General features: G+C 43.8%; 3 protein-coding genes across 15 annotated transcripts in view; all 3 read right to left on the reverse strand.

Annotated features, from left to right (window-relative positions):
• Positions 1-20,576, reverse strand: part of LOC112254440 (BAF chromatin remodeling complex subunit BCL11A a) — a 61,266-nt gene extending 40,690 nt beyond the window's left edge. Inside the window, 2 exon segments of the mRNA XM_024427032.2 lie at positions 15,125-15,520; positions 19,820-20,576. Of these exon segments, the coding sequence (XP_024282800.2) occupies positions 15,125-15,520; positions 19,820-19,874 (451 nt within the window). The 5' untranslated portion in view covers positions 19,875-20,576.
• An 8,869-nt stretch (positions 20,577-29,445) lies between these two features.
• On the reverse strand, positions 29,446-96,719 carry LOC112260823 (regulating synaptic membrane exocytosis protein 1-like). 13 transcript variants are annotated; one of them, XM_042323943.1, is made up of 32 exons: positions 96,356-96,719; positions 91,726-91,800; positions 76,335-76,554; positions 75,560-75,571; positions 62,573-62,820; positions 61,759-62,456; positions 59,526-59,566; positions 59,183-59,293; positions 58,772-58,871; positions 58,534-58,657; positions 57,108-57,154; positions 56,637-56,749; positions 56,494-56,514; positions 56,201-56,331; positions 54,117-54,288; positions 53,848-54,001; positions 44,642-44,813; positions 44,263-44,367; positions 43,649-43,711; positions 41,190-41,267; positions 40,849-40,926; positions 40,167-40,232; positions 39,770-39,835; positions 35,259-35,374; positions 34,942-35,066; positions 33,134-33,297; positions 32,836-33,047; positions 32,547-32,700; positions 32,209-32,321; positions 32,010-32,111; positions 31,736-31,875; positions 29,446-31,653 (listed from the first exon to the last, which is right to left on the reverse strand). In XM_042323943.1, exons 1-32 carry the CDS (start codon positions 96,517-96,519, stop codon positions 31,438-31,440), a joined length of 4,401 nt encoding a protein of 1,466 aa, XP_042179877.1. In that variant the 5' UTR covers positions 96,520-96,719; the 3' UTR covers positions 29,446-31,437. The 13 variants fall into 13 exon arrangements, with proteins under 13 accessions (XP_042179877.1, XP_042179868.1, XP_042179862.1 ...); XM_042323934.1 differs by having other exon boundaries at positions 40,167-40,229; positions 41,190-41,291; XM_042323928.1 differs by having other exon boundaries at positions 32,547-32,697; positions 41,190-41,291.
• A 44,654-nt stretch (positions 96,720-141,373) lies between these two features.
• LOC112254448 (opioid growth factor receptor-like 1) overlaps positions 141,374-144,179 on the reverse strand; it is a 7,321-nt gene continuing 4,515 nt past the window's right edge. Inside the window, exons 5-8 of the mRNA XM_024427044.2 lie at positions 144,160-144,179; positions 143,880-144,025; positions 143,572-143,772; positions 141,374-141,725 (exon numbers count right to left, since the gene is read on the reverse strand). The exon at positions 144,160-144,179 is cut by the window's right edge and continues 47 nt beyond it. Coding sequence (XP_024282812.1) covers positions 141,623-141,725; positions 143,572-143,772; positions 143,880-144,025; positions 144,160-144,179 — 470 coding nt within the window. The 3' untranslated portion in view covers positions 141,374-141,622. The remainder of the gene's footprint in view (positions 141,726-143,571; positions 143,773-143,879; positions 144,026-144,159) is intronic.

Here is a 144,179-nt window from a genome sequence, read left to right on the forward strand (position 1 = left end):
ACACAATGGAGGAAGACAGAGAGAGGGCGAGAGCGTGAGAGAGAGACAGAGAGAAAGCGAGAGAAATGAAAGAGAGCAGCGCAGAAACAAGTCAAAACGAACAGACAAACTGCAATAGCCATAAGATCCAGCTCTGAAGGAGACACATGACTTTAAGTCAATATTACCACAACTATGAATACACACTGTACACTCTACACTGTTAAGACTCCAAGAAATACTTTGTGGTAGACAGCACCCTGAGTCGGCTGTGGATAGCCTTTAGAAAGCCCTTATGAAGAGTCTAGACAACCGGAGGCTGCTGAAGGGAGGACGGCTCATAATAATGGCTGTAACGGATTGGATGCAGTGGTATCAAACACATTGAAAATATGTATTTAATGTGTTCCATACCATGCCATTTATTCAGTTCCAGTCATTACTATGAGCCCGACCTCCCATATTAAGGCGTCACCGGCCGCCTGTGTTATAGACATAGACTTAAGCTTGCAGTTGCAAACAGGTATTGTATGGACACACAGACAGACACAATGAGTAAAAGTAAGACACTTCAGCAGGACACGGACCAGCCCAAAGTAAACAGAGGGGTGAGAGAGGCTTCAGCAGGACACGGACCAGCCCAAAGTAAACAGAGGGGTGAGAGAGGCTTCAGCAGGACACGGACCAGCCCAAAGTAAACAGAGGGGTGAGAGAGGCATCAGCAGGACATGGACCAGACCCAAAGTAAACAGAGGGGTGAGAGAGGCTTCAGCAGGACACGGACCAGCCCAAAGTAAACAGAGGGGTGAGAGAGGCATCAGCAGGACATGGACCAGTCCAAAGTAAACAGAGGGGTGAGAGAGGCATCAGCAGGACACGGACCAGCCCAAAGTCAACAGAGGGGTGAGAGAGGCTTCAGCAGGACACGGACCAGCCCAAAGTAAACAGAGGGGTGAGAGAGGCACCAGCAGGACACGGACCAGCCCAAAGTAAACAGAGGGGTGAGAGAGGCTTCAGCAGGACACGGACCAGCCCAAAGTAAACAGAGGGGTGAGAGAGGCATCAGCAGGACATGGACCAGTCCAAAGTAAACAGAGGGGTGAGAGAGGCATCAGCAGGACACGGACCAGCCCAAAGTAAACAGAGGGGTGAGAGAGGCATCAGCAGGACACGGACCAGCCCAAAGTAAACAGAGGGGTGAGAGAGGCTTCAGCAGGACACGGACCAGCCCAAAGTAAACAGAGGGGTGAGAGAGGCACCAGCAGGACACTGACCAGCCCAAAGTAAACAGAGGGGTGAGAGAGGCACCAGCAGGACACTGACCAGCCCAAAGTAAACAGAGGGGTGAGAGGCTTCCAGGAGAGGCCTGCTGTAAATACTTGGACCAATCCATTCCACAGACCCGTCCCAGAAAACAGAGAGAGACCAGTACACCACCAGCAGGCAGCCCCCTTCATCTAAATGTGTACATTTGACATGAGAATGAAATCCAACACCAGCAGAAAATTACACCTTTCCGTCAAAAAAAGACAGAGCAGAAAATGATGCTACCAGGCCGGATGAGACCCGTATCTGAGGCCCAATGCGGGAGAACCAGGTACCACAGGTGCTCAGGTGAATCCGGTGGACATCTCCAGTCATCATTCACACCACTGACCGGCGACGGCACCCAATTTTTCATACACACACACACCTGACCCCATTAGCTGAACATTGGGTATCTACAAGGATCTCCCCAATGCATTGTACCCTCTGCCTAATGTCTCTATCTTCTCTTTGCCTACTCTCTTCACCCCCATCTCCCTGTCCTCCTCCTTCTCCGTCTGTCTCTCCTTTACTTATCTTTGCCGTTCTTCTTTTCTCCCTCTCTGACTCGTTTCCTCTCCCTGTCGCTCCTTCACCTTCTCTCTCGCTCCCTCCCTGCCTCTCTGATGCGGGAGTGGGAGGTTAGCACCCCGGGGGAAGGGTAAAACTGCATTAAGGGATGACAGCACTCGCTGTAAAGATGAATGGAGGCATCCACATTTTAATCCTAGTTTTAGGGGGAGAAAGATATCAAGAGATTTCACTGGCACAGGATGAAGCATGTTTTGCTGATTTAAATGCTTATATAGATTATCAAAGGGGGAAATGAGTTATTCCATAATCATAGCTGGAAGGTTCAACTGCATTTTAAATGCAGCTAATGTGGCCACAAATAGCCTATGGGTTAAGGGCAAAGCAAGTAATAGCCAGGGGTAGGGACAGTAAGTTACCCTGCTTCCCACTCCCCTGCTGACAGGACACCCCAGGGAAAGAGAGGCTGGTGTGTGTGTGCGCGTGGGCGGGCGCATGTGTCTATATTTCTATGCATGTGGTTTGCAATCTACTTATCTATACCTTACTCTCTGTCTCTCTAGACCCGCTGTCTCCATTTGTCAGGCCTGGCCAGGCTGATCATCGTGTCCAGATCACATTTCATATAAATACTGTGCATCCTTCATGCCATGTCCACATACCACATGCCCTCTCAAATGGCACATAAACACCAACACACACACACACACCCGTCCACCCGAGGCTATACACACACGCATGCACGCACGCACACGCACACACACACACACACACACACACACACACGCACACACGCACACACACACACACACACACACACACACGGACACACACACACACACGCACACGAACTGCCTGACCTCTGATGTACTGTATTGCACATGTACCAACAGGACCAACGTGACCTACCTGTCAAACAGGAAGCAGAAAGATAGACCCTTTCCCCCTCCCACCGCCACACCAACTAGACCAACAGAGCATGAAACATACCCCAACCATACACAGCAGCACGGGTGCAGCCTTGACCCCTTATGAAAGATCTGGACTTGTGTAAGGACTGACCTGAAGGGTAAAGGCTGAACTCGTGACCAAGTTCTATACTGTGTAGACCGAGAGGGGGTATGGCTGTACAACCCCAAAATCACACACAAAGATGAACAACTTCTGCTGTCTGCCCTCCACATACATGGCAACGTAGAACACGTAGCTCCTCCCACCTCCTCTGCATCCTTCTTCAACTACATTTTCCTATTATTACATTTTCAACACAACCCTGCAAAATTGCCCACAAACACACCAAACTCATTTCACTGGCGTTTCTCATTTACTTTTTTCCTCTCCCTTGATAAGCCCTGGTCTCTTTAATTTGCTCTCCATTCCACCCACCCACCCACCCACCCACCCACCCACCCACCCACCCACCCACCCACCCACCCACCCACCCACCCACCCACCCACCCTCTCTCTCTCTCTCTCTCGTTCTTTTAATTCACCGGCTAAGGACACTCAGGTCAGCTCCATTGTCAGAAACGAGCTTTAATTTTCCTTTTTGGTGTTTTTGTTGTTTTTCTTTCCCCTACTCGGTTAAGGAGAGATGACAGAGGCCCTGGCTCCAAGGCCAGCTAACCGGTCTGAACTGGTTCTGGGCATAGAAGGGTGGTGGTGGGGTGGAGGAGAGCACAGAGGAGCAGTGCTATTTTTCGCCTTTGGCCAAAACGGAACCTGGAAGAGTTTGATCTATAGTCAGGTACAGTCAGGGAAAAGGAGGGAGGGAGAGAGAAAAAGAAGATGTAGAAGGAGTATGAGAAAAGGAGAAAGAGTGTGAAAGGAAAAGCAAGTGAGAACAAGAAAGAGAGTGAAAGGGAGAGAGAGAGGGAGGGCAGCCCCAGAACACAGTCTTCGACACCCGTCTCATCAAACCGTTGGCTCTCTGCCAAGTTCATCTGTTAATGGACAACCACCATCAGGCATTACCCCCTCTCTCCCCCTCCCTAACCCCCCCAGGCCACCTCTCCCTCTATAGCCCCATCCCTCTCTCGCTGACTCTGGCTGGCCCTCTCCAGGCCTGTGGAAAGCGAGATGTACATTATTCCTGCCTTCCCCTTTTAGTAGGAGATACACAGAGGCGTGTACATGTGTGAGTGTGTGCGTGCGCACATGTGAGCATGCGGAAGGGGGGACTTTGGGCACTCCTTCTTGCCCAAAGCCCTTCTATCAGTCTGCCTGCTGTGCCTACCCAGGGGCCTGTAGAGGCCCCTTTCATTGCCTCACTGTAGGGGCAGGATTGGGGCTGCTGGGGGGCGGAGGGGGGGGCTTCCATGGGGTCAGACAACCACTCTGTCCCTCTTTGTGCCCCTTCGCTCTGCTCTACTTAACAAATATAGATTTGTGTCGTGGACATCTTACACTCCGGCACAAGCGTCCCCTTCCATCTCTTCTAACCAGTCAACTTCGCCATGCGAGAGAGAGAGTTGTTAGTGGTAGCCCACAGCGTGTTGAGACACATCCACCTTGGCAAAGAAAGGCCAGGAAGAATGAACAAAGAAAGAAAAGGGGGTGGAGAGAAAAGAGGTGGGGGCAGGTTGAAGATGTGTTTCAGTTCTTACAGACACTGCGTGAGAAAAGCGGCTTTCCTTTTCATGTCCTTTTTTTGTCAGGAAAACGTTCAAGGCATTACAGAGTCTTTTCACGCTTCAACATTCAGCCAGGTATTAAATATACCATGCTTTCGACATTGGGAGAATATGCCGGCGAGTGTCTGTTAAAGAAGGAAGAGTTGTATTGTTCCCTACGAAGCTCTAAGTCCTGGATTTCGTGGAGATAGACGCTACCTCTGGAAATGAGGATGGGGCAGCAAATCTGAAGGGGTGTGGCAGGGATGAGATGGGTCGCCAGATATGAACTGCCCCTCTTTCTCCCCCCTCTCTCTCTGACTGTCTGTCTCTACCGCAGTCTCTCTCCAAACTCTCTGCTGCCTCTCTCCCTTTCCTCTCTCACTCCTCTCTTTACCCTCTCTCTGTCATTCTCACCCCTCTCTTCTCTTCTCTCCGCGCTCGACCAGACACCGCTGTCCCTCTCCTGTACTACCACCTCGTTATCACGTTCCCTTAAACACACACACCGCCCACACTCCTAAAACCCTTGTGACATTTCACTGTTTCTTTACCCATTTTGGAACGATGAATTATCAATTCGATTTCATCATATCTTACCGAGGCAATTACATCAAGAAAATGATAGCGAGTGTGGGATCAATTATGCATGCCTTTGGCCAAAGACCAGAGACAGGGAAGTGGAAGAGGGCAGATCCACTACCACACACACACACGCACACACACACACACACACACACACACACACAAGATGGTGGATCTCACAGATGTGCCCCATCAGTTCATCTTACTGCCTAAAAAGTTCATACACTTAATTATTTATTTGTGTTCTGGATACGGTTTCCCAGATGAATATTAACAACTTTGAAGTGAGCTAGCAAGCCAGGGGTGTGGCTTCTAGTGTGTGCATGCGTGTGTGTGCGTGTGCGTGTGTGTGTGTGTGTGTGTGTGTGTTTGGGGCTAAAAGAGTCCTCAGGAAACAAGCCTTTTAGGTCCCACCGGAGACAATAACCCCCCCCTCCCCTATACACAGACACACACACACACCACTTCTACCCCTCCCTCTCTCCCTTCAATGTGTCCAATAGACCACCGTTCACATCGCTCCTCATTTCTCCCCGATTAAGAATTCTGTTTCATCACAATGTAGTTTTCACACATCTCCCTCCCAGCGCTTGTACACAAACTGGAAAGAAGGGACTGGGGGAAAACAAGGAAAAACACAACAACCAACTAAGGAACCAAAAGGGAAAAAGATGCCCCCTTGTGCTTTCTTGTTTGTTGTTCGTTGTTTGTTGTTTTCATCTTTCTTCCTTTCTTTTGCTTCATTTTCTAGGCTCATTATTATCCGCAAACATATTTATTTGATTGACTTGTCTCTTTCTTTCTTGTCCAAATCTCCCTCTCCCCTTCTCTCCACTTTTTCAGCCACAGCTGCGGGTCCTTTCCCACTGGGGTGGGAAAGCAGCTATATTGGCATGCCTCTGTATGAGTGTGTCTGTGTGAGAGTGTCTGTGTGAGCGGGGCAAACCAAGAGTCTGTTTTTCAGCTTATCTTTTCATCTGGGCCATAGTCAGAGGGTCACACCACACCTCACTGCTGAATGATGCAATTCATTTCCCTCTCTTCCAAGAGAGAGAGAGAGAGAGAGAGAGAGAGAGAGAGAGAGAGACAGAGGGAGACAGAGACAGAGAGAGGGAGAGAGATAGAGAGACAGAGAGAGGGACAGAGAGACAGAGATACAGAGAGAGACAGAGAGAGAGAGGGAGAGAGAGAGAGTATGAGACAGAGAGAGAGAGAGGGAGAGAGTATGAGACAGAGAGAGATACAGAGAGAGAGTATGAGACAGAGAGAGAGAGAGGGAGAGAGTATGAGACAGAGAGAGATACAGAGAGAGAGACAGAGAGAGAGAGAGACAGAGAGAGTATGAGACAGAGAGAGACAGAGACAGAGAGAGAGAGAGAGACAGAGAGAGAGAGAGAGAGAGAGAGAGAGAGAGAGAGAGAGGACCAAAAATGAAGAAGGATGAAGAGGTGTCAGGCTAACACCACAAGGTCCCGAAACACACACTCAGTTTGGTAGCGGTTCAGTGTGTGTATTTGTGTGTGTGTGTATGTGTGTGTGTGTGTGTGTGTGTGTGTGTGTGTGTGTGTGTGTGTGTGTGTGTGTGTGTGTGTGTGTGTGTGTGTGTGTGTGTGTGTGTGTGTGTGTGTGTGTGTGTGTGTGTGTGTGTGTGTGTGTGTGTGTGTGTGTTTTATGAAAGGCCCATGCAGTAATTCATGAGAGGCGAGTCATCATGTAAATGAAATATGTCCATTCTCCAAGTGAACTCTCAATCTTCACATGCAAAACGCTGCTTTCATTTACATCAGCATTTTAGGCCAAAAACCCCTGACCGAAAAACGCGACAACCATACAAGCTATTTCCTTACCCTCTAACACTCCCCCCACCAATTGTGCAAATGTACACTTCAGACACACACACGCACACAAATAATGCACCTCCCCCTCACACATAAGGTCTGACAGGCCGTGCTGATGTGTTCAGAATGCACATGGTAATAGGCCAATCAAAAATGCAAAACAATTGGCAATTACTGAGAGGACCTAACGGTCATTAGAATTTACAACTAGGTAATGAACTAAAGTCTGCCCACTTCATGCATATTCATAAAGCAATTTGGGCTTTGAAGATTAAAGAAGTGCTTAAAATTCAAATGAGCCTGAGCAAATTATCAGTGAGATTCAGTCAGGATGTAGGGGCTTTGTGTGAGTGTGTGTGTGTGTGTGTGTGTGTGTGTGTGTGTGTGTGTGTGTGTGTGTGTGTGTGTGTGTGTGTGTGTGTGTGTGTGTGTGTGTGTGTGTGTGTGTATGTGTGTATGTGTATGTGTATGTGTGTGTGTGTGTGTGTGTGTGTGTGTGTGTGTGTGTGTGTGTGTGTGTGTGTGTGTATGTATGTGTGTGTGTGTGTGTGTATGTGTGTGTGTGTGTGTGTGTGTGTGTGTGTGTGTGTGTGTGTGTGTGTGTGTGTGTGTGTGTGTGTGTGTGTGTGTGTGTGTGTGTGTGTGTGTGTGTGTGTGTGCACGCGTGCATGCATGCTTGTGTAAGTGTGTGCTTGTAGACATGCATATTTTCGTATGAGTGAATTGTTTGGGGTGGGGCATGAAATATGTAGTGGCATGACATAGAAACACTGAAAGTATTATGATTTCTGTAGACACACAGTTTATGAGACTCCAATAAAGACCCGACACACACTAGCGTGCCGTACACATTCATACTATAACAAACCCGTTTACACCAAAAGGTGATACGAATAACCCCATAGTTAATATCCTAGGAACAATACACCGGCACAAGTTAAATGTGAAAGAGGCTTTGTTATGTAACGGAGTGTACAATCAGCTGGATATTCTCCTGTGTGTGTTTGGGGCTTTGTGCAGTTCTTAAAAATAGTGCCATTAAGCGATTGTCAGAGATAGGCCAGCAGTTATGACAGATGGTCTTGCCAGGGTTGATGGGTGAGAGGGCACTGCCCTCATGTTGACAGGAGAAGAAATGATCCTGGTGAGACTACACCTTGTTCTTCCTCTGTCTTGTTAACGATAGAAGCAGAACAGTCATCACACCACGGACATCTGACAGGAATGACGCTCGCGTGCGTGTGTGAGTGCGGGCGTGTGTGTGTCCCCCTGCGGCACAATGCTGCTCTACTGTGGTATTGAAGCCAAATGATGAACATGAAACCCCAATGAGGAGCCAGCCCCTCCACACAAGCACACACACACACACACACACACACACACACACTGCCCGGTCAGTGCCAAATCTGCCCTGGCACGGTCTGCCAGGGGATGTCCTGCGGCTACACTGCCAACTCACACACCCTTTTATGTTCACCCGTGCCCCAATGTGGCTCTCGCACACACAGACACCACACACACCACACACTGGTAGAGTACTATGGACCAGCGTACACAGCTACAGTAACACACACATGTCCAGCTCACACACAGAGGGTGTATACACAAACTCATGCATATACAAATATACTGAATTGAGCCGGGCTCTTTTGCTTGGTTTGACTTTGTTTCTAAAACAGCAGTGTGTCATCCACTGGGATATATAAATAAGCTTTGTAGTGTATACACAGTTTTATGGACAAGCTTTACACGACTTCTGACGTCATTAGATAGCTAGAATAGGACCACAACATAATGGGCTGGACACACACACACACACACACACACACACACACACACTGCAGTGCTACAAAAAACAGTAGCTTCCTGTTGATGAATCAATCTCTGATGAAAAAACAGCAAACGTAATCCATAAACAATACTCCACCGATAGTGTGTCAGAGTTGATAGCTGCCAAAATGAAAGCAACTGCTCATGACATAGGTCACATTATCGAGTATGTTAATGCTATCATATCAACCTGATCAGCCTGATCGTATAGGCATCAGTCTATATCCCACTACCTGATGTAATTTAACTCAATCCAAACCAAATAGGGGGCAATGGTTTGCGTGTTGCAAATAGGGCAAAGGACAAACCCTAAATCAATGTGTGTGTCTAAAATGTGCTGTGAAATCAAAGAACAACACGCACATCATTGCCATGCCATCGAAATAAGGAGTGCAAAACAAGTCATTCAATCCAGGGTCCTTTAACCTTTTGGTGTAATGGAAATGAAAAGACAGAAAGCATTTTGATTCTGTAAGGTCAGTGTGTATCTCCGGCCACAGTGCATAGGTAGACATTGTCCTTGGCCGATCATCCCCTCTCTCAACGCCACAAAGAGCTGCTCCATAATATCGTATGTGCAATAAATGACCTCCCACACAAATGCTAACAGACTGGCCTAGGAAAGACAAGCAGAGAAATGCGCCTTCTACTTCAGCATGAGAGTATGTTTCCTCACACCCTCCCAGCAAAACCAAATGACACTTTGATGATCCCTGGTGTCGTGACAGACAGTGGTGTATGAAGTGGTGGGGGATTTAGACAGAGATAGATGAGACGGCAAAATGGAGGGGTGATTCTGATGCTTTGTTCTCACACGCACAGAGCATGGCGTTTTGGCACCGGAGACTGCAACTGGCTCGTGTGCCAGGCGGCACCTGGACTGCACAGACACACACGCATTTTCACATATGATGCACACACATACATACACACATGCACTCACACCAACACACACTGTAATTGATTCAATATATATATTCACGGCATATATATATATATATATATATATATATATATATATATATATATATATATATAGAGAGAGAGAGAGAGAGAGAGAGAGAGAGAGAGAGAGAGAGAGAGAGAGAGAGAGAGAGAGAGAGAGAGAGAGAGAGAAGGTTGAAAGCTGGAGAAGTAGAAGCAAAGGAGAGAGGGTGAGAGAGACTCTGAAATTAAGCCAGAAAATAAAGGGACATTTAAAAACCACTTATGTGCATTGAGGTGGGCTGTGAGTGGGTAGCCGTGCTAGCCTAGCTTTAGCTTAGCCGTAGCATCAAAATCAAATTAAATCAAATGTTATTGGTCACATTCACATATTTAGCAGACGTTATTGCGGGTGTAGTTAAGTGCTTATGTTCATAGCTCCAACAGTGCAGTAATATGTAACAATACACACAAATCAACAATTTAAAGAATGGGATTAAGAAATATTTAAATATCAGATTGAGAGTGGCATTGACTAAAATGCTGTAGAATAGAATACAGTATATACATGAGATGAATAAAGCAGTATGTAAACATTATTTAAACATGATTAAAGTGACTAATGTTCCATTATTAAAGTGGCAAGTGATTCCAAGTCTATGTATATAGTGCAGCAGCCTCTAAGGTGCAGGGTTGCGTAACCGGGTAGAAACCAGCTAGTTATGGCTATTTAACAGTCTGATAGCCTTGAGATAGAAACTGTTTTTTCAGTCTCTCGGCCCCAACTTTGATGCACCTGTGCTGACATTGCCTTCTGGATGATAACGGGGTGAACAGGCAGTGGCTCGGATTAGTTGATGTCCTTGAAGATCATACAGCCCAACAGGATGTGGTCAATTGTACATCTGTAAAGGTTTGTGAGTGTTTTTGGGGCCAAGACACATTTTTTCAGTCTCTTGACATTGAAGAGGCACTGTTGCGCCTTCTTCACCACACTGTCTGTGAGGGTGGACCGTTTCAGATCGTCAGTGATTTGTACACCAAGGAACCTGAAGCTTTCCACTTTCTCCACTGCGATCCCGTTGATGTGGACAGTTGGGTGCTCCCTCTGCTGTTTCCTGAAGTCCACGATCTTCTCCTTTGTTTTGTTGACGTTGAATGAGAGGTTATTTTCCTGGCACTACCTCTCCCAGGGCCCTCACTTCCCTGTAGGCTGTCTTGTCATTGTTGGTAATCAGGCCTACTACTGTTGTGTCGTCTGCAAACTTGATGAATGAGTTGGTGGCGTGCGTGGCCATGCAGTCATGGGTGAACAGGGAGTACAGGAGGGGGCTGAGCATGCACCCTTGTGGGGCCCCTGTGTTAAGGATCTGCGAAGTGGAGGTGTTGTTTCGTACCTTCAACACTTGGGGGCCAGGACCCAGTTGCACAAGGCTGGGTTCAGACCCAGGGCCTCAAACTTAATGAAGAGCTTGGAGGGTACTATGGTGCTGATGGCTGAGCTATAGTCAATGAACAGAATTCTTGAATAGGTATTCTTATTTTCCAGATGGGATAGGGCAGTGTGCAGTGCAATGGCGATTGCATCATCTGTGGATCTATTGGGGCGGTAAACAAATGGAAGTGGGTCTAGGGTGTCAGATACGGTAGAGGTGATATGATCCTTAAATAGCCTCTCAAAGCACTTAGTTAGTGCAATGGTTCAGTTACCTTTTCTTTCTTGGGTACAGGAACAATGTTGGACATCTTGAAGCAAATGGGGACAGCAGACTGGGATAGGGAGAGATTGAATATGTTCGTAAACACACCAGCCAGCAGGTCTGCGCATGCTCTGAAGATGCGGCTAGGGGTATCGTCTGGGCCTGCAGCCTTGCGAGGGTTAACACATTTAAATGTCTTACTCACGTCAGCCAAAGAGAGCCCACAGTCGTTGGTAGAGGGCCGCGTCGGTGGCACTGTGTTATCCTCAAAGCAGGCGAAGAAGGTGTTTAGCTTGTCCGGACATGACTGCTTTTCCCTTTTGAAGTCTGTGATTGTCTGTAGACCCTGCCACATACGTCTCGTGTCTGAGCCGTTGAATTGCGACTCCACTTTGTCTCTGTACTGACGTTTTGCCTGTTTGATTGCCTTACGGAGGGAATAACTACACTGTTTTTATTCAACCATATTCCCAGTCACCTTGCCATGGTTAAATGTTTCGCACGTTCAGTTTTGCGCGAATGCTGCCATCTATCCACGGTTTCTGGTCAACAACACAATAATATGCCGAGAATTTTAAAATCAGACCATATAGATTAGATAGGAATATATAGAGCCGGAGAAAACCATGGGGACAGTGTTGTCTTTGTAATACCAGGGCTCATGTGCTTTGTATGTCATATTGTCATGAAGAATGATTTATTTCAGTGTTGCACAATCATTCATGCCTTAATACCATGACATTATACATGGCACAATCAGTGTTGTACACACAGAACACACAGAAACAGCACAATTGATTAAAACTTCCGTTTGAGGATGAGATGGCATTCAGGAATTTTTAATCCTATTTTTAATCCCAGTTTAGGATTAATAGACTAAAGAGAGTCAAAGATCTCAGCCTAGTGTGGTCGTATTAAAAATGGCCTCAGTGTGCCACACACACACACACATCATGCCGGAGCGCAAAGCTTATCGAGGACAATAATCCACATGGAGCACACACTCCTCGACAGGTACCGCCTCCAGTCTTTTCAAACAGAGCTGTTGGATGAGTAACTAAGGGTAGTACACCACAAGAGCAATGCTCCATATTTTCTTAATAAGGTACATACCAATAACAAACTTCCAACTACCACACCTACCAATGCAATAATAAACCGTGATAAATATTCATGTCCGAGCGACAACGCAAAAAACAACTAACAAAGAACAACCAAAATGACTATTGAAAAATTTGAATAGCAATTGATTAATATAATAATAGTAACAGTTATAAAAAATTGTAACAAAAAAAAATACATTGTTCCACCAAATGTTTCTAAAACATGACATCCACGCGTAATGCCATGGACCCAACCAGACGTGTCTCGCCTGTTACATTGTGATGCAAATAAGTCTAATAACCCAGTTTAGCTGCTGTCTGAGACCGTGTATGTGCCTCTGTGTGTGTGTGCGTGTGTGTTTCATAGTCAGCGTGCCTAAATGGCTATGAAAATTTGTGCTGAAATTGCAGCGAAATCTTTAGAAACAAAAGGGGTAAGCTGACACGCACACACGCAACCACAAACACACACGAGTCGAGACACAAACTTGGTTAGAGTTGCCGATCCATTAAGACTGAACTGAAGCTTGTAAAGACAATGAGCTTAGAGAACCCGGTAAAACTGACACACAGCACACACACACAGCACACACACATAGCACACACAGCACACACACACAGCACACACAACACACACACACAGTAAGGTTCACGTTACACAACATTTCTCTCCACCCAACTTAAAACAGAAACAGGCCTTTCTGGAGTCTAAACCAAAAATCATGCACCCAATCACAGATCCAAAATGAAAGGATCAAAGGTCAGATCTAAATTATTGTTGATGAGGATGATCTGGGCCAGATCCATTTCCTGAAACTAGGATCTCTAGAGGCAATCAGAGAGTAGCCAGATGGCAAGAGGTGGCATGAAAGAGAAACACAGTCACTACCCTGCATTTCTATACAACGGCAATTACTAGAATACACACACACACACACAGGTGAGAGAAAAAAACGACTCTCCCTCTGCAAGGCAAAATAACCAAATGTACACTTCGCTCCCCTCTGTTATACTGCACAGATAGGGAGAGAGTGAAAAAGAAAGAAAGAGGGAGGGAGAGAGAGAGAGTGAGAGACAGAGAGACAGAGACAGAGAGAGAGGGAGAGAGAGAGAGAGAGAGATTGAGAGCGAGAGGGGGGAGAGGGAGAGAGAGTGAGACAGAGAGAGAGGGGGAGAGGGGAGAGAGTGAGACAGAGAGAGAGTGAGACAGAGACAGAGAGACAGAGACAGAGAGAGACAGAGACAGAGAGACAGAGACAGAGAGAGACAGAGAGAGACGAGAGAAGTGGAAAATAAATGGTGGAGAGAATAAGAGAGAGTTAGGGAGATGAGAAGGGAAAATAGAGTTATAGGGTAAAAGGAGAACTAAGAGTGAGCGAGAGTAAGCATGTCTCTGTTTACCAATGTAAGATGTGGTAAGGAAGAGACCACTGTGAGAGAGCCACAGCAGCATTTCTCACAGAGACCCGGACACACACCATGCATGCAAGAGGGCACACATACTGCACATTCTCCAGCCACAACAGGACACATACCCACACATGACACAAAAACAGAAGCATACACACACACATGGAGTGAAACACACTGTAAAACTGTAGCCTACATGAGGAAACTGGGAACACACACCCTGAAAAGGCATGAAGACATATCGCAAAGCAACAGTGGACACACACACACACAGAAAGAGAGAGAGACAAACACACACACATCACAGCATCTGTGTATGCCCTCCTACAGGTATATACACACTGCAGAACTGTGTAATTACACAAATAAACTCTTCAAATCCCAAACCTTTGTTTCCCTGCATGGTGGGTGGGTTGAGTCCGCTAGGTACCAGCCAGCGCACCCACCCTGTGCCCTGCTTTTTTAGGCCATCGCAAAATGGCCACTAACTCAAGGTTACCAGTGTCACTTTGCCATTGGGCTATATTTGATTACTGTGGAAAACCAACCTTCCCCCCATTCCTCTCTCTGTCAACTCAATGGATCTGAGGACAACTGCAGTGCCAAGTTAACCGTTTCCCCTCCACAGGCTGACACACACACAAACACGCACACACACATACACACACAGAGCTAGAGATCAGCAGCACTGTCATACGTATGTGTCTCTAATTAAGAACACCAGCCAGTGAGAACCAGGCGATCGGAGACATGGATGAGCTAACGATCCATAAATCAAATCATAAGATGATTCCTATTCTCTTGGGCTTCCCTGTGACATTTTACAGTTGTGGTTAGCCAGAACAGACCCCGCCCCTAGCCTATTAGTCCTGGCCAATCAGATGTATCACTTAAACGAGGGCCAACAGCTGACGCAATCACGGCAGTGGTTTTCTCCCTGGGTCTCTTAGGACTACAAATCCTACAGTGAAAGGGAACATGTGTGCCCAATATGTGACCTCTGCTGTACCCGGTCTACGCCCACACTCACTACACTGCACGACACATTCTGAAGTGCATCAACGTTTTAATACAACCCCCCCCGAACCCTCAACATAAACACACCCACAAGGGACATACACATTCCCATGTCCCTGCATATAATTGCCATTTGTGACACTTCAAAACGTAAATGCACCCCCATGGACGCCTACTTTACGGTGCACACACGCTTACCCGCGTTCACCCATGCCAATAAAGACACTGCATTTGAAACACAACTCCTATTGCTTGGTTAAAGACAACTTGGTGTGGGGAATGGTGGTTACCTGGGATGTGTTCCTGCTTGGGGCAGATCCCTCTGGGCAACGAGAGGCGGTCGTCATCGCCCCCCGGTGTGGCTTGGACGCCCACCTCCACAGGGCGCCTGCGGAGAGAGGCCGGGAAGGGCGAAGGGGTGAGAGCCAGGCCGGGCGTAGGCGACGGGGGCTTGTCCAGGCCCCTGGCCAGACAGGGGGGTCCGTGGCATCTCTTCCTCTTGTGCTCGATGAAGAGCAGGATGTCCCCCAGGGGGAAGGTGGCCTGGCACTGACCACAGGTCAACAGATCCTGCTCTGTCGCCACGGCCATCCGTAGTGTGCCCGTGCCATTCTCCGAGCGGTCTGAACGTTCCGAGCAGCGTTCCGACGAGAGCTCCTCCGAGGCGACGGCAGACAGGGGCTCGGCTGTAACCCGGGAACGAGTGAGAGACAGAGGGAGGGAGGGAGGGAGGGAGGGAGGGAGGGAGGGAGGGAGGGAGGGAGGGAGGGAGGGAGGGAGGGAGGGAGGGAGGGAGGGAGGGAGGGAGGGAGGGAGAGAGAGAGAGAGAGACGAGAAATCAGAGGTGGTGTGTTCAATTGAGCAGCATCAATAACAGTGCGAAACAATGGTCACATGCTTTGGCTTTTTCTCTCTCACCATTCTGCCTAGACTAGTAGTAGTCGTCAGACTACACCCCCAGTAGTAGTAGTAGTAGAAGTCATGTCTGGGCGGTGTTGCAGAGCAAGAAGGGTGACTAACTCTCTGTGAGATTGGCATTAGACAGACAGCTCCACTTCACACTCATAAGTCTGTCAACTTCACACTCTCACCACTTCTACATCCATTGAAATGAATGCAACAACAACTGAGAAAGGCGTGTAATTAAAGCTGGGAGTTGTAATGGATAAGAAATGTTCTTTGCGATTGTAGAAACATAGAGCTGTGAGAAATGAAGCCTTAGTCTGATGGATAATAGATGGGATAATTTAAGGACTGTCTTATAGATCTGTAGAAATCAAAAGCTCAGTGGGACAGAGACAGTTGGATAACTCAACATACTAAAGGGAAAAAATAAAAAGTTATTCTAATATGTTTTTCTAAAATGTGTTTTTCATATTCAAAAGTGTTGGCTATTCTTGGGTGATGAAGAATAATAGTTCATAGGACTTTCAATTCATTATGTGGAAATTTACAAACGTGTCCGACATATGTGCAGAGAAGACAAGCAGCCTCAGTGTGTCGAAATCATTTAAAAAACACTATCCTAGACTCTTTACATGTGTGTGACTTACAGTTTCTAGGTAACCACTTTTACATACGGAAATAGGCCAAAAGGAACCGTTCAAGTACATTCCTCCCCATGGAACCCGGGGTTAACGCTTAACTCGTTTTAAAGTTGATTTTGTCACACAGGGAGTGTCGGTCTTGTTGTACACGGACGACGAGCTGTGTGAATGAGATATTTTACCACAGAGGGAGGTTTAACAGGAGTCTCGGTAGCCTACTATTGAGCGGCTCATGGTGTTTGAAATCTTTCGCTCTAAGGTGAGAGTAGCTCTCCTTTAGCTTCTTAATGGGTAAGCATCTTGACCTTCTTTACTAAGCTGCCAATTTCACATTTTAATTAACCTAAAACCACTGAGAATCAAAAAATAGATTTTAATTTGTAGTGGCTGATGATTGGAAGGAATGTTTGATAAAAGAGATAGCATCCTGTGAACTGAGGTTAAATGTATTTCCGCCCAACCTAGAGACAGATAGAGAATAAATAGAGGGAAATAGTGTGTGTCAGAGAGAGAGAGAGAGAGAGAGAGAGAGAGAGAGAGAGAGAGAGAGAAAGAGAGAGAGAGCGAAAGAGGGAGAGAGAGAGAGGGGAATGTAGAGTAGCTCCCAGCGCGCGAGAGGAAATATGATTTGAACGAGCAATCCTACATGACATCTGCGAGCGAACTGGGACATAGAGATAACATGTGATAAATTCTGGCGGCCGGTTACTACCTTTAATTTAACGTCAGGTCAACCACCAGAACGGCCAGGGTTATACAACAACCCTGGGCATTAAATTCACTGGATAAAATCAAATGAAAGCAGACTAAGCCCCCACCTTAAACTTGAACTGAGAGTAGATTTTAGAGTTGCATAATGCATTGTTGGTTTTCATTAAAAAAATGGACAAACAACAAATGTAATCCCAAAGTCTAACACCTTTTTTCATGACGATATCATTTGATTGCATATTTGTTTTTGTTTCATGGTCATTTGCACGTACTTAGCACCATATCTAGCCGACTACATTGAGCTGCTTCTAATGAAATTGAAAGGAAAGAGAAACAGAGCCTGGACATAATATTTTTGAACATTTACAAATTGTGCATAATAGCACTTCCACACTACATTTCCCCTCCTAGACTAAATGTGATGCTATCAATATCAGGTTAGCACAAACTTAGGCTGCATCAGAGCAGCAACACTGAGACAAATTATATTGTATTCCTATTAAATGTGTGGGATAAACATGATTCGTCACTAATTCAATGTAGCGTGGCAAATCAATAAAAAGAAGATGAAAACTGTTGTGGAACAATTGTTTTCTAACAGGCTATATGAAAATAAATTAATGAATGCATTTGAAGCGAATTTCATTCTGCATGATATTAAAACAACTGTAATTTCTGCTCAATCAGAAAAAAACGAGGTGTGTTGTTTTTGACGCACAGCCCATAAGAATAAAAGCTGGTAAAACATTAGTAGCATATCTCTTCTCCGACTTCTGTAAATTCCATTACATTTCAAGGGGTCTGATTAGTTTACCATTAACACTACTGATCGCCTTCCTTATATGAAGGAAATATGGACAAATATATAATTTGGGCATAAGCCTGTTCGTCCTATTACTGAACATTTGCTCAAAAAGCTAAAATTCGAACCTTCATTTTAAGATCCATCATAAACTTCGGCCTACCTTTCATATGAAGACGTGTTTTATATTCATTTCACCTTAAATACATGTATTTTCATTGTAAAATAGGACGTCCTCTACCCTTTCCAATGGTATAAAAATAGGTCTGAATCTATAGAGATTTGTGCCTTTAGATTTAACAAGATATAGGCCTGCAGAATGTTGACATTTGTAATGACATTTGTTTAACTTCTATAGCCCTGTAGGGAAACAAAAACGGTGGATTCGAACCTGGAGAGTAAATAGGACACGGGGGCCGTATACCTTATGCGTTTCCCTGTATTCTAAACATATCATCAAATATGTAGATTGAGATGGCGGTGAAATTGATCAGGTTCAAGTTCACATCCAGTTTCTGATCGTCGTCTGCCTCCTAGCGACGAAATTCCGACAGGAACAAAAGTCTGGCCATGCAGCTGGTCTGTATGCCCCCTGGTTGCATTGAGACCCAGATATATGGCTATGTGGCCACTCGACTAAATGCGGAAACCTAGTAATGCCGCACGATACAATACAATGTTACAACAACGTGGGTCTGTGTAGGGCATGTTATCGCATATAACACCATTCGAGTGCTACTGAAGGAAGGGTTGTAAAGACGCATACACCGTGTAGCAACATCGGTCATTGGGCTGGCTACCTTGGCCATTCTTCTAGTTTTCAAACGCATATAGCTGCCTGCTGCTTGTAAACACTGTAAACATGGTGGTGATGTTTTCAAACGAAATCAACGAACAAAGGCTCCATATCAAAATACATGTGCGCGTAATGGAGTTTTCCATAAGAATAGTTCAACTTAAAAAAAAGTGTCATTATTAAAAATGTTCGTTACATTGTTATTACCTTCTAAATAACATGACAGTGTTATTCTGGTATTATCTTACCTTCGGGTTATGAACTGCATGATAAACTAAAACAAATGGCTCCAAATATGGGTTTGTAAAAAGCTGGAAGAAAAAAATAAAATATAAAAAGCGTGGCTCCTGTTGCTCTTTACAAAAGCACCCAATTTTTACTAGGCTACTTGAGAAGTATAGCCTATAATTCCTGCCACTATACCAGAACACCTTACAGAATCAATGTAGGCTAAACACTACAATCCATTTGATAAGGATATTTGGACAAGCAGGGTACAAATAGGCCGTTATTGACATCTATTTCGACTCTGTTGGCAGATGAGCTACACGCGCATGCACGCGGTGCCTGTAAACAGCCGGACACGAGATTTTTCCAAATCAAAATCCACTTCTAGTTTTTTGAAAACCTTCCAAAAATAGCACGAGAGGGGGGAAACCTGCCACGATCCAAGACAGGCACCGATACCGGAAATTCCGTGCGATATTCTACATAACTCCGCTTAAAGAAAAGGCTAAACTCATAGGCTCCGCGTACCTTAACGTAGCCTATGCACTTTAGTGGCTGAGGCAACCGGGGCACTAAAGCCAGTGCAGTGCGTATGAATGTAATTCCATTCTCGCTGCAAACTTCTCCGATTTTTCTCAGAGATGAAAGCTGGATCAAACTTTTCTCTTTCAGCTTTGGGTGGGATATGCTTTGCGCGCATAGGTATTTTACCCAGGTAGATTATCGCCAGGCTTTCACGGTGAAGTCCACTTGACTGCGGGTCCGTGCTGTCCAGTGTCCAAAGTGCCCATGAGAATCACGCTCCTGGTAACCCATTTTCCGCTTTTCTGAATGGAACCGGTATTGGGCTGGGTAGAAAGGAGTGTGGTAAAAGCAGAAATGACAATGTAGGTGTACTTACGCGAAAAATCCCTTTTGCTTAAGTGTTGGGGTTTGCCTTGCTTGCGGCGAGACATGGTGGCTGGTGGCGGCGTTCAGCTCGGTTCACATCGGGAGAGCCGGGTTAGAAGGGAGACTCCAGAGAAAATATCTTCATCAATGCCTTTGATATCCAAAATAAATTAGAAATAATACAACGATGGCGCAGGGAAGATGTATAGTGGGATCGCCGTCATGGCTTTTTTGAAAATAGAGCGAGAGAGAGATGGAAAATGGCAAAAGCCCCCCTGAGCTGCAAGTTCAAGTGCGGACGTGACGTTTCTGCGAACTTGAACGTCAGGAGATGGATGGACACAGACATACAAAACATGGGCAGGGCGAAGCGGCAAAGTGGGAGGAGGGAAGGGAAATAACAAAACCAATGGACACTCATTAGGGGCTGGACATGAAAAATAGACCCGGAGAAGCCAATGGACAGAGAGATCAGGGGGCCGGACAAGCGGCATTTGGGGGAGGTAGTGTGTGATCGCAAGGGAGAGAGAGAGAGAGGGATGTCTAATGAAAGCAATGTGCACTGTGTGTGTGAGAGGCGGGGGGGGACGAAGGAAAACAGCAAGAAAAGCCAATGGACAGGAGCTCGGAGGGGGCCGGACATATGCTGCATGCGGGGAGGGAAAGAGAAAAAGAGAGAGAGAGAGAAACACGGAGAGACGTTTAACAGATGAAGTCGCAGTGGTGGACATTGTGGAGCCATCAAATCAAATCAAATCAAAATGTATTGTATTGGTCACATTCACATATTTAGCAGATGTTATTGCGGGTGTAGCGAAATGCTTGTGTTCCTAGCCCCGACAGTGCAGTAGTATCTAACAGTGCAGTAGTATATAAAACAATTCACAACAATACACACGAATCTAAAATTAAATAATGGAATTAAGAAATATATAAATACTAGATCGGAGTAGCATTGACTAAAATACAGTAGCATAGAATAAAGTATATACACATGGGTTGAGTAAAGCAGTATGTAAACATTAGCCATGTGGTAGAAAGAGAAACATTTCTAGTCACACTCTGTGTGTGTGTGTGTGTGTGTGTGTGTGTGTGTGTGTGTGTGTGTGTGTGTGTGTGCGTGTGTGTGTGTGTGTGTGTGTGTGTGTGTGTGTGTGTGTCTGTGTGTGTGTGTGTGTGTGTGTGTGTGTGTGTGTGTGTGTGTGTGTGTGTGTGTGTGTGTGTGTGTGTGTGTGTGTGTGTAGAATAGGAGAAAAAGGATAAGGGCAAAGTGCTATTGAAACGAACGAAACGGAGCGTAAATATCGGGTTGCATGAACAGGACAGACAGGTTCTGGAAAGAGGGCACAGGGTTTGAACCTTAAGCGCGAGCGCAGGTACAGAGAACCATCCCGGGACCAAACATGTTTTAAGTCGTGGAAACAAGAGAGGTGTCCAATCCGTTCTATACCGATGTATGAATACAGAGTTGGGTTTTGGGCTCAGTGGGCAAGGTTAGCGGGCACTATAGGGTACAACTTTGAGACTATATGCTTTCTGTGCAATCCAAACTCCTTGACGAACAGAACGTGGGAGTATGCCCATAAACGCCTTTGTAGGGTAATAAGTTTCAGATGTGTTTCAGGTTGGACCGGTGGTTGGGGGAGGGGGTGTAAATACTCACATAATGGGGGTTTGGTAATATAAAACGAGCTAAACACCGCCCGTGCAGACTAAATAACGACACCATAAGAAGACATCATGCAAATAAAAAATGCAATGACAAGATGGGGCTGTGCGCGGGGAGGGTGGAGGAAAGGAGAGAAACAGACTATAGCGAGCTATAGCTGAAGTGTGACTAGACAGCGACTGAAGCATAAGCACAGGACAGGAGTGAAGAACCGCGCGCCAGGCAAGTGCTGCACACACGGACCTGGGACACAGAGCATTATAGGACGGAGAGAAAAACAAATATAAAGAGAGCGAGAGAGAGAGACACGACCCGGAGTGGTGGAGGTGCTACGTTCAACGTCGACGAAAAAATCATGTATAACCAGTGAGTGAAATATTTTACAGGTTGCGACTAGTTGTTCGTTGCGCGCGGACGAGGCGCCTGGTGTGCTGTGGTGCATATGGGAGGACTGAAGGCTAAGCTTACAGGCTGTGTTGTGACGGGGCGTCAAAGTTCAGGCGCTGATAAAAGAGGCTACAGACGTTTCCTAATTCCGTTGAACGACAGCATGGACGCAGCAGATACAAATCCTATGTTCAATTGTTATATAGCCTTTGGCAATAACAATATTACAGCACATTGGAGTTGTATTTTATACAGACCCAAGGCTGCTCGGTCGAATTGTCTTTTTCGTGTACACGCAAGGAATACAAAAACCGTCTCTCACCATCAGAATTGGTGGACCCTCCACACATGTATTTTTACGCAAGCAATAAGGACTTAAAAACATGCAATACCAATTGTAACAATTATTTGTAAATATGCAAATTCTCCACTTTTCTGATTTGTACATAATTGACCAGCGACCATTCCAGATTTCCCCTATATAGTGCTGAGAGCGCGGAAGAGATGAGAGGAATTATCTGTGACTGTTAAAGAACAATCTCATTTTTCCACGGTCCCCAATTTAAAGATTCGCCATTGATACCTTTAAATGCAGTTCTCAACGTATGTTTGGAGTCATTTTCGTCCAATTACGCACAATGCAGCCTCTTTGAGACTTGTTCTGGAACGGCCAGAATTGTAATAGTAATCGAAAGTAAATATCAAAAAAGGAACAGCTATAAATTGAGAATTTAATGTCTAAATAACCGTTTTAAACAGTTGGATACTTAATGCAATAGTTTGCCATTTAAACTAATCAAATCTTGGCCATTTATCCTAAGGAGTTTTAAAATGAAGATATGTTTTATTCTGTGAATTTATGGCTGATATTTAGCCAGTTCCAATTGTCTCAGTCTTGCATATAGCGGGACATGATTGCCTGATCCACAAGGTGGGCTAATCACAATGTACCATTGACCTAAATCAAGTGGATGTGTTGGTTGTGTCCCTACACTGGCGTATATAGGACTTAATACTGTTGGGACACACTTTTAATTCCCTTGATAGACTTACCTTGAATGTCGCTGTAATTATTTGAGGACACTGGCATGCATTTAAGATCAGGCTTTAAGAGCATGGTTAAAATAAACAAAGTTACAAGGAAATTCACTTGTGGCCTTAACTACGATTGTGTATCCTACAGTTTTCAGTGAATACATATCGATATAAAATAGGGAAATGAATATCATCGGGATCATTCATGAAGCAGCCTGTTATGTTACTATATAGTCACAGCCGGTCACCACGGCCTCTTCGACTTGGTAGGATTCACTGATATCCTTCACTCATAGGCTTCACATTGATTCTTATCTTAGTGTGGACCGCCCACCATATAGCATCCCAATGGTTGAAATGCAGATTTGTAGAGACATTTCCCACAAAAGCGTTGAAGAACAGCATCATAAAGGTGTAAACAAGTTGAAAAGATGAACACGCTAATGTTTTTTGTTGTTGTTGTTGCTAACAATTTGGATTCATATCGATTCCCACCCCAAACTGCCACAATAAAAAAAAACTAACGCCACTTTATAGGCCTACTGTATAAGTAATTATAGTATTTCATGGACAACGCGTTTGTAAACTGTTGAGGAGTCTAGGCTACTGTCGGTATGCGTAAAAGCTCTTGTGGGGCCCTCGCTTTATACATCCATATTCTAAGACACAGAGCGCTGACCTTGACCTCTCCCTACACCCCACTCCATCTGTTTGCCACAAAGAATGTTTTTCATTTTTTCTCACCCTAACCCCCTCTCCCCACCCCTACCCTGCTCACTCAAGGCGGACATTGATCAAAGCCAAAGAGCGCTACGACTCGTGCAGGAGGGAGCCCAGGCCGCGATAATCTCAATATGCAAATACCGTGCTCAATTCCGTCATAAATCAGTCAGGCGGTGTTAATGCATTAGAGATATCCATGTAGCACCACACTGCATGGATGCATGGACTGACATGTGTGTGTGTGTGTGTGTGTGTGTGTGTGTGTGTGTGTGTGTGTGTGTGTGTGTGTGTGTGTGAGTGAGACAGACAAAACAGACAGACAGACAGACAGACAGACAGACAGACAGACAGACAGACAGACAGACAGACAGACAGACAGACAGACAGACAGACAGACAGACAGACAGACAGACAGACAGACAGACAGACAGACAGAGGAGGGTTACCATGTTCATTTACTATAAGTTTTCGTAGACCTGTGTTTGAAGTGAATTCATAATAAATAATGGCTATTGACCAGTGATCTCAATCTATTTTAATCAAAAAGAGAAATACAGAACACTCCATTTTTGTATTTTAGCCTAACCTAATGCAAACGAATAATATGTTATGAAAAAAAACTCAAAATCATGTGCATGCATAGCCTACTCTCCACGTGCGGGAGCCCCGAAGAAATTGAGTGATTGGGCTCTCGGGCACATTTCAATATATGGAAATGACCAGAGGTTCGCGCAATAAATCAGTGCTCAATATACACAACACATTCTCTGTGTCTCTTCATGCTTCACTCTACCCATTTTTCTTGGACTATCCAACCGCTTCTGCTATGAAGGATATATATATATATTTTTAACCTTTAGACAAGTCAACAAATTCCTATTTAGAATGACAGCCTACCCCGGCAAAACCCTCCCCTAACCCGGAGGACGCTGGGCCAATTGTGCGTCGCCCTACGGAACTCCCGATCAAGGAAGTTTGTGATATAACCCGGGATCGAACCAATGTCTGTAGTGACGCCTGTAGCACTGATATGCAGTGCATTATACAGCCTTGTCTTTAAACGTTGGAGTTATGACATCAGAGGGCATATCTACAAGCACATTTTGGCAAATCTGTAGAAAATTAATCGTGAGAAGTGCATGCAGGCCTACACAAATAGGTTATGCATAGATGTTTGGGGGTTGTTTTACATACATTGTATCACCAATAATAAAAACAATATGGGTCTACAAGTGATTCAGAGTAAAATACCTAAGATTACTTCTGGCTCTGTACTGGAGTTAGTTCACTCGTTTTCAGTCCAGGATAATAATAACTGTATGTCTAAAAAACAACTAACAATTAAGTTGTTTCACTTTGATAAGAGCCCCCCAAAAAGTGATCCCATGAGCGATGCGCCAGGAAAACACTCACAACCCACTTCAATGTGTTTGTGGTGGGTCTTTACGCACACAGGGCTCCACGCGCGGTCAGATGTAGAGGAGAGGGCATTCTGGCCGGGGTACCTCAAAAGGAACATTTCAGCCAAAATACACCCCCCCCCTCCTTCCCCCTGTCTCTATCTCTATCTTGCTCTCTCTATTTCAGCATTGTCCTCTCCCAGCAAAGAGGATGGAAGTTTCTCTTTACAAATCAGAGAGAAAAGCAGGGAATTAGCTCAAAATCCGAGCCTTACCTTGTCCGAAGAATATCAAGCTCTGCTGGTCGAGGCATGATTCCCAGCTTTACAATTAATATTAATGACTAGATTTCACAATGTGGCATTATCACACCGAGAGATGGGCGCGCATGCCGCCCAGGCTTCGGCAGGTATTAGATCAAATCTGAAGGATTATGCGGCTATAGGCCAAATAATCACCCTGAGCTCCCATTCTCTCCTTCTCCCTCCCAGTGTGTGTATGTGTGTGTTTGTGTGTAAAAAAAATAAATGTTTTGCAACATCCGTGCGTACCATCACACAAACCACACACAGGCGCAAAACTCGTCAAATTAATGACATAACTCGGGCGTTAATGGAAACGGACAGGTTTCCTATACCACAAACGCCCATCTCCCTCGGACGGGCTACGGATACCACCCAGAAATCTGCGACAATCTCGGCGTAATGCATGACCATGTTTATGGCTGTAGTAGTTAATAATTCGGTGTTAATTTTACACTGAACGCTTGTTATGATGATAAATGGGGAGGCCGAGATGATCCACATGGGACATCAACCGTTTATTTATCTGTTGAACGGAGGCCTGCCTCCTATGTCAGTGCAATAATGTTAGTTGCGTAGAACTGAAATACCATGACGGACGTTTAACCAAGAGCGAAGCGCACACCCTTGGCATTCTGACTTATGATACCCCGGACACAAATGTTCAAACGTGGGCTCCACATCGCAATCCCAGTCTCTTTAAAAGTTTAGCGCACGAGGTTTCCTTTATAGGCTACTAACGCCTATTGTTTGTTGTACTTTCAAAATTTGAATTTTTCATGGAATTCTGTATGTTCAAGGGTTTATCATAGGCCTAAAATAAAATCATACGTTTCTCATAACCAACTTTTAGGGTCATCTAAGTAATAAATAACAAGCCAAAGCCTACCAGTATTCATATATTCACAAACATAAACGTAAGTGATAGCCCACACGGTAGGCATAATATATTCACTCCTTGAAACTTATCTAGACACAGACTATGCCATTTGTCAGTTTTGACTCGCTTTGAGGCGGCCATGGCATTGGCATGACTTCCACAATCATGGACTCAGACGCCCTCTAGCGTCAACAATCAATAAATCACAGCTGCATGGTCAGTCCAGTCCAAGAGCTCCCACTTGTAATTGGCAGCATACTACAATATTCTACACCATAGACAATTTCCTGGTTTACTCCCCGTGGGAGACTTGTCCTATGAAGACTTTGAACATTGGTAGGTCTTTATCCAAGTTAGAGTCCTTTGCTAGGAGCAATTTGAGATCTATCGAAATTCCAATGTTGATGCTCAACTCCTCCTCTTTAGCCTACGTCTACTCCATCTACAGGAACAAATACATCGATTGAAATAGAATGTATAATCATGGGAGTAAGATTATTTCTAAACAAGGTTAAGCAGGCCAATGTAACAGAACAACGAACACGGCAACTTCAAATGGAGAATTGGAGAAAATGTTCATGAAAATGTCTACAGGCCTACATGTTGCATCACCTGTTTCAACTACTATTTTAAAAATTAGGACTAGTTGGAAAACATGTTTGAAATAGGCTAGGCCTGCAGTTTACAATGTTTGTATTCCTAAAAAAATGAGTAGTGAATTGAAATGTCAATTTACTGATGTGGAGGGAAATCCTCATATAATCCGCAGTTTTATTTACGAAATTGTTCCGTTTTTCTTTCTTTTTTTCGCTAGACCTGAAAGGTCAGACCAATACATAGTTATGCTACGGTTTTTGAAAGACATGAAAACCATCTTCGATACTTATTTGACAAACGGATAAAACTCACATTCTTGGGAAACAAAACCTCCCCTCTATTAGTGTTGTGTTAGGCCTATGTTGTCGTTGTAGCTATAAATACATCCGGTTTTGCTATGTGAAGCTCGACACACAAAAGGGCTGATCATGCAGGTGCAATGTATTAGTCTGCTCTATTACATGATCGTGATTTATTTATCTAGGCTGATTTATATTTCTGTGTATATTATAATTATTATTAGACTATTATTATTATTATGCCTATTATTAGTATTATTATTATTATGCTATTAATCACGTTTTTTTTATTGACAATCTGTCCTCAAAATAGGCTAAGCATGTCACCAGACAGTGGAACTGTGGATTGTCTCTCCCTGTCAAAGTAAATGAATTCCAACTGTTTGTCCTCTTATAGCCTGCGTGGCGTTTATTACCTTCAGACAGATGAATGGGACAAACCTCAGAGAACTTAGTGATAAATCATGTATTTTTAATGAATATAAATAGAAGAAACGCCAATACATAGCCCGCTATCTAATTTGATTAAACTGTGATTAGGGTGAGTGGAAGTCTCTTACCGGCGAGTAGTGTAGTAATGACTCGGCGGGTGTTACACCGGTCTATTTTAATGATCTAACGGACTCCCAGAGAGTTTAACTCGGCGGGTGTTACACCGGTCTATTTTAATGATCTAACGGACTCCCAGAGAGTTTAACTCGGCGGGTGTTACACCGGTCTATTTTAATGATCTAACGGACTCCCAGAGAGTTTAACTCGGCGGGTGTTACACCGGTCTATTTTAATGATCTAACGGACTCCCAGAGAGTTTAACTCGGCGGGTGTTACACCGGTCTATTTTAATGATCTAACGGACTCCCAGAGAGTTTAACTCGGCGGGTGTTACACCGGTCTATTTTAGTGATCTAACGGACTCCCAGAGAGTTTAACTCGGCGCTGTTCAAATGATTAACAGGGACGAACAATAGCATTCCTTCTGACATGATTCTTAATATCCGTCCTATAGGCACAGCCGCCCGCCCACTGCCCATGATATCTGTTTGGGTGATGTGCAGGCGCATGTGCACGTTGTCTATAATAACAATTTATGTAGCACGCAAAAGGTCAGAGCGCAAGGAAAGATAGGGTAGAGAACATTTGGTATAGGAAAAATGTAAACTGCTATGAAGGAGAAACCTCATGTCAATCAAAAAGTGATATAACAGATAAATACGTTACTGCAGGATGGTGTCTTACAACTATTTAAGGAGAGTGGCTTGTTAGGACTCGGCCTAACTGTTGCATTAGCCTTATGCAACAGTTCGTTTCAGAACCATGGACAGCGTACATCCCCCCACTTAACAATTTCATCTGGCGCAACAAACATTCATCTGGCGCAACAAACAACATTTCGCCAAAATAATTCTGCTCTGCCTCTTGGCAACACATAGGCCTATGTGCATCTATCTTTAAAAAACAGGAAAACCTTTCAGATACAAAACGAATTGTTTGTAGGTTAATTAACCAAATGTACACCTATAGGCCTAGGTATAAATATATTTGCGGTCGACAGGCCTACATGTGGATGCATAGACACATTTTTATTTTCACTGAATATGCCTTGACTCTGTGCTACTGAGAAATGTCCGTAACTTTCACTTTCAGAATTGAATGTACATTCTATACTTTGCAAACGCCTAACAAATATTGGTTATAGTTTACATTACAGGCTACAACTTGCGTGCACGTTGCACGCATGTGCCCTGCGCTGCCCCATAGGCCAACACAGTCTTTGAAAATATGCAAGTCATACAATAATGCACTCATGGTGTAGGTAGGCCTAAGGCAGTGTCCACTGCTACCACTGAGTGGGAGTATTGGAAAGGGTTTGTTATTGTCAATACCAGTGAAGATAAACACATTTGAAGGTGTATTCTGAGACTGGAGATTATTCCAACAGCTCAGGTGTGTGAATCAATTACCTTCCCTAAAGCAGTTATGCCATGCATCAATTATATTGTTATGAACGCTAAGAGTTGATAGAGAATGATGCTGAACAAAGGCTGTAGTAGCATTGCAACTGCTTTCAAGTCGTGGGCATTGTGAAGGCCAACCCACATCAGCCCACCACTGATGTGCAGCACCTACCTTCGTTCAGGGTTATGGTTAGGATTCAGTGTTAAGAGGGAAGGGAAGGGAAAGTTGTTAAATTGCTTAATATGTTGGAGCTTAAAAACACGGGCTGTGTTACGGCTCCTTTGTACTGTACAGCAGCCATTTGGCAGTAGATAAGTTAGTCGTTTTCAAAATCGCATACCCGTGTATTGACATTCATTTGAGTCAATTCTCTCACCCTTTTCTTCCACACAGTCTTTTATTTGTAAATAATAAAAATGAACTCTTGAATATAAAACATACACATCAGTAGAGCCACATCTGTTATACAAACAAGAAATGTAGCAGTGAATACTTCTTCCCTAGATATGGTGTGTTGAGGGGGTACCCATGGACTGTAAACAATCAGTATCATGGAGTAATACTGACAAAGGAAAGGGCAGTGGGCCGCACCGCAAGAGGTTCAACTGAGAGGTCAGCAAACAACATTTTCATTGGCTTTAAAGTTCAGTCCAAACCATGAGAAAATAGGGGGATTAAAGTGTTGCGGTTAAAGAAACAAGATGGAGTGTGTTGCAAATAGTCATGTTGGTGTTGGCTGCTATTTCGAGAAACTGAAAGGCCTGTTGGCTCCCTCTTGTGGTTGGGCACCGCTCAGCGTCTCTCGCAACACAGGGCATGGGGCTCTGATCTGTTTCCATAGGACCAGGAATGTTTGGATCGGTTTGTGTTTGTGTGTGTGTGTGTGTAAATATTGTCAAACTTCTCCCTCTGACTCATATTTACAACCTGTGTGTGCGCATAGGTAATGCGTGTAGTCAGATACACTCATTTGATAATCATATATCTATATCTTTATAATTTCTGTCAAGTCATCATTTTACTTCATATACATTAAGCTCTGTTTTTTTTATACACACATTCTCTACCTCTGTTTCTAGCCCCACTGTCATAGACTACTGTTAAAGCACCTAGATCCTCAGATAACTAGGGGGTTCCAGTTTGCTCAGTACTATGATACAGCACTGCTCTCCAAAGGGCTCAAAAGGAACAAGAAAATAAAAAAGGCTTTTGGAGACTTCCTAATATGGAAATTCGTACCCAGAGTTGGAGGTGTGGCCTGGGCGGAGCTTATTCCCCCGGTGTCCGCCCTTGGATGGCGGATGGCTTTTCTGTTTGTATTCATATTCAGTACGAGCAAACTGTACAAGTACATGCAACATACAAGCTGGCCTAAAGTATGTGGAACTAACACACATTTAGTCTCTTTTTTTTTAAAGTAATTTGTCTGGCTTTTGTTTTACAAAACAAAATGTGCATGCATGCAGCTTGGGCCGGGGTCCCGAGTCATGCTGCGCCTGCCTCGCTCGCGGGGGCGGGGCGAGAGGGGGGTGTGACAAGACCTCTGCAGGTCTGCAGACCACCGTCACTCGAAACCAAATACACACACAGGGAGTCTGCACCACATGGTACCTTTCTGAACTCTAGGCAAATAGAATAAAATATATCTAACCATCATTTGTCCTCTGTTTTTCTTTCTCTTTCATAATAAATCCTTGTCCAAAAAAGTAATCAAGCTTTTGTGCTTGCGTTGATCTTCGGACAAGTGTTTTTTCCACCTGTGCAGACTCCCTTCCCTAACAGATTGTGCAACCATGCCAACCCTCACAGACACCTGTAGTGACGCCATGACGGCATCAATGCTGAAACACATTTTGAGGGGCAACTGTCGGCTGGGCATCATCAATCTTTTCTTTGTCTCCTGCACGCTCTTTATGGCCTCACAATAACCTCTTCACTGATTGGCTTCACCAAGCCTGGGCTGACATCCCTTGTGCCACCTAACAGAATGGGCTGCATGAGTCCCTTCTATCTCAGGAGCACGTGCCATTACACACTCAACGGCGGGAGAGGAGGAATGGACAAAGAGGAGACAAAGAAAGGAGATGTCAGAGAGGAGGACGAATACAAGAGGTGAGACTCAGGAGTAAAGCCCCAGCAGCCCAGAGAAAGGTGGGAAAAGGGAAGGGAGGGAGGCATGGGAAGTGATTGTCAGAATCCAGGTAAGCTCTGATTGGCTAGTTCTCTATCTCCTTTCCTTCCTTTCTCTCTCTCTCTCTATTTATCTCTTTTTCTCTCTGTCTGATTTGCTCTATTGCCCTAAGGGAAATTGGCCCTAGGTATGTGGTCATGCACTCTGGTCATTTGTGGTCCATTTGGGGTTGTGGTTGCGTTGCGGTCACTAAGAGCGCATATTAGCTGGTCCTGAGCTGTCCAGGGATGTCTGGGATGCCCGCCGTGTGAGCGAGGCTAATGTAGGGTCCACCAATGAGGAAGGGGGAAACAGTTTGTACCAGCCAATCACTGTGCTAGAGAGGTCCAGCTCCTCCAATAGGATCTGTGCAACTCCCATGAAGCATTTGTGGTCCAGTCGCCCGTAGTCGCCCCAGACTATTACCTGTGGACGGTGAGAGAGATATGTTAGGCCAAGGAAACACGCATGCACAAACACACACAGTACAGCTCCATGGATTTATTACCTGCAGGATCTTCCCCTGTGGGCTCTCTTCAAACAGCAGGGCCTGCTGGTACAGTGGCTCCAGGGTTTTACGTGCAATCTTGGTTTTCTTTTTGGCTTTACAGGCCCCGTTATCCAGCAGGTACACCTTGACATAGGGAGCTGCAGCGAGAGAGAGGTGGGGGGGAGAGAAAGGAATGAGGGTATGGAGAACAAACACACTTATCTGTCTGTGTGTGGGTGGGTGGGTGGGTGAGTGCGGGCATTTGTGCTTTTGTGCTTTTTGTGTGTGGTACCTGGGAGTGATCTGGACCCTGGTTTGGGGTTAAGGCCACGTGCCCTGATCACCTCTACTTCCAGCTGGCCTTTTTTATCCATCATTCCAATTTGAACATCTCCTGTAAAACACACAATATATCTTATCCAGTTCTATGAATGTTTCATACCGCATGTAGTGTATTATGTCAGGTTACACAAGTCCCTTGTGTCACTCACCCATGGCAGGTGTGGCTAATGTTTGCCGGCCCACCAGTTGGGCGGGGCCAAGGCCATCCAGGAAATCACTAAACTGACTGTCAGCCCCCAGCCTCATCCCCGAGAAGATTAGACTGGAATACACACACACACACACACACACACACACACACACACACACACACACACACACACACACACACACACACACACACACACACACACACACAGAGACACACACACACACACACAGAGACACACACAGGGTTTAGACTACTGAATAATGTTAGACTGGATAAGCATTGAGAATGACACCACCGCTACAGTCAAAGAGACTGAGAGAGGCTAGAGATACTGACTTCCCCTCAGAGCTGTAGCTGTTCATGCTGCCGTCGGTGGAGTCTCTGCTGGCCTGGCGGGGGTACTCTACAGCCATACCCACCTCTGTGCTCCGCTGGATCTGGATTTTGGTCTTTTTCTTGCCCTTCTTCTTGGTATCCACCCCCACTGCTTCTTATTGCACACACACACAGCAAACACACAGTAAACACACAACCATTGCATGAACAATACCAACAGGTTGTCAGGTGGGTGCTGGATCCAGGGCGTGTGTATGATCGTCTTGTTTTTGTGGTCTGTCCGTGTTACCTTTCTGGGAGGTGAGCTGTGAGGTGCTGCAGCTGCGTCTGGAGGGCAGGCCCACGATGGCCACCACCCGTTGGCTGAGGCTGGAGCGCCGCTTCTTGCCCCCGCCCAATGCTGTATCTGATTGGCTGCCGTCTGTGTGCTCAATGCCATAGATCTCACCGCTCACGCTGGTGCTCTTCAACATGCTCTGGCCTGACGCACGGACCGCCTTGCTACACATACAGACAGACAAATACATGTTGTAGACATTACTGCAACACACAGGAGTGTGTGTGTGTGTGTGTGTGGTTCTATTTACTTGAAGCGTCCCCGGGGTCTCTCTGACTGGATGGACATGTAGCTAGTACTACTGATGCGGGAGGCACTGCTGGTGCGAGAGATGGCTGACACGTCGCTGACATCACTGTCTGAAGACTTGCGGGATACATTCTCACAGCTGGTTCTCCTCTGGTCCTTATACAGCTAGAGAGAGAGAGAGGACGAGAAGATATATATACATGTTTTTAATGCCAATAAACTGAATTGTTTTGAATTGAGAGGGGGGGGAGAGATGAGTGAGGGGTGAGAGAGGCAAGATTAAGATGGAGAGTGAGAGAGGGGGGAACAGAGAGAGATGGTGAGAGGGAAAGAGATATGGGACCCGAGAGAGAGAGGGACATAGAGAGATGGAGGGAGGGACAGAGATATGGGGAGCGAGAGAGAGAGGGACAGAGAGAGATGGTGAGAGGGACAGAGATATGGGGAATGAGAGAGGGACAGAGATATGGGGAATGAGAGAGGGACAGAGATATGGGGAATGAGAGAGGGACAGAGATATGGGGAATGAGAGAGGGACAGAGATATGGGGAATGAGAGAGGGACAGAGATATGGGGAATGAGAGAGGGACAGAGATATGGGGAATGAGAGAGGGACAGAGATATGGGGAATGAGAGAGGGACAGACATATGGGGAATGAGAGAGGGACAGAGATATGGGGAATGAGAGAGGGACAGAGATATGGGGAGCGAGAGAGAGGGACAGACACAAACACAAACACACCCTACAGAGCCCCAGGACAGAGCCCCAGGACAGCAGCACAATTAGACCCAACCAAATCATGAGAAAACAAAAAGATAATTACTTGACACATTGGAAAGAATTAACAAAAAAACAGAGCAAACTAGAATGCTATTTGGCCCTACACAGAGAGTACACAGCGGCAGAATACCTGACCACTGTGACTGACCCAAAATTAAGGAAAGCTTTGACTATGTACAGACTCAGTGAGCACAGCCTTGCTATTGAGAAAGGCCGCCGTAGGCAGACATGGCTCTCAAGAGAAGACAGGCTATGTGCTCACTGCCCACAAAATGAGGTGGAAACTGAGCTGCACTTCCTAACCTCCTGCCCAATGTATGACCATATTAGAGAGGCATATTTCCCTCAGATTACACAGATCCACAAAGAATTCGAAAACAAATCCAATTTTGAAAAACTCCCATATCTACTGGGTGAAATTCCACAGTGTGCCATCACAGCAGCAAGATTTGTGACCTGTTGCCACGAGAAAAGGGCAACCAGTGAAGAACACAGACCATTGTAAATACAACCCATATCTATGCTTGTTTATTTTATCTTGTGTCCTTTACCATTTGTACATTGTTAAAACACTGTATATATATAATATGACATTTGTAATGTCTTTATTGTTTTGAAACTTCTGTATATGTTTACTGTTAATTTTTATTGTTTATTTCACTTTATATATTCACTTTATATATTATCTACCTCACTTGCTTTGGCAATGTTAACACATGCTTGCCATGCTTCCCATAAAGCCCTTCTATGTTTCCCATAAAGCCCTTGAATTGAATTGAATTGATATGGGGGGTGAGCGAGAGAGGGACAGAGAGAGATGGTGAGAGGGACAGAGATATGGGGAATGAGAGAGGGACAGAGATATGGGGAGCGAGAGAGAGAGGGACAGAGATATGGGGGATGAGAGAGAAAGATGGGGGAAGGACAGAGATATGGGGCGCGAGAGAGAGAGAGAGAGAGAGAGAGGAACAGGAAGAGATGGAGAGGGAGAAAGACAGGGGCTTGATCTCTCGTGACAGGTGACTGACCTCGCGTTTGCTCTTAAGCGCCCTCTCCAGGTCCCTGCCGGAAGTGGAGGGAGCAGCAGAACTGTAGGAATCCCTCTTCTGCACCTTCATCTGGAGCTGTCGAACACGTTCCTCCGCTGCTAGAGCACACACACACACACACACACACACACACACACACACACACACACACACACACACACACACACACACACACACACACACACACACACACACACACACACACACACACACACACAGGAATGAGTAAAAATAAGCACACACACATATCACGCACTCAGGTTTACAGAAAAAATCAAGTCAAGAAAGCCACACACCTTGTTCTACGGGGCTGCTACTCTTGTCGGGGACCTGTGGGAGGTGTCTGACCCTGCGAGCTGCTGACGAGGACGTCACTGTGGAGGACAGAGACGCACCACCTTGGAGGGGGCCCCTGAGAGAGAGAGAGAGAGATGAAAGAGAGAGGATCAAAGAATGAGAGAGAGAGATACAACAAGGGGATGTATCGCTTCATGGAAATCCTGCAGCACAAACTATTCCCTTCACTGCTGGACACAGAGTTTGTACACATACAGTGAGCTCCAAAATGATTGGGACAGTGACAATTTGTTTGTTTTTTTCAGCTCTGTACTCCAGTACTTTGTATTTTAAATGATACGATGACTACGAGGTTAAAGTGCCCTGTCAGCTTTAACTTGAGGGTATTTTAATCCACATCGGGTGAACCGTTAAGAAATTACAGCACTTCTTTTGACATAGTCAAAAGTATTGGGAAAAATGTACTTATGTGTATTAAAGTAGTAAAAAGTTATATATTTGGTCTCATATTCATGGCAACAGTTCGGTTGCCAGAGACGCGATCCTGTCGTTCAGTCTTTTTGTTCTGTATTTATGGACGTGGCCAGATCTAAATGTTCTACTGCCATACTGACTGGCAGTTGTTATCCCTTGCTAGCTAGCTAGCCAACGACAGCTAACTTACAGTCAAGACAAACAGCAAGAACAACAAAGCCGCTGCATTTCCGTTTGTCTAAGATGTTCTCTAGTGACATTTATTTGGAGACATCCATTACAATGAGTTAATGAGGTGTGATTTCGCCTGGCATTGAAAATGTGCTCTCTCGTCCGGACACTGTTGTTCAAAGGACCCTAACCAAGACCACAGCTAACACAATCACTTCAACTGAAGCTGGAAAGACTGCCAAGTAGCTGCACGTAGTTTTCAAGTGATATTTCTTCTGTATATATTTATCCATAAACATGATTCTCATTCATGATTTCGACTGGCTGAGAAACGCTGCCTGCCTGTCTCGTCTCGACTCGTTCATTACTATTGGACAGCCGGAGATCGAATTTGAATATTGAAACAATGTTGTACATATTCGGAGAGACAAACCGCAATGGTTGTACAAATCTCCGCTGTTGAAAACAAAATGTTAGTCTAAAAGAAATGTGAGATAATGTCAAGATACTTTTATAAATAGCCTGGCTGGGCAGATTAGACAGTGGATTGTGCAGTCAGATGGAACAGAGTAAATAGGCATTTTAACAACGTAGATTTAGCCGGTGCTAACTTGTGGAATAGACACAAATCAGCATTCAGGATTAGACTCACCCATTGTATAAACACACACGACACATACACTTACACACACAACCCACCACACATTGGCACAGCGCTGGAGTACAACGTCAAATAAATAGTGTGTCTGCATTAAAGGCAGTGGGATCACAGAGGAGGAAGGTAACAGCTCTCTCTCTCTCTCTCTCTCTCTCACTCTCTCAGACCACTCCTCCAGGGGGTCAGATGTGAGGGGTCAGAGGTCAGCACCTGTTAGTTGGGGTGAGCCCGGGAACCCCGGAGGTTCCCCTTACCGAGTGGCCGCAGGGGAGGGGACCGTCCTCGGGATGCCCTCAAGATGGAGGTGGGCTTATTCTTGGGACCCCCACACACACACCATACACACCGTGTGCACACCGTCGCACAGCACAAAGCAGCATGCAAAAAGGAAATAAAAGAACAGAATAGAGACAAAAAGAAAAGCAAAGGAAGGAAAGGATGGAAAACATGAAAAAACAAACATTGTCAAACATGTTGAAATCCGTACAGACACGTAAAAACACATCAGTGAATCCTGGCCCATGCTCTCATGCTAACGTCAGCATCACCATGCTATCCATGGGTTCAAATCAAATCAAATGTTATTGGTCACACACACATCTTCAGCAGATGTTGTTGCAGGTGCAGCGAAGTGCTTGTGTTCCTAGCTTCAACAGAACAGTAGTATCTAGCAGTGCAGTAGTATCTAAAACCGCTTCACAACAAATCTAAAAGTAAAATAATGGAATTAAGGAATATTTCAATATTAGATTGAGTAATGTCGGAGTGGCTTTGACTAAAATACAGTAGAATAGAGTACAGTATATATACATATGCACTGTTGCGCCTTCTCCACCACACGTTTCTGTGTGGGCTGGACCATTTCAGATCGTCAGTGATGTGTACGCCAATGAATTTCAAGCATTCCACCTTCTCCACTGCGGACCCGTCGATGTGGATAGGGGCAAGCTCCCTCTGGTGTTTCCTGAAGTCCACGATCAGCTCCTTGTTTTGTTGACGTTGAGTTAGAGGTTAATTTCCTGCCAGGTTATTCTCTCAGGGCCCTCACCTCCCTGTAGACTGTCTCGTCATTTTTGGTAATCAGGCCTACTACTGTTGTGTCGTCTGCAAACTTGATGATTGAGTTGGAGGCGTGCGTGGCCACGCAGTCAAGGGTGAACAGGGAGTACAGGAGGGTGCTAAGCACGCACACTTGTGGGGCCGCTGGGTCAGCGGAAGTGGAGGTGTTGTTTCCTACCTTCACCATCTGGGGGTGGCCAGTCAGGAAGTCCAGGACCCAGTGGCACAAGGCGGGGTTCAGACCCAGGGCCTCAAACTTAATGATGAGCTTGGAGGGTACTCTGTTGTTGAATGCTGAGCTATAGTCAATGAATAGCATTCTTACATAAGTATCCCTCTTGTCCAGATGGGATAGGGCAGAGTGCAGTGCGATGGCGATTGCATCATCTCTGCACCTATTAGGGCGGTAGGCAAATTGAAGTGGGTCTAGGGTGTCAGGTAAGGTAGAGGTGATATGATCCTTAACTAGCCTCTCAAAGCACTTCACGAGTGCTACAGGGCGATAGTCATTTAGTTCAGTTACCTTTGCTTTCAGTACAGGGTACAGGAACAATGGTGGACATCTTGAAGCAGACTGGGATAGGGAGAGATTGAATATGCCCGAAAACACTCCTGCTAGCTGGTCTGCCCATGCTCTGAGGACGCGGCTATGGATGCCGTCTGGGCCGGAAACCTTGGGAGGGTTATCACGCTTAAATGTCTTACTCGCGTCGGCCACGGAGATGTAGAGCTCACAGTCATTGGTAGCGGGCCGTGTCGGTGGCATTGTGTTATCCTCAAAGTGGGCAAAGTATGTGTTTAGTTTGTCCGGAAGCAAGATATCGGCGTCCGCGACGTGGCTGGTTTTCCCGTTGTAGTCTGTGATTGTCTGCAGACCCTGCCACATAAGTCTTGTGTCTGAGCTGTTGAATTGGGGTTGGAACTGGTTCAGGGAAGTGAACCAAAAACCGTAAAATAATGACATTTTTCAAGGAACCGAACCAGACCTGAGAACGAAGGCGATCTATCCTGTTCCAGAACAGATCCATTATTGAAAAGCATGGGAACCGGTTAACAATCCCCCCACACAAAAAAAAATGCAACAAAGCACCTATGCAAATTAGAGAACAATAAGATAGACTTTTTTCAATGCTAGTTAAGAATACTATAGTTTCACATTGGAGTCATTAACTACAAAAAGGTAAACTCGTGTTTTTGTTTCAATAACTGGCGCTGCTCTGCACACACAAGCAAGTTGTCTAGCGCGATTATTCGGTAGCTCTGGTCTCGCTCTCGAAAACTCTAGGCACCATTCGGTGTAAATGTGATGTAAAACGGAGAGTCGTGACCAAAGGGGCCTCTGGTCCAACACCAGTCAATCCGTTGAAGTTGAAAGACATTTCAAGTTCCTTCATAGAAGCCCCTCCTCCGTAGGTATAAATCTGCCTAATTCAGATACTGCATGTCAGAAAAACAAGATGCCCAGCATTATCCTCACCAGCTAAAACAATGTTACACCCAACACTACACTTGTCTGTCCAATGCATGTACTGTACATAGTTTGCCTGCTCCATAGCAAGCTGCTCTATGCATTGGTGAAGTAATTTAATGTCGAGCTAAATTTAAAAAATATATATATACGTATATTTAAGAGGTTTAAAAAGGAACAGAAAGAACAAAATAAACTGTACTTATTTAGGTTCAAACCGGTTCAGAGTTTCTGTTCTGGATGAAATGATTAGGAAAAGAAATTGGTTTCAACCCCTGATGCTAACCACTGCAGTACAGTACAGGCACAGGTGACAAACCTCTTAAAAGTAATAGATAATTACCAAATCAAAGTTTAAATAGTGGTACAGTGGATGAACTGGTGAACAGAAAAGAGGTAGACCCCCACTCTAGGATCAGTTGACCCGCAAACCTAAATTGTTATGGGGGAAAACTGATCTTAGATGTCTATGGGGAACTTCATCCTACTCTGGGAACTCATGAGATGGGACATGATGGCAGGATGAAACCCACAATGAGATTCACATGCTCAACTCAAGCTTTCACTTTAATCCTGTACTGGTGTGAATGGGAGATTTTTAGGAAAGTTTAAGGATTGGGCCAGAAGTGATGATGTTGAAACACAAAAATCTGGGTATATGTTATGGTTGGCCACCTTACCTGTCTCTGCCAGGGAGCTTCTTTCCTAGAGTGTGACAGGTTGATGAGTCCAGGGTCCGAGTTTGCCTGGGAAATTGGGGGATGAGTGGAAAACAGAAAGAATCGGATGGAGGGATGAATAAATGAATGGAGTATGGGAGAGGGGTAAACAGCTGGGGTAAGTGAGAGAAGTCTGATTCTCTATTCGTAATGAATCGGACAGCCTTATGCTCTACAGAAGCCAGCTGAGATATGGATTTGATGTAGCTGCCTCTGTGTTGTCAATACACAACAATGGAATATGGAACAAAGATCATGAAGAAGCATCACACTCTCATGCATTCTTTGAACAAGTACTGTGTGTGTGTGTGTGTGTGTGTGTGTGTGTGTGTGTGTGTGTGTGTGTGTGTGTGTGTACCTCTTCTTTGCACTGAGGTGGTTTACTGTCTCTTGTCTAGGAACTAGACGCTCCATCATCCATCTGCTTCATACACACCACAAACGTGAAGGTGATGGGATGACATGACGAGAAACACAGACACACGTACACAGACAGACACAAACACACCGCTTGTGACTTACATAGATTTAAACTCAACTTTGAATCCTGAATTATGTGTCTTTTGTTATGAATATGAAAGACAAACAGTGATAATGAGAAAAGCTCAGTTGGCATGCAATAAACAGACAAAAGCTTCTGAAATCCCTCAATTCATAGACTACAACTCCACAAGCGAAAAGCAAAACAGCACAGCCATTCTTCATGAGAAGATAGAGGCTGCAAGGATTTTAGAACACAACGTTTACACGGGAGGATGCTAGAACACAAACTAGATTGTAGAACACAACCTAAAGACTGTTAAATTCTAGAATCCAAACTACAAGCCACAGTGATTCTAAAGAACAAATTAGAGCCACCAGAATCTACGCCAAAATACCCTGAAAATAGTCCCATTGAACAAAATTATTGATTGGGATACGTTTAGGGTTAGAGGTTAGCTAGCTATTACACTGTGTGTTGGGGTTTAGTACAGGTGTGGGAGTTAAGGTTGGGGTCAACTGCTAACAGGGGGGGATGGGGCCGGATGGGAAGGGGGTACCTGTCGTCTTCTGGGGAGGCGTGTTGGATTAGAATCCTGGGGCTGGCGGGGCGTCTGCGGGGCAGAGACTGGGAGCAGCTGAGACCCGCAGCACCCCGGTGGACACACAGAGAAACACATGATCACCTGCACTCTCATAGGGGCTTTATCGTGTTCATGGGTCTATCATATGTCCGAGTCCCAGTTTAAGGCTGTTATCACAAAAAAATGTATGTCCTCTCATAAAGTAGCTATGTACAAACACTCACTCCATGAGACCCCCCCCACCACCACACACACACACACACACACTAAAAGAGTGTAGGAGGTGGGGTGCAGAGTTCAAGTCAGTGGGCTGGTACCTTTTGGGCTCTGGTGAAGGAACACTATGGTTCCTTTCTGGGTTCAGACAGTTGGTGCTAGCGCTCCTAGCCTTAACCCTGTTAAGAGAAGGCTGTAGGTCACTAGCCCAATAACATGCCATCCAATGCAGGAGAGGAGAAAACAGGACAGGAGGAGATGCAGAAAAAAGAAGAGAAAAATGGAAAAGAAAGAAATGTTAGATACCCAAATCATAAAGGACATGCTAGTCTGAACCTAGTTTCGAGTGATTAGGTGATTGACAACAGACACGGCAATGCAAGATGTTGTCAGATATTAAGGTAGTCAGGTTGTCTCGGAGACCTGTTCTCCGGTTCTCAGAAGAGTCCTTGACCATGGTATGAGGGCTAAAGGTCTGTCTGTCTGTCAGTCTCTGTGTGTGTGTGTGTGTGTGTGTGTGTGTGTGTGTGTGTGTGTGTGTGTGTGTGTGTGTGTGTGTGTGTGTGTGTGTGTGTGTGTGTGTGTGTGTGTGCGTGTGTGTGTGTGTTTCTGTGTCTGTGTGTGTGTGCCTTACCTAATGGTGATCTTGTCTGTAAACCTGAGAACTCGTTGTGTGAAAGAGCGGCATGTTGCTGTGACAATACTGGAGCGCACCACTGAGCTAGTCTTTAGACATGCAGGCAGCGTGGAACTTCACTCAAGACAATTTTTTAAAAATCGAAACAAAAGCATGTTATTAAAACACAACAAAAAATCAACTTAACATCAAACAAACAAAGGCCAAGAGTGGGTAAGGATGTGTCTGGTAGCCTACAACTGTGGACAATACTCCCATGGGCAAGATTGCAACAACTGTTCATGAAGTGCATATTGGACTACTTACAGTACCGGCTCCAAGTGGATTGATAGAATTCATCCAAGGATATCAGTAAGACCAGGATACAGTATCTGTACTGCAACATTGGTATGAAGTCACTCAAGTGATATTACCTCCTGAATATCAAACTACAAAAGTATAACGTACCACAACAACACTAACTTACAAGATAATTGTGTGTGTACATGAGGGGAGAGACGGGGTAGAAAGTTTGGAGGGGAACGACTTTCCAACACAGCCTCGCTCTCTTCTTCCACATACCTGTAAATGTCCTTGTGGATGCTGTTGACTAAGAGAGGCATCTTAGCGGGAAGAGTGTTACTGTGTCTAAAAGCAGTGGTGGAAAAAGTACCCAACTGTCATACTTGAGTAAAAGTAAAGATACCTTCATAGAAAATGACTCAAGTAAAAGTTGAAAGTCACCAAGTAAAATCCTACTTGAGTAAAAGTCTAAAAGTATTTGGTTTTTAAATATACTTATGTATCAAAATTAAATGTAATTGCTCACATACACTTAAGTATCAAAAGTAAAAGTATAAATCCTTTCAAATTCCTTATATTAAGCAAACCATTTTAATTTCGGATAACCAGGGGAACATCCCAACACTCAGACGTAATTTACAAACAAAGGATTTGGGTTTCGCTGGTCCGTGAATCCTCCAGATCAGAGGCAGTAGTGATGACCAGGGATGTTCTTTTGATTAGTGCATGAATTGGACCATTTTCCTGTCTTGCTAAGCATTCAAAATGTAACGATTGCTTGTGGGTGTCAGGAAAAATGTATGGAGTAAAAAGTACATGATTTTCTATAGAAATGTAGTGAAGTAAAAGTAAAAGTTGTCAAAAATATAAATAGTGAAGTACAGATACCCCAAACATTGACTTAAGTAGTACGTTAAAGTATTTTTAATGAAGTACTTTACACCACTGTCTAGAAGACCTCCTGAGGTGTGATGTGTGTGTGCATGCAGGAGATGGAGATATCAAAAGGGGAAGGAGGAAGATGGATTAACAGAATGGAAATACAATTCCCAAACTACTGCTAAAGAAAGACAGGACAGCAGCATGCCAGCCATGTGGAAGCATGTATGCCAGCCTTTGCCAGTCTCTTCCAGCCATGTACCAGCCAGGCTTTGCCACTTACCTCTATGGGTGGGCTCACTGGGACAGTATTGCACCTTTGTCCAATATAATGGATCTGGTAATGCACTGAACTAGTGTCAAAAAGTGCCCTCTAGTGCTCGAGGCACATTATTACAACCATGAACTGTGGCTACATGACGCTAACTCTGAATAACTAGCTGCCCCTCAGGCATTGGCCAGGGTCAGCAGAGGCTATGTGCGGTCAGCGGTGGACAGTCCCAGTGTTGACGTCTGATCGGGTGTGTGTTGTGTCACTGTCACATGGGATAGGATGGACACACTGAAATCGCATGTCAATTGCTCTCTCACACACATTATGACAGAATAAGAAGCATTTAGAACAAGGGTGAAGTCATGTAAGAAATCTCCACACATCTCCACACACAACCACTTAAGATGAAGCGTCATAAGGACGCTGAGAATGAGGATTATGATCATACCTAATACAAATAATAATTACATGTCCTGACTCCTGTTTACCTTTTAGTGTGTAGGCACTCTGCACTTTTGCCCCGCATTGATTGGTGGATCAAGATGACCTCACTGTGGTTACCATGGGGATGGATGACACATGAGGAAATAAACAACGGAAGCCAAACCGGAGGACAGAGAAAGAACATAGATACAAAGCTGAGCCAGCGGAGAACAATGGGACAGGTAGAAGTTGCCCCTAACCACAGATCTAGGATCAGATGATTCTATCCCATATTCTAACCCTAACCATTACAGGGGATGAACAAATCTGACCCGGTATCAGTGGTTAAGGGCGACTTCTACCTACTCCGACAGGTACACATATGACAGCAAGAGATGCTACGACGCCTTATAACACTTACTAAACTTTTGTCTCATGGCTATAACTTCATTGTTCTGAGAGTCTGAATCAGCAAACAACTGAGAACAACAAACACGTGAGCAGCCATATCCAAACATAATCCTGACTATTCGTTGTGCTGAATCACAGAAAGGAAGAGAGCAGAAGACAAAGGAAGAAATACAACTAAAGGACCTTTTGAACTGGAAAAGACAAAAGGGAAAAAAATAATCCAGGGCCACCCGATTGTACACACACGGACACACATACACACACACACCTGTCATCTACATAGTCCTGCTCCTGGTAGTGTCCTCCGGCAGAGTCGTAGTAGCGGGTGGGAGAACTAGACCTCCTACTATGGTGGATCTCATCATCCAAACTCCTGACACAGATGAGGGTTGAGAAGGATATGGAGATGAGGAAGAGGGAGAGAGTGCAAAAGAGAGAAGAGGTGGGGGGAAATAGAGAACAAGCCTTTTAGCTGTGGTAACAGTGTATGTGTTGGCTGTGTTGCCAGTGACAGTAAGAGCAACATTGGCAGCATTACTTATTCTGGGTCACAAAGGCCGAAACACAAACTTGTCCCTGAAGTTCTCTCCTCAACCCTCTCTCTTCATCAACACCCCATCTCCCCCTGTCCTTTCCACTCCCCTCACCTCTGGGTGGGGACGTTGGTGGGTCGTGATCGGCCCCTGCCCTGTTCCTCTCTGTGAGGGGAGACAGATCGAGAGCGATGCTGGGGTGTCCTCTGCTGCTCCGGCACCTCCAGAGTGGTGGCGTGGGGAACCCTCTGCTGCCTCTCCCTCTCCCGCGAGCCTCTTTCGGCTGCTACACAACACACACACAGCCACCGGGGGAGAGAAGCATTGTTCATAAAAGCAAAACATACATACTGTACTGTCCCAAGCTGGCACAATTTTAGCCCTCAGCTCTAATATGACAATACTGATACAAACTACTCATTCCAGTTGAACCCAAGGATACACAGTGTTCCTGCTTTACCAAACAACCTCCTCCTGTGAGCTTATAATGTTCAGCTTGCATAAAGAAGTAATGACCTGCCTGATCCTGAAACAGTGAAAATCTCGCTGCAATCACACTGCAAATAACTAAGGACGATGTGAGTGTTTTTTTTGTCATCTTTAAAGGAGAGGAATGCTTCATTAAAGCTGAGAGTGGGTCCCTTTAATCTCCAATTTGCTTTTCTACCAAGAAAAATAATGAGAGGTTAGTGGCGGTATCAATTTCTTTCTATCTTCCTCTCTCTCGCTCTCTTTTTTTCTCTCTGTCTTTCACACACACACACATATGCCCACATGCACACACCCACAACCACAGACAAATACGGCAGTGAAGTTTCCTGAGTGTTCTGACAACAACAGAACAACATTTTAGTGGTAGAATGTCGATGGAATGTCTCTCTTAGTAAGAAGACAGCATTCCCATGCCTCCACCCACCTTTAGACACAACTGGAAGATGGCTCTGCAGCGGATAGCTATGACCTCCTGACCAATTCTGCTAGTTTGTGTGTTTTTTCTTTTTTTTTTACAATGAAGTTAACTTTTTTGGTTCATAATATTTCTGCCATCATTTCCTATGACCGAAAATATCAGAACAGTGACCAGGCCCTCATCCCCGGGACTCGAAAGAGGAAGAGACGGTGCAGGAGAGGCAAAACGGGCGAGCTCCCTGACAAGACTAAGACAGAGGGTAAATAAACCGCCTCCACCCTCTGTTCTATTGGCAAACGCACAATCACTGGAGAACAAAATGGACGAGCTCCGTTTGAGACTATCTTATCAACAGGACCTGAAGAACTGTAATATCCTATGTTTCTTGGTGTCGTGGCTGAACAAGGACAATATACATCTAGAGTTTTTTTCCTATGCATCGTCAAGGCAGCTGGTGGAGGATCTCTAATGTTGAGGAAGTCTCAAGGTTTTGCTTGCCTTACTTAGAATACCTAATGATATGCTGCAGACCATATTACAGTATTTACCAAGAGAATTTTCATCTATATTTTTTTGTAACTGTCTATGTACCATCACAAACCGATGCTGGCACTAAGACCACACTCAACAAGCTGTATAGGGCCGTAAGCAAACTAGAGAATGCACATCCAGAGGAGGCGCTCCTAGTGGCCGGTGATTTTAATGAATGCAGGGAAACTGAAATCCGTTTTACCAAATTTTTACAAGCATGTCATCTGTGCGACTAGAGGTGAAGAAAACTCTAGATCACCTTTACTCCACACACAGAAAGACATACAAAGCTCTCCCACGCCCTCCATTTGGCAAATCTGACCATAACTCTATCCTCCTGATTCCTGCTTACAAGCAAAAACTCAAACAGGAAGTACCCTTTATACACTCAATAAGGAATTGGTCCGATGAAGAGGATGCTAAGCTACACGACTATCCTTTTGATAGCACAGACTGGAATATTTTTTTATTTAACCTTTATTTAACTAGGTAAGTCAGTTAAGAACAAATTCTTATTAACAATGACGGCCTACCCCTGCCAAACCCGGGCCAATTGTGCGCCGCCCTATGGGACTCACAATCACAGCCAGATGTGATGCAGCCTGGATTCAAAACAGGGACTGCAGTGATGCCTCTTGCACTGAGATGCAGTGCCTTAGACCGCTGCGACACTCGGGATTCCGAATATGTTCCTGGATTCATCCAATAACATTAAGGAGTTTACCACATCAGTCACCGGCTTCATTAATAAGTGCATCAATGTTGTTGTCCCCACAGTGACCTTACGTACATATCCCAACCAGAAGTCATGGATTGCAGGCAACATCCGCACTGAGCTAAAGGCTAGAGCTGCCGATTTCAAGGTGCGGGACACTAATCCGGACGCTTATAAGAAATACCGCTATGACCTCTGATGAGCCATCAAACAGTCAAAACTTTGGTCAATGCAGGGTTTGCCAACTATCACAGATAATAAATAGAAACCAAGCGGCGAGCTGCCCAGTGACGTGATCATACCAGATGAGTTAAATTCCTGCTATGCTGGCTTCAAAGCAAACAAAACTGAACGATGCATGAGAGCACCAGCTGTTCCGGATGACTGTGTGATCTCGCTTTCCATAGCCAAAGTGAGTAAGACATTTAAACAGGTTAACATTCAAAAGGTTGCGGGGCCAGACGGATTACTAGGATTCGTACTCAGAGCATGCGCTGACTAGCTGGCAAGGGTCTTCACTGAGTGTCTTCAATCTCTCCCTGACCCAGTCCGTAATACCTACATGTTTCAAGCCGACCACCATAGTCCCTGTGTCCAAGAATGCCAAGGTAACCTGTCTACATGACTATCGCGTTGTGGCACTAAAATGTTTTGCCATGAAGTGCTTTGAAAGACTGGTCATGGTTCAAATCAACACCATCATCCCATACACCCTTGATTGACCCACTCCAATTCGCATACCGCCCCAACAAGTCCACAGATGATGTAATCTCTATTTCACACCACACTGCCCTCTCCTACCAGGAAAAGAGGAACACCTACGTGAAAATCTGTTCATTGACTACAGCTCAGCATTCAACACCATAGTGCCCTCCAAGCTCATCACTAAGCTCAGGACCCTGGGACACGAGACAGCCTATAGGGAGCAGGTCAGCGACCTGGCAGTGTGGTGCCTGGACAGCAACCTCTCCCTCATCGTCAGCAAGAGAAAGCAGCTGATCGTGGACTACAGGATATTTGGATGGTTGAGCAAGGACCCATCCACATCGACGAGGATGTAGTGGAGCAGGGTTGAGAGCTTCACGTTCCTCGGTGTCCACATCACTAAGGAATCACCATGGACCGTCCGCACATACCAACACAGTCATGAAGAAGGCACGACAATGTCTCTTCCCCCTCAGGAGGCTGAAAAGATTTGTCATTGGCCCACAGATCCTCAAAACACTCTACAGCTGCACCATTGAGAGCATCTTGACTGGCTGCATCACCGCTTGGTATGGCAACTGCCTGGCATCTGACCAGAAGGTGTTACAGAGGATAGTGTGTACTCCCCAGGACATCACTGGGGCCAAGTCTGAACCAAGTCTGGAACCAACAGAACCCTAAACAGCTTCTACCCCCAAGCCATAAGATTGCCAAATAGTTAGTTAAATAGTTAACCAATAGCCACCCGGAAAATCTGCATTGAGCTTTTTTGCACTAACTCTTTTGACTCATCTACTGTTTATTATCTATCATGTTGCCTAGTCACTTTATCCCTACCGATATGTTTCATATCTACCTCAATTACCTCGTACCCCTGCATATCAGCTCGGTACTGGTACCCTGTTTATACAGCCAAGTTACCATTATTCCTTGTGTTATTGTTATCACTTCCGGCGCGTGTTATCACTTCCGGCGCCGACAGAGATGGCTGCCTCGCTTCGCGTTCCTAGGAAACTATGCAGTTTTTTGTTTTTTTTATGTGTTATTTCTTACATTGGTACCCCAGGTCATCTTAGGTTTCATTACATACAGTCGGGAAGAACTACTGAATATAAGAGCAACATCAACTCACCGTCAGTACGACCAGGAATATGACTTTCCAGAAGCGGATCCTGTGTTCTGCCTTTCACCCAGGACAACGGAATGGATCCCAGCCTGCGACCCAAAACAAAGACGTTGTAAAAGAGGGAAACGAAGCGGTCTTCTGGTCAGGCTCCGGAGACGGGCACATCGCGCACCACTCCCTAGCATACTTCTCGCCAATGTCCAGTCTCTTGACAACAAGGTTGATGAAATCCGAGCAAGGGTAGCATTCCAGAGGGACATCAGAGACTGTAACGTTCTTTGCTTCACGGAAACATGGCTCACTCGAGAGACGCTAACGGAATCGGTGCAGCCAGCTGGTTTCTTCACACATCGCGCAGACAGAAACAAACATCTTTCTGATAAGAAGAGGGGCGGGGGCGTATGCCTTATGGTTAACGAGACGTGGTGTGGTCACAACAACATACAGGAACTCAAGTCCTTCTGTTCACCTGATTTAGAATTCCTCACAATCAAATGTCGACCGCATTATCTACCAAGGGAATTCTTTTCGATTATAATCACAGCCGTATATATTCCCCCCCAAGCAGACACATCGATGGCTCTGAACTAACTTTATTTGACTCTTTGCAAACTGGAAACCACATATCCTGAGGCTGCATTCATTGTAGCTGGGGATTTTAACAAGGCTAATCTGAAAACAAGACTCCCTAAATTGTATCAGCATATCGATTGCGCAACCAGGGCTGGTAAAACCTTGGATCATTGCTATTCTAACTTTTGTGACGCATATAAGGCCCTCCCCCGCCCTCCTTTTGGAAAAGCTGACCACGACTCCATTTTGTTGCTCCCTGCCTACAGACAGAAGCTAAAACAAGAAGCTCCCGCGCTCAGGTCTGTTCAACGCTGGTCCGACCAATCTGATTCCACGCTCCAAGACTGCTTCCATCACGTGGACTGGGATATTTTCCGCACTGCGTCCAACAACAACATTGACGAATACGCTGATTCGGTGAGCGAGTTCATTAGAATGTGCATTGAAGATGTCATTCCCATAGCAAGATTAAAACATTCACAAACCAGAAAACGTGGATTGATTGCAGCATTCGCGTGAAACTGAAAGCGCGAACCACTGCTTTTAACCAGGGCAAGGTGACCGGAAACATGACCGAATACAAACAGTGTAGCTATTCCCTCCGCAAGGCAATCAAACAAGCTAAGCGTCAGTATAGAGACAAAGTAGAGTCACAATTCAATGGCTCAGACACAAGAGGTATGTGGCAGGGTCTACAGTCAATCACGGATTACAAAAAGAAAACCAGCCCCGTAATGGACCAGGATGTCTTGCTCCCAGGCAGACTAAATAACTTTTTTGCCCGCTTTGAGGACAATACAGTGCCATTGACACGGCCCGCAACCAAAACATGCGGACTCTCCTTCACTGCAGCCGAGGTGAGTAAAACATTTCAACGTGTTAACCCTCGCAAGGCTGCAGGCCCAGACGGAATCCCCAGCCGCGCCCTCAGAGCATGCGCAGACCAGCTGGCTGGTGTGTTTACGGACATATTCAATCAATCCTTATCCCAGTCTGCTGTTCCCACATGCTTCAAGAGGGCCACCATTGTTCCTGTTCCCAAGAAAGCTAAGGTAACTGAGCTAAACGACTACCGCCCGTAGCACTCACTTCCGTCATCATGAAGTGCTTTGAGAGACTAGTCAAGGAGACTAGTCACCATATCATCTCCACCCTACCTGACACCCTAGACCCACTCCAATTTGCTTACCGCCCAAATAGGTCCACAGACGATGCAATCTCAACCACACTGCACACTGCCCTAACCCATCTGGACAAGAAGAATACCTATGTGAGAATGCTGTTCATCGACTACAGCTCAGCATTTAACACCATAGTACCCTCCAAACTTGTCATCAAGCTTGAGACCCTGGGTCTCGACCCCGCCCTGTGCAACTGAGTACTGGACTTCCTGATGGGCCGCCCCCAGGTGGTGAGGGTAGGTAACAACATCTCCACCCCGCTGATCCTCAACACTGGGGCCCCACAAGGGTGTGTTCTGAGCCCTCTCCTGTACTCTCTGTTCACCCACAACTGCGTGGCCATGCACGCCTCCAACTCAATCATCAAGTTTGCGGACGACACTACAGTGGTAGGCTTGATTACCAACAACGACGAGACGGCCTACAGGGAGGAGTTGAGGGCCCTTGGAGTGTGGTGTCAGGAAAATAACCTCACACTCAACGTCAACAAAACAAAGGAGATGATTGTGGTCTTCAGGAAACAGCAGAGGGAGCACCCCCCTATCCACATCGATGGGACAGTAGTGGAGAGGGTAGTAAGTTTTAAGTTCCTCGGCGTACACATCACAGACAAACTGAATTGGTCCACCCACACAGACAGCATCGTGAAGAAGGCGCAGCAGCGCCTCTTCAACCTCAGGAGGCTGAAGAAATTTGGCTTGTCACCAAAAGCACTCACAAACTTCTACAGATGCACAATCGAGAGCATCCTGTCGGGCTGTATCACCGCCTGGTACGGCAACTGCTCCGCCCACAACCATAAGGCTCTCCAGAGGGTAGTGAGGTCTGCACAACGCATCACCGGGGGCAAACTACCTGCCCTCCAGGACACCTACACCACCCGATGTCACAGGAAGGCCATAAAGATCATCAAGGACAACAACCACCCGAGCCACTGCCTGTTCACCCCGCTATCATCCAGAAGGTGAGGTCAGTACAGGTGCATCAAAGCAGGGACCGAGAGACTGAAAAACAGCTTCTATCTCAAGGCCATCAAACTGTTAAACAGCCACCACTACCATTGAGAAGCTGCTGCCAACACACTGACTCAACTCCAGCCACTTTAATAATGGGAATTGATGGGAATTGATGTAAAATATATCACTTTAAACAATGCTACTTAATATAATGTTTACATACCCTACATTATTCATCTCATATGTATATGTATATACTGTACTCTATATCATCTATTGCATCTTTATGTAATACATGTATCACTAGCCACTTTAACCTCTTGGAACACTAGGGGCAGTATTTCATTTTTGGATGAAAAAAACGTTCCCGTTTTAAACAAGATATTTTGTCACGAAAAGATGCTCGACTATGCATATAATTGACAGCTTTGGAAAGAAAACACTCTGACGTTTCCAAAACTGCAAAGATATTATCTGTGAGTGCCACAGAACTGATGCTACAGGCGAAACCAAGATGAAACTTCAAACAGGAAATGAGCAACATTTTTGAGGCGCTGTTTTCCATTGTCTCCTTATATGGCTGTGAATGCGCCCTGAACGAGCCTACACTTTCTGCCGTTTCCCCAAGGTGTCTGCAGCATTGTGACATGTTTGTAGGCATATCATTGGAAGATTGGCCATAGGAGACTACATTTACCAGGTGTCCGCCCGGTGTCCTTTGTCGAAATTGGTGCGTAATCTCCAGCTGCAAGCATTCTTCCATGTGATTCAGAGGAGAGAGCAGACTTCCACGAACAATATATCATCGAAGAGATATGTGAAAAACACCTTGAGGATTGATTCTAAACAACATTTACCATGTTTCAGTCGATATTATGGAGTTAATTTGGAAAAAAGTTTGGCGTTTTGATGACTGAATTTTCGTTTTTTTTTTGGTAGCCAAACGTGACGAACAAAACGGAGCGATTTCTCCTACACAAAGAATATTTCAGGAAAAACTGAACATTTGCTATCTAACTGAGAGTCTCCTCATTGAAAACATCCGAAGTTCTTCAAAGGTAAATGATTTTATTTGAATGCTTTTCTTGTTTTTGTTGTAAATGTTGTCTGCTGAATGCTACGCTAAATGCTACGCTAGCTATCAATAATCTTACACATATGCTTGTTTTGCTATGGTTGAAAAGCATATTTTGAAAATCTGAGATGACAGTGTTGTTAACAAAAGGCTAAGCTTGAGAGCTAATATATTTATTTCATTTCATTTGCGATTTTCATGAATAGTTAACGTTGTGTTATGCTAATGAGCTTGCGGGGATAATTACACTCCTGGATACAGGTTTTTTTCGTAGCCAAACGTGAATGACAAAACGGAGCGATTTGTCCTAAACAAATAATCTTTTTGGAAAAACTGAACATTTGCTATCTAACTGAGAGTCTCCTCATTGAAAACATCTGAAGTTCTTCAAAGGTAAATGATTTTATTTTAATGTTTTTCTTGTTTTTGTGAAAATGTTGCCCGCTGAATGCTACGCTAAATGCTACGCTAGCTATCAATAATCTTACACAATGCTTGTTTTGCTATGGTTGAAAAGCATATTTTGAAAATCTGAGATGACAGTGTTGTTAATTAAACTATGCCAGTTTGTTTACATACCCTACATTACTCATCTCATATGTATATACTGTACTCGATACCATCTACTGCATCTTGCCTATGCCGTTCTGTACCATCACTCATTCATATCTTTATGTACATATTCTTTACCCCTTTACACTTGTGTGTATAAGGTAGTAGTTTTGGAATTGTTAGGTTAGATTACTCGTTGGTTACTACTGCATTGTCGGAACTAGAAGCACAAGCATTTCGCTACACTCGCATTAACATCTGCTAACCATGTGTATGTGACAAATAAATTTGATTTGATTTATTTTTCTCTCTGCATTGTTGGGAACGGCCCATAAGTAGGCATTTCACTGTTAGTCTGCACCTGTTGTTTACAAGGCATTTGTCAAATACATTTGATTTGATTATACTCAGGCCCTGTAACGAGCTGAGAACCTGCACAATGGTGGATGTGACATAAATACACACATTCATAGACAGAAGGAATGCAGTAAGCAGACCACATTGATAGAGACATGTATGCTGACAGACATGAAGACACACACACCCACACAAGCACAATCTACATACTGTAACTCACACACATTACTCTCACACACACACACACACACACACACACACACACACACACACACACACACAAAAGGATAAGCAGACCACATACATATGTAGGATCTTAATTTGACCTATATTGTCAGATCAAAATAATCCTGCAGCAACAGGATTTGTACGTTTAGTCCATGATGTTGCAAAATCGGTAGTTAGGCTACTAGCTGGCCAAAAGTAGGCTACATGAAAAGTGCAATACTGTTCAAATGTAACCCTGTGTTAGTGTGGGTTTTCAGTGAATTTAGGTAAATCACAAAGCTTATCTGCATTTCCTGTGGTGCAGGAAAATTCTCAGCAACAAGAGTGTGATCAAATTAAGATTCTACATCTGTACAATACAAAGAAATATATTGTGAAGACACATCGCACATAGACCTGTCTGTGACTTACGCTGCAGCTTCTTGCTGGGTGTGTCGGTGTGGGGGTGTCTGCGGGGCATGTAGGGCGATGGCCGGGGCAGAGGGATGGAAGACACGTCGTGGGTTTGCAAATTGTACCAATGAGGCTTATCATCCAATGGGGCTGTCTCGAGCTCTATCAGGATCTAAACGTAACCAATATTAGCACAATCAGTCAAACACAAGGTCAATGAAAGCAATTCATCAACTTCAATGTTTGCCTGAGTGTCTGTATCTGTGTGTATGTAAGTGTGTGTGTACCTCGCCCATGAACATGCTATCCTCGTCAGGTAGGCGAGGCTGGTCCCACACGGTCAGCTCTAGCATGTGTTGGCGGAAGTCTCTGCGGTGGACGTGGGAGTACACAAACGTCTGGTTCCACATGGGCTCTCCGCTCTTCTTCACTGTCTTAGTCCTCCTCTTGCTCTTGTCACTGAGTGCGCGTACACACACACACACAAACACAAACAGGCAGACAAACACAAACACAAACAGACAAACACACACACAGACAGACAGACAGACAGACAGACAGACAGACAGACAGACAGACAGACAGACAGACAGACAGACAGACAGACAGACAGACAGACAGACAGACAGACAGACAGACAGACAGACAGACAGACAGACAGACAGACAGACAGACAGACAGACAGACAGACAGACAGACAGAGAGAGAGAGAGAGAGTTAACATATTTGTTTGTTTTTCTATGTGGTAGTCTGTAACTGATACAGTTGAAGTAGGAAGTTGACATACACTTAGGTTGGAGTCATTAAAACTCGTTTTTCAACCTCTCCACAAATGTATTGTTAACAAACTATAGTTTAGGCAAGTCGGTTAGGACATCTACTTTGTGCATGACACAAGTAATTTTACCAACAATTGTTTACAGACAGATTATTTCACTTATAATTCACTGTATCACAAATCCAGGGGGTCAGAAGTTTACATACACTAAGTTGACTATGCCTTTAAACAGCTTGGAAAATTCCAGAAAATGATATCATGGCTTTAGAAACTTCTGATAGGCTAATTGACATAATTTGAGTCAGTTGGAGGTGTACCTGTGGATGTATTTCAAGACCTACCTTCAAACTCAGTGCCTCTTTGCTTGACATCATGGGAAAATCAAAAGAAATCAGCCAAGACCTCAGAAAAAAAACTGTAGACCTCCACAAGTCTGGTTCATCCTTGAGAGCCATTTCCAAATACCTGAAGGTACCACGTTCATCTGTACAAACAATAGTACGCAAGTATAAACACCATGGGACCTCTGTCTCCTAGAGATGAACGTACTTTGGTGTGAAAAGTGCAAATCAATCCAAGAACAGCAAAGGACCTTGTGAAGATGTTGGAGGAAACGGGTACAAAAGTATCTATATCCACAGTAAAACGAGTCCTATATCGATATAACCTGAAAGGCCGCTCAGCAAGGATGTAGCCACTGCTCCAAAACCGACATAAAAAGCCAGACCACGGTTTGCAACTGCACATGGGGACAAAGATAATACTTTTCTGAGAAATCTCCTCTGCTCTGATGAAAGAAAAATATAACTGTTTGGCCATAATGACCATCATTATGTTTGGAGGAAAAAGGGGAGGCTTGCAAGCCGAAGAACACCATCCCAACTGTGAAGCACGGGGTGGCAGTATCATGTTGTGGGGGTGCTTTACTGCTGGAGGGACTGGTGCACTTCACAAAATAGATGGCATCATGAGGGTGGAAAATTCTGTGGATATATTGAAGCAAAATCTCAAGACATCAGTCAGGAAGTTAAAGCTTGGTTGCAAATGGTCTTCCAAATAGACATTGACCTCAAGCATACTTCCAAAGTTGTGGCAAAATGGCTTAAGGACAACAAAGTCAAGGTATTGGAGCGCCCATCACATACCTTAATCCCATAGAAAATTTGTGGGCAGAACTGAAAAAGGGTGTGCGAGCAAGGAGGCCTACAAACCTGACTCAGTTACACCAGCACTGTCAGGAGGAATGGGCCAAAATTTCACCCAACTTATTGTGGGAAGCTTGTGGAAGGCTACTCGAAACGTTTGACCCAAGTTAAACAATTTAAAGGCAATACTACCAAATACTAATTGAGTGTATGTAAACTTCTGACCCACTGAGAATGTGATGAAATAAATAAAATCTGAAATAAATCCTCTCTACTACTATTCTGGCATTTCACATTCTTAAAATAAGTGGTGATCCTAACTGACCTAATTACGACAGGGCATTTTTACTCGGATTAAATGTCAGGAATTGTGAAAAACTGAGTTTAAATGTATTTGGATAAGGTGTATGTAAACTTCCTACTTCAACTGTATACGACGATGACGTACCTGCGGTCCGGCAGGAAGTACATTTTGACATAGGGGTTTCTAGGTCGCCCATCCGGTCGGGGAGGCAGCTCTGTTGCCTGGACCATATTCACTATTAGCTGGTGTCCCACCTTATCATACCACAGCTTCACCTGCACACAGACACACAGAGACACACCCCATCATGATCACTAGGAGCCAACAACCCATCTTAAATGATATTACGTAGGCTACAAACTATATAGAAATACAAGACAACCCCAAATGTCTGCACTCATGATACATGACATGACAATCCTTTGGTATTGACTTACTGAAAGTTGTCCGGGCAATATCTGAAAGCACGCACATAAACACACACATAATGGAAATGATCACTATGAGCCAGATTACTATCACATACATATCATATAGCAATGCATAATAATCCCACATATGTCTGTTGGTGTGTACTCACTGTGAGCTGTCCAGGCATTAGCTGTGGGTCTCTTAGTGCACTAGGGCTGGTGGGGGACATGACTGATATAGATGGCTGCTCCATCTTCTGGGACTCGAATGAACTGGAACCTGCTGTGAGGGCAGAAATAAGACAAGACACATCTCACCCAGTTAAACCCCTAACAACTAGGGTCAAAAAGAAAGAGCGAGAGAGAGTTGACACAGAGAGAGACAGAGAGAGGAAAAGCAAAGAGAGAGAGAGAGACAGAGACAGAGGGAGAGAGAGACAGATTGAGAGAGAGAGAGAGAAGGAGAGAGAGAAGGGGAGAGAGAGAAAGAAAGAAAGAAAGAAAGAAAGAAAGAAAGAAAGAAAGAAAGAAAGAAAGAAAGAAAGAAAGAAAGAAAGAAAGAAAGAAAGAAAGAAAGAAAGAAAGAAAAAGCAAATAGAGAGAGAAACAGACAGAGAAGCGAGAACAGATGAAATACCTACTAGATTCTAGTGGAGGGTGGGATGTGTCTGGGATTCTTGGGATATCACTGGAGTCAATCAGAGACATATCAGTTAAAGTCACACTAACATCTGTTAGTACAGGATAACACAAGTATACAAAGACTATTATTTAGTGTTGTCTTGACTGTTGGTTGGTAAAAACAGGAGGGAAGAGTAGGATCAACATAGAAAGAGTAGGATCAATATAGAAAGACTAGGATCAATATTAAAAGAGTAGGATAAATATAAAAATAATAGAATCAACATAGAAAAAGTAGGATCAACATAGAAAGAGTAGGATCAATAAAGAAAGAGTATGATCAATATAGAAAGAGTAGGATCAACATAGAAAGAGTTGGATTAATATAGAAAGAGTAGGATCAACATAGAAAGAGTAGGATCAATATAGAAAGAGTAGGATCAACATAGAAAGAGTAGGATCAATATAGAAAGAGTAGGATCAATATAGAAAGAGTAGGATCAACATAGAAACATTTTTACAACCAATAATCCCTTATTGCAGTCTACTAATTTAGGCATTCGTCAGCTCTATGGTCACAGGGTGGGGGAGGATGAGGATGCTTGTGTAAATTTGTGTGGAAGGAGAGGGGGTCTTAATACTGTAGCTTTACTTACTGATAGGCTTTATACAACCTTTGCAAGTGTTTGGAAATACATCTTTTTTTACAAAGGAGCAAGACAAGTCAGGTCAGAAACAAACAGCTGTTCAAAATTATAACCAAATGTATGTACAGTCTGTGATTGGACTGAGTAAAGAGTGATACCCAATTAAAACGAGGCCAATTCTGTTTCACCCCCTTCTCCTCGTGTGTAAACTCGTTCATTTTAAGAAATTAAAAGCACTGCATTGATGTTTGAATTTCAACCCACTGGGCAAAAGCAGGTTGAATCAATGTTGTTTCCACATCACTTCAACCCAGAAAAATGGTGACGTTGGGATCAACCAGTTTTTTTTATCAATGTGGAAAACTGATTGTATTTGACAAAGAGTCATCAACGTTAGGGAATTTGGTATTTTTTTCACCCAACTTTTAACCTAAATCCAATGACAGGGTGAATTTGTTTTTGTTATTTCACATTGAATTCACGTTAGTTGACAACTCAACAAAATGTCAATCAAAACTAGACGTTGAACTGACATCTGTGCCCATGTGGGCACCCTATTCCATACACCAATCCATTCCTTGTAAATCTATGAGGAAAAGTATGAATGTACAATTTGGAGAGAAAGGTGGGAAATTAAATTGGGCAATGGGCTAACCTAAGCATGATCTCACCAGTGCCAAAGACAGACACAGAAGACACTTGAAACCAAGCGTCACAGAGTTGCTGCCCTAATCATAGTGCATCTATTAGGGTTCGGTGTCTTTTCCTCAAAGGTAAGAGTCTCTTATTCCTGACTTACCCAATGGGCCGGGACACCACTAGTTCCACTTGGGGTTCTGCTTGTGAATTGAGAATGATATTGTAAACTTCTTTCTGGGTTGCTCCTGGCAACATCTTGCCGTTCCACTGCAGAACCTCATCCCCTGAAAATACACAATGTCATTCTTCAAAACCGACACACACATACACACATATTTACACACACATACACAAACCCACACTGTATGTACACACACATACACACACACTTTGCATACCTGCTCGTAGGTGTCCCACGACGTCGGCCAGACTGCCCTTCTTGACTACAGTGATGAAGGCTCCCAGTCTGCCCGCCTCTGTGACCCTTCCCCCAACCACCTGAAGACATTCATGTGCACATACACATACACACAGTCAATTAAAACAATGGCCAAACTTAATACACGCACGGACGCACACACACACACACACACACACACACACACACACACACACACACACACACACACACACACACACACACACACACACACACACACACACACACACACACACACACACACACACACACACACACACACACACACACACACACACACACACACACACACACACACACACACACACACACACACACACACACACACACACACAGTCTAATCAAAGTGTGATCGTGTCTGATCTCTAACCTTCAGCCCCAGCAGTGCCCCGGCCTCTTTAGGCATAACGCTCCTCTTGCTCAGGGTGATTCGGCCGATTAGATGGTCACCCTCTTTGGATGGCTGCCATGTCACCGGATGCTGTGAACAATATACTGATTCAACCTAACAGCCTGGGAGCAACCACATTATACCTAACCCACTCTCTCTGTCTCTGTCTCTGTCTCTGTTCCTCTCTCTCTCTCTCTCTCTCGATCGACAAGCACACACTATATAGAAATTCACACACACTTACAAACATAGACAGACACAAACACTCACTCAATCACACTCACTCACTCAAATAGATACAAAAAAAGAATCAGTCACTTACATGCCACACAGTGGGGTCCAGCGGGTAGCACTCCCAGTCCCCTACATGAGAAATGAGATCAACTCAACCAGTAGAAGTAGATGGAAGGAGACACACACACAGACACACACACACTCACACACACACACACACACACACACACACACACACACACACACACACACACACACACACACACACACACACACACACACACACACACACACACACACACACACACACACACACACACACACACACACACACACACACACACACACACACACGGAGAAAGACAGAGCCAGGAGTTGCAGCAAGGAAAGAGAAGGTGTATACACAGCACATACCAGCTCAGCTGCCACTATACACAGCTGAGCCAGATCTGGACCTTCGTTAGATGATTGAATATTTTGTTTCAAGACATGACACTTTACCAGAATCACCCAGGGCTTGACCCCATACTCCTCTTAGTGATTAGGAAAGAAAAAGAGTCTCCATGTGATGCATGTTTGTTGAGCTCTTCGTGAATATTGAGCAAACTTTCACTAGGACGTCTAGTTAAGGGAAATCAATTAACAGCCTTACTGCCATTGTCCTTAGGTACATTGTGACGCACCTACGAACTGAAAGTATGTGCACACGCACTCAGAGAAAGATTTGAATGCCTGAACACTCCTTCTGTGCTCAACCCATCTCGGACCGAGCTAAAAAAGGAAACATGGCTCGCTACTGCGCTGGTGTGTTTAGAACTAGTTTTGACAAATCCCCCCTTCTTCTCTCATATGATCGATTAGTCATTAGAGAGCTTCGCCTGGTTTCAATCCAGGTTGGCATGTGGAACAAATGGCATTAAATCAAAGTGGACTGAAGCCCATTCGAAACAGTGCTGGGTTTACAATAGTATCTACTTTCTTCTGCTCGCAAATGTGATGTATCTAGGTGAGCTGTATGTAGCCTAAACATAACAGGCTCTGACTATAGTTAGAACTGTAAGACATGGTTAGAGCATAAACATAAATAGCTAGGACATAGTTAGGTACAGCGGCATGGTTCGCTTCAAACTAAAAGTACATGGCTATGATACGGTAAGACCTGAAGTAAAGAGATAGGACATGGTTAGCATTTGCAGTAACATAGCTGAGACATGACGACGTTATAGAAACATCCAGTGTTTGTTCCCATGGCTCCAGGGCTGCAGCCTGTGTCCCAGCTCTGTCACGCAGGGTCACATGGGGGTAGGACTGGGTCAACCTATCCTGCCCGCCTGGGACTCTATCCCCTCAGGCCAAGCCATGGCCAGAATATCATCCACACACAAGCACACGCACACTACTGCACACACATACAAACACTCAATGCAGTCACACACGCACACACTCAACAACCAAAACACATCCACTGAGTAACTCAACTAAATGTGTTTGATCACGTAAAAAACAAGCTGAGCTCCAGTACACCCTATGTCACAATATATTACATTATATACAGTACAAGAACATCTCCACATTTAGAGCTCAATCAAATGCCACCTTCTCTCATCGAATAATCTCATAAGCACCTCCTATGATTACTTACCTGTGATAAAGTAGATGCAACCTCGAGTTTGGATTGTTACAATGAAGAGAGCAGACAGAGGCTGAGCAGCACTCAACCGGTACTTTTTACAATCACTTCCCATGTGTGAGTGTGTTAAAACTGCGGTGAACACACACACACACACACACATACACACACACACACATACACACTTGTACACACACACACACACACGTACACACACGTACACACACACCCACACACGTACACACACACGTACACACACACACGTACACACACACACACACACGTACACACACACACGTACACACACACGTACACACACACGTACACACACGTACACACACACACACACACGTACACACACACACACGTACACACACACACAGACACACAGACACACACACACACGTACACACACACACACACACACACAATGAGTGAGCGCTTATTTAAAATTGTGCTCAGCATGTCTTGAAAACAATCTTACCACACTCTCTTACCTCTTTCACTGCAGTGTGGGATGCATACAGTATTGGTAAGCTCTTTCACAGTATGGGATAAAGCTGGCCCTAGAAGCTGATCTGAAGTCAGGGGTTGTGTCTCTTCCTTGATATTTTATGGTTACGATTTGGGGAGTGTACGCTGAAACTAGATCTGTGTCTATGGGAAACTTTTACACTGGAGCCTGTCTCACCTCTCTCACTGACACTCTCGATCTCTGCGTCCTCACAACTGCTGTACTCTGGCGTGGTACCTCCCTCTTCCTCTGAGCTGCTGACTGATGTCTGTCTCTTCCCAGCACCGCCACGTTTTGACTTGTAGGGCCGTGGCGGTGGCGGCCGCAGAGACTCTGACTGGTCCGAGCTGAGCGAATCGTTTCGCAGCATGCTCTCAGCCTTTTCCCGTTTGGACCGGCGCAGGAGGGGGCCGTGTTCGGGGACGGGGGCTGACCCAGGGGGTTCCCTGAGTTCCGAGGTCTGGAGATGTGGAGGGCCATGGTCCTGTGGCCCCCCAATACCCCCCTCCACCGTCCTCTGGCCCAGCATAGCCTCGGGCTGGCCCCCAACACTCCCAACACCCTCAAACCCAATCTCAACCCCCCTGCCTCGCCCCAGGGGCTGTAGAGGGTGCCTGCCCCCCAGTGGCTCCCCTGGCTGGGGCTGGGCTAAATGTCGGGGGGCGTTTGGGTCTATGTGATAGCCCTCTTCTGTCCATCGGGGGACCCCCGCTCCCACAGGGTCGTGTTCCAGAGAGCGGCCCTTACTCAGCCGCCGGCCCTCCCTCCGGTCCCGCTCCCATTGGTCCCGGTCCACAGACACCTGGGTGTGGAGTCTGGGATGACCCGGTCGACGCTCCCCTCGACCTTTACTGTTCTGATCACCCGGCTTTCTCCTGGTGGGTGAGAGGAAGAGAGACAGAGGGAGAAATTATGAGGTGTATGTCAGTAGAGAGTAATGTTTAAGTAGGTGTACAGGTGAACCATGTGTGTGTTTGTGGCTGGGGCTTACGGGGGCTCGCTGCGTGAGCGGAGGTCCATTCCTGGTGCCAGTCCTGGGTCACCGGGGCAGTTGGCGTCGTGGGGCCCCAGGGGGACCTGGGAGAGGGAACGGAGCCTCTCGTCACTGGGGTTCAGGCCACACATGGCCGGGTCACTGATGCCTGAGCCTAGACCTGGCTTCCCTGTACCTGAGAACCACTCCCCTGGCTTAGTGAGGATCTCCTGCTGCTTACGGCAGTTATTACACACCCACATCACCTGGAGAAGCACAAATACATCGAGTTATTATATGGCTGTTATACAGTTATCAACTGAAGGAAGAGGTTATAAGAGTTATTACACACACACACACCACCTAGAGAAAGAGGTTATAACAAGGTTATTACACACACATGACCGGGAGGAAATATATACATACTGAGTTTGTTTGAGAATTTACATAATCTACATAGTTTAAAGCCCAAGATGCTTTATTATTAGTTGGTTACTAACTTATGTGGTATATATTGTATTGAATATCACGGGAGAACACAGCATTATTGTATATTGTGAGTAGCTATTATTATCACAAGCAATTAAGATAAGCACTGAGCCAATTTGAAGAGTGACAGACTAACTGTGAAATTCAGCATCACAAGGGGGAATCATGCACCCTAAGGAGTACACTGCTGCCAGTATAACAGTGTGGACGAGAGGGCTTTTATGATTAAAAGAATAATATGGCATAACAATATGGCATCTATTCTAATAAACAGTTTGGCTTACATTCTCACAGCATAACCACAGCTCTGACTTTGCTGATAGATACTTTATTGAGGAACAATGTGCATACTATGACTGTGGTGTGTGGTTGTCTCACCTAGCTATCTTAATGTGAATGCACTAACTGTAAGTCACTCCGGATAAGAGTGTCTGCTAAATGACTAAAAAGTCAAATGTAAAACTATAAATACATCTTCTAAACCTGAAGGTGTAAAGGAGCAAACATACATTGTTGCCTATTTCTGAGCTGAGTGTAGGGAAGAGGGTATGTAGAAAGACAATGAGAGAAGGAAAATAGGGAAAGGGGTAGTAAGGAGAGAAAAGAAAATAAGGAGAAAGAGGACCACACGACAGAGAAGGGGAGAGATGAGGGGAGGGAGGAGAGCGAGGGGAGAGAGGGAGACCCTTTACTCTGGCCACCAGGGTTATCATTATTCCATAAACGTCCCGGATGGCTCCTTAAAGAGAACTAAAATAAAACACCTTGGCATATTCCACATTTCCCCTCTCTCTTCCCCTCTCTCTTCCCCTCTCTCTTCCCCTCTCTCTTCCCCTCTCTCTCTTCCCCTCTCTCTTCCCCTCTCTCTCATTCTCTCCCCCTCTCTACTCCTCCAGATTGCTTTTGATTAAAGCCGAGGAGAAAACAGCCTCACACCAACGCAGCTATATTTATCCTACCATCCGCCCAGTACCATCAGGGAAGAGGAAAGGCAGGCAGGCACGCACGCACGCACACACACACACACACACAAACACACACACACAAACAGGAAAAAGCCAACAACTCCCCCAATGGAGCAGTGCTTTGCTGAAGATATTCACCAGCCCACCGATCCCTGCTGCCAGACCTAAGCAACAGATTCCTGCCAGCACCAAGCACTGATCTCCCGCCCTGCCTGCTGCTGCTGCTCCATAGTGCCAGAACACACAAACACACATACACATACACACACACACACACACACACACACACACACACTCCCTGACGAGGCAGCTCTCCAACAGAACGCACTCTCCATGAACGCACAGTCGCATATGCCTCCCGCCATCGCCATTGCTGCCGTCCTAGTTTATCCCACGACAGCCAGCTTTGCTCGTCAGCTATAGTGGCACTGACTCCCAGTTGAATGTCTGTGGGTGACACTTTCATAAGTCACCTGTCTTTAGTGCTTCGTATCGTCTATAGTACATGATTAGAATGCTATAAGCATTCATAACAGTTCATGACTACTTAGAACAGTTTAAATGTGTAAGTGCCTTTGTGTTCTCCTCCAGCTCTCTCCCTCTCTGTCGCTCTCTCATTTCAATTCAGAGGGCTCTATTGGCATGATAAACTTGTTTTCATTGCCAAAGCAAGTGAAATAGATAATAAACAAAAGTGAAATAAACAATTCAAAATGATCAGTTACATCACACTCACAAACGTTCCAAAGGAATAGAGACATTTAAATGTCAAAAGGCTATATACAGTGTTGTAACGATGTGCAAATGGTTCATGTACAAAAGAGAAAATAAAAAAAACATAAATATTGGTTGTATTTACAATGGTGTTTTTTTCTTCACTGGTTGCCCTTTTCTTGTGGCAACAGGTCATACATCCTTCTGCTGTGATGTCACACTGTGGTATTTCACCCAATAGATAAGATAGTTTATCAAAATTGGATTTGTGGGTCTGTGTAATCTGAGGGAAATATGTGTCTCTAATATGGTCATACATTTGGCAGGAGGTTAGGAAGTGCAGCTCAGTATCCACATTTTTGTGGGCAGTGTGCACATAGACCTGGCTCTCAAGAGAAGACAGGTCATCTACGGCGGCCTCTCTCAATAGCAAGGCTATGCTCTCTTACTTTCTATCTGTCTCTTACTTTCCATCTCTCCCTCTTGTTTTCCATCTTCTTTCAGTATAAACAACCACTCCAATACCAAACAACGTGTTCCATTTCAAAACCCCAGTCAGACACAGCATGTGACACATAACATCTGACACCAAACACAGTTTTACTACTACTGACTTTACTACTACTACACACACACACACACACACGCGCACACACGCACACACACACACACACACACACACACACACACACGCACACACGCACACACGCACACACGCACACACACACACTAACCGAGTCAGACTCACAATGAATCCTTCCAGTACAGGATTAGAGATGCATTTGTGCATGCGTGCGTGTGTTATTTTCCCTTTTGTACTTTCTTATTTTGGAACTTTTGTGAGTGTAATGTTGACTGTTAATTTGTTTAGTTTATTTCACTTTTGTTTATTATCTACTTCACTTGCTTTGGCAATGTTAACATATGTTTCCAACGCCAATAAAGCCCTTAAATTGAAATTTAATTGAAATTGTGAGAGAGAGAGAGAGAGAGAGAGAGAGAGAGAGAGACAAAAGTACAAAGAGAGACAAAAGTACAGAGTCGCAATACAAAATCCTGACCATCTAAATCCTAACAATCCGTTGGGCCAACATTGAAAATGCGACACCGTTACAAATGAACAACATTTGAGAGGCAGAGTGCAGGACTCTAAGAACTTCTGTTTTTCCCATGGTAGCCACAGATAATCCAGAAGTAGTTCTGGTATTAGATCCCCCTCTGATAGGAGGCCGCCAGTCGGATGGATGGAGTCACAGTCTGACAGATTGCAGCAAACACAAAGCCTTTTCACACACTCTCATTCCTAACAGCAACACGTCACATGACCAGAAGAAACCCTCAGAGACAGAGATTGAGACCAAGAGAGAGAGAGAGACAGGGGGAAGCAGAATGTAATATGACCAGAAGAAACCCCCAGAGAGAGAGAGAGAGAGAGGGATTGGCTTCACCACAGATCACGTTTATTTTTTCGTGAGCATACATATTTCATTAGATTATTCAGTGGATGTGTTTTGGTTCTTCACTGCGTGCGTGGTGTGACTGCATTGTGTGTGTGTGTGTGTGTGTGCGTGTGCGTGTGTGTGTGTGTATGTGTGTGTGTGTGTGTGTGTGTGTGTGTGTGTGAAATAACAATGAATAGTGCTGAAATCTTTCAGCTGCTATTGTATCGCTGCTGGTTCCTGGAGAGACTAACCCGCTGTGTAACCATAGTTACCGCATGTTATAACATTCCACTGTGGGAATCCCCGTTCTCTGTCTTCAGGTATGTGTCAACTAAAGGTCTCTGTAGTGAAACAGCAGAGTAGTGTTCTATGAAAGAGATTGCTCATTGAAAAACAGCGCCACCAACTGGTGATGGACTCCGAAAATGAAGGTGCCGCTTTAGATAAGGGACAATCACTCTGGATTCCCGGTTAGAGGCACAATGACAATCAGGACACAGACTCAAGTTCAACCCTTTTATTGCCTCAGACACACACAGCTTCATGGTGTAGTTGAACGAATGGTTTATCATCATCGACGCATTCACATCACACCAGGGAGGTTCAGAGTTCAGAATCCTTTGGCAGAAAAGAGCCGATGGAAATGTCCAGTTGCCGTAGAGTAGCCTACTCACTGGAAAAATAAAACTGACTTCTGACCCCGGGATGGGATGGCCTAAAGTTCCTATTGGCTCAAGGCCAAGGTGGGCAAGGTCAAGGGGGATGATTGGCAGGTCAAGGATCCCATGAGAGGTCAGAGGTGTGACCTGTAAACAGACACTTCCCACCTCCAAGGCAGAGTATCCTTCCCACTGCAGCAGACTTGCAATAAATGTAAGCAACTCTAGTGCAGGGGAACAGTTTTTTTTAACACTTATACAGTAGTTACATGCATAGCTACAACATCCAGATACAAGCAGAAATGGAAGAACCAAATGAACCTGTATTGTTTTTATTGTTCAGCATTTTCGATGGTAAAGGTTTCGCATGATCATGTGATGTCAACATGTGGGTTTTTTCCTAGAATAATGATCCTTCAAAAAATCCAAGATTAGTGAAAGATGATTTCCAAGAGAGATGATAGAAACTTAAAGCCAAATACAGACTGGATTCCTAAAGGGGAGAGTAGGAAAAGAAAAGTACAACCTCTGGATGACTGGATTCATAGGGGTTGTGACGAAGGTCAAAGACAAAAGGCTGACTGGTAAATGACTGGTGTCCACCTAGAGGGGTGTCTCAGACCCCCAAGGGGGTGGAGTATCAGTGGCTAACTCATTATCACACAAATGATCAGCTACAACATTTGGCTGCATCATAATTAACATCCAATCTAGGAGTGATCACTCTGACATCAGAGCCTCTTGGTGGGGCTGTGGGGAACCGGGATGCAGGTTTTGGTTCTAGCCCAGCACTAACACACCTGATTAATCAGCTACTCGCCAAGCCCTCAAATAGTTGAATCAGAAATGTGCACGCCCTGGATTGAGAAACCCTGCTCTAGCCTTCCCAGCAGGCCCCTGCACCATCTATATGATGCACTGTGCTATAATGTAATGGGCTATGATCTTGTCTCCATTGACTAGTGCGAAGAGGACAGGCAAAAGGACCATGAGTAGTGAGTCACTGCTGTCAGCGTCTCCTCACAGGTGAAATGGATGATGTATGGAGGCGGCAACATCAATGCACTACCCATAATTCAGCAGGCTATAAATCCTAGGTCAGGATGAAAGAGTGCCGCAAAGGAGATTAGTGTCCATTGGGGTTAATGAGAATGTATGTCATCACACCCAGAAACCCTCCTCAGTCACACACACCCACGTGCACACACCTACGCAAGCACACGCAAACACACACGGAAAAACGTAATGTTACCCGCCAAGACACATGCCCACATACACACAGAACATACACACACTGTCACCGTAAATGAGGACCCCAAATATATCACACGCAGACCCATCCGCATAGGAACACAAACACATACACACAGTCAATAGTGTAAATAATTTACTTTGAGTCCTCAATAGATCTATGAATGTGAGTATGTGTAATATATAATCCATATAAATATATAATATATGGGCCATGTCTTTACTCACTCACACTGGGAGTGTGTTTATGTTTCATTGTGCCCTCACACACACACACACACACACACACACACACACACACACACACACACACACACACACACACACACACACACACACACACGCTCTCTCTTCAGTGCCCCTTTACTACTGTAATGCATTGGAGGAAAGTAAGTATACTGTACTTCTATCTGTCTCCACTAGATGTCTCTGTGCTGCACTTGGGGAGGGGGAGGGGCACAACATTGTCCTTCGATAAGTGTGTAGGGGCTTTCATCCTCCTCGGTAGGCTGGTTCTATTTTTTTGTGTCCTTCAGGAAAGTATGAGTCTGCTTTCTCAACCAATCTGTTTGTTTAATTGATCGAATGTGGTTTCATTTGAATTGATCCAAAATATACAGGTCCTTTGAGGGTCATTTTATATAACATGTGAAACATAGGCTTCATAAAATGCGATGTGTGTAGGGTAGGTAACGGCATGTGTTGTATCTGTATGTTGGAAACAAAAGTAGGATACTGAGAGATAGCTCTGTGTCATGTCCCAGTCAATGAGACATTTCCATGGGGTGAATGAACGGCAGAGCGGAGGGAGGCTAGAGACTGTGATCCATAGTAATCACGAGGCGCTGTTGATTTCAGGGGACTACTGATTTCTCAGCCGCTACCAAATTGCTGCAGGGAGAGACATTGGGTACACACACACACTGAACGCTACCCCAAGAGAGTATCAAATAGTGATATGACTACATTGTCGAGGTGATCAAATACTACTACAGTGCCTGAACAATTTTTTTAAACAGTCTGTTTTCTAGCCCAATCAACACATTCTAAAAACATAGCCTTGGATGTTACAATATGAAGGGAAGAGAAAGAGAGGGAACGGGAAGGGGAGAGAGCGCTTACTTTCTTGGAAGAGGAATCAGACATCGAAAACAGTGTTTCTGCGAGAAACACTTGGCTTCAGCACAAACACAGATTTTCACCGTTAGATCTGCCATTAGTGTAGACAATGAGCACTGCTTATCATTAGCCATGACACATATGTGACTCATTTCAGGAAACTTGGCGTACGCCGCGCGTCACTACATCAAAGGACAGACATTTGAATGTAAAAAGAAATAATGTTTTTTATCAAAATTTGTTTTGTTTTTTTGGGGCAGAAATGCCTTCTGGAACATTTGATCTTTCAAGTGCATTAAAAACAAACTTGTATGCCATCTGTAAATATGAATACAATTGTTAAATTACAAGCCCAGTTGGTTTAGCCACAGAAAAAGACAGGAACATTTCCACTAGCTATGATTGGCTGACATAATGGATGGGCTGGATATGGCGAGAGATGAGTTTGGATTGGTCTGCCATGTAGCATCCTTCTGTCTATATTATACCCTTCTGTCTATATCAAACTCCATGAAGTGAAGCGCATTAGCAACACTTTTGCAGTTTTATTCATGATGTCATTCAAAATAGCATTGTTAGAAACAATTACCTACACATACTGAGCAGCTCATGTTATAACATGTTACCGCATAGCTAAGCAGATTGAGAAAATTCTGCCGTTTCATTGCAAATATGCAGAGGGAGTCGAAAAGAAAACACACAGAAGGCTGTTGTATAAAACACATGTCTCCGGATTACATCTTCAAACTAAGGGCAACCATGACATCCGTGACAGAGAGGGAGAAGCATTCATCCATGTATACGATACAGGTAAGAGCGTGTAGCTAGCTACATATTCAGATATTATATGTTTATAAATTTGTCAGAAAGACATTTTCATTTTGTTTTCAAGTTAAAGCATACTGTTAGCTAGCTAGCTAATGTTAGCTGGCTGGCTTGCTAGCTAACATTACGTGTATGATCTGTGTAGTAATATTATTCATTTCTCAGAGCCATTTGCATTGCTAGTTATAGCCTAATTTTAGCTAACTAGCTAACATTGAACTTAGTTGGTTAGCTTTAGCTACATGCAGCTTTATGCAGTTTAGTAACGTTATGAATTGGGATTATGGTTCATTGTTTAGCTAGCCAGCTACATGTCTAAACAAAAGACTCCACTATATAAGTAACCATTAAACTGTACCGTTTACACCTTCTGTATTCTGTACATGTGACAAATAAACTTAGATTTTCTTTGATATAGTGTGTGTTTACTAGAGACAGTAATGTGAAAAACAACATGACCTGCACAAAAGTCAAATTTAGGATATAACATTAAGCTAACAAGACAGTGTCCAAGTTTTAAACAATTCCGGTAGAATACCCTGTTTTTATTTTGTCACACTCACAACTAAGATATTTTCTGTAATTAGCTTGCCATTAACTTACCTTTAATTGTAATAATGAATGCAAATTCGCTAAAGTTAAGACATTGTCAGCTACAGTATATGATATGGTCATTATTTGAACTGGCTAGCCAGTTAACTTAATGTTAGCTAGCTAACTAACAACCTACAAACTAACCAAAATATTGTTTAGAATGTTGCTTTAAGTTGCCTGGTTTGCTAGATTGACATATGCTAAATAAATGTCCATGATGTCACTGCGATAACTGTCTACAGACATGTCGATAGACGTAGTATAAAACAGCCTTTAGACTTGAAATCTTTGGTTGTTTAGTACACAACCATACTCCCTCTATTTAGCACATGGCCTCACGTGTGAATCCTTAAAGAGATGGGCGGGGCTAAGGCTTAAGAGGGTGTGAACGACGCTGAAATGGTGTAGACAAAGAGAGCACTGCAATAGGTGTACCAAAACATTCAAGGGACATTTTCTCAAAAGTGGGATTTACAAGTTCATCAACTCTCAAAGCAGTATTACTTTCCCATTGTTCCTCAACTTTAGTGTATGATATATCATTTTCTAGCTCTGAGTCTCTGCTTTAATCCAATGTAAAAATTAAAAATAAATCAATTTTTGCTACATAAGACCGAATCGAGCCTGGTCCGTCACATATGGGTTATGCAAGCTACAGTATAAACAGTGGCCACATACTTACTATAGGCCATACATAAAGGATTAGCAACGTGCATGCCCTGCCCACCTGAGGATCGGCTTTTTTCAGTCATCTATTTCCTGTGTTTGAGGGGTGCAAATTCAACATGTCACTTAAATCTTGCTGGATTGACTGCTTTCATTTGACTCCTGTGACTCTTTCATACTCTTACTTGTGCCGGACCTTTTTTTCTCCCTTTAGCGCTACGACTACGGAAATGTTTGTAATGACCTGTCAAACACACCCGGTAATGGCAGAAATTGGCTCTATGGAATACATTGTTGTACAACTGAATCGAAAAGAACGCTTTGTCAGCGATTTAATGCACCGTCTCAACATTTACATCATAAGAAAGAGAAGATGGGTAACTTTATTTTGAGGGCTGAGAATTTTTTGTGGAATTCAAATAAAGTCATAATTTAACACAGTTAAAATGTTTACAAATTAGATGCGCTGAAATGAAAGAAACCTCCAAATATGGACACTCGGAATACAGTGATATTATCACTGATCTTGCAAACAATGTAAAGTATGTTTGGATGTTATCTAGAGCTAAGTGTGTTAACCTTTAATCCGATGGCATCCTGCTATTGACAGACTTGTTGAATTATGCAAGAGAATGCGACAACAACAGTAAATAATGATGCAGTCTAGACAGCGCAGGTGAGTGCAGGTAGGGTAGACAGAGCAAGTTTTTGGTGGTTGCAGCCTTGTCCCACCCCTTTATGTTAATGTATTCATATATGCAAACACAACTGACATATTTATGCAAATGTGCCATGTGTCATTTTACACATATTTTTTTAAACACCTGATACTATAACAAAATGCATATACGAGCACAGGTAATACACAGAGTTTACACATAATACTCAAGAAACAGACTCTTACTGCCAAAGCCTCATTAGAGTTAGTGCAGTTGTACAGTGCTGTAGGGGGGGTTGGACTAGTGTCTACAGTACTCTAATGCATTGTTGGAAGCCCAGAGCACCACTGAGCCAAGTACCAACAAAGTGATAGTTTGGCAGCGCCACTGAGGGAAAGGGCCAAGGGGATGTAAGGTTTTAAACTCAACCGAAAAGTGTGAGTGCTGTAAGGTGTAAAAGGCATGCCTGGAGTAATACCTAACGGTGTAAGTGGTGTACGGTATGTTACTAGCGGTCTAGTGAGAGTTAGTGGAGTACTATTGGTTGACACTGGACGTGGTTCTACCTTCTTCTTGGCTACATATCTTAATGGGATAGTGCGAGATTTTGGCAAGTAAACCCTTTTTCTACTTACCAAGAGGCAGATGAACACATGGATGACATTTTATGTCTCTGCATGCAGTTTGAAGGAAGTTCAAGATTGTTTCGGCAAGCTGTCTCTTACTAGCGTTAGCACAATGATTGGAAGTCTATAGGTACAGCTAGCTTGCGTTAGAGGTTGACACAGGAGTGAAAATTCTTTCCTGTCCCGTCTTGTCCTGTCTGATACTTTCCTGTACTATCCTGATCCTGCGACAGTTCTATAAGCCCAGAACTTTCCTTCACCTTTCCAATAAAAATCACTCCAGTCCAGTCCTGTGCTCATTTTTTGTGCGCAGAAATATGTAGGTTATTGTGTTTGTTTAGGAAGTAAGCCTATTGAAAATGATTTCAGTAATGCAATATGCGACTGTGATGTGGGGTTGTCTTACCTATCTTAATTAAATGCACTGACTGTAAGACTAAGTCGATCTGGATAAAAGAGCACATTCTAAAATACCTAAATATAGATTGATTAAGCTGAAGGATGAGGACTGAGACCCCAGTCGGATGGTCTGCTCAGCATCAGCCTACAGCTGAGCACTGCGCACATAAACTCAGCAAATAAAGAAATGTCCAATTTGTAGGACCCTGTCTTTTAAATAATAAGTAAAATCCAAATAACTTCACATATCTTCATTGTAAAGGGTTTAAACACAGTGTCCCATGCTTGTTCAATGAACCATAAACAATTCATGAACATGCACCTGTGGAACGGTCGTAAAGACACTAATAGCTTACAGACAGTAGGCAATTAAGGTCACAGTTATGAAAACTTAGGACACTAGAGAGGCATTTCTACTGACTCTGAAAAACACCAAAAGAAAGATGCCCAGGGTCCCTGCCCATCTGCGTGAACATGCCTTAGGCATGTTGCAAGGAGGCATGAGGACTGCAGATGTGGCCAGGGCAATAAATTGCAGTGTCTGTACTGTGAGACGCCTAGGACAGCGCTACAAGGAGACAGCACGAACAGCTGATTGTCTTTGCAGTGGCAGACCACGTGTAACAACACCTGCACAGGATCGGAACATCTGAACATCACACCTGCGGGACAGGTACAGGATGGCAACAACAACTGCCCGAGTTACACCAGCTACGCACAATCCCTCCATCAGTGCTCAGACTGTCCGCAATAGGCTGAGAGAGGCTGGACTGAGGGCTTGTAGGCCTGTTGTAAAGGCAGGTCTTCTCCAGACATCACAGGCAACAACATCGCCTATGGGCACAAACCCACCGTTGCTGGACCAGACAGGACTGGCAAAAAGTGCTCTTCACTGATGAGTCGCGGTTTTGTCTCACCAGGGGTGATTGTCGGATTCACGTATATCGTCAAAGGAATGAGCATTACACCGAGGCCTGTACTCTGGAGCAAGATCAACTTGGAGGTGGAGGGTCCGTCATGGTCTGGGGCGGTGTGTCACAGCACCATCGGACTGAGCTTGTTGTCATTGCAGGCAATCTCAACGCTGTGCGTTACAGGGAAGACATACTTCTCTCTCTTGTGGTACCCTTCTTGCAGGCTCATCCTGACATGACCCTCCAGCCATACTGCTCGTTCTGTGCGTGATTTCCTGCAAGACAGGAATGTCAGTATTCTGCCATGGCCAGCGAAGAGCCCGGATCTCAATACCATTGAGCACGTCTGGGACCTGTTGGATCGGATGGTGAGGGCTAGGGCCATTCCCCCCAGAAATGCCCGGGAACTTGCAGGTGCCTTGGTAGAAGAGTGGGGTAACATCTCACAGCAAGAACTGGCAAATCTGGTGCAGTCCACGAGGAGGAGATGCACTGCAGTACTTTATGCAGCTGGTGGCCACCCCAGATACTGACTGTTATTTTTGATTTTGACCCCCCTTTGTTCAGAGACACATTATTCAATTATTCTGTTAGTCACATGTCTGTGGAACTTGTTCAGTTTATGTCTCAGTTGTTGAATCTTGTTATGTTCATACAAATATTTACACATGTTAAGTTTGCTGAAAATAAACGCAGTTGACAGTGAGAGGACCTTTCTTTTTTGCTGAGTTTATGAACATTTACAACACTTTAACATTTACAACACATTAACATTTGCAATGCATTAACATTTACTACATGAACATAATTATATATATTTTTAAACCTGAGTGGCAGTACTGCATAAGTTTCACTCTTCACCTCAGATGGCACGGGTTCAGTTAAGTACGCCAACAATTGGGCTTGACTGTAAAGTTGTTGGGAATAGAGCAGCTATTGTCCCGCTCTCCGGTTGGTAGCCTATTTGATTAAAAACCGCAGCATATTTTACAAGCAGTTTACTCCATCAAATGTAGCTAAAACATCGCTCTTTCCTTGGCTCTAATGTCGACGTTAGTGTTGGGTCCTTGGCTGCAACAAGACGTTGCAATTCCTCTATTAAAGGCTTCATTGGCATCTGAGGTAGCCTATAGTGACTGGCTAGAACTGGTGATCCTGTAATTATGAGAGTGAGCCGTGGGAAGGGGTAAAAATGGCCCTCTTTTTCTTTAGCTCCTCCCACCAGCCTCCACTGATTTTTAGTGAGCAAAACTATATTAGGCCTAGCCTACACAGTTGTGGTTTTTTTAATGAAATGCTCTACACATGAACAGGTACTGCCTGTTCCTGTTCCTGTAGACTGTTGATCCTGTTCCATCTTGTCCCAAACCTGACTCTAGAACTTGACTCCCATTCCTGCCAGAATCCTACGGGAGTCCTGTTCCTGTTAACCTCTAGCTTGCGCTAACACTAGTTAGCAACTTTTTTTTCCCCAGCTGCACGCAGAGACATAATAATGGTATCCATGAGTTCATTTGACTCTGACTAAGTAGAAAAAGGGCTTAATTACCAAAATCTCACACTATCCCTTTAAGGTCTGAATGAAGAACATGATACTGTACTAATGCTGCAAAAGTTCTGGGTGCAAAATGGAGTTCACGAAAGCACATACTGTATGCCTTCACAGAAAGAGGAAACACTCACCACTTTCTCCTCCTGTTGTCAGCATCCAGGTGGCACATGAGAGAGAAATCAACAGAGATGGAGGGAAATAGGGAAAGAGAGAAAAGGGGAGATGAGGACACATCTAGGAAAATTCTAAAAACCTGCTTGAGAGCACACACTTTATGGTGAGAGAGGTGATTTTATCCAAATCAAAATGAGGTTATCCACAAACTTCCTTAACAGCAGCACACGCCTGATTGATTATGAGTTGAGGTGGTGGAGGTGGGGGGGGGACTCAACAGGTAGGTAATCCCTGTTTAAAAGCCCCCCACAATTATCTCCCCTCTCTCACACACAGTGGCCTCTCCACATTGTGCTCATTAGGGCTACCTAATTAGAATGCATGATGTGTGTGTGTGTGGTTAAATTAAATTAAATATCACACTGTGGGTGGCCGGGTGGGCTTCCTGCATGGAGCCCCCACAACTCCACTGTGTCTCTAGCCCCGGGTCCGATCCCCGGGGGGGAACACAGAGGTCCCCCTGCACCCAGCCAATGTCTAATTCCAAATTAACCTTTACCAGCCTGCTGCAGCCAACCCTAACCCCCTCCCCTCCCCCAACACACACACACACTCTACAGCTAAACTGGCCCAGCACCCTTCCTCCACCTGAGCACAAACACTTAGACTACACATTGTCAGTGAAAGTGGAGTAAACAGGGGGCATGTGTCTGTGCGTGCGCGTGTGTGTGTGTGTGTGTGTGTGTGTGTGTGTGTGTGTGTGTGTGTGTGTGTGTGTATACATTGCCTTACATTGTTGGAGCGCAGGGACACCCTCCCCCCGCAGCGGGCACAGAACTTGATCTGGCAGTAGGAGCAGAGGTTGCCACAGCCATCAGCAAATTTGGTCTTGTGGCAGATGCCACAGGTGGGCGCGTCGTCCCGATGCTGGCCCGTGGTGGTCTGCCGACGCGTCTCCTCCCCCACCCGCCGCACCGTCTCCCTGTAGCTGGACAACTGCTGCTGGATACCTCTGAGAGAACAGGAGGGGGGGAAAGGTGCAAAGGTAGCTAACGTTACATATTTTAAGACCTTGCCAAAGCATTTGAAGCATTAACTTTGCCACATGAATGAATTCTCCCAGCATGAATTGTCTTCACACATCTTCACATAATCGGATGAAAACCTGATAACTTCCTTTTTGCCAAAATGTATTCAAAATAGATTCTGAGGTTTCATAATTATACGTTCGTTAATGGGACAATAAGGCAGTTTTTTACATTTCCTGAAAAGTTCCCGTTTTGAAGAATCCGACAGTGACCATAATGATACAGTATGTACATATAATAAAGACATTATACAGACAACAGACGTTTAAAATGTATATGAATCTATCAGCGCACTGCACACAGAGCTCCCTGTTTGATTTCCTTCTAACATTCTGTCTGTCTCGCAACTGCACCAACCTGACACTGCTGAACCAGGCCAAAATATGAGACAGGATTCAACACGTTATACTATAGATGCATTTATATGGTATCTTGTAAGCAGCCATTGGCTATTAGGAATGCTTATAGTATGTTTAGTAATACATATTATATAATATAATACTATGTATGTTTTATGAACACATTTGTATGTCATTTATAAATGCTGTTAATATGAGCTATTTTCAAATGCTTATTGTCAAGGTACATTTGTTGTAACGTGATAATAGGCAGTATACAGTTGTAGATACAGTACATCCATAATCAATTATAAACACATTTAGTCAGAAACAAATACAGAGCAGATAGTAGCTTCCAAAATACTGTAACATTCAAATACTATAGGTAGACTTAGATGTATTATCTTTACTTACAGACAGGGTGTCATTGGTGTAGCCTCCTCCCCCATAAAACCAGCCTTAAAAACTGCACTTCCCAAGAGGACAGGAGGTCACAAACAACTGACTGCATCAAACATCCAAAAGGCCTTAGGCTAAATATCCACATTGTTCACTGTACTACTGGTGTCACAAAACAAACTATTCCCCTATCATACCTTCAAACACATCCTCCTCCCTGGACTATCCCACCAACAGTGACATCCCTGTATTCCTGTGTCTTATCCCTGTAAATACACACGCTTCAACACACACACTTCAACACACACGCTTCAACACACACACTTCAACACACACACTTCAACACACACACTTCAACACACACGCTTCAACACACACACTTCAACACACACACTTCAACACACACACTTCAACACACACACTTCAACACACACGCTTCAACACACACACTTCAACACACACTTACTCACTCACACCCGCACTCGCACTTACTCACTCACACCCGCACTCGCACTTACTCACTCACACCCGCACTCGCACTTACACACACGCACACGCACTCGCACTTACACACAAAAATACAAAACCACTTCCCATCCCATGCCGTCTTCCTCGCAGCGCCCCGGGCCTAATCTCTGGTATCTATTGGCCCTAAAGGTCAGACAGGGGTCACCTGCTGCTTCTGTCTCCTCAGGGTTCATATCCTCAGCTCCATGACTCTCACGTAATCACACTGTCACAAGCCCCGTTTCCAATGCTTAGGCCCGGTTTGAATCATTTAGAAATGTATCCTTCCTTACTCCCCTCTGAGGTAACCACCACTTAAACGCAGTTGAATAGGTGAGAGTATGGATTCATAACATTCCTTTCACCAATCAATTACGGGAAGGAGATGAGCGACTCAACTACTCTGGCGAACTCTCTCGCTCAGACGGGTAAACTTTAAACGTAAATCTCCATTAGATTGCGCAACACTGTTGAATGTTTTTGAGCGATAAATGAAAAACATCTTTAAGAGTGAACAGAGATGAAGAGAGAGAAATAGAGCGAGAACTATGTATTCATGAGGAGATCTGAGAGAGCGCTCATCTTTCAAGAGTCAGGAGAGACTGTCTGACAGGAGCTCATTAAGAAAAGCTAGAAAACACAGATGCATAAATGCGATACAAGGTTAAACCAAAGTGAGCCCAAGTTTTACTTCCACCAGAACAAACACACACAATTGAATGCAAAGACACACATGCTCACAACGCACACAGAGAAACACACACACACACACATTTCCCGTTGCGTCACACCATTCAGAACTTTCTCTCTTTTAGGAAATAAAAATAACCCCTTTGTGAAATGCAAATTAGTCCAAGTGTGTTTTTAAACAAATCGGGTCAACAATTGAATCTGGGGAAACAACATTAGCATAAAGCATTGCATATAATAATTAAGCCATGCAACACAAGAGAGCTTGCTGAGACTCTAGGACTACTGTAGCTACAACAAAGTGTACTGTACATCACTGTATGCACACCTGTAAATACACACAGCGAATAGGCATACTGAGAATGGAGATTTCAGATGGGCTTACTTCGGGGGATATGATCATGTAGGTGGCAAGATCTACCTCGCTGCCTCGAGAATGAATGAGAGTGAATGGTGTGGCTGTTCACACAGTCCTGTGCAGTGGAGCTCGATCATTTCCCCAGTCCTCTCCAGCCGAGGGGGAGGGAGTCAAAGAAGGCCTTTAGAAGGCGTGACATGATGTGACAGACGTGAAAAGCCAGTGGTATCTCAGCCACCGAACAAGGACAAACGTCCTGCAGACACACACACACACGCTGTCCCCCATTCCATCAAGCCCTGGCAGGATGGCCCTGGTCCCTACAGACAGCGCTGGTTGTAAATCCTCCAACACACACATGAAAGCATGCACATACAGTACGCACTCCCACGATGTCCCAGAGGATCAATGGGTCTGTGTGATTTGTCTCTAACATGTGGGACACACGTATGATAGAGCTGTGCAGCTCAATGACTCCTGTTAAAATCCTCAAATCTACCGCCAGTGTCCTGAGTTCAGAAACATCCCATCACAAATGTGGAGATGCAGGGGACGGGACCTACATTCTGAAATTGCATTTTTTTTTGTCCACCATTAGTGGACATTGGAATGTGATAGAAAACGAGACAAGGGGTGTGCTTTAGGACCATGAGGACGCCTCCGAGCGGTCGGGTAGGCTGTTTGGAGTGTTTGGGGTCATTATCCAAATAATAGTGTTTATCCGAATAATATATATTTTTTAAGTTATGTCCCCCCCACTTCTAAAACAAAAGTTGTGCCCCTATGTTGATAGCTATAAGAAATATGGTGAACAGTCCTAATACCAAGCCAATCAAAGGGCAATGTAAAGCTACTGTTTATACCTGTCAAATTCCTTCTGATCTACACGTAGTGCCTAGGTGCAAGAGGCTAGATGCTGTTTCAGGATTGGGGGGTGAACATCACTCTAAAAATTCCTTCACACTCGACGGGAGAGTGGGCATAGATGAGCATGTCCTATCACCATTGCAATGGACTTTGGGTAATGGAATCTCATGTTATCAGCTGGGAGAGGTCTCCGATTATAGTTCTCTCTGAGGGGAACTGGGAGCATATTTAGTGCTGAATAAAAAATAGAGCCCTAGCCCCTACTCCCTAGCCCCTCCTTATAACCACTCTAAATAATAATATAGGCATTCATCAGATGCTTTTATTCAATGCAACTTTGAGTTCATATGTGACCGGTGGCCACTAAAGTGGCATCTATCCCACTGTATCGCCAGCCAAGTGCGTCTAGCTGGCTAATTAAGGGTGTGGTTGTGCCAGTTTATTAAAGCAGAGCGCTTCCTTTTGTCGGGAGATTATTTTATCATTTGGAAGGTAGGCATGCCTTTGGAGTATGAGAGCAGTGACAGTGACAGCCCAAATCCAGAGCGTCTTATTCGAATATTCTGAAGGTATTGTGTGTATAACAGCGCCAGTAAACGTTACACTGAGTTCCTCTCTCCTCTTCCTTGGACACGCCCAGCGGGTGAGACAGAGGGATAGAAGTGGCCACTGGTCACATATTAAATGATAGTCGTTTTGGATAAAATAATCTGATGAATGACTATATTATTATTTAGTGACTATATTGTTATTTATTATTATTATTTATTTATTTAATCTGTTTTGTCACCAAAGCCCCATATACTACCCACCATTGCGACCTGTACGCTCTCGTTGGCTGGCCCTCACTTCATACTCGTCGCCAAACCCACTAGCTCCAGGTCATCTACAAGACCCTGCTAGGTAAAGTCCCCCCTTATCTCAGCTCGCTGGTCACCATAGCAGCACCCACCTGTAGCACGCGCTCCAGCAGGTATATCTCTCTGGTCACCCTCAAAACCAATTCTTCCTTTGGCCACCTCTCCTTCCAGTTCTCTGCTGCCAATGACTGGAACGAACTACAAAAATCTCTGAAACTGGAAACACTTATCTCCCTCACTAGCTTTAAGCACCAGCTGTCAGAACAGCTCACAGATCACTGCACCTGTACATAGCCCATCTGTAATTCAGCCAAAACAACTACCTCTCCTCCTACTGTATTTATTTATTTTGCTCCTTTGCACCCCATTATTTATATCTCTACCTTGCATATTCTTCTACTGTAAATCTACCATCCCAGTGTTTTACTTGCTATATTGTATTTACTTCGCCACCATGGCCTTTTTTTTGTTGCCTTTACCTCCCTTCTCACCTCATTCGCTCACATTGTATATAGACTTATTTCTACTGTATTATTGACTGCATGTTTGTTTCATTCCATGTGTGACTCTGTGTCGTTGTATGTGTAGAACTGCTTTGCTTTATCTTGGCCAGGCCGCAATTGTAAATGAGAACTTGTTCTCAACTTGCCTAGCTGATTAAACAAAGGTGAAATAAAATAAATAAATAAAATAGTGGCTAGGGAGTCGGAGCTTCATGTTGCACGCCACCGGTTACACACCTGTCCAATATACACTGAATGGTCCATGACATAGACTGACCAAGTGAATCCAGGTGAAAGCTATGGGCCATTATTGATGTAAATCCACTTCTGTCACTGTAGATGAAGGGGATGAAATAGGTTAAAGAATGATTTTTAAGCCTTGAGACAATTGAGACATGGATTGTTCATAGGGTGAATGGCCAAGACAAAATATTTAAGTGCCTTTGTACATGGTATGGTAGTACGTGCCAGGCAGAACGGTTTGAGTGTGTCAAGAACTGCAACGCTGCTGGGCTTTTCACGCTCAACAGTTTCCAGTGTGTATCAAGAATGTTCCACCACCCAAAGGACATCCAGTCAACTTGACACAACTGTGGGAAGAAATGGAATCAACATTGGCCAGCATTTGTACACTCAGTGTATGTACCCCAGGCAGGAATCCGACCCACAACCCTACCAGCCCACTGATCCATGAGACTTACCAATACTCTATATCTGTACTAATAAACTCAGTCCCATGCCTCCTAATCGAGCTTCAGTGACTAAGGGTTCTGTTCCTGACTCACCCTCTCCTCTCAAATCGATATTCAAAAGGCAAGCGGGCATGAATCAAAAAACAATGAGGGAGTGTCAAATAAGAGTGAGAGAAAATCACTTCGCAGCCATTTAGAAATTAAGCTCTCTCTCTCTCCCTCTCCCTCTCCCTCTCTCCAAACAGGGGGAGTCATCCACCTGATTGATTTCTGTAAATTCACAATCCTATAATAGATGAGCTTGAAAAAAAAAAACGATTCCTCCTTTTGCTATTTGCAAAATTGGAAAGCAGTAAAGGGTGCCAGCTTTGTGGCTGGCCCCTGTAGGTGTAGAATAAAGGACAGAGAGGAGTGTGTGTGTGTGTGTGTGTGTGTGTGTGTGTGTGTGTGTGTGTGTGTGTGTGTGTGTGTGTGTGTGTGTGTGTGTGTGTGTGTGTGTGCATGCGTTTAGGTGGGGGTTAAAAATAATGACAACTGCCTTTACATCATACTGACAAAAATTTTGCCCATACTCAGTCACTCTCCTCTGTTCCTATGCTAGGAGGGTTGGTCTGTGCCCGCTGTGGTGAGGTGCAGTGGTCTGTGCCCTCTCTGGGTGGCACCTCACCACCATATGGCATCAACGGCATACAATATGCCACAGTCGGTCTTTCTGTCTTTCACTCTCACTCACTCTTTCATTTTTTCTCTCTCTGGCAGGGTCTCACTTCCACCCTCCCTCCCTTGCTTCCGCCGGAACTGTTGCCATGCTGAGTGGCCCGCATGGTTTCACCTTCCCCTCTCCCACCATCTATCCCTTTCTTTCAGTCTCTCCCTCCTCCCCTCTCTTAATTCCTCTCCTCTGGTGTGCATGTTCCTCAACCATGGTTAGCTTTTTCCCTTCCTCCATCTCGCTCTTCTCTCCCTACTCTCTCTACTCTCTATTTAGCTCAGCGGCTCTCTGACACATTTCTCTCTATGACACACATGCTCTTTCCTCTCTTCATCTCTGCCTCCCTATTCCCTCAACCTATGCCCGGTTGGTCTTTTTGGTGATTATGTAGGTTCACCAACCTCAGGACACATGCACTATATTGATTATTGGCTATGCAACACAAACATGGAGTAACATTAATCTCCACTCTTTAGTTCATGTGTCTTAGAGGTCTGGAAAGCCTATACTCATTACTGAGTGGGACTTCAAGAAGCCTACAGCTCATAGACAATAACATTTACCAGCAGAGAGAGAGAGAGAGAGAGAGAGAGAGAGATGGAGGGAGAGACGAGAGAGCGAGATGGAGGGAGAGAGATGGAGGGAGAGACGAGAGAAAGAGAGAGAGAGAGAGAGATGGAGGGAGAGACGAGAGAAAAGAGAGAGAGAGAGAGAGATGGAGGGAGAGACGAGAGAGAGAGAGAGATGGAGGGAGAGACGAGAGAAAGAGAGAGAGATGGAGGGAGAGATGAGAGAAAAGAGAGAGAGAGAGAGAGAGAGATGGAGGGAAAGACGAGAGAAAGAGAGAGAGAGAGAGAGATGGAGGGAGAGACGAGAGAGAGAGAGAGAGAGAGATGGAGGGAGAGACGAGAGAGAGAGAGAGAGAGAGAGAGAGATGGAGGGAGAGACGAGAGAAAGAGAGAGAGAGAGAGAGATGGAGGGAGAGACGAGAGAAAGAGACGAGATAGAGAGAGGGGGAGAGACGAGAGAGAGAGAGAGATGGAGGGAGGGAGAGACGAGAGAGAGATAGAGAGAGGGGGAGAGTCGAGAGAGAGAGAGAGATGGAGGGAGAGACGAGAGAAAGAGACGAGATAGAGAGAGGGGGGAGAGAGAGAGAGAGAGAGAGAGAGATGGAGGGAGAGATGAGAGAAAGAGAGAGAGAGAGAGATGGAGGGAGAGACGAGAGAAAGAGACGAGATAGAGAGAGGGGGGAGAGACGAGAGAAAGAGACGAGATAGAGAGAGGGGGGGGGTTGAGAGAGACAGAGGAAGATTCAGTCCACTTGAGAAGACACTCCACTCTGTCAATAACACACCTCATTACTTACACACTGTCACAAGCTTAAAGAGCACTAAAGTCACACACACACATACACGCGGGCAGGCCGACGCGCGCGCACACAGTAATTAGCCAGATACCTGAGGTTGTCTATTTTTACACCACATTTTAGGCTTTATAAAACTGATAAAAGACAGGCAGTGTGGAGGAGATAAAGAGGAAGAGATAGAGGAAGAGATTGAGCGATGGAAATAGAAGATGGGGAAGACAGATGGAGAGAGCACCAGAGCCAACAGCAGAGCTAAGTGGGTAGTGTGCTCCCCAGACACAACTGGGCTATTCCATGCTAACGGAATTACGCTTGGACTTTTTCACTTTAAAATGTATGCCAAACAAAACCATTGATTTCAAAGTTTAACAAACCACACAACTCTATGCACAAGGACTACTTTGAACAATTTACAAAGAACATTTGACAAAAATACATTTACTGGAAGAACTGTGTAGATGTAAAGTTTGGTAACAGAATTACGGTAAAATCTCCCTCAGTTTTTATGTAATCACATTTTCAAAAACTCTGTTAATTAAATATCTACTTGAATTAAGATTCAAATATGTCTGCAGAAAGAATGGCGTGTCAGCTATGACACCTTGAGTTTGAAAAAAAGACATGTTTATTTTTGAACTACAGTAGGTGAAGTGGATTTGACTGGGTAATGGAATTCCGGTAACTGAATGACATCATGGGTACCTGATCTGTACTTTACAGAAATGCACAATTAGTGACATGAATATCATTCTCTTCCTGGTGATGTTTGCTGAATAGGTACACAACGGTAGAATCATTTAACGCCCTTATTATTTGCATGTGGGTGTTATTCTACACACGGGCTATTATTGTAATGAGCTAACCTTTGGTTGGTCTGGACCAAACCAAATCTGAAACAATCATAGACGACTATGTTTTGGACGAGTTTGGACATCGTGGTACAGCACAGTAGAGCAGAGTAGAGTTTAGTACAGTACAGTAAAGCACATCACAGTAGAGTTCAGTATATTATACTGTACTGTACTCTAGTGCGCTCTAATGCAGGGGTTCTCAAAGTGGGGTCCGGGTCTGTGGTACTGCAGGGGGTCCATGACCAGATCTCAAAACAAGATTTTAAAAAATATAATTATTCAATGAATTTTAGAACAAGATTAAATGACTTTGGCCAAGGTATCAGTGGAATAAGTTTAGAGGGTGTAACACAACACAATGTAATATTAGGAATCTACAATTGAACCCTGTGCAACATGGGCCTGGGAGGCTCACGGATAATGGTATCCACAGTACTCCACCAATTATACATATTTCAACTCAATACACTCCCAAATAATCTCTCTTTCTCATGGTAAAATGTGTAGAATTGCAAGAAATTAGGTGCCAAGAGATGGGCCTTTAAAATGTTCCTTTGCAGGGCCCAAGACTTGGTTCGAAGTCATAGTTAAACACCTTGTATGCAATTTTTTATTTTATTTACCTCAATCGTGTTGTGTTCTGATTATGAGGGGGTGATTAATTTAATACCACAAAAGGGGTCTCTGGCCCCAAAAACTCCCTAGTCTTTGCCGATGACACGCATACCCATAACAAGATGCAGCCCCCACCATGCTAGAAAATATGAAGAGTGGTACTCAGTGGTGTGTTATTTTGGATTGTCCCCCAAACATAATGCTTTGTTTTCAGGACATAAAGTTAATTTATTTACCACATTTTTTGCACTTTTACTTAAGTGTCTTATTGCAAACAGGATGCATGATGTGGAATATGTGTATTCTGTACAGGCTTTCTTCTTTTTACTCTGTCAATTAGGTTAGTATTGTGGAGTAACTACAATGTTGTGGATCCATCCTCAGTTAACTCTTATCACAGCCATTAAACTCTAACTGATTTAAAATCACCATTGGCCTCATGGTGAAATCCCTGAGCGGTTTCCTTCCTCTCCAGCAACTGAGTTAGGAAGGATGCCTGTATCTTTGTAGTGACTGGGTGTATTGATACACCATCCAAAGTGTAATTGATAACTTCACCATGCTCAAAGGGATAGTCAATGTTTGCTTTATTTAAATGTTTACCCATCTACCAATAGGCACTCTTCTTTGTGATGCATTGCAAAACCTCCCTGGTCTTTGTGGTTGAATTTGTGTTTGAAATTCACTGTTTGTCTGAGGGACTAGATAAGTGTATATGTGGAGTACAGAGATGAGGTAGTTATTCAAAAATCATGTTAAAACCTCTATTGGATTTGTGGGTCCCCCTCGGGACAGTTGAGCTAACGTAGGCTAGTGTGCAAAGTTTTAGATGATCCAGTGAACCATTGCATTTCTGTTCAAAATGTTGTATCAAGACTGCCCAAATGTGCCTAATTGGTTTATTATTAACTTTTCATGTTCAAAATTGTGCACTCTCCTCAAACAATAGCATGGTATTCTTTCACTGCAATAGCTACTGTAAATTGGACAGTGCAGTTAGATTAACAAGAATTGAAGCTTTCTGCCAATATCAGACATGTCTATGTCCTGGGATATTTTCTTGTTACTTACAACCTCATGCTAATCACATTAGCCTACGTTAGCTCAACTGTCCTGAGGATGGGACACCGATCCCGAAGAAGTTTTAAGACTTTTTCTGGTCGATATTGTCTAAGACCCCTCTTTTTTACACTACATTTTAGCGTCACAGATGTTCAGGATGGAAAACAGTTGAAAAATGTATATCTGCCTTCATTTAGAAAATATATAGATCATTTGACACCTAATTTAACATGCTCCTTTGAGCTTCACATGTTGTTGCTCATGGGTCCTTTCACATGGAAATGCCCAGCTTCATATGGCTTGGCAAAGTCGTACAGAGCTCTCCCTTCGGCAGGGTGGGAAGTGCACCGTCTACAATCACACATACCATCACACACAAACACACTTCTGTATGAAGCTCCATCTTCAGTAGGGTGGGCAACGCCTACACACACACACACATACACATACTCACACCGAGCTGAACCACACAAGGAACAATATCCTGTAACTGCAGAGAAATACAGGACATAAGTCATGCTAGGTTGTGTTGAGTTAGCTGTGTACTAACTGTGCTTCTCTTGTGTGTGTACAGTATCCATGCTTTCTCCTGTGAAGACACACAGAAGTAAGCAGTCAGGAACTCCATGCATATTCTACACATGTGATTAAAAGCAGTCTCTTGACACTGGAGCCATGGCAATGGCCCAGAAACACTGCAGTCCACTCCTGAGCTTTGGGATTGGCCGGTAGTCACTTCCTGTGCTCTGTGATTGGCTAGTATCCTCCCAGGAGTATCTCTGCTCCAAAGGCTTGTGAAAGAAGCTGGGCCTTATATACGGTACCGGCCAAATGTTTGGACACACCTACTCATAAAAGGGATTTTCTTTATTTGTACTATTTTCTACATTGTAGAATAATAGTGAAGGCATCAAAACTATGAAATAACACACATGGAATCACGTAGTAAACAAAAAAGTGTTAAACAAATCAAAATATACTTTAGATTTTAGATTAGTCAAAGTAGCCAACCTTTGCATTGATGACAGCTTTGCACACTCTTGCTATTCTCTCAACCAACTTCATGAGGAATGCTTTTCCAATGGTCGTGAAGGGGTTTCCACATATGCTGAGCACTTGTTGGTTGCTTTTCCTTCACTCTGCAGTCCAACTTATTCCAAACCATCTCAATTGCGTTGAGGTCGGGTGATTGTGGAGGCTTGGTCATCTGATGCAGATAGCCCTTACACAGCCTGGTGGTGTGTTGAGTCATTGTCCTGTTGAAAAACAAATGATAGTCCCACCAAGCGCAAACCAGATGGGATGGCATATCGCTGCAGAATGTGGTAGTGATGCTGGTCAAGTGTTCCTAGAATTCTAAATAAATTACTGACAGTGTCACCAGCAAAGCACCCCACACCCTACTCCTCCATGCTTCACAGTGGGAACCACACATGCGGAGATCATCCGTTCATCTACTCTGTGTCTCACAAAGACATGGTGGTTGTTGGAACCAAAAATGTCAAATTTGGGCTCATCAGACTAAGGACAGATTTCCACTGGTCTAATATCCACTCCTCGTGTTTCCTGGCCCAAGCAAGTCTCTTCTTATTAGTGTGTCCTTTAGTAGTGGTTACTACATGATTCCATATGTGTCATTTAATAGTTTTGATTGCTTCCCTATTATTCTACAATGTAGAAAATAGTAAAAAATAGAAAGAAAGAAAAACCCTTGAATGAGTAGGTGTGTCCAAACGTTTGACTGGTACTGTATGTGCATCGTTACAGAATGTTACAAACATACATTCCTGTCGTATAGAGATAAGAGTAATGTAAGCTCTATATGGTAAATATAAAGTTGCAGAAACTGTGACTTATGCTAGCTAATGTTTGACTTGAGTTTTAGGTGATGCTAATGCTAAGAGGTTATCTTACATAGCCTGTGTTGCTCAGTGGGCAGGAGCAGGGACGAAACCAGGGTCTGAGTTTTAGTGAAGCCCGGATGGATGGACTGCATTTCTGTATAATTTAATCAGTCTAAAATACTTTTTGGAGAACAGCAATAGCAATCAAAAAATGACCCTAACCCTTATCACATTGGTTGCTGTAATTTCATTTGCCTCAGTCGATCTACAAACACATAACCTATAAACTATACAATTAGCCGCTACACATGAACTCACATTAACTGAGTACAGCGATTCAAAATTATCATTTCATACGTACAGAGGGATCTTTTAGCAGAAAAGTATATTATTACCAAAAAGTAAACCAATTATTTTGCTTTACAGAAGAAAAAAAATAGTTGCAATTTTACAGCTAATTTCCTGCAATTTGACACATTTTGCTGACATATGCCATGTACAGTGCCATGCAAAAGTATTCATCCCCCTTGGCGTTTTTCATATTTTGTTGCATTAAAACCTGTAATTTAAATAGATTTTTATTTGGATTTCATGTAATGGACATACACAAAATAGTCCAAATTGGTGAAGTGAAATGAAAGAAAATTACTTGTTTCAATAAATAAATAAATTTTAAAAACAGAAAAGTGGTGCATGCATATGTATTCACCCCCTTTACTATGAAGCCCCTAAATAAGATCTGGTGCAACCAATTACCTTCAGAAGTCACATAATTAGTTAAATAAAGCCCACATGTGTGCAATCTAAGTGTCACATGATCTGTCACATGATCTCAGTATATGTACACCTGTTCTGAAAGGCCCCAGAGTCTGCAACACCACTAAGCAAGGGGCACCACCAAGCAAGCGGCACCATGAAGACCAAGGAGCTCTCCAAACAGATCAGCGACAAAGTTGTGGAGAAGTACAAATCAGGGTTGGATTATAAAAAAATATCAGAAACTTTGAACATCCCACGAGCACCATTAAATCTATTATTTAAAAAATGGCACCACAACAAACCTGGCACCACAACAAACCTGCCAAGAGAGTGCTGCCCACCAAAACTCACAGACCAGGCAAGGAGGGCATTAATCAGAGAGGCAACAAAGAGACCAAAGATAACCCTGAAGGAGCTGCAAAGCTCCACAGTGGAGATTGAAGTATCTGTCCATAGGACAACTTTAAGCCGTACACTCCACAAAGCTGGGCTTTACGGAAGAGTGGCCAGAAAAAAAGCCATTGCTTAAAGAAAACAATAAGCAAACAAGTTTGGTGTTCACCAAAAGGCATGTGGGAGACTCCCCAAACATAATGGAAGAAGGTACTCTGGTCAGATGAGACTAAAATGTAGCTTTTTGGCCATCAAGGAAAACACTATGTCTGGCGCAAACTCAACACCTTTCATCACCCCGAGAATACCATCTCTACAGTGAAGCATGGTGGTGGCAGCATCATGCTGTGGGGAGGTTTTTCATTGGCAGGGACTGGGAAACTGGTCAGATTTGAAGGAATGATGGAATGCGCTAAATACAGGGAAATTCTTGAGGGAAACATTTCAGTCTTCCAGAGATTTGAGACTGGGATGGAGGTTCACCTGCCAGCACGACAATGAACCTAAGCATACTGCTAAAGCAACACTTGATACTGCTAAAGCAACACCCCATAAAATCCATTTTAATTCCAGGTTGTAAGGCAACAAAATAGGAAAAATGCCAAAGGGGTGAATACTTTCACAAGCCACTGTATGAGTGAGAATGAAAAACAAAATGAATGGAGGCTCCCTGGAGGTCAGGGCCCCTTGACATGTGCCCTGTGTGCCGGGGCGGTAATTCAGCCATGATTACTACAAGTTTAGATAGCTGGCTAGACTAACTAGACTAATTTACCAATCTAAAATGTTTTAACTGACATGTCAGTGAGTGAAATATAACAAGAGGAAAAATGCTGATGCACAACTAAGTGTCAAAATTGCACCTTGTGTATTCTACTATTCATACTCTCAACAGTAAGTTGAGACCCGACAGAGTTCCTAAATTATTATGTGTTTTTTCACATTCGCAATAAATACATGGCTGTTGAGGGCTCTTCTTTAACGTACAGAGAGTTACGAAAGCTTTTCTCTCTATTTGTTTATCTTTCTCTCTATCAACAGGAATAGTAGGTCTTCCATTCATGCATTCTGAATTCACTTCACTTGCCCTTTCCAAAGATCTGCTTTGCATTTCTTGAGCTCCCCAAATTCCTGACAGATCAACATCTGTGCTCATCTAGGATCATATATAGAAAAACAGATAGTGCATGTACAAAACAGCCTGCATGTCAAGTGATACCAAATTCCTTATAGTTCACTGCTTTTCATCAAAGTAAAGTGCTTATCATTATCCGAATCCCGTGCTGACATTCCGTATGTGTCAGAATACTGACCGGGATTCGTGGTATAATGTCACAATGGGCCACATTCCCGGGATTCCTCTGGGAAGCAGGTGTGATTTACCTCTTCATCCCACCACTCTCTGATTCAACCTCTCACACACGCATGCATTATTGCACAAAACACACAAGTGAACGCAAAAAAACTCTCGTATGGACAACCACACACATACACACACACACTGTAAATGTGCACGACTGTGTAGACATAATTACTTACAGTACGTACACACATAACATGTGTTCAATGTGGTACAGAGACAATCTCTATTACAGACATAAGTGTAAAGTAGTGGCCACACCTCCCACCACCTAAAACACACGAAACATACTGACAAACACTTACCCATTCTCAACTGCATCCTCAAAATTGCCTCAGTCAAAGCGAACGTAGATGCTGGACGTATAGTTGGCATACCGGTACTTCGATATGACATACTTATCACTCTGGATGGATACTGGCTGTTTTTCTCATCAGAGCCAGAGTGATAGGAAGTTGCTGGGCTCAGATTACCCAACCGCAATTTCTAACTTTCTAACCTCTAGGAGGATACAGAATATCTGACCCTGGACCAGCTGTTAGGGGCATCAGGCTTAACCACTTATCCACAGCACAAACCCATGTCAAAGACTAAAGGATGGCTCAATAGTACTTAAGAGTTAATTGACAAGTGATGTCCATCTTCTCACTGGGTTGTGGAATGTTGTCCATTAGCTTGGGGAGCTAACACAAATCTTCTGGTCTCAGGGAATGTTACGCATTACGCACCAAACCACATCTGTTACACTTCCCCCCTCTTCGACCACAATGTCCTCAGAGACCCATCCCGGGTTTAGGAAGCAATGTGACCGACTGGGCTCAAACCCAGGCTTTCTGACCACCCCAAGACTGTGTTACAGTAACCAGCTGACCATTAAAAAGAAATAGTAAGCAAAATATGGTTGTATAGTGGTTTTTACCTGACATCATTTTGCTGAGGAGGCTTCTTTTGGCCTACCAGGTTCACAGTTCTTGCTTGGATGGGCTTCTCCTCCCTGGAACACACAAAAGGGACAATGTGATTGGAATGTTGTCAGAAAACGTTGTCAAATGTTATACATCGGTGTGGTTTGAGGGTTCTTTAGAAGGTGTATGCATGACTCTTTATTTAGACATTGGTCGGATTCCTCTGCTCAGACGTTGCTGACACCTGCTAGATCTTACAATGCCTGAATAGGTATTTTACATATCAGCTAAACACATCATTTGTTATGGCAATCTGGTGCCCAAATGCACAATCGATGAAATGGCACCCAACCATTGGTTGATACATTTGAGCAAGGGAACGCAATTAAACATTGGATGGGTGAAATTACCACATTCACAGTGTCATCACTAGTTACCACAGTCACAGAGAAATAAACCCAACCTATTTGTGCAATGTATCTTATTAGGATGTGATTTTAAACTTAACCCTAACCTTAACCACACTGCTAACCTTATGCCTAAGCCTAACCTTAAATTAAGACCAAAAAGCACATTTTTGTTTTCATGAACTGATATGATATAGCCAATTTTTACTTTGTTACTGTGTTATCTAGTGAAAACCCTTTCATAGCCATAAATCAAATCCACTACTTCCTGTTCTCCATCAACAATTAACCAACACCTGACCAATCAGAATAGAGAAAATAAGTTGCTATGTAGAACATCAATTACAATGACAAAGAACACTGATTCATGATATTTTAGAACTACACAACAATGACTTAAAAAATAATATTTCTGATAAAATAATTATACACTGGAATGTTTTCACTTTTACCTCAAAATATCTACTGTTTTCTTTTTCCCCCTCAGTAATCTGACACATCAATGCGTTGGTCCTCTGGTTATCTTGATCACAGATAAAACCGTTTGAGAACTCCACAACATGGAGGCGTTCTGTCTAAAACTGAAAGGGGAGATCTGTTTTAACACACTGTGTTTGAGCTGTCATTAGATGGGTGTTATGAAAAAAAATTGGGTTCGATTGCAAATGTGTCTGACTGTCCAGTATTTCAGATGTTCAAACCGCCATTCTTCAATTACACCGATTGGGTGAAAAAGTTGCTGTATAAGCAAAACCTAATTATTAGGAAACAGTACCAGAGGAGCACACTGCAAACTTACAACCATCAGATACTTTTTTTCTGACTGTGACCTATGCATGAAAATATCTGCACATACAGTACACACACAACCACACATATGCAAGGGCAGATAGTATGAATACAAATGCAGTGTGTAAATATTGATATGGCAGATTGGATTAAATCCCAGTGTGTGTGTGTGTGTGTGTGTGTGTGTGTGTGTGTGTGTGTGTGTGTGTGTGTGTGTGTGTGTGTTTGTGTGGGTGTGTGTGTGTGTGTCTGTGTGTGTGTGCGTGTGTGTGTGTGTGTGTGTGTGTGTGTGTGTGTGTGTGATCAGTACCAGTTTGGACACACCTACCCATTCAAGGGTTTTCCTCTATTTTGACTATCTTCTACATTGCAGAATAATAGTGAAGACATCACAACTATGAAATAACACATATAGAATCATGTACTAACCAAAAAGTGTTTTAAATGAATCAAAATGTATTTTATATTTGAGATTCTTCAAAGGAGCCACCCTTTGCCTTGATGACAGCTTTGCACACACTTGGCATTCTCTCAACCAGCTTCATGAGGTAGTCACCTGGAGTGCATTTTCATTAACAGGTTTGCCTTGTTAAAAGTTCATTTGTGAAATGTCTTTCCTTCTTAATGCGTTTGAGCCAATCAGATGTTTTGTGACAAGGTAGGGGGGTATATAGAAGATAGCCCTATTTGGTAAAAGACCAAGTCCATATTATGGCATGAACAGCTCAAACAAGTAAAGAGAAACGACAGTCCATCACTACTTGAAGACATGAAGGTAAGTCAATACTGAACATTTCAAAAACCATCAAGCACTATGATGAAACAGGCTCTCATGGGGACCACCACAGGAAATAAAGACCCAGAGTTACCTCTGCTGCATAGGATAAGTTCATTAGAGTTAACTGCATCTCAGATTGCAGCCAAAAAAAATGCTTCACAGAGTTCAAGTAAGTGACACATCTCAACATCAACTGTTCAGAGGAGAATGCATGAATCAGGCCTTTGTGTTGGAATTGCTGCAAAGAAACCACTACTAAAGGACACAAAAGAAGAAGAGACTTGCTTGGGCAAAGAAACACGAGGAGTGGATATTAGACTAGTGGAATTCTGTCCTTTGGTCTGATGAGTCCAAATGTAAGATTTTTGCTTCTAACCGCCATGTCTTTGTGAGACGCAGAGCAGGTGAACGGATGATCTCCGCATGTGTGGTTCTCACCGTGAAGCATGGAGGAGGAGGTGTGATGGTGTGGGGTGCTTTGCTGGTGACACTGTCAGTGATTCATTTAGAATTCAAGATATACTTAACCAGCAAGACTACCACAGCATTCTGTAGCGATACGCCATCCCATCTGGTTTGCGCTTAGTGGGGCTATCATTTGTTTTCAACAGGACAATGACACAAATCGCACCTCTAGGCTGTATAAGGGCTATCTGACTAAGGAGAGTGATGGAGTGCTGTATCAGATGACCTGACCTCCACAATCACCTGACCTCAACCCAATTGAGATGTTTGGGATGAGTTGGACCACAGAGTGAAGGAATAACAGCCAACGAGTGCTCAAAATATGTGGGAACTCCTTCAAGACTGTTCCAGCTGAAACTGGTTGAGCGAATGCCAAGAGTGTGCAAAGCTGTCATCAAGGCAAAGGGTGGTACTTTGAAGAATCTCAAATGTAAAATATATTTTGATTTGTTTAACACTACATGATTCCATGTGTGTTATTTCACCGTTTTGATGTCTTCACTATTATTATACATTGTAGAAAATTGTAAAAAATTAAGAAAAACCCTTGAATGAGTAGGTTTGTCCAAACTTTTGACTGGAACTGTATATGGGGTGTCAGAGTCCTGTGTCTATGTTTCATCAGTGCTTCTCACATTAGTGGGTTTTTGTCGAATAGTTTTACAGCACAGAATGCGCAGATTAGATGACATATCAGTTCAGCCCGCGTCTACTGTAATCTGATGTTGTGATTAGAGTGAATGATGCTATCAGATATAGGTGAGTTCCTTGAGTGGAAGACTTAAAAGGCTATTTTCCTCTCTAGAGTAAAGGCACACAGGCTACTGTAGCAATTAAGATCACACAGCAAACCACATGAGCATGCGAACACACACACACACACATGCTATAGTGTTATAATGATGCATGATCACTTGTGCATTGGACACTTCCTTCTTTAGATGCAATAAATCGATCTGCAGTTTCAGTACGGGATCATCACTCTGCACAAGGAGCCTAAAATAGAACACAGACGTGAATAGCAGAGGAGTTCTCATAGGAGCCCGGTTATTCGTTCTCTATAAAACTATGCGATAGCAGTGACTTGTTTAACGTCATATCACCTCGCTGCAGTTTGACAGGCAATCAGTGGAGTAATATGCTACTCAGATAAGGTTACGTCTAAGTCACGATGACAAACCTTCCATGTTTTGTCGTGACAAATACAATAGACGTGCTCCTTCCACACCGACGCAAAGTCTGTGTGTGAAAATACTAAAATAGCACAGGCTGACTGCTGATTTTCGACCATCATCAACTATAATCAAACAGCACATAGGGCATGGACTAGGCTACATGCATTTACGCTAGCCTGTCTGTAGAGAAGGGCTGTTGCAGCCTGATGCGAGAGTGCTGGCGCTGGCCTACATTGCTGTTATACTCAACCCACCGCATCGCCAAAGCAGCGACCTAACATGCAAACAGCTGTTGAGATACGGGACGGAAACACTCCGCTAGAGCAGATATGCACTGATTTTACAAGCAGAAATTAAGAGAATCTCGGTCGAATCACGCTGTGCAATCGCAGCCTGAAGTTAGCCTGTAGCCTGCGGACGCAGTGCTCGAGATACTGGGCTATAGGCTATATATAACCTATATAGCCAGCAATTTGTTCGGATATGACAGAACACATGATTGTATTGCCGGGAAATGGGTGAGGTTGAGAAGAAATTAGTTAGGGCATCAGAAGACACTGGAGTGTGACGCTGCTGCGTGTCTCAGGAACGACACACCCCTCTCTCTCCCCCTTCTCTTTCTCTCCCTCCCTCTCTCACCCTGTTCGTCTCTTACACCTGTGACAGCGCTGACCCAACACATGCTTACTCAGAAACCTCTTCCTCCCTCTCTCTTTCACACACGCACACACACAGCGTGTTAGGGCATCTTAACTGTGTAGACTAAATTATAGGCTCTAGATGGATGAGAGTGAGGGCAAAAATAGGCTACACTATATAGAGGAGCTGGGGCTATACATGCTGATACACACACACACACACACACACGCACGTCAATAGCATTTTCGGTTAAGGTTAGGAAGGCAGATATTTGTATAGGTTTGGTATCTATTGGTAGCCTAGCGGCCGATGAGCAGCAGTATGAGCACCATCTCTGTACTACATCTCCCCAACATCTCCAGAGCAGAAATAGCCCCAGTGTCTCTCTTACTTTAACATGGCCTCTTCCTTCTCCTCCTCCTCCTTCTGTCGAGCTAACACGGCCATGATTATCTTCCTCTCTTCCTCAGTCAGATGGCTAAGGTCCGGCTCAGGCATGGACACCGGCGCAACGGGTGGGCGCGGGCCGCCCCGAGGGCCCACCGAGGCGGACATCTTCTCCCCCCTTCCTCGGCGGCTCGGATTACGGACAGAAATCCCGCTGGCGGAGCCCACGTATCACGACATGGCCCACGGACGAAGCAACGGCTTGGGCAAGTGATGCAAGGCTCTCATGGTGGCGGGCACCCACGGCTGTAGTGCTTTTTCGGTTCCTAGTCGCCTTTCCTCTGCCTCTCTCTCGCTCTTTTCTCTTCTCCCCCCCACCCCCCTCCCGCCCGCCTCTCCCCTCCACTTCCAGTTACCGGGAACCCATCTCTGGTGGAGAATGATACTCGGTCACCTGGGAAGGCTTAGCTTTCTTCACAGCGGAGAGATGTTACTCTGCCGCTGCCCAGGTTGATCCGCTGACTGGGTGCCTTGTTTTCTAACGCAGCCGCGCTCTGCTGCTGATGCTGCCGCTGTCAGGGAGATGTAGAACAGTCAATGGGACCGCAGACCCTGAAACGAGCACACCTTCTCACGCCGGGAGCGCGCATTGTCATTTGAGAATGGGGGTTCACCGTACAAGGCGCTTGCACAATTTTCTCTCTCACCAATCGTAGTGTGCTAGTGACGCGCTTCCCATCCTCCCTTCCTCGTGTGCGTGTGTGTCAGTAGTGTTGTTGTATCTTGTTAGGGCCCCAGCTCAAAATTACAAATCAACTTAGCCTACATACTATTGCATATTATTGTCAGTGAATTGCGCTCAACAAGAGTCGTAGCCTAACTGTTGGCTGCCTGTTTGAGATACTCACATCAGAACTCTTTCACTTTCAGTTTAGCTCGACGCTGATGTTTCATAGTTAGGCTACATACAGTATTACTAGTGCTAGAGTTTTGTGGAATTACTTTTGTGCCTTTAATATCAAGAAACCTGTTTGAATTCGAGAACAACATTATTATTATTGCAAACAAAGATAATAATGATATTGCAAGCAGCAAAACAATAACCCAAAAGTATTGACAACAAAATAAATCATATTGCATGGAATTCATTTTGAATGGCAAGAGCAAATTAATGTTAAATCAATGCAATTTACAGATGGGCTATGTACAGGTGCAGTGATCTGTGAGTTGCTCTGACAGCTGGTGCTTAAAGTTAGTGAGGTAGATATGAGTCGCCAGCTTCAGTGATTTTTGCAATTCATTTCAGTCATTGGCATCAGAGAACTTGAAGGAAAGGCGGCCAAAAGAGGAATTGGCTTTGGGGGTGACCAGTGAAATATACCTGCTGGAGCGCGTGCTACGGGTGGGTGATGCTATGATGACCAGTGAGCTGAGATAAGGCGGGGCTATAGCTAGCAAAGACTTATAGATAACCTGGAGCCAGTGGGTTGGCGATGAATATGAAGCGAGGGCCAGCCAATGAGAGCATACAGGTTGCAGTGGTGGGTAGTATATGGGGCTTTGGTGACCAAACGGATGGCACTCTGATAGACTGCATCCAATTGGCTGAGTAGAGTGTTGGAGGCTTTTTTGGAAATGACATCGTCAAAGTCAAGGATCGGCAGGACAGTCAGTTTTACGAGGGTAGGTTTTGCAGCATGAGTGAAGGATGCTTTGTTGCAAAATAGGAAGCTGATTCTAGATTTCATTTTAGATTGGAGATGCTTAATGTGAGTCTGGAAGGAGAGTTTACAGTCTAACCAGACACCTAGGTATTTGTAGTTGTCCACATATTCTAAGTCAGAACCGTCCATAGTAGTGATGCTGGATGGGCGGGCAAGTGCGGGCAGCGATCGGTTGAAGAGCATGCATTTAGTTTAACTTGCATTTAAGAGCAGTTGGAGGCCATGGAAGGAGAGTTGTATGGCAATGAAGCTCACCTGGAGGTTAGTTAACACAATGTCCAAAAAAGGGCCAGAAGTTTACAGAATTGCATCATGTGTTGGCATATTTTAGCTGTCACAGAATTATGCCATGGCTTGATGTTTTAATTCTGCCAATAGGGCCATATCTTAATTGTCAATCAAACTCTGAAAAAGTTTAAACTAAAACTGAAGTTTGGGCATCCCTACCGAATGGTTACGGTTAGGGTTAAACTTAAATGTAGGCATTAATTCCGAATTCTTAAGGTTAGGGTTAAGGTTTAGGAAAAGCTACAAAATTATAATAATGATTGTCTAGCACTGAGAATGAACATGTGAACTTTAGAGACGGCCTTAAATGGTGTAGTTTTTCCACATTTCGCTAGGTCCAAAACGTAATCTGGTACATGCAGAATCGGCACCTCCTGGCGTATTACATTAGTGAATGGGCCGGATTTTCTTATTGTCAGTCAATTTAATTATGCGAGAAATGACGGTGGAAATCCCTTTACGCACAAGTATTGAAATAATAACTATCATATTGAAGTAAACTTTGAGTTGCGATGATACAGTATGTTGTGTGGTCCTCCATGGAAACCCATGGAGGACCACATGAATAGTTATTGTGCTGACGTTGCCAAAAGAGGCCGTTTGGAACTCGGTGGTGAGTGTCGCAACCGAGGACAGATGATTTGTATCGTCGAACAATGCTTCCGAGTTCCAGGCACTCTCAGCCGCCAAAGTGTGAAAATCCATTGCGTAGTCTGCCACACTATGGGAGTCTTGGCGTAGCTGGAGCAGCTTACGAGCAGCCTCTCTCCCGGACAACGGTTAATCAAACACCTTCCATACTTCTGCCACAAATTCTTCTAGAATGAGGCAGATGGTGGACTGTTGCTCCCACACTGCCCTATCCCAGGCGAGTGCCCTCCCGGACATCAGAATCATGGCGTTCTGTCAGGGTATGGAGTCCCTCCATAAGACATTGCAGTAACTCCTCATGTCATCCAATGGTGGCTCCTCGCAGGGAGACAGCATTGTGGAGCTGGTCTGAGTCTGCTGGATCGGTCATGGCCAGTTCGTGCTATCACGTTTTAGGCCAGTTCATACTATCCAGTTTTAGGCAAGACCCAGATGCAGACATTGTTGAAGTAACAAAAGTGTATTACTAGAACAGGGGGCAGGCAAAATGACAGGTCAAGGGCAGGCAAAGGTCAATAATCCAGATCAGATTCCAAAAGGTACAGAACGGCAAGCAGTCTCAGGGTCAGGGCAGGCAGAGGTCAATAATCCAGTGTGGTGGGGCAAGGTCCAGGACAGCAGGCAGGCTCAGGGTCAGGGCAGGCAGAATGTTCAAAACTGTGAAAACTAGAAAACAGGAACTATATAAATGATAGGCGCAAGGGGAAAAACACTGATAGGCTTGATGAACAAAACAGACAAACAGAGAACACGGATATAAAAACACAGGGGATAATGAGGGGAGATGGGAGACACCTGGTGGGGGGAGGAGACAAGCACAAAGTCAGGTGAAACTTATCAGGGTGTGACAGTCCCACTAAGCGTAAACCAGATGGGATGGTCTATTGTGCATTATGCTGTGGTAGCCATGCTGGTTAAGTCGGCCTTGAATTCTAAGTAAATCACTGACAGTGTCACCAGCAAAGCACCCCCACACCATCAGACCTTCTCAACCATGCTTCATGATGGGAACCACACATGCAGAGACCATCCGTTCACCTACTTTTTGGAACCAAAAATCTCAAATTTGGACCCATTAGACCAAAGGACAGATTTCCACAAGTCTAATGTTCATTCCTCGTGTTTCTTGGCCCAAGCAAGTCTCTGCTTATTATTGGTGTCCTTTAAAAGTGGTTTCTTTGAAACAATTCAACCGTTGATGTTGATGTTGAGATGTGTCTGTCACTTGAACTTTGAGGCATTTATTTGGGCTGCAATCTGAGCTGCAGTTAACTTTATTGAACTTATCCACTGCAGCAGAGGTAACTGTGGGTCTTCCTTCCTTGTGGCGGTCCTCATGAGAGCCAGTTTCATCATAGCGCTTGATGGTTTTTGCTACTGCACTTGAAGAAACTTTCAAAGTTCTTGAAATTTTCTGGATTGATTGACCTTCATGTCTTAAAGTAGTGATGGACTGTCGTTTCTCTCTGCATATTTGTTAAGTGTTCAAAATATTTATTACGATATTAGCAATTTATTTCTCAGCATTTGATACATTATTGGCATTTTATTACATTATCAGTTGCTTCAAGGTGTCTGTAATAGAATGCAAATGGCAAAAACAAATATAGACATTAAGGGCTCTGAATACTTTCCGAATGCACTATAGTTGTTGTTTTAAAAGCTGCTAGCTCGGATATAAATAATTATGAACTGTTACTCCAAAACGGGTTGACCAATAGAGACGCATCATCTACGCCGCCCTCTAAACCCTGTCTACACGGAATGAATGTGCCAAAACTTTGCAAATGCAAAAAAAGGCACCAAATTTGGAAACTATAGAAATGCATTTATTAACTTTTTCCCCATTTGATACGTTACAGCCTTATTATAATATATATATTTTTTATTCCCTCATCAATCTACACACAATATCCCATAATAACAAAGCAAAAATAGGCAAATTTTTTATAAATAAATAAAACCGAAATATCACAGTTACATAAGTATTCAGACCCTTTACTCAGTACTTTGGTGAAGCGCCTTTGGCACCTTTGGCAGACTCGTGTCTTCTTGGGTAGGACACTACAAGCTTGGCACACCTTATTTGGGGAGTTTCTCCCATTGTTATCTGCAGATACTCTCAAGCTCTGTCAGGTTGGATGGGGAGCGTCACTCCACTGCTATTTTCAGGTCTCTCCAGAGATGTTAGATCGGGTTCAAGTCCGGGCTCTGGCAGGGCCACTCAAGGACGTTCAAAGACTTGTCCCGAAGCCACTCCTGCATTGTCTTGGCTGTGTGCTTAGGGTAGTTGTCCTGTTGGAAGGTGAACCTTCACCCCAGTCTGAGGTCCCTGCCGCTGAAAAACATGTCCACAGCATGATGCTGCCACCACCATGCTTTACTGTAGAGATGGTGGCAGGATTTAATCCAGACGTGACGCTTGGATTTCAGGCCAAGAAGTTCAATCTTGGTTTCATCAGACCAGAGAATCTTGTTTTTCATAGTCTGAGAGTCCTTTAGGTGCCTTTTGGCTAACTCCAAGTGGGATGTCATGTGTATTTATACTGAAGAGTGGCAGCTGCAGAGATGGTTGTCCTTCTGGAAGGTTCTTCCATCTCCACAGAGAAACTCTGGAGCTCTGTCAGAGTGACCTTCGGGTTCTTGGTCAACTCCCTAACTAAGGCCCTTCTTCCCCTACTGCTCAGTTTGGCAGGGCGGCCAGCTCTAGGAAGAGTCTTGGTGGTTCCAACCTTCTTCCATTTAAGAAAATGGAGGCCACTCTTGGGGACATTCAATGCTGCAGAAATGTTTTGGTACCATTTCCCAGATCTGTGCCTTAACACAATCCTGTCTCTGAGCTCTACGGACAATTCCAAGAATGATCAATGGCAACAGAATGCACATTAACTCGATGTTGAATCTCATAGCAAAGGGTCAGAATACTTATGCAAATACGGTTGTCAAAAAATTGTCATATTTGCAAGTCCTCAACTGGCAGCTTCATTAAATAGTACCCGCAAAACACCAATCTCAATGACAAACAGTGAAGAGGCGACTCCGGGATGCTGGCCTTCTAGGCAGAGATGCAAAGAAAAAGCCATATCTCAGACTGGCCAATAAAAATAAAAGATTAAGATGGGCAAAAGAACACAGACACTGGACAGAGGAACACGCCTCTTCACTGTTGACGTCGAGACTGGTGTTTTGAGGGTAATATTTAATGAAGCGGCCAGTTCAGGACTAGTGAGATGTCTGTTTCTCAAACTAGACACTCGAATGTACTTGTCCTCTTGCTTAGTTGTGCACCTGTGCCTCCCACTCCTCTTTCTATTCTGGTTAGGGCCAGTTTGCTCTGTTCCGTGAAGGGAGTAGTACACAGCATTGTGCCAGATCTTCAGTATCTTGGTAATTTCTCACATGGAATTTCCTTAACTTCTCAGAACAAGAATAGGCTGACAAGTTTCAGAAGAAAGTGCTTTGTTTCTAGCCGTTTTGATAATGTAATTGATGACGCTCCAGATACTCAACTAGTCTAAAGAAGACCAGTTTTATTACTTCTTTAATCAGAACAACAGTTGTCAGCTGTGCTAACATAATTGCAAAACGGTTTTCTAATGATCAATTAGCCTTTTAAAATTATAAACTTGGATTAGCTAAAACAACGTGCAATTGGAACACAGGAGTGATGGTTGCTGATAATGGGCCTCTGTACGCCTATGTAGATGTGCCATAAAAAAATCTAACATTTACTGCTACAATAGTCATTAATGTCTACACTGTATTTCTGATCAATTTGATGTTATTTTAATGGACAAAAAATGTTTTATTTCAAAAACAAGGAAATTTCAAAGTGACCCCAAACTTTTTAATGGTAGTGTATATATAGGGCAGTCGTCTCTAAGGTGCAGGGTGGTAGCTGGCTAGTAACAGTGACTAAAGTTCAGGGTAAGGTACTGGGCAGAGGCTGGCTAGTGGTGACTATTCAACAGTCTGATGGCCTGGTGATTATTTTTCAGTCTCTCGGTCCCAGCTTTGATGCACCTGTTCTGTCCCCGCCTTCTAGATGGTAGCAGGGTGAACAGACCTTGGCTTGGGTGGCTGAGGTCCTTGATGATCTTCTTGGACTTCCTGTGACACCGGGTCCTGTAGATCAGGGGTTCCCAAACTATTTCACTCATGCCCCCCTTCCAGCATTGGGGAATATCCCACGCCTCCTCTGCCCCTTATTTACTGCAATTATTCACATTTTGTCATTGGGTGCACCAAAAATGTTGCAGTTTTAAAGCTCATTGTCTTGCAATTCTATAAATGGTGTCATGTGAACAGTAGGGCAAAAAAGTATTTAGTCAGCCACCAATTGTGCAAGTTCTCCCACTTAAAAAGATGAGAGAGGCCTGTAATTTTCATTGTAGGTACACTTCAACTATGACAGACAAAATAAGAAACAAAATCCAGAAAATCACATTGTATGATTTGTAATGAATTTATTTGCCAATTATGGTGGAAAATAAGTATTTGGTCAATAAATAAAGTTTATCTCAATACTTTGTTATATACCCTTTGTTGGCAATGACAGAGGTCAAACATTTTCTGTAAGTCTTCACAAGGTTTTCACACACTGTTGCTGGTATTTTAGTCCATTCCTCCATGCAGATCTCCTCTAGAGCAGTGATGTTTTGGGGCTGTTGCTGGGCAAAACGGACTTTCAACTCCCTCCAAAGATTTTCTATGGGGTTGAGATCTGGAGACTGGTTAGGCCACTCCAGGACCTTGAAATGCTTCTTACGAAGCCACTCCTTCGTTGCCCGGGTGGTGTGTTTGGGATCATTGTCATGCTGAAAGACCCAGCCACGTTTCATCTTCAATGCCCTTGCTGATGGAAGGAGGTTTTCACTCAAAATCTCACAATACATGGCCCCATTAATTCTTTCCTTTACACGGATCAGTCATCCTGGTCCCTTTGAGGAAAAGCATGATGTTTCCACCCCCATGCTTCACAGTAGGTATGGTGTTCTTTGGATGCAACTCAGCATTCTTTGTCCTCCAAACACGACGAGTTGAGTTTTTACCAAAAAGTTATATTTTGGTTTCATCTGACCATATGACATTCTCCCAATCTTCTTCTGGATCATCCAAATGCTCTCTAGCAAACTTCAGACGGGCCTGGACATGTACTGGCTTAAGCAGGAGGACACGTCTGGCACTGCAGGATTTGAGTCCCTGGCGGCGTAGTGTGTTACTGATGGTAGGCTTTGTTACTTTGGTCCCAGCTCTCTGCAGGTCATTCACTAGGTCCCCCCGTGTGGTTCTGGGATTTTTGCTCACCGTTCTTGTGATCATTTTGACCCCACGGGGTGAGATCTTGCGTGGAGCCCCAGATCGAGGGAGATTATCAGTGGTCTTGTATGTCTTCCATTTCCTAATAATTGCTCCCACAGTTGATTTCTTCAAACCCAGCTGCTTACCTATTGCAGATTCAGTCTTCCCAGCCTGGTGCAGGTCTACAATTTTGTTTCTGGTGTTCTTTGACAGCTCTTTGGTCTTGGCCATAGTGGAGTTTGGAGTGTGACTGTTTGAGGTTGTGGACAGGTGTCTTTTATACTGATAACAAGTTCAAACAGGTGCCATTAATACAGGTAACGAGTGGAGGACAGAGGAGCCTCTTAAAGAGTAAGTTACAGGTCTGTGAGAGCCAGAAATCTTGCTTGTTTGTAGGTGACCAAATACTTATTTTCCACCATAATTTGCAAATAAATTCATTAAAAAATCCTACAATGTGATTTTCTGGATTTTGGATTTTGTCTATCATAGTTGAAGTGTACCTATGATGAAAATTACAGGCCTCTCTCATCTTTTTAAGTGGGAGAACTTGCACAATTGATGGCTGACTAAATACTGTTTTGCCCCACTGTATGTGTATTTGTGGGATATTTGAGAAAAGGGTGCACTCCCCAAAATGTGGGAACCACTGCTGTAGATGTCCTGAAGAGAAATGTGGGAAATTAAGGTTTGGAATGTTAACCAGGAGGGTCATTATTGTGTTCTTGTGCTCTTGACCCAAATACCAATATCAAAAGTTGATTAACACAAGATGCAAAGACACAATGGAAATCTGGTTTGTCATTAGATGAAGTGCTAACAGACAGTGCTAACAGTTCTTGGCATTTGTCTAGATTAGAGATCTGCTTGCCTTTCATTCTGCCCATTCCATTCGCCCCATTCACCCCAATAACACTGTGATTCATTGAGAAGCCAACTGCTTCAAAGACACAATGTAAACAATGATGGACTGGCATACTTCTTCATGACCTAGATGAACCTAATGCTGATGAGCTAGCTGCGCCTTAGCTTTACACATTTAAATCAGTCCAAGACCAGCATTGACATGTGCCAAAAATTGCATTAGGTCAATTGCTTGGCCTGACGAATAAAATATTTTGAATCTAGGACTGGTGTTTTGGACTGAAAGTCACAGAAATCTGTGTTCTGTTTTTTGGTGATTGTATGAAAATTGTATTTGCATCCTCATAAAATATGACTAAATTGACTAAAATAATGGATCATTCAGCCCATCTCTCCAAATTGTCAATTGTGAGAAAATGCAAGTGTTTATTACTTGGCCTCCCATCTTATTTAAAGTGTCTATCAGCAGTATAAACAATAACAAAGCATCCCCCCCTTGTTTAGGTCAAAAGCTGAGGGATGGGGCTGGAGAAATGTACTACTATCAAATTCATAGACAGAGGTATGGATGCAAGTACTGACCATCCATGATATCACGATAATAGTTTTGACCATGTTTTTAGGCTGTACAGTATTTATTTGCATTTACTTTGTTTACAAACTTTGGAGTAAAACAAGCTTCCATTGTGGGTTCTGATGGGGTATGACAGTGGAACCAAGCTCATGAGGCATTTTTAAGTTAAATTTAAACGATAAGAGCCATTTCAGTGAGCATGGACGGAAACTATTTCTGGTATCTCAGAATTCTATCACAAACCATTTTTGAGGCGAACATGATGAAAGTGTACATTTTAGGCCCTTTTTAGACTTAAACTTGCATCATGTAAGGCCCTATGATCCATGCACCGTGTAAAATGTAGATTTGTGTTTTAAGGTTATTCATTTGGAGAAGGTGTCACCACACCCAGTAATGGTTAGGAATCAAGTTTGGTGTGACAGGAACTATCAAATCAACAAACATGCATTTAGAACATGGGCATGCCAATGATTAAAATGGCTCTTCAGGTGGGGGAATAGATCAAAGAGGTAAAACACTTCAAGAGCTGAGGGCAAACTCAGCTCTTGGTTCAGTCTACTCTGCTGGACCCAGAGTTAGGAACCTGGCTACACTGCTTCATTGCTGCTGTATTGTCCCCTACTCTGCTGCCGGATACGAAAGTAAAGAGTCTTGCAATCAAGATGTTTTTGCTGTCCTTCATTTTCTTACAACCATATATGTTTGGAACAAAATACTCTACAAGTACCTCACATTTCTAGAGTGGGCTCTCTTACTAATTTTGAAGTTATGATCAATTTTATGACCCCCACCAACCACACCACCACAGAGATTGGGAAAATGAATGGAAAGGGAGCTCCCTCTACTGGTGACTTACTGAATGTACAATCCTAAAGGAGTGCTGTGATTGGTTAATGACCCATAATGACAGTTTATATGAAGTGACCAAAGATATTTAAAAAAAACATTTAAAGTGTTGGTCCCATTTTTCATGAGCTGAAATAAAAGGTTCCAGAAATTTTCCATACGTACACAAAATCGTATTTCTCTCAAATGTTGTGCACAAATGTGTTTATATCCCTTTAGTGAATATTTATCCTTTGCCAAGATAATCCATACACCTGACAGGTGTGGCATATCAAGAAGCTTATTAAAAAGCATGATCACTAAACAGGTGCACCTTATGCTGGGGACAATAAAAGGCCACTCTAAAATGTGCAGTTTTGTCACACATCACAATGCCTCAGATGTCTCAAGATTTAAGGGAGCGTGTAATTGGCATGCTGACTGCAGGAATGTCCAGCAGAGCTGTTGCTAGAGAATTTAATGTTAACTTCTCTACCATAAGCCGCCTCCAACATCGTTTTATAGAATTTGGCAGTACATCAAACTGGCCTCATAACCGCAGACCACATGTAACCACGCCAGCCCAGGACCTCCACATCCGTCCTTCTTCACCTGTGGGATCGTACGAGGATCGGGGGGGAACTCAGGAGTATTTCTGTCTGTAATAAAGCCCTTTTGTGAGGAAAAACTCATTCTGATTGGCTGGCCTGGCTCCCATGTGGGTGGGCCTATGCCCTCCAAGGCACACCCATGGCTGTGCCCCTGCCCAGTCATGTGAAATGCATACACTAGGGCCTAATGAATTTATTTCAATTGACTGATTTCCTTCTATGAACTGTAACTCAGGAAAATCTTTGAAATTGTTGCATGTGTCACACCCTGATCTGTTTCGCCTGTCTTTGTGATTGTCTCCACCCCCCTTCAGGTGTCGCCCATCTTCCCCATCATCCCCTGTCTATTTATACCTGTGTTCTCTGTTTGTCTGTTGCCAGTTCGTCTTGTTTGTCAAGCAAACCAGCGTTTTTTGTCTCAGCTCCTGCTTTCCCCCAATCTCTCTTTTCTCGTCTTCCTGGTTTTTGACCCTTGCCTGTTCTGACCCTGTACCCACCCGCCTGACCACTCTGTCTGCAACTGACCGTGAGCCTGCCTGCCGCCCTGTACCTTTGCCCCATCCTCTGCCTGACCTGACCCTGAGCCTGCCTGCCGTCCTGTACCTTTGCCCCTGTTGCTGTAATAACCATTGTTACTTCACCACCGTCTGCATCTGGGTCTTACCTTGATACCTGATAGAACGAACTGGCCATGACTGACCCAGCAGACCCACGCAAACTGCGCAACGCCATCTCCACCCAGTGAGCCACCATCGGTATGCACAAGGAATTGCTTCGTGGCCTTGTGGATGGGGTCCAAACATTGGCTGAATGCCATGACCGGGCATTGGACAGGTTGTCACGGGTTGTCTGCGAGGCTGCTTACCATAGTGGTAACCCCACAGCTCCTCAGCGACTCACCTGCTAGCAGCGCCGTCTCATCGGTCACTCCACATTCTCGGGAGCCCCACTTACCTCCTCCAGAACTCTTCAATGGAGAGCCGAGCACCTGTCGGGCGTTCCTAACTCAGTGTGCCCTCGTCTTCGAGCTTCAGCCCCCCTCCTTCCCCTCGGATCACTCCAAGATAGCCTACCTCATCATGCTGACGTCCAGGAGGGCTCTCACCTGGGCTACCGCCGTGTGGGAACAACAGCCGGCTCTAGTATGGAGGGGTTCATGGGAGAAGTGAGAAAGGTCTTTGATGCCCCATTCTCAGGGCGAGAAGCTTTGGCAGGACTCCCGCAGTGTAGCTGATTATGTGGTTGATTTCCACACGTTGGCAGCGGAGAGTGCTTGGAATCAAGCGGTAGTGTCTCGGAGGTCAAGGTCGAGCATGCATTCTGGGAGTTACCTACAGAGCTCGATTCCCTCATCGCTTTGACCATCCGTATCGATTGGGCGATTACGGGAACGAAGGAGGGAGAGGAATTTGGATTTCCAAGTCTGGGGCGGCAGGGTAGCCTAGTGGTTAGAGCATTGGACTAGTAACTGAAAGGTTGCAAGTTCAAATCCCTGAGCTGAAAAGGTACAAATCTGTTGTTCTGCCCCTGAACAGGCAGTTAACCTGCTGTCATGGAAAATAAGAATTTGTTCTTAACTGACTTGCCAATTTAAATAAAGGAAAACATTTTTACAAATACATGACCATGCTTCAATATAATACAATATGATAAAAAACAAGATATAGATTTATCAATAATGGTTGTTAATGTCGAAAAGCTTTCTGCCGGTCTTGCATGGCATTTTCTATTCAAAACTTTGGAAGCCTTCAACATTCCAGCTGAAATATTACACTTAATAATAATATGATATAATAGGCAAAATATACACATTATTTGAGGAAATTTCTTTAAAAAGGTGTACAAGACAGGGATTTCCTCTCTCCCCACCTCCTGTTTCCACTGGCAATTGAACCACTTGCAGAAATAATTAGACAGGACCCAAGTTGGATGGGGAGCGTCGCTGCACAGCTATTTTTGAAGCCACTCCTACGTTGTCTTGGCTGTGTGCTTAGGGTCGTTGTCCTGTTGACAGGTGGACCTTCGCTTCAGTCTGAGGTCCTGAGTGCTCTGGATGAGGATTTTGTCAAGGATCTCTCTGTACTTTGTTACGTTCATCTTTGTCTCGATCCTGACTTGTCTCCCAGTCCCTGTTTCTGAAAAACATCCTCACAGCATTATGTTGCCACTTCCATGCTTCATCGCAGGGATATAGCCAGGTTTCCTCCAGACTTGACACTTGGTTTTAAGTCAAAGAGTTTGTTTCATCAGACCACAGAAATGTTTCTCATGGTCTGAGTGTACTTTCGGTGCCTTTTTGGCATACTCCAAGTGGGCTGTCAAGGGCCTTGCACTGAGGAGTAGCTTCCGTCTGGCCACTATAACATAAAGGCCTGATTTGTGGAGTGCTGCATAGATGGTTGTCCTTCTGGAAGGTTCTCCCATCTCCACAGAGGAACTCTGGAGCTCTGTCAGAGTGACCATCGGGTACTTGATCACCTCCCTGACCAAAGCCATTCTCCCCCAATTGCTCAGTTTGGCCGGACGGACAGCTCTAGAAATGCAGCCATAGAGTTAGAAGTTTAGAAGTGGATGGGCACATTAGAAGTGCCCATCCAAGAAGGCTCAAGATCGTTGGTCACAGAAATGAAATTATGTCAAATGATGTTATATCTACAGTAGCTTTGATTGGACTGAACATGTCAACATCATACTGTACTTTCAAAATCTTAGCAAGCAGTCATCATCATCATGAATCAAGTCTACAATCTACTGGTAAATCTTGTCTAATCCTTGTCATATGAAGAGAAATAATGAAGAGAAAGTATAGATAAAACATATCGGTACTCACCGGCCATTGGACATAAACATTACACAACAAGTTGAAATCGCAAATTCAACTATGATTGGTTTGGAAGAAATCAGTGGCTAACTGCAAGCATTGCAAAGCAATCACTAGCCTGCTACTCAGTGGAGTGGGTGTTTGGTCCCAATTCTGGGTTGAAGGGTCTCTTTTCAAAGCTTTTTTGTTTTTGTTTGACCCACCAAGATGTACATGCTAACATCACCACTGTGCATAAGTGATTTTGCTGTAACTTGTAACGATTGAAAATTACACATGTGTATGTTTCTTATTTATCCCTACACAATGCTTCCTTGCAACATGCTTCCTAGCATTTTAAAAAGCAACATAAGCTACACATTGTTGTTCCAAGAAATGATAATTACAGTAATAATAACAATAATTATTATTGTTATTTCTGTTGACAGTGGTTTTCTCGGATAACCTCTGAATACTAGGCAAATTGCAAAGGACTTTTATTTTGATATGGTGAATACGGGATTTTCTCGTGACGTCACTACTGTGGAGCGCCATAGCCTACTTTCAAATATGCAGGGTGGTTTCGAGAACTGACCCGCGACTGACTATCTCGGCTGAAATTAATATTAACAGTAGAACAGGTTCTTAGCAAAAGTATAAACGCATACCATCTCATTGTGTATGCAAATGTATATCAACGTTGAGTAATGTCATTCTGTACACACATTCATATGAGTGTACATAGGTCAATTTATTTGCGCTGCATGAATGCGTTCCGTCGTGTCTGAGCAAGTCCAACTTCATTCGTTTTGGATCGGGAAGCATTGGCACTATGTGGAGTATTGATGTACACCAGTGGTCACCACCGGGTCGTGATGGGTGGGTATAATTTGTGGAACGTTCCAACAGGAATCTGTTCCAAAAACGTAAAGTACAAGGTTGCCAACAAACAACGCATACAAAGTAGCATGATCAATTCACCGAGCTAACTAAGTTAGCTGCCGAATAAGCATCAACTCACCACGTAGCTTATTCTTAATGTTTGTCCATAGGCGACCAGAGTGAGGACAGATATTTTTAGGAATGAAAGTGGTGAGTGAAAAACTTAATGATATAGCCCACCCTACCCGATATCTTATTCTGCAGCTATACACCTTGTATGTGTTGTTTGTTGGCAACCTTGTTATTTGCATAGTTTTTGGAACAGATTCATGTTGGAACGTTCCACAAAGTATACCCACCCGTCGTGATGAGCTACAGGTGGTGAAGGCTTTTGTTCCTGCCCAACTCTAACACAACCTGTTGGTTTGAATCAGGTGTTTTGGTGCTGACTGTAGTTCAAGTATCCAGAATGTCCTTATTGTTATTAGACACTGGGCAAATCAGGACACCTCTATTTCAAGATAATTTAAATATCAATATGGGCATTCTCAGGAGTCCATGTGTAACACAAACCTTGAGTATAACCACTTTATATCGCTGTAACAGTGTCTCACCACTTCTCCCTCCGCCTCTCTGGCAGACATGTTGCCTGTGTTGGTCTATGGGGAGCGGAGCACAACCCTAAGGGGCGTGCAGAGCTGTCGTCTGCGTGGGTCTGGGCTGCAGTTAGGAGGGGCTACGCTGAACTCCAGGGGCAGCGCCATGGACGCCGTGGTGGAGGGGTCACCCTGTTGGAGAATGACCACCACTACAACTCAGGTAAACACACACCCATGACTAGGGCCTGGAGTCTTTTCTAGCCAGGTCACATGGCCAGAAAAAAAAACACCAGATAAGGGTCAGATAAGGTAATAGCTCCACTAATTAATCTATATAGTTGTATTGACTTGGTGCATGGTTACATGGTAATAGATACACAATAATAACATATGGAATTACCAAATACGTATTAATTTACCTTATATTTTTTGGTAAATACCAGTAGAAACAGTAACATAAAATAAAGTGCTACCAGATTTAACCAGCAATAGTTAGGTTTCCATCCAATTGGCTACATAACTTAATGCAAATATTATAGCATACGGGTGATATTACATGATATACAGGTATGTTAATGACATTTGAATTGAAGTGTGTGTTTGTGTGTGGGGAAGATGGGCACGGTAGGGGCGGTGGATGCGGAAGGGAACATAGCCTGTGCCATCTTCACTGGCGTGCTGAACAAGATGGAGGGCAGGCTGGGAGACACAGCCTGTATCGGTGAGTCATCTGATGTTTTGTCACGAGGTTAAACAGATTAAGAGATGTGTAGAGGAAGTAGGAGAGAGAAAGAGAGGAGTAGCGGAAGAAGAGATAAAGATGGAGGGAAAATAACTAGGGAGAGAGAGACCTGCAGCTTTAACAGTGATCCAGAAAGTGATGTAGTGGTTGGAGCTGAGTTACTTGGTGAACCCTGACCCCCTGGGACGTGGAGGAATGTGTGCTGGTGTGGAGCCACTCACTACCTGCTGGATTAATGTTTCACTATGGAGAATTTTACAGCCAGCAGTCTGAACAACACACACTGCTGCCTCACACTCCTAGACTGCTTCATAAATGCACAGGCATACAGTACATACACAGCATACTCACACAAACACCCACACTCAAATGCAAAACACATGCACATACGTGTACACACATACACAGAACGGGCTAAAACATATATTACTTCAAATGCATTTAATTTAAAATGTGGTTAGTGGAGTCACATGTTGAGAAATTTCTGTCAAGGAACATTCCTCATGTTAATTAGTGATGTTGGTAAATCAATACACTCAGGTCAACAACCAATGATCAGCTACCCAATTCACTAAAATATCCCCATTAACTGACATGGTCTTCAGAAATGAATCACTGTCAAAGGTTTCATAGATCACTAGTAAAAAAATAAAGTCATGTGTGTGCAAGCTAGAAACCGCTATATACTGTATTGAATGCTGACTGTAGAGTTGGTAACTCACCACAGGTGGTCTGAACCAGGCAGATATAAATATATGGATGTAGATAGAAGAGTCATTTGTAATACAAGTTTGTCCCCACAAGCCAACGCATTCCATACACAACTGTGTGAGCTAAGTGAAGGCATACAAAGGGTAAATAGGCCAGTAAATATACAGATATGCATATATGCCTGGATCACGACTCTAAGTTCCATTACATTACACATAAGTCATTGAACGAAGGAATCTTCTGTAAGGGGGAGTTTTGAGAAGAGCCCCGGCTCTCGGTCTGAACATTAACACACATCGCTTGAGGTACGGTTTTGGAAGCATAAGGACCTTATCTTTCATATCAGCGAGAAATATGTATATATTTTTTTTAAATCAAAAGGTTAAATTAATACACACTTTTATAGGGTTAGTGTTCCCACAGTGGACATATCTCCTTGTTACAGCGCGTGTTTACGGAAGACGGAGGGACCACCTGTGCTAATGAGCTATCTAGGTTGCTCGGGAACACCTGTCAGTAACAGAAGAAGGCCGACAGAAACATTTTGTCACTTTAAAATAATGTTGGCTGCAACTGTGATAAAGCAGGTTATAACTGTGTACAGTGAGTGTGTATTTAGCATTTGAGAAATTCATTTGGTGTGATATGTAGGTAAAGGGCTTTGTGTTTCTAGAACCGTACCTCAATTGTGAATCAATTCATGTTTAGATGGGAGTATTTGGCTGCCAGAGCCAGTCTACCACTGATAATAACATACAGTTGAAGTTGGAAGTTTACATACACTTAGGTTGGAGTCATTAAAACTTGTTTTTCAACCACTCCACACATTTCCTGTTTTCAAACTAGTTTTGGCAAGTTGGTTAGGACATCTACTTTGTGCATGACACAAATAATTTTTCCAACAATTATTTACAGACAGATTGTTTCACTTATAATTCACTGTATCACAAATCCAGTGGGTCAGAAGTTTAAATACACTAAGTTGACTGTGCCTTTAAACAGCTTGGGAAATTCCATAAAATTATGTCATGGCTTTAGAAGCTTCTGATAGGCTAATTGATATAATTTGAGTCAATTGGATGTGTACCTGTGGATGTATTTTAAGGCCTACCTTCAAACTCAGTGCCTCTTTGCTTGACATCATGGATAAAACAAAAGAAATCAGCCAAGACCTCAGAAAAACATTTGTAGACCTCCACAAGTCTGGTTCATCCTTGGGAGCAATTTCCAAATGCCTGAAGGTACCATGTTCATCTGTACAAACAATAGTACGCAAGTATAAACACCATGGGACCACACAGTCATCATACCGCTCAGGAAGGAGACACGTTCTGTCTCCTAGAGATGAATGAACTTTAGTGCGAAAAGTGCAAATCAATCCCAGAATAACAGCAAAGGACCTTGTGAAGATGCTCGAGGAAACAGGTACAAAAGTATCTATATCCACAGTAAAACAAGTCCTATATCGACATAACCTGAAAGGCCGCCTAGCAAGGAAGTCACTGCTCTAAAACCGCCATAAAAAAGTCAGACAACAGTTTGCAACTGCACATGGGGACAAGATTGTACTTTTTGGGAGAAATACCCTCTGGTCTGATGAAACAAAAATAGAACTGTTTGGCCATAATGACCATTGTTATGTTTGCAGGAAAAGGGGAGGCTTGCAAGCTGAAGAACATCATCCTAACAGTGAAGCATGGGGTGGCAACATCATGTTGTGGGGGTGCTTTGCTGAAGGAGGGACTGGTGCACTTCACAAAATAGATGGCATCATGAGGTAGGAAAATGTTGTGGATATATTGAGGCAACATCTCAAGACATCAGTCAGGAAGGTAAAGCTTCGTCGCAAATGGGTCTTCCAAATGGACAATGACCCCAAGCATACTTCCAAAGTTGTGGCAAAATGGCTTAAGGACAACAAAGTCAAGGTATTGGAGTGGCCATCAAAAAGCCCTAACCTCAATCCTATATAAAATGTGTGGGCAGAACTGAAAAAGTGTGTGTGAGCAAGGAGGCCTACAAACCTGACTCAGTTACACCAGCTCTGTCAGGAGGAATGGGCCAAAATTCACCCAACTTATTGTGGAAAGCTTGTGGAAGGCTACCCAAAACGTTTAACCCAAGTTAAGCAATTTAAAGGCAATGCTACCAAATTATAATTGAGTGTATGTAAACTTCTGACCCACTGGGAATGTAATGAAAGAAATAAAAGCTGAAATAAATCATTCTCTCTACTATTATTCTGACATTTCACATTCTTAAAATAAGTGGTGTTCCTAACTGACCTAAAACAGGGGATTTTTACTAGGATTAAATGTCAGGAATTGCAAAAAAAAAAAAAAAAACTGAGTTTAAATGTATTTGGCTAAGGTGTATGTAAACCTCTGACTTCAACTGTATAAGATCCTTGGACCTTAAGGACTAAAGGTAGGCTCCTTAAGAGTACATCTTGAGCTGTCTAGACATGCACATGTATAGGCTGACTGACTAATATCTGGACCAGGCAAAGATTACAATAGATGGACCACTGTCTGCAAATTGATGCAGGTTATTCTTAAGCTTACCCAATAAACATTCACTAAATCACTGATTTGGCACGTCATTGCACACGTTAGACTACAGATCACAAAATATATTGAGACAAATGACAGACAGTAGCCTACAAGTAGCAAAATAGAACTCAATTTATTGAACATGAGATGTATTTCACTATGATTTAATAAATAGGCCTATAACCTACCGCATGGCTGCCCAACCCTCTTTCTGGAGATCTACTGTCCTGTAGGTTGTCAGTCCAACCCTAATTTAGCATATCTGATTCAGCTAGTTAAGGTCTTGTTGAGCAGCTAATTAGTAGAATCAGGTATGTTAAATTAAGGTTGGACTGAAAACCCACAGGACGGTACATCTCCAGGAAGAGGGTTGGACTGAAAACCCACAGGACGGTACATCTCCAGGAAGACGGTTGGACTGAAAACCCACAGGACGGTACATCTCCAGGAAGAGGGTTGGGCAGTCCTGGCTTACTGTTTATGTTTAAATGCGATCATCTTGGTTTTCATTTTAAGCATATTTTTATACATCACTTGCAAAGACATTCACAATTTATCAGAGACGGATACATGATGTGATTCTATGTTTAGTGGACATCTTCGCCCGATACGGAAGAAAATATCCTCAAATTAAAGCTGACAGTCTGCACTTGAACCTCAGTCATTGTATAATTTCAAATCCAAAGTGATGGAGTACAGTGCCAAAAACAACAATTGTGTCACTGTCCCAATACTTTTATCCTTTTTCTTTCGTAGAAGGGAGTGTGTGTGTGTGTGCCAGGATGTGGGGGTTATGCTGATAACAAGGTGGGAGCAGTGTCCCCCACAGGATATGGAGAAGCCATCATGAAGGTCACACATCCAAACTCATGGCTAAACTCATCCTGTTCCACATGGTAACTAGGTAACTATCTCCCTCACACACAAACACACAGTGTCACACAGACACACATATGATTTATGATATAAACTGAAGCCAGTAATGTTGCATTGGGCTAAACATCCATTCCTTCATTTGTCCATTTATACTTTCATCCATGCACGACTTCATCCATCGCTCTCCGCGGTGTGTGTACCCTGCAGGAAACAGTGAGGAGGCAGCAGCAGACGAGGCCCCGGCCTATATGAAGGAGAGTGGTTGGTCTGGGTGAAGTGGTGCTGGACCCCCATGGTTGATGCTCCGCTCGCTCCAACAGCCTGCAGATGGCCTGTACACTGGAGAACACTTCACAAAGAATATAGACGACCCCCACTAAAACACACACAGACACACACACAAAACACTATGGCTTGTAGTGGAGAATAATACATCATTATACAATAAAACAAAATAACAGAGTATAGATGACTGACACTAACACACACACATGGAAAGAGAGAGAGCGAGAGCGAGGGAGGAAGGCATGGAAAGAGCATAGACGAGTCTAGAAGACACACTCAGACACAAAAACAACTGATAGACTGCACTGAATTGACATTTTTCTGTCCCATAGACTCTTACCATAACTGTGTCTTTAGCAATCCGTATAATTGAAATGTTTTCTAATACTCAAATCAATGCTCATATTTAGAGCCAGTATTTGGAAAGTGTTGATCAAATGTAAAAATAGGAATTCAGGAATTTGTATTTTTTATTTTACCTTTATTTAACCAGGTAGGCTAGTTGAGAACAAGTTCTCATTTGCAACTGCAACCTGGCCAAGATAAAGCATAGCAGTGTGAACAGACAACACAGAGTTACACATGGAGTAAACAATTAACAAGTCAATAACACAGTAGAGAAAAAAAGGGGAGTCTATATACATTGTGTGCAAAAGGCATGAGGAGGTAGGCAAATAATTACAATTTTGCAGATTAACACTGGAGTGATAAATGATCAGATGGACATGTACAGGTAGAGATATTGGTGTGCAAAAGAGCAGAAAAGTAAATAAATAAAAACAGTATGGGGATGAGGTAGGTGAAAATGGGTGGGCTATTTACCAATAGACTATGTACAGCTGCAGCGATCGGTTAGCTGCTCAGATAGCAGATGTTTGAAGTTGGTGAGGGAGATAAAAGTCTCCAACTTCAGCGATTTTTGCAATTCGTTCCAGTCACAGGCAGCAGAGTACTGGAACGAAAGGCGGCCAAATGAGGTGTTGGCTTTAGGGATGATCAGTGAGATACACCTGCTGGAGCGCGTGCTACGGATGGGTGTTGCCATCGTGACCAGTGAACTGAGATAAGGCGGAGCTTTACCTAGCATGGACTTGTAGATGACCTGGAGCCAGTGGGTCTGGCGACGAATATGTAGCGAGGGCCAGCCGACTAGAGCATACAAGTCGCAGTGGTGGGTGGTATAAGGTGCTTTAGTGACAAAACGGATGGCACTGTGATAAACTGCATCCAGTTTGCTGAGTAGAGTGTTGGAAGCAATTTTGTAGATGACATCGCCAAAGTCGAGGATCGGTAGGATAGTCAGTTTTACTAGGGTAAGTTTGGCGGCGTGAGTGAAGGAGGCTTTGTTGCGGAATAGAAAGCCGACTCTTGATTTGATTTTCGATTTGAGCTGTTTGATATGAGTCTGGAAGGAGAGTTTACAGTCTAGCCAGACACCTAGGTACTTATAGATGTCCACATATTCAAGGTCGGAACCATCCAGGGTGGTGATGCTGGTCAGGCGTGCGGGTGCAGGCAGCGAACGGTTGAAAAGCATGCATTTGGTTTTACTAGCGTTTAAGAGCAGTTGGAGGCCACGGAAGGAGTGTTGTATGGCATTGAAGCTCGTTTGGAGGTTAGATAGCACAGTGTCCAAGGACGGGCCGGAAGTATATAGAATGGTGTCGTCTGCGTAGAGGTGGATCAGGGAATCGCCCGCAGCAAGAGCAACATCATTGATATATACAGAGAAAAGAGTCGGCCCGAGAATTGAACCCTGTGGCACCCCCATAGAGACTGCCAGAGGACCGGACAGCATGCCCTCCGATTTGACACACTGAACTCTGTCTGCAAAGTAATTGGTGAACCAGGCAAGGCAGTCATCTGAAAAACCGAGGCTACTGAGTCTGCCGATAAGAATATGGTGATTGACAGAGTCGAAAGCCTTGGCAAGGTCGATGAAGACGGCTGCACAGTACTGTCTGGAATAAAGCTTGTTTTTAAAACAAACATAGGCTATCATTTCAATGTCTCATTTGGAGTCCTTAAAAGTCATGATGGTTCATGGCATGCATAAATACTAGCAGATTTACAGACAAAGTTACGTATGGATTGTCCCTTTCACCTTGCACGTGTTGTGGCCGACTGGCAAAGGTCATGTACAGCTCGGATTACTCCACTAGATGGCGCAGAATATAAAGCTTGTCACTAAAAAGCAATTTGCTTTAGTTGGTTTCAATTGTATCTCATCGGTGTTTGGAAATTCTGACTGAACCCGTGTGTTTCATTGCAATAGTCGGAAGTGGTGTCCCCTTCCAGTCTCCGTTCCTTCCCCTGCACTGATGTTAAAAAAATAATAATAATCCTGCCTGCTCAAATTAGTATTGGTGATGGAAAGTAGATAAATTATACCATTTATACCATCCCCAAAATGGGTTAGATTTGATTGAGACAGGACATGTGTGGTGTAGAGGGATCTGGAGGTGCTTTGGGTGTCACTGCCACTCACTCTGAGACAACACCCATCTCACATTACTGCTATGAGTACAAACACACAACCTCTCCTCTGACAGTCAAACCTGCTCTGCTACCCTGCTGGTCTCTCCTGGCAAGGCTGGTTTGTGTCCTAAACCTTGTTTTGGAAATAGGGAGGAGATGCATGGGCATCTTACAGTTCTATTTGTCAGTTCTGTCTGTGTGTGCGCCTGCATGCGCGTGTGAAAGTGACCAAGGGCATCAGAGACATAAAAAGGTTATTTCCTGTTCTCCTATTAATCTATAGTATTTGACCCCAAATTACAGACAGTTTATTATGAGGCTACTACTCTAATTTCTTCAGTAGGGCAGTGGGCACATTGGTCATTTAATTTCACAGATTCCATAGGCCAGGTGAAAACTATAGAGGAACACATTGTAGAGGGATGTGTGTGTGTGCGTTTAAGGGAAATTGTCAACTCACCACTAATTCAATGTTGCCTACAGTAAAAGATAACGAATGGAGGTGCTATTCTCGAGCCTTGGAACACCGACGGACAGTTGGAGGTCATGGATGGCAACGGAAGGACGCCCGCAAGGTTACGTTGGCGAACAGGTTATTATTTCCCCTTCGATACGCACAGTCCACTCTGCCATTGGTCAGCTCTGCCAGAAAGGGGAGGGACTCGAGTCCAAGAAACTTAATAGAAAAACTCCAGACTGACAGGACGAAAGAAAGGGTGACAGTTCGAAAAAGACGGAGGACAAGGACGCTTTTACCCGGAAACTGTCCCCTCAGAATATTTTGAAATTTTGCATTTCTGTACATCCACACTTTACAGCCAGATAAGTGTGCTTTTCTGGATAATTTTCTGGTGTTATTGTGAACTTTATCTGAAGACAACTCAATTGCCTCGACCGGGAATGTTGTGTCCAGGTAGGCATTGTCAGAGACACAACGGAGACTGATTTTAATGCAGCATGATACCAGCGGTTGTCCATTCTTGCAAACACTACAGTACCACCTACTATCAAGACATATCGGGCTGCCTGTACGGCGAAAGCGGAGAGTTTATTCGTCCCGGACCGGCATAACTTGCCTAACGCTGTTAACTTTTTACATTTTCGTTGATGAGGTGAAGCGGTAAGTAGCCTAGAGTATGTCCAAAGAAAACGATGATAGTTTTTGGAAGAGCCTCAACCTCACCTATTCCACCTCCTCTGTTTCCTCGGGGATAAAAAAAAATATACATGGTGCATCTCGGCAGTTCCACTGGGATGCGTCAATTGCTTCCCCAAGCAGTTCAATGGCGCTGTAAGGCTCGGAGAATTGCCAGCCATTCATGGCGGGAAGAAAGCGCTTCTATTTCACGGTGCAGACAAGACTATTATTGAATCTTTAGAAACAAAGGAAATCATGCTTAGAAACATTTTATAAATAAGAATTGATTGTTGAAAACAAAACAAAAAAATCACAATTTATTCAGGGATAAATAGCCTAGTGTTCTAGTTAGGCTTATAGCTGACTTTTTATATACTGTTTATTATACCCCCAAGTTATAGATATGGCTCTTTCATTTTACCTTTATTTAACTAGGCAAGTCAGTTAAGAACAAATTCTTATTTTCAATGACGGCCTAGGAACAGTGGGTTAACTGCCTGTTCAGGGGCAGAACGACAGATACCAGCAGTTGTCCATTCTTGCAAACACCTTGTCAGCTTGGGGGTTTGAACCTGCAACCTTCCGGTTACTCGTCCAACGCTCTAACCACTAGGCTACCCTGCCGCCCCACTAGGCTACCCTGCCGGCTCTGGTACTCTTTATTTTACATCTACCTCCAAATGTGTCTAAATAACACCCTCCTGAAAACACTGACATACATCACAAAGGCATGACATGTTTTTCACCTCTAAATAGTCATAGTTAAACTGTAAGGGTTAGTGGTTTTCTGTAAGGTATTGTAAAGGTAAGCTCTTTGTGTGTGAGAACCTGTTTTGTGTGTTGATCTAAACCCGCCTTCTGTTTGAGGAGGGGTCTCCGGCTCCACTCTTTCCCATGGAGATGATAGGAGCACTTCCTGTCTGTCAGAACAGGCCAGGGCATGGAGTTTATACTGGGCCGGGAGTGTGAGTTAGACATTCTTCTTTCACTGTGGAGACACACACACTCACAAACATGAATGCAAGAGCACAAATGCATACAAGCACATACACATAAACTCCCTCTCTCACACACACACACAGTCTTAAATAACTAACCTTTTGGGGACACAATTTAGTCCCATTAACAATCCTATTTTCCCATACCCTAACCTTAACTCCAAAACCTAACCTTAGTCCTAACCCTAAACATAATCCTAACCCTAAACATAATCCTAACCCTAAAACGTACTAACCTTAACTCTAAACCCCCTAGAAATAGCATTTGACCTTGTGGGAACTAACAAAATGGTCCAATTTTTGTTAGTTTACTATTCTTGTTGGGACCTCTGGACCCCACAAAATATAGTTAAACACATCCACATGCACACACACTCTTTCACCCATTAAGTTTAGACACACCACCATGACTGACTGTTAAATTGTTCTCTCTCAAGCTTAGTATTATGTAGGAAATTGTTCTGCTCCACTTGCATTGGGATCACGGGTGTCAGGACGTTAACCCCTGGCAGACCTTTGAGAGTTAGCCGTGTTAATCAGTGTTCCAGTGTCATGGCTCACCTGTCCTGTTAGCGTTCACGATCGTGCTCGGGAATACCAGCGTTTCGATTAAGTTCCGGCAGAGCCCTGTCCCAAGGTCATCTGACTGCTACCCTGGGGCGTCTCAGATTTTCTCGGAAAAAGCTTGAGAGAGAAAAGATGACAGAGGGGGTTAAGGGGGCAGGGTCTGTGCTATCAGATAGGGTATTGAAACATGTGTCCGAACCAAAGGACTGAGCTAAACACACACATCCCAGGCAGTGTGACAACCACAAGCCTTCATAAGGCTTTATGAGATTGAAGGTCATAAATCAAATCCCATTTTATTTGTCACATGCTTTGTAAACAGCAGGAGTGGACTAACAGAGAAATGCTTACTTACAGGCCCTTCCCAACAATGCAGAGAAAAAAAATAGAAATTATAGAAAAAATAATAACACAATGAATAACTGAGTCGATGTGTCTGGGTACGAGGTAATTGAGGTAGAGGTGTACATATAGGTAGGGATAAAGTGACTAGGCAATATGATAGGAATTAGACAGTAGCAGCAGTGTATGTGAGGAGTCAAAAGAGCAAAAAGAGTCTGTCAGATAGTTGGTAGCAGAGAGAACCATTTTTGAATTGGGTGGCTGGAGTCTTTGACCATTTTTAGGGCCTTCCATAAGAATTCATAGTTGTGGAATGGGAAGGTCACAAACCTACGTAGACAAGGAGTGTGGCGGTCATATGACTTCATAAGCTAGTGTTGTGAATGAGGTCATCAGTTGTCATATAGGAGCAGTGTTGAGATTACTGCAGAGCGGCTATGAGCATGGTTGAGAGTTGTTTATGTTAAAGCAAAAGATGGTGGCCACTGGCCAGAACAAAATCTGCAATGCTAGGTGGTTTGGAGGTTATAAGCCTGGATTTCACAAGTCTGCATAGGCAAAGAGCATGGCTTTTATAATCATGTATAGCTGGGGGCTGTTGAGGTTATTATGTCTAGGTCTTCATGCTCCCGAATGGCACAGCGGTCTAAGGCACTGCGTCACAGTGTCACTACATACCCTGGTTCGATTCCAGGCTCTATCACAACCGGCTGTGATTGGGAGTCCCATAGCGCGGTGCACAATTGGCCCAGTGTCGTCTGGGTTAGGGTAGGCTGTCATTGTAAATAAGAATTTGTTCTTAACTGACTTGCCTAGTTAAATGTGATAGTCTGTTTGTTGGCCCCCTTTCTCCTCTTGTGAGGTCTGCTATGCTGCAGTGTGTGTGTGTGTGTGTGTGTGTGTGTGTGTGTGTGTGTGTGTGTGTGTGTGTGTGTGTGTGTGTGTGTGTGTGTGTGTGTGTGTGTGTGTGTGTGTGTGTGTGTGTGTGTGTGTCTGCCAACAGGCAGGCAAGAGAAATGTGGCTCAGGTGTGATTTTAGGTGGAATGCTTTGATGATTGAGGCCCTTGATCCGAGCGTTTTTCAGGGTTCTCCGTCCAGTGTTTGTGTGTCTGTGTTCTACTTTGAGAGTGACCAAGAGCTCACAGAAGCCCAGAGAGAGAGCAGTGTAAACTCAGCACCTCTCATTACCAGCTTGTTTGCAGTAAAGTTCTCAGACACACACTGCCACTCAGTCTGCTACTGTAGAAGCTAACGTTAACCCTTTCTTCACTGTATCCCACAACCTCCTATATCACACTACTCTGTTTACAGTCTTCTGTGGGTGGAGTCATAACCTTGCTGTGACTTTGACACCTTCCACGGAGACAGGGAATGCACTATAAAAGGGCGGGACCTTTGATACGGTATACCATGTTAACATTTACAGGTCACACTGCCCTCAGTTCGTTACACATTGTATTTGATTTAGGACCCTGAAGGCACCTCATAAGGGACACATGGAATTACAACACATGCATAACACATTACAGACGTGATACTTTTAGCAGGAGAGGTTTTGGACCTATGAGTACAGCGGGAATGGTCCGTCTTGAAGAGTGAGGAATGCTACTGTATGGAAATAGAACTGAAAGGCAGTGCTTCCCACCCTTCCCCCCCTCCCTCCCCCTCCCTCCCTCCCTCCCTCCCTCCCTCCCTCCCTCCCTCCCTCCTCCTCCGCTCTGTGTGCTCGCCAGTTGCCAAGTGCTAAGAATCCGGGGAATGTGGGATTGCAGTATTCTGATAAAGTTTGCTTTGTTCCCTCAGTGACCTGAGCACTGGGAGGGAGGCAGGGAGTGTCAGCCTGAGCAGTACCGTGGTACACACACACACACACACACACACACACTCACAGATACACATGTACTGTATATAGTTTCCAGACACACATACATACGAGTATGACATACACATAGACAGCCACACATACAGTTACGTACATGTACTGTGTACATTATACAGACAAACATACACCCGACCATGCTAGCGATGGTATCACAGCTGAACAGGAAAACAGACATTCCAAGGACGTTAGCCCAACAGTAACACACTTAAACTGTCCACTCAATGTGAAATAAAGGTAGAGTTGGTTGATATGGTGGAACAGGATTAGGTGGTAGAGCACTTGGAATAAGGTGGGAGGGCTATAGAATGTAGTGATGCATTCCTCACCTTATCTTTTCACAGCATACACATGTGATTACATGCACAAGCACATGTAGGCACACACACACACACACTTGTAGAAAACTTTTGAAGAACACTTCACACAGCATAGACAGTTATCCCCTACATTTAGAGACACACCAGTGTCACACAGCAGAGGGTAGGGTTAGAGCGGGTGTGGGGGAGTGTGTAGGGTAAACACAGAAATGGCCACTTTGTGATTGCATGGTAGGAGGAGGAGAGGGTTAACAGGGGGAGGCAGGAAGTCAGAGTTTTGGTTGGGTGATCAGGGGTGGAAAGGCCACTGGGAGAGAGTTCTACAATGCAGACACACTGCTTTTTGTGTGAATGGCCAATCAGTTTATTTCACTGTGTGTGTGTGTGTGTGTGTGTGTGTTTGTGTGCCTGTGGGAGTGTGTGTGATGGCTAAACAGAAGCCCTGTGTGGTGTTTACATGGGAAATATGACGCCAGTACATTGTGTGGGGGGGCTGCCGTCGTGGAATGTCACATGCTTACATGACAACAAAGGAAAGGCAGAGAAAACATACCGGAGACCAGTGACCCTATACTGGACTCCAGAGCTGTAGCTACTGAGCCAAGTTTGTTGGAGATTTGGGATTTTTGAAAGGCGCCATGTCAACACCAACTGTTCCAATACAATGACAATGTACTTAGCATGTTGTGGGACCTTTGGTGCTAACATGGCGATAGTAGGCCAAACTGAACGGGAGATATACATATATGGCTATGCTGTATGTTACTAAAGAATAGTTCAACTAATGCCCGATGTGTGGTTTTAGCAGTGTGCATATACACTCTCCAGGACAACTGGCAGTATGGGCTACTGTAAACATCCTTGACTGAAAGCTGGTGTTTCATATAGGGCTTTCAGTCGGATGTTTGCAGCTGCCAACTGCTATTATCATCACAGCTACTATACAGATATTTTTACATAGCGACAACTGTTATAGCCATCACTATTAGGCTTACCGAGTCAACTGTGTCTGCCATAAAAACAAAGAGGCTTACTCTAGCGCGCACATAGAGCCAAACAGAGCCGTACACTAGCTTGAGCAATAAGTCAAACTCCTGCAAGGGCCACATTCCTACTGATTGTCATGCCTCCCTTTTATTTAGAGTCTTAGACCTGTAGTGTGGACTCTAGCCATTCTGTAACATGAATTTATCAATTAAATCCAAATATGTTTAGGGGTGCACACCCTGTTTCAGCACTCTGGACAGCTCTCAGTTTGACAGGCCATCCCAGGGGAGCAAACCCACAGTGATTACAAATATGGATGAGTCTCAATTCTCTTAGTTCTGTTAGATGGTTTTCTTACTGTGTCTCCTTTCCCTCATGACCACTGAAAAGTGAACAAACTGGACACACACACACACACACACTCTGCTACTTTTCCTTATGCTGTGTGTCTGTTAGCACCATCTCTGATGACTGTGCCCAAAGGAGTTCAGAATAAGAGAGTGGGAGAAAGGGAGAGGGAGGATAGGAAATGACTGCGAGGCTCTGTTCAGGCCAGTTGATTAACAGTGGCAGGGAGGGGTTACATCCTCAGGAGAGAAGAGAGGCGGGGGGATGACGGAAAGCTGAACACGGGCCAGGGACCCAGGGATCTCAAATGTCAGATAATGCTATTCCGTGGGAGTCGTCTGCTATCTTGTTTTCCTCATCATGGGCTGCATCTCAATAGTTCAAAATTAATTTCCTTGTCTAGGATACTACCTTTATCTACTGCCTATTCTGACCACTGACAAGCAACACGGTCGAAACTTGTCATGTCCTTTTACCAAACAGTGTTCTTGAAGGAAAGGGGACAAGGAAAGTACACTGTTAAGGAGTATTGGTATGCAGTCCTGTAAAGTTTATGATTAGGGTAATCTTATCCTTGATCTGTGGGTAAGAGTGAGTTCTGACCAATGACCTCTCCGGGCTTCAGTCAGTGTAAACATCCTACACTCTCAGCGGTGCCCTCTTTCAGCCGGGAGTGGGATGTTTGCGCTACCTGACTCGGGAACGCTCCCGGAATATAGTGGCGTGCTTTCGGAATGCCAGCCGAGCCGAAGCATGAAACGGGAAGGGGTCGCCATCTGATTGGCTGTGACCGGCTGATGTCGGCGCTGGTGGGACAGGACCAACCATCTCACAACAGATGTGTCTAGGCAGGTAGCCTAGTGGTTCAGAACGTTGGACCAGTAACCTAAAGGTTGCTGGTTTGAATCCCTGAGCTGACTGAAAAATCTGAAAATATGCCCTTGAGCAAGGCAAAACTCAAATTGCTCCTGAAAGTTGCTCTGGATAAGAGAGTGCTCAATGACTCAACTGTTAAACAGACACGCTACAGGAAACACACACACACAGACTTACGTGAATGACGTCATGGCAACAGCGCGCAAGAGGAAGTAGCTATAAATACCTTCAGATGACCCCACAGAGACACACACAGCCCTCTCCATGTCTCACACCCTTCCTCCATGGGATGGGTTAGCTTTAGTGCCCTTGATCTACTGTTATTACTCCTTAACCCCAATGTTCTTTTGGGTATAACTCTGTATTCCCTACTCTTACCCTCTCTCTCCCTCTCTCTTCAATACAGACATCAGAGGAAGAAATACACTAAACGTACGTGGACATCTGCTCATCGAACATCTCATTCCAAAATCATGGGCATTAATATGGAGTTTGTCCCCCCCTTTGCTGCTATAACAGCCTCCACTCTTCTGGGAAGGCTTTCCACTAGATGTTGGAACATTGCTGCGGGGACTTGCTTCCATTGAGCCGCAAGCATTATTAAGGTCGGGCACTGATGTTGGGCGATCCCATGGGGTTGAGGTCAGGGCTCTGTGCAGCCAAGTCAAGTTCTTCCTCACCAATCTCGACAAACCATTTCTGTATGGACCTCGCTTTGTGCACGGATGCATTGTCATGCTATAACAGGGAAGGGCCTTCCCCAAACTATTGCCACAAAGTTAGAAGCACAGAATCGTCTAGAATGTCATTATATGCTGTAGCCTTAAGATTTCCCTTCACTGGAACTAAGGGGAATAGCCCGAACCATGAAAAACAGCCCCAGACCATTATTCCTCATCCACCAAACTTTACAGTTGGCACTATGCTTTCTGGCAGGTAGCGTGATTCATCACTCCAGAGAATGCATTTCCACTGCTCCATAGTCCAATGGTGGCGAGTTTTACACCACTCCAGCCCGACACTTGGCCTTGCGCATGGTGAGCTTAGGCTTGTGTGCAGCTGCTTGGTCATGGAAACCCATTTCATGAAGCTCCCAACAAATAGTTATTATGCTGACGTTGCCTCCAGAGGCAGTTTGGAACTCAGTAGTGAGTGTTTCTACAGAAGACATGATTTTTAAGAGCTTCAGCACTCGGAAGTCCCGTTCAGTGAGATTGTGTAGCCTACCACTTAACAGTTGAGCCGTTGTTGCTCCTAGACGTTTCCACTTCACAATAACAGCACTTCCTATTGACTGGGGCAGCTCTAGCAGGGCAAAAATGTGACTAAATGACATGTTGGAAAGGTGACATCCTATGACGGTACCACTGTGAAAGCCACTGAGCTCTTCAGTACAGGCCATTCTACTGTCAATGTTTTGCTATTGCGATTGCATGTCTGTGTGCTCAATTTTAAACACCTGGCAGCAATGGGTGTGGTTGAAATAGCCAAATGCACTAATTTCAAGGGGTGTCCACATACCTTTGTATTGTATAAGCTTTGACTTTATTTAGGTTAGAGGGTGTCCTGTCTCCATGGTTTACAATGTTAAAGGCAATGTTGAATATATTGCCTTTCCCTTCAATTCACCAGAAGAGGGCAGGCTAGCCTTGCAGATCACACATTGAGTAGGAAGTGCCATATAATTACTGCATTAAATACTGTATTATCAAAGACAATCTATTATATAGACAAGATAGTCAAGTGACTGCTCTTACAATGGAAATACATGTCCTCAAAGATGGAATGCAGGTGGGAGGCGAGATCAGGTGAGACAATTCCAACCTGAACTAAGTTGTGCAGGAATTCCACGTGAATCCACTTATATCAGTACATTTGTAGCAGCCTAAACATTACAAAACGTGTATCAGATTAAATAAACCTCACGTAATTCATATCTGTCTCATAGACCTCCATACAAAACTATCCCCACTTGGTCTTATCACACGAGCATATTTTGGGCAAATGAAATCCTCTTGCTTTGCCTCATCTCTGATATTATTCAGAATACTATAGGCTTTATTCCACATTGAACACTGCTTTTCTCCCCTCTTTCCTTTGACTCACGATTGCAGGTTTGAAAAGACTGCAGAGATTTAAGCAGGGTGCGCTCCAGCTATTCAAATAGGGTACAGGTGAAAGTGTTTGTGTTAGTGTGTGTGCTTCGTAAACATAAGTCAAAATATGTTTTTTCATCTATTATTGAGTATAATTAATAAAGGCTGTTGTGTAATGAATAATGTGTGTGATTGTCTCAATGAGAGTAAAACATTAATGCGTTTGCTATCATCCTCAAAACTCTTGCGGTGCTGTTGGTCTCTCTTGAACTGTTTATGGGATTCACATGCTTTCTCTCTATTCCAAATGTTATATCACTCCTTCTCTCTCTCTCTGCCACGAGGAACTGCAACGTAGAGCTGACCTGGGTATTTCTGTGGTCAATGAAAGAGCTGGCTGACCAACCTGCCTCACACACACATTCAGTGCCTTTAGAAACTACTCACACCATTTGATGTATTGCAAATATTTGTTGTGTTACAGCCAGAATTAAAATGGATTACATTTAGATTTGTTTTCACTGGCCTACAGACAACAGCCCATAATGTCAAAGTGGAATTATGTTTTTTCAAATGTTTACTAATTCATTTTTTTTAAATGAAGCTGAAATTTCTTGAGTCAATAAGTATTCCATTTTTTTAATGACTACCTTATCTATGTACCCCACATATACAATTATTTGTAAGGCCATCATTTGAGCAGTGAATTTCAAACACAGATTCAATCACAAAGACCAGGGAGGTTTTCCAGTGCCTCGCAAAGAAGGACAGCTATTTGTAGATGGGTAAAAACATTTTTTAAAGCACACATTGAATATCGCTTTGTGCATGGTGAAATTATTATTTACACTTTGGATGGTCTATCAATATATCCAGTCACTACAAAGATACAGGCATCCTTCCAAACTCAGTTGCCTAAGAGGAAGGAAACCGCTCAGGAATTTACCATAAGGCCAATAGTGATTTTAAAACTGTTACAGTCTTCTTGGGGCTGAGATCCCACTAACGGGATCGATATGACAACAGCCAGTGAAAGTGCAGGGCGCCAAATTCAAAACAACAGAAATCCCATAATTAAAATTCCTCAAACATAGAAGTATTTCACACCATTTTAAAGACACTTTTTGTTAATCCCACCACAGTGTCTGATTTCAAATAGGCTTTATGGCGAAAGCACCACAAACAATTATGTTAGGTCAGAGCCAAGTCGCAGAAAAACACAGCCATTTTTCCAGCCAAAGAGAGGAGTCACAAAAATCAGAAGTAGAGATAAAATTAATCACTAACCGTTGATGATCTTCATCAGATGACACTCATAGGACGTCATGTTACACAATACATATATGTTTTGTTCGATAAAGTTCATATTTTTATGAAATCTCAGTATACATTGACGCGTTATGTTCAGTAGTTCCAAAAACATCCGGTGATTTTGCAGAGAGCCACAACAATTATAAAAACAATTATAGCATTATAAATATTCACTTACCTTTGATGATCTTCATCAGAATGCACTCCCAGGAATCCCAGTTCCACAATAAATGTTTGTTTTGTTCGATAATGTCCATCATTTATGTCCAAATAGCTACTTTTGTTTGCGCGTTTTTTAAACAAATTCAAAGTCACGAAGCGCATTGACTAGGAGCAGACGAAATGTCAAAAAGTTCCGTTACAGTCCGTAGAAACATGTCAAACGATGTATAGAATCAATCTTTAGGATGTTTTTAACATAAACGTTCAATAATGTTCCAACCGGAAAAGCAATGGAACGCAAGCTACCTCTCACGTGAACAAGTGTCACAAGCTCAAAGCATTCTGCCAGACCTCTGACTCATTTCCCTCTTGGAAATGGATTTTGGATTTTGGATTTTTTCTCAGGTTCTTGCCTGCCATATGAGTTCTGTTATACTCACAGACATCATGCAAACAGTTTTAGAAACTTCCGAGTGTTGTCAATCCAAATATACTAATATGCAAAAATTAGCAACTGGGACTGAGTAGCAGGCAGTTTACTCTGTTTACTCTCTGTTTACTCAGTTTACTCAAACTGCACTGTCCAATTTACAGTAGCTATTACAGTGAAATAATACCGTTGTTTGAGGAGAGTGCACAATTTTGAACATGAAAAGTTATTAATAACCAAATTAGGCACATTTGGACAGTCTTGATACAACATTTTGAACGGAAATGCAATGGTTCATTGGATCAGTCTAAACTTTGCACATATACTGGTGCCATCTAGTGGCCAAAATCTAAATTTCACCTGGGCTGGAATAATACATTATGGCCTTTCTCTTGCATTTCAAAGATGATGGTACAAAAAAATTCAAAAGAAAGGTTGGTTTTTGTCTTTGTATTATCTTTTACCAGATCTATTTTGTTATATTCTTTTACATTCCTTTCAAATCTCCACAAACTTCAAAACGTTTCCTTTCAAATGGTACCAAGAATGTGCATATCCTTGCTTCAGGGCCTACAGGCAGTGAGATTTGGGTGTCATTTTAGGCGAAAATTGAAAAAAAGAGGCAGATCCTTAAGAGGCTTTTAAAGACTTACCCAGAAATACTTACAGCTGTAATCTCTGCCAAAGGTGCTTCTAGTATTCATTTAGGGGTGTGAATACTTATGTACAGTGCATTCTGAAAATATTCAGACCCCTTGATTTTTTCCCACATTTTGTTACGTTACAGCCTTTTAATAAAATTGATTAAATATTTTTTAGCCTCATCAATCTAAACACAATACTGTACCCTGTAATTACAAAGCAAAAACGGGATTGTAGATTTTTTTTTAAACATTTTTGTATCACATTTATATAAGTTTTTGTTTATTTTTATTTGTTTTATTTTACCCCATTTTTCTCCCTAATTTTGTGATATCCAATTGCGATCTTGTCTCATCACTGCAACTCTACATAGGGCTTGGGAGAGGCGAAGGTTATATCATGCGTCCTCCGAAACATGACCCCCCAAACCGCGCTTCTTATGTGAGATTATGTGAGAGTTGTGCTAAGTGTTTGGATATAAACAACAGTCTGGCCAGGAGGGTTGCCAAAGGTCAACCAAGTACAACGCGTGTGTTTGGTTTGTGTGTGTGCGTGTTATTCCATCACATGAAACCTCCTGTGAATCCCCTTAACCATATAGAATTCATTATTGAATTAATGGTCAACTCCTTGGTCAAATAAATGTTTCTTACACACACACTGTCTTTGTGCTTACTGGTGTAGGCCTATCTTCTTTTCACGTCTCTTTCTGCTCCTTAGAAAGCAGAAGTTCTCTCAGAGTAACAGTTAGTTTTGACCTCGGACTGACACCTAAACAAGTCCAGTTTCGGGTGAGAAACGCAGTTTAGCGTTTTTAGTCATTAATTTAGTTCTGGAGGCAGCTCTGATGCACAGCCACAAAGTCATAAAATCTGATTGTAAACCTAACCTTAAGGTGCTACATATAGGATGTTTTTATTTTATGTTCGCATTGTAATTTCAGAAAATGTCCATAATATAATGTATCTGCAGTAATAGTGGAATGATAGTGTTTCACAGTATTACTTGCCTGCCAGTGTTGTGATTGACTGTGATATTCACCAATTGATTTCAAATGCCAGAGCAGCATCTGTTGTCAAAACAGGAAAGCTGTTCTGACTTTGTGTCTGGGTTAGTTAAAATCACACTCATTTTCTGGTTGCTACAATTCTACACTGTTTGCTCAATTTCAGGTTACAGCTGTAAAAATATATTTTTTGTTTCGCAGAGATTTAGATGGCAAAATGATTCCCTACACTATTCAGTGCTTGTTTTCTCACATAAACTGTAATTGAGCGAATAGTATAGAATTTTAGCAACCAGGAAATGACAGAGTGATTTCCACTAGAAAACACTGGCACAGTTAGAACAGCTTTCCCATTCTGACAAAGAATGCCGCTCCGGTGGGAGAAATCGATAGTGGAATATCACAGTGAATCACATCACTGGCGGGTAAGTAGTACTTTGAAACACTATTATTCCACTATTAGTGCCAGATACGGTAAACTGTACAGTGCCTTAAGAAAGTATTCATACCCCTTGATTTATTCCACATGTTGTTGTGTTACAGCTGGAAATAGATTTTTTTTCTCTTACCCATCTACAGACAATGCCCCACATAATGACAAAGTGAAAATATGTTTTTAGAAATGTTAGATACTTAAATATATCTCATTTACATATGTATTTACACCCTTGAGTTACATGTTGGTTGTTGAAAATTGCAAGAAATTAATTTTCAAGTCTTGCCATACAGTGGCTTGCGAAAGTATTCACCCCACTTGGCATTTTTCCTATCTTGTTGCCTTACAATACCTGGAATTAAAATATATTTTTGGGCGGTTTTTATCATTTCATTTACACAACATGCCTACCATTTTGAAGATGCAAAATATTTTTTACTGTGGAACAAACAAGAAATAAAATTAAAAACAGATCTTGAGCGTGCATAACTATTCAACCCCCCCAAAGTCAATACATTGTTGAGCCACCTTTGCAGCAATTACAGCTGCAAGTCACTGGGATTTTTGCCCATTCTTCAAGGCAAAACTGCTCCAGTTACTCAAATGTTGCTTTAGCAGTACGCTTAGGGTCATTGTCCTCTCTGGAAGACTGAAACAGGTTTTCCTCAAGAATTCCCATGTACTTCGTGCCATCCATCAATCTTCAATTCTGACCAGTTCCCCAGTCCCTGTCGATGAAAAACATCCCCACAGCATGATGCTGCCACCACCATGCTTCACTCTGGGTATGGTATTCTCGGGGTAATGAGAGGTGTTGGGTTTGCGCCAGACATAGCATTTTCCTTGATGGCCAAAAAGCTCAATTTAGTCTCATCTGACCAAAGTACCTTCTTCCATATGTTTGGGGAGTCTCCCACATGCCTTTTGGCGAACACCAAACATGTTTGCTTATTTTTCTTCTTTTTTTTCTGGCCACTCTTTCGTAAAGCCTAGCTCTGTGGAATGTACGGCTTAAAGTGGTCCTATGGACAGATACTCCAATCTCTGCAGTGGTTATCTTTGGTCTCTTTGTTGCCTCTCTGATTAATGCCCTCCGTGCCTGGTCCATGAGTTTTATTGGGCGGCCCTTTCTTGGCAGAATTGTTGTGGTGCCATATTCGTTCCATTTTTTAATAATGGATTTAATGGTGCTCCGTGGGATGTTCAAAGTTTCTGATATTTTTTTATAACCTAACACTGATCTGTACTTCTACCAAACTTTGTCCCTGACCTGTTTGGAGAGCACTTTGGTCTTCATGGTGCCGCTTGCTTGGTGGTGTTAGTGGTTAGATCATATGACAGATCATGTGACAGTTAGATTGCACACAGGTGGACTTTATTTAACCAATTATGTGACTTTTGAAGGTAATTGGTTGCACCGGGTCTTATTTAGGGTCTTCATAGCAAAGGGGATGGATACATACGCATGCACCACTTTTCCGTTTTTTGTATAACATTTTTTTTTTAAACAAGTTTTTTAAAATTTCATTTCACTTCACCAATTTGGAAAATTTTGTGTATGTTCATTAAATGAAATCCCAATAAAAATCCATTTAAATGACAGGCTGTAATGCAACAAAATAGGAAAACCGCCAAGGGGGATGAATACTTTTGCAAGGCACTGTAGATCTTCAAGACAATTTAATTGGAGTTACATTTTTGACTACACTGGGCCTATAACATTTAATTGATTTTACACAGTAGTGGTGAGTTTATTGTCTATGTTCAACAATAACGTTTTTCTTGTTTATATTCTCCTTCTTATTCGCCACATGTTATCTTACCTTCAAGGTCACAATGTTTGCCTATATACAGTATACACTTTCTAAATGGCTCTGATTTAATACTTATAGCTGTAGATGAGAACAAGTGAATGCTAAATCTGATGTAATGCATCATATGCACCTCTTACAAATAAATGAATAATATTATTAATATCATAAACAATGTGTTAGAAATTAAACTTTTGATTGGCCAACATAATGAAAGATTTCTTGTTACAAAGGTGTGAATGTGAAAAAAAGGATGATGATCACACCAACTCTGGCAGAGACAAATCCCTGGAGCCCATTTGTGGTACAGACAGGAAGCAGCACACTTCTTATCAGGTGCAGACACAACACCTGCAGAAGTTTCCAGTCCAAACTTGAGAGTAAACTGAAACAATAAAAGGAGAAAAACGTCAAGAAGCCAAGGCAAACGTACCAATCTGGAAGGGAAATGAATTTCTCACACACAGGCAGCCGCACATGCTTGATAACGTACATTTGAAGTCGGACGTTTACATACACCTCAGCCAAATACATTTAAACTCAGTTTTTCACAATTCCTGAAATTTAATCCTAGTAATAATTCCCTTGTTTTAGATCAGTTAGGATCACCACTTTATTTTAAGAATGTGAAATGTCAGAATAATTGTAGAGATAATTATTTATTTCAGCTTATATTTCTTTCATCACATTCCCAGTGAGTCAGAAGTTTACATACACTCAATTAGTATTTGGTAGCTTTGCTTTTATGTGAAATGTCAGAATAATTGTAGAGATAATTATTTATTTCAGCTTATATTTCTTTCATCACATTCCCAGTGAGTCAGAAGTTTACATACACTCAATTAGTATTTGGTAGCTTTGCTTTTAAAATTCTTTAACTTGGGTCAAACATTTCAGGTAGGCTGCGACAAGCTTCCCACAATAAGTTGGGTGAATTTTGGTCCATTCCTCCTGACAGAGCTTGTGTAACTGAGTCAGGTTTGTAGGCCTCCTTGCTCGCACAAGCTTTTTCAGTTCTGCCCACACATTTTCTTTTCGATTGAGATCAGGGCTTTGGAATGGATACTCCAAAACCTTGACTTTGTTGTCCTTAAGCCATTTTGCCACAACTTTGGAAGTATGCTTAGGGTCATTGTCCATTTGGAAGACACATTTGCGACCAAGCTTTAACTTCCTGACTGATGTCTTGAGATGTTGCTTCAATATATCCACATATTTTCTATCCTCATGATACCATCTATTTTGTGAAGTGCACCAGTCCCTCCTGCAGCATAGCACCCCCACAACATGATGGTGCCACCCCCGTGCTTCACGGTTGGGATGGTATTCTTCGGCTTGCAAGCTTCCCCCTTTTTCCTCCAAACATAACTATGGTCATTATGGCCAAACAGTTCTATTTTTGTTTCATCAGACCAGAGAACGTTTATCAAAAAGTATGATCTTTCCTTTCAGGTTATGTTGATATAGGACTCGTTTTACTGTGGTTATAGAGTTTTGTACCTGTTTCCTCCAGCATCTTCACAAGGTACTTTGCTGTTGCACTTTTTGCACCAAAGTACGTTCATCTCTAGGAGACAGAACGCGTCTCCTTTCTGAGCGGTATGATGACTGCATGGTCCCATGGTGTTTATATTTGCGTACTATTGTTTGTGCAGACAAACATGGTACCTTCAGGTGTTTGGAAATTGCTCCCAAGGATGAACCAGACTTGTGGAGGTCTACCATTTTTTTCTGAGGTCTTGGCTGATTTCTTTTGATTTTCCCATGATGTCAAGCAAAGAGGCACTGAGTTTGAAGGTAGGCCTTGAAATACATCCACAGGTACACCTCCAATTGTCTCAAATGATGGCAATTAGCCTATCAGAAGCTTCTAAAGCCATGACATCATTTTTTAGAATTTTCCTAGCTGTTTAAAGGTACATTCAACATAGTGTATGTAAACTTCTGTCCCACTGGAATTGTGATACAGTGAGTTATAGTGAAATAGTCCTAACCAACTTGCCAAAACTGTAGTTTGTTAACAAGAAATGTGTGGAGTGGTTGAAAAACTAGTTTTAATGACTCCAACCTAAGTGTATGTGAACTTCTGACTTCAACTGTATGGGATATCAACAGAGGTACATTTTTCTGGGTGACCTAAATATTGATTGGCTTTCATCAAGCTGCCTACTCAAGAAAAAGGATCAAACTGTCACCAGTCAGTGCCTGCAACCGGGTTCAGGTTATCAGTCAACCTACCAGGGTATTTACAAACATTACAGGAGTTAAATAATCCACAAGTATTGATCACATCTTTACTAATGCTGCAGAAATCTGCTCTAAAGCAGTATCTAAATCTATCAGATGTAGTCATCATAATATAGTAGCCATTTCTAGGAAAACCAAAGTTCCAAATCTTGAGCCTAAAACAGTGTATAAGAGGTCATATTTTTAAGTTTTGTAGTAATTCCAATGTTGAAGGTTTAAATAATGTTTGCTGCTCTGTGGTGTGTAATGAGGAGCAACCAGACACTGCACTTATGAAATTGATTATTCCAGTTACTAATTAGCATGCACCCATTAAGAAAATTACTGGGGAAAAAAAGTTAAATCCCTGTGGATAAATTATATAAAAAATGATAGTAAAAACTGGTAAGTGTCTTCACTGACTTTTTCAACCTTTCCTTGACCGAGGCACGTTTCAAGCAAACCACCATAGTCGCTGTGCCCAAGAACGCCAAGGTGACCTAAATGACTACCAACCTGTAGCGTTCACATCTGTAGCCAAGCTTTGAAAGGCTGGTCATGGCTCACATCAACACCATCATCCCAGAAACCCTAGACAAACTCTCATTTGCATACTGCCCCAATAGATCCACAGATGACGCTTTCTCTCTTGCACTCCACACTGCCTTTCCCACCTGGAATGTAGTGGAGCGGGTTGAGAGTTTCAAGTTCCTTGGTGCCCACATCACCAACAATCTATCATGGTACGAACACACCAAGACAGTTGTGAAGAGGGCACGGCAACACCTATTCCCCCACAGGAGACTGAAAAGATTTGGCATGTGTCCTCAGATCCTCAAAATGTTCTACAGCTGCACCATCGAGAGCATGATGTGCTGAGCTGTATGCACTACCCTCTGTAGCACCTTGCGTTCAGATGCTGAGCAGGTGTCATACCAAGCGGTGATGCCGCTTGGTATGGCACCACTTGGTATGGCAACTGCTCAGCATCCGACTGCAAGGTGCTACAGAGGGTAGTGCATACAGCTCAGTACATCACTGGGGCCAAGCATCCTGCCACCCAGGACCTCTATACCAGGCGATGTCAGAGGAAGGCCCTAAAAATTGTCAGACTCAAGCCACCCAAGCCATAGACTATTCTCTCTGCTACCGCAGGGCAAGTGGTACTGGAGCACCAAGTCTAGGTCCAAGAGGATTATTCACAGCTTCCGCTGAACAGTTAATCAAATGGCTACCCGGACTATTTTGCATTTACCCCCTTCTTTACGCTACTGCAACTCTCTGTTTATTATCGATGCATAGTCACTTCAACCTTACCTACATGTACATATGACCTCTATTACCTCAATTCTCCCGTACACCCACACATTGACTTGGTACCGGTACCCCCTGTATATAATTTTACCAAATTTCTGTCGGCATGTTTAATGTGCAACCAGAGGAAAAATAACTCTGGACCATCTTTAAGCCACACACAGACACACATACAAAGCTCTCCCTCACCCTCCATTTGGCAAATCTGACGATAATTCCATCCTCCTGATTCCAGCTTACATGGAAAAAATAAAGCAGGAAGCACCAGTGATTAGATCAATAAAAAAGTGGTCAGATGAAGCAGATGCTAGGGTACAGGACTGTTTTGCTAGCACAGACTGGAATATGTTCCGGGATTCCTCCAATGGCATTGAGGAGTACACATCTGTCATTGGCTTCATCAATAAGTGCATTGATGACGTCATCCCCACAGTGACCGTATGTACATAAGCCAACCAGAAGCCATGGATTACAGGTAGCATCCGCACTGAGCTAAAGGCTAGAGCTGCCGCTTTCAAGGAGCGGGACTCTAACCCGTAAGCTTATAAGAAATCCCGCTATGCCCTCCGACAAACCATCAAACAGGCAAAGCTTCAATACAGGACTACGATCAAGTCGTACTACACCGGCTCTGATGCTCGTCGGATGTGGCACGGCTTGCAAACCATTACAGATTACAAAGGGAAGGACAGCCGAAAGCTGCCCAGTGACACGAGCCTACCAGACGAGCTAAACTACTTCTCTGCTTGCTTCGAGGCAAATAACACTGAAACATGCATGAGAACACCAGCTGTACCGGAAGACTGTGGGATCACGCTCTCCGCAGCCGATGTGAGTAAGACCTTTAGACAGGTCAACATTCACAAGGCCAAGGGGCCAGATGCATTACCAGGACGTGTACTGCAAGCATGAGCTGACAAACTGACAAGTGTCTTCATTAAAATGTTCAACCTCTCTCTGTCCGAGTCTGTAATACCAACATGTTTTAAGCAGACCACCATAGTGCCTGTGCCCAAGAACACTAAGGTAACCTGCCTAAATGACTACCTACCCGTAGCACTCACGTCTGTAGCCATGAAGTGCTTTGAAAGGCTGGTCATGGCTCACATCAGCACCATCATCCCAGAAATCCTAGACCCACTCCAATTTGCATACTGCCCCAACAGATCCACAGATTATGCAATCTCTATTGCACTCCATACAGCCCTTTCCCACATGGACAAAAGGAAAACTTATGTGAGAATGCTATTCATTGACTACAGCTCGGCGTTCAACACCATAGTGCCCTCAAAGCTCATCAATAAGCTAAGGACCCTGGGATTAAACACCGCCCTCTGCAACTGGATCCTGGACTTCCTGACGGGCCGCCCCCAGGTGGGAAAGGTAGGTAGCAACACATCCGCCACGCTGATCCTCAACACAGGGGCCCCTCAGGGGTGCGTGCTCAGTCCCCTCCTGTACTCCCTGTTCACTCATGACTGCACGGCCAGGCACGACTCCAACACCATCATTAAATTTGCCAATTGACACAACAGTGGTAGGCCTGATCACCGACAACAACGAGACATCCTATAGGGTGAGAGGACCGAGTATGCCCCCATTCTCATTGACGGGGCTGGAGTGGAGGAGGTTGAGAGCTTCAAGTGGTGTGTACATCACCAACAAACTAACATGGTCCAAACACACCAAGACAGTGCGGGCACGACAAAACCTATTCCCCCTCAGGAGACTGAAAAGATTTGGCATGGATGCTCAGATCCTCAAAAGGTTCTACATCTGCACTGTCGAAAGCATCCTAACTGGTTGCATCACTGCCTGGTATGGCAACTGCTCGGCCTCCGACTGCAAGGTGCTACAGAGGGTAGTGCGAACGGCCCAGTACATCACTGGGGCCAAGCTTCTTGCCACCCAGGACCTCTATACCAGGCGGTGTCAGAGGAAGGCCCTACGAATTGCCAGCCACCCTAGTCATAGACTACCGCACGGCAAGCGGTACCGGAGCTCCAAGTCTAGGTCCAAGAGGCTTCTGAACAGCTTCTACCCCCAAGCCATAAGACTCCCGAACATCTAGTCAACTGGCTACCCAGACGATTTGCATTGAGGTGACTACGTCACGAAGCTGGTTGAGAGAATGCCAATAGTGCGCAAAGCTGTCATCAAGGCAAAGGGTGGGTACTTTGAAGAATCTCAAATATAAAATAGATTTTGATTTGTTTAACCCTTTTCTGGTTACATAGTAACCATTAGAACATAGTGAAAATAAAGAAAAACCCTTGAATGAGCAGGTGTGTCCATACTTTTGACTGGTACTGTAGCTGGAGAGCTAACATTAATACTATTTTTTATGCATGTTTTTTATGCATATTTGTTTATGCATGTCAATCTCTCCTGGCTCAAAGTAGAGGAGAGATTGACTTCATCACTACTTGTATTTGTGAGAGGTATTGACATGTCGAATGCACCAAGCTGTCTGTTTACACTATTAGCACACAGCTTGGACACCCATGCATACCCAACAAGACATGCCACCAGAGGTCTCTTCACAGTCCCTAAGTCCAAAACAGACTATGTGAAACACACAGTACTACATAGGGCCATGACTACATGGAACTCTATTCCACATCTAGTTCCTCATGCCAGCAGTAAAATTTGATTAAAGAAAAAAAAACAGATAAAAATACACCTTATGGAACAGCGGGGACTGCGAAGATACACACACAGTTACAGACACATGCATACACACTCACGATAACATGGGCACTATACACACATGTACACATGGATTTTGTGTTGTAGATATGTGGGTAGTAGAGTAGTGGATGAGGAACACACCTAATGTGTTGTGAAATCTGTTGTGAAATGTATTTGACATTTTTAAATTGTATAACTGCCTTTTGCATGTGTGTGCGTGTTTGCGTGTATGTGAAAGATCACACATCATATCACACGCATTTTTCTTCTCACAACACACTTTAATTTACACCAACCTGTGTGTGTTCCTTCAGAGTGTTTAAGTTTTAAAATCTCTACTGTTAACCTGAAATTGCCATAACTCTGGATATCCATAGCACTCTTTGGACTCATATGTGTGCTGCTGTCTATACACTCGCCTTCTGTGGTCTTGTAAACTACTGTGGGTTCAGTCGGGGTCATAGTAGGTCAGGCTCATAGAATGGCTTGAACAGACATGTTCTATATATCTAACGGTGACAATATCATTTGCCATTAGTATATGTCGAACAATGAGAAATGTAGCTGGTTGGGTTTGTCTGTAGGGTCTTGCCACCAGCGCTCTCTACTCCCATATACTCTCTCTTACACACAACACACACACACACATACGCACAAGAAAGTACACATTGTCTTTTCCTTTTGACCTGCCATATTTTAATACGGTAAAAAATGTATCCATACACTTTCTATACAAATCATAAGAATTGATACAAGTTACAAAACATACTTATGTATGGAACCTTTACACATCCAAAGACAAGTCAGTTACAAGGGTGGACGCAGACAGAGAGAGAGAGAGAGAGAGATGCATCTATCCCTGAAACAGACCACTATACATTGTATATGGAAGTCAAACATTTGAAGAGTTTCCAGCATTTACAGTTAGTTCCTCTCCTCATTCCTGTTTCTCGTGCCAATCCTCCGTCCCCTCCCAAATTGCGTCATCTTAGCCCAGATGACAATAGAGGCAGTTAAACAATGAGGTCTGGAGAGAAACAGAGAGGGAATAGATTATTCTTTATCATAATCTAAATTTCCTCTGAAAGATGGGGGGGGATTAGGCATTTTAACTTTTCCTCATTGGCACATTATTTCAGTACGCCAATGCCAACCAACTGTATGGCTAGAGATAAGGAGAGACAGAATGAGAGAGAACAAGAAAGAAAGAGAGTTGGATTCAAGCCATCCACTCAGCCTCCTTTAATTCTCGCAATTGCGGAAGTAGTGGTAGATGAAGAGTAGGAAGAGAAAGAGTGTGAGAGAGAGAAATCCCCCAAAAACAGATATGCACTGTATACAAAGACGAGATACTCTATTGTGTATGGGTTTATGGGTGAGGGAAAGAGTGAGTAAATCTGTCTGTATGAATAATAAGTTGTGTATAGGCTTTACTATAAATGCTTATTTGTATCTACATACACTCAACAGTTATGCATTTTCTTTTCCCAATAAAAAAAAAAAACAGGCATATCACCATCCTGGATTCGGATCCAATTAAAGTCTTGCACGTCCCCAAAAGATTGGTCCAGGATTCAGGACCCAAGTGCCAGGTTCTGTTGTCACCCGTTACTGTGAATCATGTGGAATGTGTGCCATTCAAAAAAAGAGCTATGTCAAGCTGCCGTCAAGTTATTTGCGTGTTTATAAGAATACCGGTACACTGAAATGGTCACGTTCTGTCCTTGTGAAAGCAAATCCTACCTTTTCGCTAACACCCATCAAGTAACCACATTCATACCCGAAAACACCCTTTAACACAAACACTGGTAAGTACACACACATCCCTAATGGCACACAATCAACCAGTAAAAGATGAATATAAAAAGAGGCACTTCAGATAGTAGTACACAAATTGCCTAGCACACACACACACACTACAGTCTCGACACACTGATAGCTACAGTGTTAATACTTGAGCCCATATTATCAATCACATTACAGTATACCTGAAAAGCTCATTTGAGCCTGTGCGTCTGACTAGCTTGGCTGATCGGAAAGCTACAGAAGGCTTTGTGTAGGAAGATGGGATTCCGACAGCCAAAGTTTCACCGTCATCGCCAGGCTCAGCAGTCAACAGAAAGATCAGCTCAGGAAGTAACAGAGCTATTTCATATAGGAAGACAGATTGTCAAAGGTGCAAGGTTCCACACAGCAGCCGCCCTTTCAAGCAGTTGTTCATATCCTATCAGATTATTTGTTTCATACTTCCAACCGATCAGGCTGCTTGTTGTATGCTAAGCCCTACATGTGATCTGCTTGGCTAGAAGGTTCTGTACAATTCGTGGATTACCAAGTGCAGTCAATCTACACAAAAGAAAGAATGACATTGTGACAAGAGAGAAAACATTGCAAGAGTAGTTTAACGTTAAGGATTGTGCTGCATACTAAACTTAGCTACTACAACTTAGCTACGACTTTTGAGTTCATAAAAACATGGCATTGGCCAGTATTGCTACAATAACCCCCCCAACCACCCACCAATCCATCAAGACACACATACACCACTTCTTCCCTAAACTATTCTCCCTACAGTGGAACAGTCTCAAGGTACTTGCACCTGTCCCCCCTACCCCTCTCCATCACCCCCTCCTGGAGGGTTTTGGTGGAGACGGTATAGCCCTTGCTTCCCTTCCCATCTCCTCCCCCACCCCCCTCCCACTGAGTCCTTCTTTGTAAGTGGACTACAAGCCCTATGGGGGTCTCCTCCTCTCCTCTCCCTCTCTGGGGTTGGTTCTGCCACCCTGCCTCCTGGCCCTGCCTCAGCTCCTCTCCTCCTGGCCGGGGGCCCCCAGAGGAAGGTGTTGGCCGGCTGGTAGTGCTGGCGGGCGTACCGGAGCAGGCTGCGGCGGTGGGAGCGGAGGCGGATGGTGTAGACGTAATACTCTAGGGTGCTGTGCAGCATGTTGGGCAGGGTGCCCCGGCACAGAGCCTCGTCCAGCAGCAGACGCACCAGGGGAGCCTTGAAGGCCTCAAAGCCCAGCTCGCCCAGAGACTTGAGGATGCGTGTGATCCGCAGATAGTTATGTTGGGAACTGGGGAGAGAGGGAGAGATAGGTTACTCATCACCAAACCACCTTCGCTATAGACCCAGAGAGAAATTGTGTGAGTGTGTGTAAGTACACCTGTGTTTCCCACTCACTCATTGAGGTGCTGAAAGCGTTCTTGCCAATTGGAAGCTCGGGCGACATTTCCACTTTTATCCAGGAGTTTGATCCCGTAAAAATCCAGCATGAGTGTGTACGCCAGCAGAAATCGCCGCTTGGCCTCCCGAGTGCTTTGGAATTCCTATGGGACACAGCAAAGATCAGCCGGAAGTATAAGTAGATCCCCCAATATTCAAAATTCCTGTACAACATGATGGCATACTGACATTTTCAGATCAGTCAAACCACATGGTTAAGTCTTGTTATTGTCTTTACCTTGATCTCCTCCTGAGTGA

Source organism: Oncorhynchus tshawytscha, linkage group LG01 (assembly GCF_018296145.1).
Source record: "Oncorhynchus tshawytscha isolate Ot180627B linkage group LG01, Otsh_v2.0, whole genome shotgun sequence".
NCBI lineage: Eukaryota > Metazoa > Chordata > Actinopteri > Salmoniformes > Salmonidae > Oncorhynchus > Oncorhynchus tshawytscha.

Bases quoted from the DNA above. Each gene is read 5' to 3' on its own strand.
- LOC112260823 (XM_042323920.1), bottom strand. From the start codon at position 96,519: ATGTCCGCCTCGGTGGGCCCTCGGGGCGGCCCGCGCCCACCCGTTGCG. The intron at 59,567-61,758 runs GTGAGACAGGCT...TTTCTCATGTAG, and splicing joins CGAGAGTGTCAGTGAGAGAG to GGGACTGGGAGTGCTACCCG. The intron at 32,112-32,208 runs GTGAGTGACACA...TGTGTTTTACAG, and splicing joins ATTAGCCACACCTGCCATGG to GAGATGTTCAAATTGGAATG.